This window comes from Danio rerio, chromosome 11, assembly GCF_049306965.1.
Source record: "Danio rerio strain Tuebingen ecotype United States chromosome 11, GRCz12tu, whole genome shotgun sequence".
Classification (NCBI taxonomy): Eukaryota; Metazoa; Chordata; class Actinopteri; order Cypriniformes; family Danionidae; genus Danio; species Danio rerio.
Window position 1 is genome coordinate 45,273,857 of NC_133186.1, and position 131,144 is coordinate 45,405,000.

The 131,144-nt window shown below is 35.9% G+C and overlaps 3 protein-coding genes across 4 annotated transcripts in view; all 3 read right to left on the reverse strand.

Annotated features, from left to right (window-relative positions):
• Window positions 1-5,368: 5,368 nt before the first annotated feature.
• pcdh20 (protocadherin 20) lies at window positions 5,369-9,551 on the reverse strand. Its single transcript, NM_001351717.1, is given in 2 exon segments — window positions 5,369-8,286; window positions 9,385-9,551. Coding segments are annotated over 2 exon segments (2,646 nt in total). The 5' UTR covers window positions 9,436-9,551; the 3' UTR covers window positions 5,369-5,691.
• Window positions 9,552-25,569: 16,018 nt separating this feature from the next.
• Window positions 25,570-121,639, reverse strand: eml6 (EMAP like 6). 2 transcript variants are annotated; one of them, XM_073917132.1, is made up of 44 exons: window positions 121,120-121,639; window positions 120,691-120,875; window positions 120,394-120,611; window positions 96,267-96,426; window positions 95,931-96,029; window positions 91,553-91,621; window positions 89,502-89,687; window positions 87,531-87,666; window positions 81,292-81,493; window positions 80,373-80,510; window positions 76,644-76,900; window positions 73,801-74,010; window positions 73,148-73,315; window positions 71,082-71,188; window positions 70,356-70,456; window positions 69,142-69,328; window positions 67,480-67,585; window positions 65,927-66,020; window positions 65,477-65,577; window positions 61,775-61,977; window positions 60,003-60,114; window positions 59,518-59,645; window positions 58,015-58,156; window positions 57,602-57,754; window positions 51,223-51,354; window positions 50,998-51,086; window positions 50,733-50,900; window positions 48,730-48,931; window positions 48,531-48,657; window positions 47,518-47,596; window positions 47,017-47,146; window positions 46,505-46,603; window positions 44,366-44,386; window positions 41,897-42,070; window positions 41,207-41,415; window positions 39,562-39,719; window positions 37,926-38,040; window positions 36,380-36,568; window positions 34,292-34,464; window positions 33,317-33,479; window positions 31,464-31,567; window positions 30,531-30,684; window positions 26,872-26,972; window positions 25,570-26,563 (listed from the first exon to the last, which is right to left on the reverse strand). In XM_073917132.1, the coding sequence occupies exons 2-44, from the start codon at window positions 120,781-120,783 to the stop codon at window positions 26,539-26,541; spliced, it is 5,982 nt and encodes a 1,993-aa protein (XP_073773233.1). In that variant the 5' UTR covers window positions 120,784-120,875; window positions 121,120-121,639; the 3' UTR covers window positions 25,570-26,538. The 2 variants fall into 2 exon arrangements, with proteins under 2 accessions (XP_073773233.1, XP_073773234.1); XM_073917133.1 differs by lacking the exons at window positions 25,570-26,563; window positions 26,872-26,972; window positions 30,531-30,684; ... (15 more) ...; window positions 50,998-51,086; window positions 51,223-51,354 and adding an exon at window positions 57,330-57,489.
• A 7,542-nt stretch (window positions 121,640-129,181) lies between these two features.
• Window positions 129,182-131,144, reverse strand: part of sptbn1 (spectrin, beta, non-erythrocytic 1) — a 95,547-nt gene continuing 93,584 nt past the window's right edge. The window contains 2 exon segments of the mRNA NM_001365192.1: window positions 129,182-130,665; window positions 130,699-131,144. The exon segment at window positions 130,699-131,144 is cut by the window's right edge and continues 932 nt beyond it. The gene's annotated coding sequence lies outside the window, so the exon portion shown is untranslated.

Sequence of the window (131,144 nt, forward strand, 5' to 3'; positions counted from 1 at the left end):
TTTTATCGATACCACTTATCGGTTCGGTACTTTAACGGTTCTCTTCTCGGCAGGGGCACATTTAGTGATTTGGGGGCCCTAAGCAAATCCGGCCGTGGAGCCCAAAAGTTCTAAAATGCACCTTTTGTACTTTAATTTATTTTTAATTGATTTATTTGGCTTTTTTTCTCTTATATCACTCTATCACTCCTTTTCTATATTTTGTCTTTTTAAATGATTTGTTTTCTTAAAATGAATTCACAACTTAAAATGATATATAAACTATTTAGTTTTTAAACTAAATCTTTACCTAGTTTGACTGCTGCACTTCTTAATGATTGAGGGTGGGAGATACATTTCATTCATTCATTCATTCATTCATTCATTCATTCATTCATTCATTCAATTGTTCAATCATTCATTCATTCATTCATTCATTCATTTTCTTTTTGGCTTAGTCTCTTTATTAATCTGGGGTCACCACAACGGAATGAACCGCCAACTTATCCATTAGGATGCCCTTCCAGTAGCAATTCATCTCTGGGAAACATCCACACTCTCATTCACACTCACTACGGACAATTTAGCCTACCTAATACACCTGTGCCACATGTCTTACGACTTTGGGGGAAACCGGAGCACCGGGGGGTGGGGGTGGGGAGCTCCTCATCCACCACCAGTGTGCAACATCCGCCTGGATGACGCGACGGCAGCCTTTTTACGCCAGACAGCACACCACACATCCAGCTGATTGGTGGAGAGGAGAAGAGTGGTGAAGCCAATTATGATATGGGGATAGTTAGGAGGCCATGATGGACAGAGGCCAGTGGCCAAATTTGTCCAGGATACCGGGGTTAAACCCCTACTCTTTATAGAAGGACATCCTAGGAATTTTAATGACCTCAGTTTAACGTCTCATCCGAAAGATGGTGCTCACCGAGCGTCCCCATCACTATACTGGGGCATTAGGACCCACACAGAATGCAAGTTGAGCTCCCCCTGCTGGCCTCACTAACACCACTTACGGCAGCAACCTAGCTTTCCCATGAGGACTCCCATCCAGGTACAGACCGGGCACAGCCCTGCTTAGTTTCAGTGGGCGACCATGTGAGAGTTGCAGAGAGCTAGCTGCCGGAATATTTCTGGTAAATATTCCAGAATATTACAAAACACTGCAATTAAGATCAAATCCTAAAAGGGTCCGTTTCAGAGAGTTATAAAACATTATCTGTGTGCTATCTTGTAAAAAGAGGCATAATAGGTCACCTTTAAATCAAGAAACATTTTTCAGACAACTAAATCTTGTTTTATGAAGAAAGAAATGCGTAAAGTCAATATAAAAATAACCAGCCTGATCTCATGAGAAAACGTAAGTATTTTACGTTTTGCCAGTTTAGTGGCTAATTCGTACGAATTCGTACGAGTTCAGTCGTACGAAATGGTACGATTTTAAAAAGGAGGCGTGGCACCTGACCCCACCCCTAACCCCAACCGTCATTGGGGGATGAGCAAATCGTACTAAATTGTACGAATTAGATCGTACGAATTCATACGAATTAGCCACTAAATGAAAAAGTTACGAATTGCCGTGAGATTGTGTTGAAATAACTAATAATTAAAATAAAGTAAAGTTTAAGCAGGTTTTTCCTTAAAACAAGCTAAAAAGTCTGCCAGGAGGGTAAACAGAATTACTATTATTTTACTTTACTATATTTACTCCAGATTATAAGTAGACTGTCAGGTTAGTGTTAGTTTAAGTTGACATGTATTTGCAAAGTTTCTTATAGTCAGTATAATGTCTGTTCAGCAGCAGAATCAGCAGATATTAAGCAGACAGTCTACTAATACTCAAATGGACCATCAAAATAAAGTGTTACCGCATTGAAGCTAATAGTAAAGTGTGAATTTTTTGTAATATTTTGTAATATTAACACTTCATCATTGGGAAACTCTTATGAAATAATGTCAGATCCAAGCTAAAAATAAGAAAATAAAGCACTTTAATGTTCATGAATTCGTTGTGTACACATCAGAAAAAAAAAAACGTTCAGAAAAATGTAGCATCAGCTTATTTGACGAAATGTTTTGCACAAAAGTTAATTTGTCGCAAAACAGATCTGAACAAACCAAGACATTTTGGGTTTCAAGAGACATTGCACACCAGCCTAGTATCCTACAGCAAACACAAAGTGTCCAAAAAAACATCCGTTAATCACAGAAAAACAGCTGAGAAGTCAATCTACCAATGATTTCTCCTGTTTTCAAGGCTTTTCTTAATGGTTACACTGCAAGAAAAGCCTTTTCTTTCTAGTCCAACTATCGAAAAAAGGGGACCTATTATGCAAAAATCAAGTATATAAGGGGTTTAAACAGTTGTGTGTCATCAGTGAATATAGTCAGCTTCTAAACAGAACAATAAATTAATTGTATTTTTTTAATTACACTTGATAAAAACAGTCGGTCCCACTTTATATTAAGTGTCCTTTACTATGTACTTACATCAAAAAATAAATACAATGTACTTACTGTGTTTATGATGTATTTGAGAACACTTGTGGTGCTTTTGAGTAAGGATAGAGGTTGGGTTATGGACAGGTTTGGTGGCATGGGTAGGTTTAAGGGAGGGTTAAGGTGTAAAGGGGGGTCAACAGTGTATTTACAAATGTAATTACAGAAGTTAAATACAGATGTAATTACATACATGTACTTAATCAAGCATAAGTACACAGTAAATACATGTATTTATACAATAAGTACATTGCAACAAACTATTAATTCCTGTGTAAGTACATATTAGTTAGTTAAGGCCACTTAATATAAAGTGGGACCAAACAGTCTGCTGAAACACTTTAACATTCTCCCTTTGAATGATGTCATCAGAGGGGGAAAGGTCCGCCCACTAATGACCACGTCTCCCTCATTAGCATAAACAGCCCTAAGTAAGAAACAGCTGTCTGTCATTAGTTTTGAATCTGCCGCTATACTGACACATTGATGTTCATAGCTCCGCCCTCTTTTGAAAAGACCACAATCTCATTTGAATTTAAAGAGACAGTGACCAAAACGCCGCAATTAGGATCAAATCTTAAAAGGGTCAGTTTCAGAGCGTTATTAAACATTATCTGTGTGCTATTTTGAGCTGACACTTCATACACACACTCTGGAGACATCAGAGACGTATTTTACATCTTGTGAAAAGAGGCATAATAGGTCACCTTTAAATCAAGAAACATTTTCCAGACAACTAAATCTTGTTTTCTGAAGAAAAAATGCTTAAATTCAATATAAAAATAACTAATATTTAAAATAAATTTTCCTTAAAACAAGCTATATAATCTGCCAGTAGGGTAAACAGAATTACTATTATTTTACTTACTCCACTTGCAGATCATTTAGCTTGTTTAAGGGAAAATCTTGCTTTATTTTGAATTGTTTTCTACTGAAAATAAAACAAAAATGTCTAGAAAAGCTTCTTGATTTAAGGATTTGTAGATATTTGGACTAGGAACTAGACACGAGAAGCCATTTTTTGAGTGTTTGACAAACAGGTGGAGCACAGGAACTGCTTTCCACTGGGAAGATTGATGTTCCTTAGGCGACTGCATTGGGATTCAAAAACAGGCATATAAAAGAGGACAATTTGACACAACACACTGCTGAGGGCACCGTTGTCAGATCATTTACATTAAAAGCATGTTGGGCAGCAAATAGCAAAACCTTGCAGCAATCATGTCTATATATATATATATATATATATATATATATATATATATATATATATATATTTGAGGATTTCATCATAGTTATAAAACATATTCACAATATATACATTATATTTTAAAATCAGTTTATACTTCAGCGACATGAAGATGCACAAAACACACTGTAAACAGAACACTGCATAAAAGGATTTTCTTAGAGTTTTTTGTCTTGTTTTTAGTCCAAATATCTAAAAACTCTTAAATCAGCAAGCATTTTAAAGACAAGTAAATATTTTTGTTTTATTTTCAGAAAAGCAATTTGAGTTTTTCCTTAAATCCAGCTAAATTACCTGCAAATTGGTTAAGCAAAATAAGCTTCTGAAAATAATATTAAAATATTGACTCATTTAGTTTCCTTCGGCTTATTCTCTGATTTATCAGAGGTCTCCACAGCGGAATGAACCACCAAATATTCCAGCATATGTTTCTATGCAGCGGATGCCCTTCAAGCCACAACCCAGTACTGGAAAACACCCATAACCACTCATTCACACACACACACACACACACACACACACTCGTACACTACAGCCAATTTAGATAATCCTATTTACCTATCCACTTGTTAAGCCTGAAATACTATTTCCAGGTCAAAGCCACTACTCATTTTAATTGAGAAATTATTTGTTTATGAGCACCTTTTAGTCACTCATTAAAGTGAATATTATTTAAAATCATGGTGTACACGAGTTTGCATGTTCTCCCAGTGTTTGTGTTGGTTTTCTCTGGGTGCTCCTGTTTCCCCCACAGGTCGAAAAACATGTGGTACAGGTGAATTGGGTAAGCTAAATTGTCCGTAGTGTATGAGTGTGTGTGAATGAGTGGGTATGCTTTCCCAGTGATGGGAATAAGTTGTCGGTTCATTCTGCTGGGGTGACCCTGGATTAATAAAGGGTCTAAGCCGAAAAGAAAATGAATGAATGACTCATGGTGTACACAACAGTCTCTGGACATGCTGCATCACAGACACCAATTGCTGAACAATTTATAAAAAATAATCACTTTCTGGCCATCGGATATATGGCATGGATATATATATATATATATATATATATATATATATATATATATATATTTATATATATATATTTATATATATTGCAATTGTGATTTTTCGAAAGTATTATAGCGCTCAAACCAGGGACCTTCTTGCTGTGAGGCGACAGTGCTAACCACTCAGCCACCGTGGCGCCCTTATATCAAAATTATATTTTTCTTTTCAGCTTAGTTACTTTATTAATCAAGGGACGCCACAGCGGAATGAACCGACAACTTATCCAGCATATGTTTTATGCAGCAGATGCCCTTCCAGCTGCAACCCAGTACTGGGAAACATTCACACACACTCACTCACACACATACACTACGGGCCATTTTAGCTTACCCAATTCACCTATACCACATGTTTTTGGACTGTGGGGGAAACCCACACCAACACAGGGAGAACATGCAAACTCCACACAGAAATGCCCAACTAGGACCCAAACCAGCAACCTTCTTGCTGTTAGGCCACAGTGTTAATCACAGAGCCCCCGTGGCACCCTTATATCAAAATAATTCATCCATTTTCTTGTCGGCTTAGTCCCTTTATTAATCTGGGGTCGCCACAGCGGAATGAACCGCCAACCTATCCAGCAAGTTTTTTACGCAGCGGATGCCCTTCCAGCTGCAACCCATCTCTGGGAAAATATCAAAATAATATCTGAAATAAATGTGCTTTGCTTATCTCACCGACAGATTATTTAGTATGTTTTAGGGAAAAACTTGCTTATAATCGACCATTTTTTAAAACCTGTCTATAGAATGCACATTGATTTAAGAATAAATCAATTTATAAATAAATCAGTTTAGATATTTGGACTAGAAACAAGACGAAAACTCATTGTCAAGCATTTTTGCAGTGAATAGTTTGGGCAGTACAAGCAGATTTTGCCTGCTGAGCAGTTTACTGTCAAATGTTTGAAATCTCCAGTAGGTTTTTCTCCACCATCTCATGGTTGAGCTTGAGAGTCTCCGTGCCTTGCCTCTTCTTTTTCGTCTTTCTTTTCTTGCAGCAAATGTACGTCACCAACGACACGACAGTCAAAAACAGTCCCATGCAAGTCGCCGTCAATGCAAGCAGTATGACTTTATACTCGTTGCACATATTTGGCACTCGTTCTCCCTCTCTCCCTTCCTTAACCGGAGGAGCTTCACCGTGATCCAGATCCACAACTCTCGGCAACAAACTCTGAATGAGCGTCTCATTGCTGACCGTTTCATTCACAAACAGGTTAACCAGCACGGTGGAGTAGAGCTCAGGTTGACCGTGATCTCGAACTTTAACCCATAAACTATAAAGCCCCCGATTGTTCAAGGCTTTCCTCAGGGTGATGTTTCCAGTGTACGGATCGATGTCAAACGACCCTGGTTCTCCGTCAGTTCTCTTAATAATGCTGTAAGCAATAACAGCATTCATTCCCGTGTCCCGATCCACAGCGTACACTTCAGTTATAGATGTTCCCGGAACTGTGCTAGGAAGCACCAGCATGAAGGACTGGTTGGATTGCGGAAAGAGAACTGTTGGAGGATTATCATTGACGTCTAGAAGGAGAACGGTCACCATTGTGACACAAGAAAGCGCAGGCTCTCCTCCATCAATAGCTTCGATCCATACGTAATACGTCCCCTGTTGCTCTCGATCCAATGGTGTTTTGGCTCTTAGAGCTCCTCGTCCGGTGTCAATAACAAAGATGTCACTTCCGTTGAGGATTGATAGAGCGACCCAGCCGTTTTCTCCGGCGTCAGCATCTGTGACTGTAAGCACGCCGATTTCGCCAAATCCTGGAAAGTTCTCTGGTACAAAGAAAGTGAAGTCTTTGTTGATGAATCGCGGGCTGTTGTCATTGCGATCTTGGACGGTGATGATCACCGTCGCGATTGACTCCTTTTTTGGCGTTCCCCTGTCTAAAGCTCGAACCATGAAGCGGTAGGTCTCCTTTTCCTCTCGGTCGAGAGATGTTGACACTGTTAGCACTCCGGTGTAGCTATCGATGTTAAAAATGGTGGGAGCGTCAGCTCCAAGTTGATAATACACCTGCCCTCTGCTTTCACTATCCGCATCGCTCGCCTGAAGCTGAGCCAGGAACGTATTCGGTGGGTTATTTTCCTCAACGGCGATTTCAACGAAGGACTGCTTGAAAACCGGAGCGTTGTCGTTGACATCCAACACATGGACTTTCACCACAGTGTTAACTGCTAATCCGTGGGAATTACGCACCACAATGACTATTTCATAATCCTGTTGCAGCTCATAATCCAGGACATCAGTGGTTTCCAGCAAGTACTCGTTTTTTAAACCCTGATAAGGCACAATCCTAAAAGGACCTGCACTTTCCAGAAAACACTCCACCTTCTGTTGGGCCTCGGTGTTTTTGATGGTAAAAAAAGCAATGGGGGAAAACGGAGGCTCTGATTCGCTTAAGCTCACGACGCCATCTTTCTCAAACGCAATGTAACGCGGTACAACCGTCGGAGGACCAGAGAGTTGTTTGATGACATGCACGCTAACCATAGCAACGTCAGGAATACACCCCGCCCCATTGGCTAGTATGTTTATCTTGTATAGCTTCGCACTGTTGTTGTTGATTCTTCCTGCTAGTTTCAGAACTCCAGTCGTTGTATCCAAGTGAAATAAGCTTTTGCTTTCCTGGCTGACCCGTTCACTGAACGTATACGTAATCAAGGCGTTCGCTCCCTCATCTGGATCATAAGCTTGTAGACGAGCCAGTTGCATGCCTTTAGTGGCATTTCCATACAGAGTCACTTTCACTTGAGACTCTCTAAACTTGGGGCAGTTGTCATTAACGTCGCTGATGATAATCCTCAAAGTTGCATTGCCAAAACGAGGCGGAGACCCTCCATCCTCTGCTATAATTTCAGTCACATACTCAGCCCGCGCCTCTCTATCAAGAGACTCGGTTAGGATGAGAAACGGCGTCAATTCTCCTCCTTCGTTCTCCTCTACGTCCAGCGTGAAAACTCCATAGTCATTATTAAGCCAGTAGGTCTGAACGCTGTGAATCCCGATGTCTGGATCCACTGCGGACTGCTCCACCGCAAACCGTGCATTAACAGGTGCGTTTTCTGGCACAGACAGCCGGATTTCATCCATGGGGAAATGCGGACTGTTGTCGTTGATGTCCTCTATGATGATTTTAATCTTAACCAGCTGAAAGTACTGCTGGGGAAGGATTAGCACGTCCAGGAAGATTGCACAGCCCTGTCCCTCGTGGGATTCAGCACATAGAGACTCTCTGTCAATCTCTATCGCAGATGTGAACAGCTCCCCGGTGGTGCTATTCAGATTCATGTAGTGCTCGCTGGTAGTCATTTGCTCCAGGCTGAATGAGCGAGAAGGATTGACGGAAAGATCCAGGGTTAAGTCCGCACTGATAGCCCCTATAAGTGTTCCTTTTGGTAATCCTTCCTTTATCTTATAGATGAGGTGACTGAAATTTGAAGAGCAGGAGAAGGGAATGCTGTACAAGAGGAGAATGAACAAACCCTGAAACAAATAACAGAGAAAAACTGTTTAATAGGAAGCCCCAAAACTGCTGGTAAGCCTACAAAAATAGTCATATTTGCATACAGTATTAATTATGCATCAAGCACATCAATAGCAGTTGGAATTGACGTGCATGAGCTGGAATCCATATTTGCATGACTAAATATTTACCCAGAGAGTCTTTAAAATGGTGTAAAATTGTTCTGGAATTTTGTATTTCATGCATTTTTATTTTTTATTTAGCTAATAGGTTATTATTAGGCAAGGCAAGTTATAAGTTATTAGTATTTTTTATTAATATTTAAGCTAAAATCTTGATTAAAAATGTCAAACAAATCTAGAATATTTTCAGTTTCATGTATTTGTAAATGTGTGCTGCCACAGTTTTCTTTTTAGCTTAAATCTTGATTATAAGTGTAAAATTGTTCTTATATATATTAAATTCATGTATTTTTAAAAGAAATTTATGATACCATAGTCTTAGCAAATTTTTTTTTTATCTGAAATCTTAATTATGAGAATATGATATTTTAGTTTTATGTATTGTATTGTGTCGGGGGGGAACACAATTTTAGCTATAGTAACAAATATATTTTAGCTAAACCCTTGAATATAAATGTGCATATGTAAATATTGCAGTAAACCTAATAATATAACACATTTATACATGTATTTACATATAACATACTTAAATAAAAGCTTGTTAATGATAAAAAAAACATAATATAAATACCTAATATTAATGTAAAATATAATTATAATTATACACACAAAAATGCCTGGTTATTTTTACCCAAACTGGGTAAAATATGGACTAAATTTGATTAAATGATTCCATAAATTAACCAGGAGTTGGTAGTGCCTATTAAACTGGACAGAATTGGGTTGAAATAACCCAGCAGTTTTAAAATCCTAAATGTATATAGAATTATTTTAAGGTTAAATTTGGTTTATATATATTATAAATGTTAGAATATATACTTTAAAGGCGCTATTATTCTCCTAATAGTGTTTTTATTCTAGCATATACAATGTATGTTGGGTCAGGAGAATCTGACATGAGAGATCCAGTTTTGTCATTAAGTGAGAGAAACTTACCCATAACTCTCCTGTGCTGTGAAGGCATATTCGTCGTTTAGTGTTCCACATGTTTCCCGTTCAGTGTTGGCGTCACAGGGAACGGGAGGCGGCTGAGTTTACAGTTTTATCCGCATTCTGAGCTCCGTTGAGCGGCTGCTTTTTCGCTCGCGTCTTCATGCGCGACTGAGGAGCTCCACTCATTCATCTGAGCGACACGCAAAAGACACGCCCTCTTGTATGTTAATGAGCTTAGGCGCGGCCAATCAGCGTTGACGCATAGTGGGAGGGAGGGGCTCTCTAGTCTAATTATTTAGTTTTGTTTTAATGGTTTTGTGCTGAAGGGTTTATTGTTTGCGGTTGAGAACACAATAGCTTGATTGTAGTGTAGTTGTTTTGATAGGGCTGATAATGTAGATGTAATCTGCTCATTAATTCGACTAAATTACTAAACATATTTAATAACTGTTAAAAGCTATTAGTTAGTCAAAGTTATTAGTAAGTTTACAGGTAAATATTAACCTTTAATTTTCTGATTTTGATTGTAATGCAATTATGTGCACCCTTCGAAAGCTGCTTTCAAGCAATAATTATTGTGGAGTGCTGTACAAATAAACTTGTTGAATATTAATAATTGAACTGAATATTAATATGTTATATATTATTTAACTATGGATTAAACTAAGATACAATATTGATTAAAAGTAAATAATATATAGTAAATAATAATTAGTAATATTGATAGTACAGCTATGGAAACAATTTGACAATTCTCAATTCTCTTAATTTATTAGATATGTTTTTAGTAAAAGGTCAACCCATTTTATTCTATGAAAAATATATTTTTTTTCTAAATTTCAGCTAAAATATTCTCATTTAGAGGTATTTTTTGACAATAAGTATAACTTAAAAGGTTTTTATTTATTTTGATTGCGTCATATTGTACTATGGTTAAAACAAGAACTATAATACAGAATAGTTGTGCTTAAATACATAAAAATTATTTAATTAAAGTTTTATTTTGTGAACTACTGAGGTCATTACTTTTTAAATACTATAACAAATACACATGCTGTCATTTAAACAATAATAAGCTCAAATATTTATTTTTATACAACATAATATCAATGTTCTAACTTAAGAAGCGTCAATAAAATCTATCTAACAAAATATATGTAAATATTATTTGTTATTATTTTATATTATTTAATCTGTATTTTAAGTTGTTTATCAATATTGTATCTTAATGTTAACCATATTGAATTAATATTATACATAAATATTATGTGTTATTTTTTACTCTGTATTATTTACTCTTCATCAATATTGTATTTTCATTTTATCCATGTTTAAATCACATTATACATAAATATTATTTGATATTATTCAATATTATTTACTCTCTATTGTGTACTCTTTCAGCAATATTGTATTTTGATTTGATCCATATCTGAATAATATACACTAATATTTTTTGTAATTATTTAATTTAATTCTATATTAACTTTTTCATCAATGTTGTGTTTTAATTTTCTTATCTAAATAAAATTATACATAAATTTAATAATATTTACTCTGCATTATTAAATTTTTAATCAATATTGTATCTTAGTTTTAACCATATTGAATTTATATATATATATATATATATATATATATATATATATATATATATATATATATATATATATATATTTGGTGGAAATCTGAAATAAATATAGAATATAGAATAAAGCAATATTAAAATTTTAATCAAATGTGTACCTAATAAATTCATTAAATCTTTATAAAATCCATTAAATTAATAAATTTAGATTTAGATTTTATTATTGTTAACTTTTATTTACATTTTTTAATATTTTTTTGCATTAAAAGTTAAAACAAATGATTATTTTAAAAATAAAAAATTAATAATTATAATATAATATTATAATATATTATAATTACTTAATATTTCATTGCTTTCTTAAATAAAACTATTTTGTTTAATATGATTAATAATATTAATTAATGTGTGTGAATGCAAGAGTGTATGGGTGTTTCCCAGTACTGGGTTGCAGTTGGAAGGACATCTACTGCGTAAAACAAATGCTGGAATAGTTGGTGGTTCATTCTGCTGTGGAGACAGTGATGAATAAAGGGATTAAGCTAAAGGAAAATGAATGCATGTACTTTAGATTTTGGACATTATTCCTCTATAAATGTTATTTTAGTTGATTCTTTATGATGCTTTACAGATAAAATACTTCAGATTAGTGTGTGTTTTTTCAAAGTATTTCATAACTGATTTATCAGCCTTGATGAAAAGTGAGCGCAGACACAAATGTGCGTTAGAAAGCGTAATCCTGATGTAATATTAGACAGAAGAGATCAACCGCGGTGACAAAATGATGAGTTTGTGGTGTAAGAAGAGCAGACGAGGACAGATTCACTTTCACAGCCTGCAGTCCAGATTACATTAATCCCACATTTACAGAAAACTCACTAAAGCTCGTAGTAAATATCACTCACTGTCTTTGTCTCCGCTACACTCGCTCAACAATTCTGAAAATCCTGCTTATTTACTGCATCTTTTAACCCCTTTTTTAGTTTTCAGCCCAAATTGATTTGACATTTCTATCAAATAGTGTTTTTCTCATGTTTAGTGCGTCATTAAGTGAGGATTAACTGTAGAAGAAACCTTCAGTACATCATCTGCTGTTAATCTGAGGGCTTTTTAACCACATCTGTAGATACGGCTGAACATATTGAGCATCTGAGCTTTCACTGCGATTACACACCATCATCATCTCATGCACGGTTTAAAAGGCTTTGCAATATATATATATATATATATATATATATATATATATATATATATATATATATATATATATATTAGGGATGTAACGGTATCAGAATTTCACGGTACGGTAATACCTCGGTATGAATGGCACGGTACGGTATTTATTGAATAATTTACAGGAAAAACAAAACTAATGAAAAGTCTTGAAAAAAGTGCCAAAAGTGTTTATTTACCTTAACACTGAACATATTAATGACATACAAATCAGCCATCTATCTGTAAGTTTCGAAACAGGAACTTCAATTTTTAAATTTTAATAACCAAAACTATTGTAAAAAAATAACCATGTAAAAAAATAAAGTTTCAATTTAGTATTGTTGAAAACTCATCACATTCAACATTTAATCACTCACTCATTTAGATGGAGATGGGTTTTTTAAGTAAAATGATCATATAACTATAATCTGGTAAATGTCCCCTGCAACAGAAAACCCCTCTCATTTGGGACTGAGGTTTCTGGGACAGAGAGATATGATTTAGCCAAGGTTGACAGCAGTGGGTAACGCTGTGCGTTGTCTTTCCCCCACTTGAGAGGACAAGCCATGAGTGAGATAGAGGTCTTTTTACAGTATAAGTCAATGTCTGCATCTATTTAACAAGTGTGCTGTGTTCTGCAGTCCCCATGACTGTTTTTAGTCGTATTCCCCGACTTATATTTCACCACAGTCTGGCAGTGCCTGCATACTGTTTTTGTCTTTGTCTGTCACCTTTTCTACTTTTTCGTATCTTTTTAGAAAGAAACCGAAATGCTTCCACACATCCGATTTAAAACTCGCTTTAGGTTCGATCATTTCCAGCTCTTTTTCTTCCCCGCTACTAGCAACACACTCCATTTCCACATTACTGGATCTGTAGCAACAACAGACCGCAAAGGATAATGGCCACGCCTGGGCTGATGGGAATTGAAGTTCCCACTACCTTTCGTTTGCTTCATTTGCCTAGGCAAACTTTTCTCAGAAATATAGTTTTATTGAGTCATGCGCCTACGGTTTATGTATATGTATGTTTTATTTGTTATTATTAAACTTTTTTTTTTTAACAATTATCATAATTTTCTCCAGTATTCTCCAATTTTCAATATTATACAGTACATAAATATTATTTGTTACTATTTAATGTTATTTGCTCTGTAATATTTAGCCTAATTTTTCATCAACATTCTCCATATTTAATTAATATTATACAGAAATATTAAAGGTTAATATTTATTATTTACTCTGTATTATTTGCTTTTTCATCAATATGGTATCCCAATTTTATGCATGTTTAATTAATAGTTTACATAATATTTATGTTATTATTTACTCTGTATTATTTACTTTCATTAATATTTTATCTTAATTTTATGCATATCTAATTAAAATTATGCATAATATTAAATATTATTAAACTTTATTTTTCATCAATGTTGTATCATGATTTTCTCCATATTTAAATAATATTATACAATACATAAATATTATTTGTTATTATTTAATATTATTTACTCTGTAATATTGAGCCTAATTTTCATCCATATTCTCCATATCTAATTAATATTATACATAAATGTTATATGGTATAATTAAATATTTACTCTGTATTATTTGCTTTTTTATCAATTTTGTATCTTTATGCATATCTAATTAATATTTTACATAAATAGTATTTGTTATTATTTACTCTGCATTATACTCTGTATTATTTGCTTTTTCATCAATATTTTACCTTTATCTATATCTTATTAATATCATACTACAATATTATTTGTTATTAAGATTATTTACTCTGTATTATTTACATTTAATCAGTAATGTATCTTAAATTTATCCATATCTAACTAATATTATACATGCATTATCATTAAATATTTTACTCTGTATTATTTGCAGTTTTTATCAATATTATACCTTAATTTTAACTATATTCAATTAAATGTTACATAAATATTATTTGTTATTATTTAATATTATGTACTCTGTATTATTTAATTTTTCATCTTTTTATCAATATCTAAATAATATTATACATGCATATTATTTCTTAATATTTAATATTATTTATTCTGTATTAATTACATTTTATTCAATATTTTATCTTAATTTTATCCATATTAAATTAATGTTATACATGCATATTATTTATTATTTTACAATTATTATATGATTTATTTATTATTTTTTAATCTGTATTATTTGCTTTTTCATCATTATTGTATCTTAATTTTTCCATATCTAAATACAATTATGAATATTATTTGTTATTATTTAATATTATTTACTCTGTATCATTTACTTTTTCATCAATATTCTACTTTAATTTTACCCATATCTAAGTAAATGTATGCATAAATAATATATGCTGTTATGAAATATTATTAATTAATATTATACATAAATATTATTTGTAATCATTTAGTATTATTTATTCTCTTTACTTTTTCATTCATTTTATTTTTTAATGTTAACCATATTTAATAAATATTAAAATATTATTTATTCAGTATTATTTGCTTTTTCATCAATATTGTATCTTAATTTTATGCATATCTAATTAAAGTTATACAGCTTATTTGTTACTATCAAACTTTACTTACTCTGTTTTCATTAATGTTGTATCATAATTTTCTCCATATTTAAATAATATAACACAGTACATAAATATTTGTTATTATTTATTATTATTTACTCTGTAATATTTATCCAAACTTCCATTAATATTCTCCATATCTAATTAATATCATACATAAATATTATGTTATTATTTAATATTTACTCTGTATTATTTGCTTTTTCATCAATATTGTATCTTAATTTTATCCATATCTAAATAATATTATACATAAATATTATTTTTTATTATTTAATATTATTTATTCTGTATTAATAATTTTTTTCAATATTTTATCTTAATTGTATGCATATTTAATTAAAATTATATGTAAATATTATTTATTATTTAATATTACTTACTCTATTTGCTTTACCATCAATATTGTTGCTTCATTTGATCCATATCTATTTAATATTATACATGCATAATATTTGTTATTGTTAAATATTATTTACTCTGCATGATTTACTTTTAATCAATGTTGTATATTAATTGTACCCATATCTAATTAATATTTTACATGCATATTATTAAACATAATTGACTCTGTATTATTTGCATTTTTCGTCAACATTGTACTATTAATTTACCAATGTACCAATGTGCGATAGCAAAATAAACTGCAAATTTTGATGTCAGGCAAACCTTAAAACCTCCAAATTGATTTCACACTCATGCACATTCATTATTATGCAAGTGCTTTTGTTTACTACAGTATTAAGGAATTTACTCAGGAATGATTATAGTGGATTGTGAAATGCTCCCGAGATCAATGTCAAAGAGAAAAACAGGTCTGATATGTCACTGGAACTGAGTTTAGCTTCACCTGAACAAACAGCTCTGTATAAATACTCAGGGCTTTGTGGTTTTAGCTGCAGGTCAGGATGCGTTCGTTTGTGCGTGCGTGCGTCCGTTCATTTATTTGTTCAGTTTCAGAAAGTGTCAGAACATGTGATGTGCTGAATCTGTCACTGCACGTCCTACACACAAAACCAAAAACACCACAGCTTTCACTTCAGGAAAAACACTGCAGGCAACAACTGCTTTATCAGACACCTGTTATTTCAAGAGCTTAGGCTTTTATATAGTGTCTCATGTAAAGAAAACATCCTAAATACACTTCTAGGTGTTTCTTTTGACAAACTTCATCAATGATCGACTATTTACAGTTTCATTCATTCACTTTCCTTCATTTAGTCTCTGTTTCAGAGGTCGCCACGGCAGAATGAACCTCTAACTATTCTGGTATATTGGTATATATGTAGTGGATGCCTTTTCAGCTGCCTTTCCAGCATTAGAAAACACCAATACACACTCATGCACACACACTCATACACTGCGGCCAATTTAGTTGATCAATTCCCCTATAGCGCATGTGTTTGGACTGTGGGGGAAACAGGAGCACCTGAAGGGAACCCACACCAACATGTGGAGAACATGCAAACTTCACACAGAAACGCTAACTGACCCAGCCGGGACTCGAACCAGCAACCTTCTTGCTGTGAGGCCACAGTGCTAACCACTGAGCCACATCATATTAATCTTTGATATTTATAGAATAAGCTGCTTTATAGCAGAAAATCTCATATATCACTGACTTTCTTTTACTAAATCTGCTTTATTTGAAGCTCTGAAATCAACTGAAACTGAATATTCAGTAGGGGGCGGGGTTTATTTTAGTGGTCTCATGTAAAGAAAACATCCTAAATACACTTCTAGGTGTTTCTTTTGACAAACTTCATCAATGATCGACTATTTACAGTTTCATTCATTCACTTTCCTTCATTTAGTCTCTGTTTCAGAGGTCGCCACGGCAGAATGAACCTCTAACTATTCTGGTATATTGGTATATATGTAGTGGATGCCTTTTCAGCTGCCTTTCCAGCATTAGAAAACACCAATACACACTCATGCACACACACTCATACACTGCGGCCAATTTAGTTGATCAATTCCCCTATAGCGCATGTGTTTGGACTGTGGGGGAAACAGGAGCACCTGAAGGGAACCCACACCAACATGTGGAGAACATGCAAACTCCACACAGAAACGCCAACTGATCCAGCCAGGACTCGAACCAGCAACCTTCTTGCTGTGAGGCCACAGTGCTAACCACTGAGCCACATCATATTAATCTTTGATATTAATAGAAGAAGCTGCTTTTTATTAGAAAATCTCATATATCACTGACTTTCTTTTACTAAATCTGCTTTATTTGAAGCTCTGAAATCAACTGAAACTGAATATTCAGTAGGGGGTGGAGTTTATTTTAGTGGTCTCATGTAAAGAAAACATCCTAAATACACTTCTAGGTGTTTCTTTTGACAAACTTCATCAATGATCGACTATTTACAGTTTCATTCATTCACTTTCCTTCATTTAGTCTCTGTTTCAGAGGTCGCCACGGCAGAATGAACCTCTAACTATTCTGGTATATTGGTATATATGTAGCAGATGCCTTTTCAGCTGCAAGCCAGCATTGGAAAACACCCATACACACCCATTCACACACACTCATAGACTACGGCCAATTTAGTTGATCAATTCCCCTATAGCGCATGTGTTTGGACTGTGGGGGAAACAGGAGCACCTGAAGGGAACCCACACCAACATGTGGAGAACATGCAAACTCCACACAGAAACGCCAACTGATCCAGCCAGGACTCGAACCAGCAACCTTCTTGCTGTGAGGCCACAGTGCTAACCACTGAGCCACATCATATTAATCTTTGATATTAATAGAAGAAGCTGCTTTATAGCAGAAAATCCCATATATCACTGACTTTCTTTTACTAAATCTGCTTTATTTGAAGCTCTGAAATCAACTGGAACTGAATATTCAGTAGGGGGTGGGGTTTATTTTAGTGGTCTCATGTAAAGAAAACATCCTAAATACACTTCTAGGTGTTTCTTTTTACAAACTTCATCAATGATCGACTATTTACAGTTTCATTCATTCACTTTCCTTCATTTAGTCTCTGTTTCAGAGGTCGCCACTGCAGAATGAACCTCCAATTATTCTGGTATATTGGTATACTATATGTAGCGGATGCCCTTTCAGCTGCCAGCCAGCATTGGAAAACACCCTTCACACTCTTTCACACACACACATACACTACAGCCAATTTAGTTGATCAATTCCCCTATAGCGCATGTGTTTGGACTGTGGGGGAAACCGGAGCACCGGGTGGAAACCCACACCAACATGTGGAGAACATGCAAACTCCACACAGAAACGCCAACTGACCCAGCCGAGACTCGAACCAGCAACCTTCTTGCTGTGAGGCCACAGTGCTAACCACTGAGCCACATCATATTAATCTTATTTAAGCTGCTTTATAGCAGAATATCTCATATTATGTATCATTGACTGATTTTTTTTACCTGCTTTATTTGAAGCTCTGAAATCAACTGCAACTGAATATTCAGTAGGGGGCTGTATTATCATAATGTGTTTACAAGACGCCTTAGGCAAAAATGAGATCTCTTCAGTCTTTGAAGAAACACACTCCCTGAACTCGACAGCACGAACAGTGAAGTGTTTCTGCCTGTCTTTTGTCTTCCACAGGTGTGACATTCACAGTAAACTCACCTGAACGCTCTCTCTCTGGAGGTTTCCACTGAACAGGACTGTGTGTGTGTGTGTGTGTGTGTATGTATGTATGTGTGTGTGTGTGTATATATATATATATATATATATATATATATATATATATATATATACATATATATACTCACCGGCCACTTTATTAGGTACACCTGTCCAACTGCTCAGTCACGCAAATTTCTAATCGGCCAATCACATGACAGCAACTTAATGCATTTAGGTATGTAGACATGGTCAAGAAGAGGATCTGCTGCAGTTCAAAGTGAGCATCAGAATGGGGAAGAAAGGGGATTTAAGTGACTTTGAATACACCATGGTTTTTGGTGCCAGAGGGGCTGCTCTGAGTATTTCAGAAACTGCTGATCTACTGGGATTTTCACACACAACCATCTCTAGGATTAACAGAGAATGGTCTGAAAATAATAATAATAATAATTCCTTACATTTATATAGCGCTTTTCTGGGCACTCAAAGCGCTTTACACACAATGGGGGGAATCTCCTCATCCACCACCAGTGTGCAGCATCCACCTGGATGACGCGACGGCAGCCATTTTGCGCCAGACCGCACACCACACACCAGCTGATTGGTGGAGAGGAGACAGCGATGAAGCCAATTGGAATATGGGGATGGTTAGGAGGCCATGATGGACAAAGGCCAGTGGGCAGATTTGGCCTGGATGCCGGGGTTAAACCCCTACTCTTTCGAAGGACATCCTGGGATTTTTAACGACCACAGAGAGTCGGGACCTCGGTTTAACGTCTCATCCGAAAGACGGAAAAAGAGGAAATATCCAGTAAGTGGCAGTTCTGTTGGCCCAAATGCCTTGTTGATGCCAGAGGTCAGAGGAGAATGGCCAGACTGGTTCCAGCTGATAGAAAGGCAACAGTAACTCAAATAAGCACTCGATACAACCGAGCTCTGCAGAAGAGCATCTCTGAACACACAACACGTCCAACCTTGAGGCGGATGGGCTACAGCAGCAGAAGACCACACCGGGTGCCGCTCCTGTCAGCTAAGAACAGGAAACTGAGGCTACAATTCACACAGACTCACCAAAACTGGACAATAGAAGATTGGAGAAACGTTGCTGCTCTGATGAGTCTCCATTTCTGCTGACACATTTGGATGGTCTGGTCAGAATTTGGCCTCAACAACATGGAAGCATGGATCCATCCTGCCTTATATCAGCGGTTCAGGCAGGTGGTGGTGGTGTAATGGTGTGAGAGATGTTTTCTTGCTACTCACTACTCTGGCTATGACACTACATAGCCAGGTCACAAGGTGGCGCTCAGCCTGCCGCAACACAGAAGACCGACGACACAGAAATAAACAAACACCGAACGCAGGTACGTATTTACAACACAAACCAATCCACAACGAAACCAGCTACACCAAGAGCATCATGCGAGTGTGCTCAGCATTACGTTCGGAGATCGAGATTGACGGGATATGTTTGTGTCTATGGAGACTAGTATGCTATTGGCGTGTGCGCGCACCCACTTGACTTTAGTGGGGATTACAGGAGTTTTTTTTTTTGGGTAAATTGAGGTGTGTGTGTGTTTCTGTGTGTGACGCCAACCGACATGGACAGGACATTCTGTCACATGTGCACTTCTGGGTTGTGTATGTGCTTAAGGTTGTTTGTGTGCTTGTGTGTGCGCGCATGCGATTGCGTGACTGCACTTGGTTGTGTATGAGTGTGTGATGTGTTTGTGTGTGTGTGTGTGTGTGTGTGTGTGTGTGTGTGTGAGTAATCGCACACATGTATTTGTGTGTGTGTTTCTGTGATTATGTGAGCAACTCTCTCTCTCTTTGTGTGTGTGTGTGTGTGTGTGTTGGGCTTTAAATGTCATGCTGAACGGGGTGTGTGTGTGTGTTTGAGATGTGGATTATGCATAAGTGCTGCTACATTAATGTGTCAGAGACTTTAATAACACAAATCCAGCTCATACTGATGACACTCAGAGAGAGAGAGAGAGAGAGAGTGTGTGTGTGTGTGTGTGTGTGTGTGTGTGTGTGTTATGGGAGATGCTATCAGCAGTGATGGAAAGAGTACTGAGAAATCATACTCGGGTAAAAGCACCATTACTTGGTTAAAAATGTAGAGTGAAAGTATCTGCTGTAAATATTCGTCAGTATGAGTAGAAAGTAGCCCTTTCACAAGTACTCAAGAGTAGTGAGTATTACAGGATTTACATGCCATTTGTGGATGTGTGTGTAAACGTAACATTCTGTAGTTCATCGAGTTATTGTCCAGCAGGCACACAGCGTCATAAGACGTTAACATTAGGTTAGATTTAGGTTGTGATGACAGGTGACCAAAATTCAGTGTCTAGCCAGCGTCTAAAGCCGACATCATTTTGACGTCCAATAATGACATCACATGACGTTGATATTTGGTTGATTTTAGGTTGTTAGAGAGTGACCAAAATCCAACATTGAACCAACATCTTAAACCAACATCATATTGATGTCAATAGCTCTTGGAAATCTGAAACGGCTAATAAGCCAGTCATCATGGTGACGCTGAACGTCTGTGTTGTGTTTCTGTTTCAGGCTGTAATGGTGTGTGACGTTCATTATGTGTGTGCGGGTCATTCTGGGATGTTTGTGCTGTGTTCTGAGCTCTGCTATCAATGCAGCTTAAAGACGCTTTAATTAAAGCTGGAGCTCTGAGTGTCCTGACATCTGGGCAGATCAACATATTACACACACACACACACTATACTGCTGACCTGTGTCCTTACTGCACCACTACAACAGCACACACACACACACACAAACATCTGGACAGATCAACACTTTACACACACTCTCTACAGCTGACCTGTGTCCTTACTGCACTGTTAAAATGCCAACACACACACACACTGACACACATGCATGTTCACACATACACACATGCACACACACGCATGTTTACACATACATATACACACACACACACACACTCACACACTTGATGAGAGATTTGATGTCTCTCACTCTCACACACATGCACAGGTTTCTCTCTTTCTCTCTCACACACACACAAACAAACACACACACTCATGCACACATCTCTATCTCTCACACACACTCATGCACACATCTCTATCTCTCTCAGACACACCGCCCTGAGCTGTTCTTACAGTACAGAAAAGTGTGTGATGTATTTTTTACAGTATGTAGTCAGCTCATCCTCTCAGCAACACACACACACACACACACACACACACACACACACACACACTCACACTGCGCTGCCTTCACTCTTCACACAACACTTCAAACCAGTAAAACCTGACTGTAAATTGTGTTCCTCTTCATTTATTTATTCATTTTGGGTGTTTATTTGTTTGAAGTGATCTTTTCTTTGTATATAGTCTATAGTTTATTTAGGCAGGTCTTGAATGTCTGTAGTTTGTTTTAATGTATTTTTATACACATTCATTCATATTTTATAATATGTTTGAGCATTGAATATATATCAGTTTTATTTAGTGCCTGTTTATTTGTTTATTTATTTTCTAAATATTTATTTATTTATTTTCTAGATATTTATTTATTGACTTATTTATTTTTTTTAGATTTCTATTTTATTTTCTTGATTTTTATTTAATTTTTAGATTTTTATTTATTTTCTAGATTTTAATTTATTTATTTTCTCAATTTTTATTTATTTATTTTCCAGATATTTATTTATTTATTTTCTCGGTTTTTATTTATTTACTTATTTACTTTTTAGATTTTTATTTTCTCGATTTTTATTTATTCTTTTTCTAGTTTTTTATTTATTTACTTAATTATTTTCTTGATTTTTTTCATTTATTTGTTTATATATTTTCTAGATTTAAAAAAAAAATTTATTGTCTAGATTTTTATTTATTTACTTATTATATTTTTAATTTATTTTTTTGATTTCTTAAATTTATTTGTTTATTTCTTTTCTAGGTTTGTATTCATTTACTTATTTTTATTTTATTTTATTGATTTTTATTTATTAATTTTCTCGATTTTTAATTTATTTTCTCGATTTTTATTTATTTATTTGTTTTCTAGTTATTTATTTATTTACTTATTTTTTAGATTTTTATTTTATTTTCTCGATTTTTTTAATTGGTTATTTTTTTTTTTAGATTTTTATTTGTTTATTTATTTTCTAGATTTTTATTTTATTTATTTTCTAGATTTTGACTAGGTTTTGTAATCTCAGTAAATTTATTTCATATGTATTTTTTTGTAATTAATTTTACCCAGGATGGCTTGTGGCTGCTTTTACAATGAAGTTGTCAGTGAGTATAATGAAGTGTTACTGAGCATGTGGTGTTCTGGAGAATGTTGGAGGATTTCATCTGAGTTTTCCTAAAGCTGATCTGAGTTTTTCTGTTCTCTGAATGCTGCTGCTGATTGTGAAACTGCTCTTGTGGCGGGAAACATGACTGGAATGTTTTGGCGATATTTCAAAGCTTCAATTAATCATTATTTATTCATATACTGTACCACACTGAGCTTTGACTACCATGCTGTATATTACTGTACTCCAGTCAGGGTTGTCCTGTGCTCCTGAGTGTACTCTAGGATGTTGTTGTAAAATACTTTATATTTTACACTGTTTGTATTATCTTGCGCGTGTGTGTGTGTGTGCATGCGTGCGCGCGTGTATTTGTGTAGTTACTCAATCTGCAGTCAGTGGGTGGATCTGGAATGCAGCTCTGCATTAATTTTCCCCCTATTATTGTATTAATTTCTCAGATTAATTGTGTATATTTGTGTAAAAGATCTTGCGACATCCTGAACGTGCTTCATTCATTAATTCATCCATTCATTCGTTGATTCTTTCATTCGTTCATTCATTAATTTGTCCATTTATTCACTTGATTCATTCATTCATTCATTATTTAAATATTTAGTTGGTTTGTTTGTTTATTCATTCATTTATTTGTTTTTTTTTCATCCATTAATTCGTCTATTCAATCATTCGTTCTTTGATTAATTTGTACATGTATTCATTCATTCAATTGTTCATTAAGTCGTTTATTTGTTCTTTCTGTTGTTAATTAATTCGTTCATTCTTTGTTTCATTCATTAATTCATACATTCATTAATTCATTTATTTGTTCATTCATTCATTCTTTGTTTCATTCATTAATTCATCCATTCATTCGTTCAATCATTTATTGATTCATTCGTTTACCCATTTATTCATTTAATTCATTTGTTCATTCATTCATTTCTTCAAACATTAATTCGTTTATACATTTGTTTGTTCATTCATACATTTATTTGTTCTTTGTTCATTTATTCATTCATTCGTTTTTTGGTTCATTTATTAATTCGTTCATTAATTAATTTATTAATTTGTTCATTAATTCATTCGTTCTTTGTTTCAATCATTATTTCATCTATTCATTTGTTTAATCGATTGTTGATTCATTAATTCATTCATTTGTTCATTCATTCGATCTTAGTTTCATTCATTTATCCATTCATTCGTTCAATCATTTGTTGATTCAATAATTTGTTCATTCATTAATTCATCCATGTATTCATTAGTTCTTTCATTCATTCATTATTTCATCTATTCAGTCAATCTTTCATTTGATCGTTGATTCATTCATTCATTAATTTGTTCTTTCATTAATTTAATAATTTGGCCATTCTTGCATTCATCCCTTCATTCGTTCAGTCATTTGTTAATTCATTAATTAATTCATTCATTTGTTTATTTATTCATTCGTTCGCTCATTTATTTGTTCATCTATTCATTCATTTATCTATTCGTTCATTTATTAATTTGTTCATTCATTCATTCATTAATCCATCCAGTCATTCGTTCAATCATTTGTTGATTCATTCGTTCTTTCATTAATTGGTTTGCTCATTATTTCATGTTCATTCGTTCAATCTTTCATTTGCTCATTGATTCATTCATTTATTAATGTATTCTTTCATTAATTTAATAATTTGGCCATTCTTGCATTCATTAATTCATCCATTCATTCGTTCAGTCATTTGTTAATTCATTCATTAATTAATTCATTTATTTATTCGTTCGCTCATTTATTTGTTTATCTATTCGTTCATTTATTAATTTGTTCATTCATTCATCCTTATCATCATTCGTTCAATCATTTGTTGATTCATTCGTTCTTTCAGTAATTGGTTTGGTCATTATTTCATGTTAATTCGTTCAATCTTTCATGTGTTCGTTGATTCATTCATTCATCCATTCGCTCATTTATTGTTCATTCATTCATTTGTTCTTTCACTCATCCATGCATTAGTTCAATCATTTCATCTATTTATTCATTTAGTCATTCATTTGTTCATTCATCCATTCATCTATTAATTCGTTCTATCTTTCATTTGTTCGTCGAGTCATTCATTTATCCATTCGTTTGTTCATTCATTTGCTTTTTCATTCATTCATTCATTCATTCATTGATTCGTTTGTTCATTTACCTGACATAATTAAGCACTATTCTTCACGGTGTTCGCTTGTCTGATGTGCTCATTGATGCACCAAAAATATTTACAACAATTTATTCAAATGCCTGACCTGATACCATTTTGCTACTAAAGTATTTAGGAAAAGCCAAAAATACACGAGTCAAAACTATTGACTTTCTGCCAACAATCATTATAAGATTAAAATTGTCTTACATGAAGACATTTGTGTTCCTTCAGTTTACAGGTGTCAAGCTCAGTTCCTGGAGGGCCGCAGCTCTGCACAGTTTAGTTCCAATCCTAATTAAACACTCCAAGTATGTTGGAGCTGGATTGGATCTAAGCTGTGCAGAGTCTGACACCCCTACTTTAATGGTTAATAATAATTTATATATGTAGCTTATAATAATGGGTTAATAACCAGGTTTCATGGTTAATAGTGAAGTAATCTAGAATTAAACACATCTGCAAGATTTTTTCCTCTACTTGAGCAGTTAGTCTATCAAACAGATCCATTTTGACATGATCATTGAATTTGTTTATTAACTATTGTTAATAATAAGGATGATTTATTTCTTTGCTTCTTCTAAACCCGTTTAACCCCTTGTTTTAAACACAGTTGTGAGATTTCCTCCTCAATTTAAACATTCATTTAGTCAAGATGATGAACAGAGAGAAACACAGCTCACCAACACTGCCATCATCTGGCGAAAGACGGAACAACGCTCCATTTCACACATGATTCTCTTTAATTATAAAAGAACAGTATTCATTCATGATCAACAATCACACAGACTTGTATTCATGCATTATTATTATCATTATAATATATCTTTCCATTAGACTGACCTCTGATCAGACGATTTACAAAAACAAGAACATACAAATGACAGATAGATCTCCATATCTGCACAATAAACAGCTGCTGTCACGTCATTGGCTACAAACGGTGCATCGCAATCTACACACACGAACACTACGCACGTTTCATACAACTTTAATATTTGGACGGCGAGTTTTTTGCAGTTTTTCATCATGGACGCCCACAGTTCCGAGACTAATTTGCATACTTCATACGTAAACACGTACATTTAAAAAATAAATATCTTAACAAAAATAGCACAGGTCAAATATAACATCTACACATTACAGTACTTAAATTCTCCTGAGTCCCATGTATTTGGATTTTTTTTATTTCTTTTTCTTTTAAACAGGAAGAGCGTTTAGTGAGCGGATATTTATGTACAAAATGGAGAAAAGACATTGAAAGAAAGAAATTGCATAATGCATGAGTTTGTAAAATAATTAGTTAAAAAAAGCTCTAAGTGGACTATGAATCCATTTAGCACCATAAATGCATCGTAATGAACAGTTCGGGGATAAAAGATCAGCAAAATGTGTCTCCAAGGCACTTCAGAATCAGAACCAAAACAAACTGAATACATTGATTTCTGAAATATTGGCATGATTTATGAGAGTAGATTTTTTGTTGTTGTTGTAAAAAGTACATGAGCGTAAACATTGCACTTCACAGAAAGGTAAAAAATAAATAGTTTCCTGGTCCAACTCAGTACTCGTCCCGGATCCATCAGGTTTTGGAGAGGAAAAACGCAGCATAACAGAAGTGCAGCATCCAGACGCTGGAGGAACGGAGAGGAAACCTGTCCGGAAACAACCAGCGGTGCAGAGAACGAATCCATCACACACATCTCCACACAAACACACTGAGAGACAGAGGAGATGTGTTACTGACGCTGAACTAGGGCTGCACAATATATAGATTTAGCATCAATATTGAAATCTGAACATTTGCAATAGACAACATCTACATTGTGGAGTCAGGATTCTAGTTTACCAGAAGCCACAGAGTAAAACATTTGCATTGGTAATTTAATTAAACACCGCTTACCCTTAAACCCAACTCTCTGTACAATCTGCATTTTTACATTTCTTAAATACTTCATTCTGTGTGATTTATGAGTCATTTTCTTCATGGATACGAAAAAAAAAGAAGATGTGGCCGTCTGCTTACCTACAGTCGTTGCCTCCTACACTGATCACATACTTGTCGTCATAAGAAAAGCGGATGTTGGTCACATGAGCAGAATGACCGAAGTAACGTTTGTGTTTGGCCTGTGAACAAATGTGTTTATATGTTACAAAGTTAATAATAAAGGGTTAAAATTGTAAATAACAAGAGCCAATAATAAAGGGTTAATAACAAGTGAATATAAAGGGTTAATAACGAGATAAGAATAAAGGGTTAACATGGTTAATAACAAGAGGTAAAAATAAAGGGTTAATAACAAGTGGTAATAATAAAGGGTTAACATGGTTAATAACAAGAGCTAATAATAAAGGGTTAACATGTTTAATAATAAAAGCTAATAGTAAAGGGTTAATAACAAGAGCGAATATAAAGGGTTAATAACAAGAGCTAATAATAAAGGGTTAACATGGTTAATAACAAGAGGTAAAAATAAAGGGTTAATAACAAGTGGTAATAATAAAGGGTTAACATGGTTAATAACAAGAGCTAATAATAAAGGGTTAACATGTTTAATAATAAAAGCTAATAGTAAAGGGTTAATAACAAGAGCGAATATAAAGGGTTAACATGGTTAATAACGAGGTAAAAATAAAAGGTTACCAACAAGAGCTAATAATAAGAGGTTAATAACAAGTGGTAATAATAAAGGGTTAACATGGTTAATACCAAGAGGTAAAAATAAAGGGTTAATAATAAAGGGTTAACATGGTTAATAGCAAGAGCTAATAATAAAGGGTTAATAACAAAGAGCTAATATAAAAGGGTTAATAACAAGAGCTATTAATAAAGGGTGAACATGGTTAATAACAAGAACTAATAAAGGGTTAACAAGAGCTAATAATAAAGGGTTAATAACAAGAGCCAATAATAAAGGGTTAATAAGAGCTAATAATAAAGGGTTCATAAAAGCTAATGATAAAAGGTTAATAACAAGAGCTAATAAAGGGTTAAAAACAAAAGCTAATAATAAAGGGTTAATAACAACAGCTAATAAAGGGTTAATAACAAGAGCAAATAATAAAGGGTTAATAACAAAAGCTAATAAAGGCTTAAAAACAAGAGCTAACATTAAAGGGGTTAAAAACAAGAGCTAATAATAAAGGGTTAACAACAATAGCTAATAATAAAGGGTTAATAACAATAGCTAATAATAAAGGGTTAATAACAAGAGCTAATTATAAAGGGTTCATAACAAGAGCTAACAACAAAGGGTTAATAACAAGAGCTAATAATTAAGGGTTAATAACAAGAGCTATTAAAGGGTTAATAAAAGCTAATAATAAAGGGTTAATAACAAAGAGCTAATATTAAAGGGTTAATAACAAGAGTGAATATAAAGGGTTAACATGGTTAATAGCAAGAGCTAATAATGGGTTAACAAGAGCTAATAATAAAGGGTTAATAACATGAGCCAATAATAAAGGGTTAATAAAAAGAGCTAATAATAAAGGGTTAATAAGAGCTGATAATAAAGGGTTAATAAAAGCTAATGATAAAGGGTTAACAAGAGCTGATAATAAAGGGTTAATAAAAGCTAATGATAAAGGGTTAATAGCAAGAGCAATGAATTATAAAGGGTTAATAACAAAAGCTAATAAAGGGTTAAAAACAAAAGCTAATAATAAATGGTTAATAAAAGCTAATAAAAGGCTAATAACAAGAGCTAATAATAAAAGGTTAATAACAAGAGCAAATAATAAAGGGTTAATAACAAGCTTAAATAAAGGGTTAATAACAAGAGCAAATAATAAAGGGTTAAGATGGTTAACAATAGGGAAAAAATTGTTATTAACCCTTTATTATTAACTCTCGTTATTAACCCTTTATTATTGGCTCTTGTTATTAACCCTTTAATATTAGCTCTTGTTATTAACCCTTTATTATTAGCTCTTGTTATTAACCCTTTAATATTAACTCTTATTAACCCTTTATTAGCTCTTGTTATTAGCCTTTTATTATTAGCACTTGTTATTAACCCTTTATTAGCTCTTGTTATTAACTCTTTATTATTAGCTCTTGTCATTAACCATGTTAACCCTTTATTATTATTGGCTCTTGTTATTAACCATGTTAACCCCTTATTAGCAGCTCTTATTAACCATGTTAACCCTTTATTAGCTCTTGTTATTAACCACGTTAACACTTTTATTATTAGCTCTTGTTATTAACCACGTTAACGATTTTAAAATTAGATCTTGTTATTAACCACGTTAACCCTTTATTATTAGCTCTTGTTATTAACCACGTTAACCCTTTATTATTAGCTCTTGTTATTAACCACGTTAACCCTTTATTATTAGCTCTTGTTATTAACCACGTTAACCCTTTATTATTAGCTCTTGTTATTAACCACGTTAACGCTTTTATTATTAGCTCTTGTTATTAACCACGTTAACCCCTAATTATTAGCTCTTGTTATTAACCACGTTAACCCTTTATTATTAGCTCTTGTTATTAACCACGTTAACCCTTAATTATTAGCTCTTGTTATTAACCACGTTAACCCTTTATTATTAGCTCTTGTTATTAACCACGTTAACTCTTTATTATTGTCTCTTGTTATTAACCACGTTAACCCTTTATTATTAGCTCGTTTTTAACTATGTTAACCCTTTACAATTAGCTCTTGATTTTAACCATGTTATCCCTTTATTATTAGCACTTGTTATTAACAATGTTAACCCTTTAATATTAACACTTATTAACTGTTAGCCTTTTAATATTAGAACTTGTTATTACCCATTATTAGCCCTCACTATTAACCATGTTATCCCTTTTATTATTTGCACTGGTTATTAACTATGTTAACCCTTGAATTTTAGCCCTCATTATTTACCATGTTAACCCTTTATTGTTAGCCCTTGTTATTAACCATGTATTTATTATTAGCTCTTGTTCATTCATTCATTTTCTTTTTCGGCTTTGTCCCTTTATGAATCTGGGGTCACCACAGCAGATTGAACCGCCTTTTAGCTCTTGTTATTAACCATAATAATCCTTCATTATAAGCCTTTTTTATTAGCCATATTAGCCTTTTACTATTAGCCCTTGCTATTAACCATGTAAACCCTTTATTGTTAGCACTTGTTGTTAACCATTTTAACATGACTAATATTGAGATCTAACAATAAAGGTGTAACATGATGGATAACATGTTCAAAAAAGAGCTTAACATGGTTAATTTATAACAAGGGCTAATAATAACATGATTAATAACAAGTGATACCAATAAAGGGTTAACCATTGATATTTAATGGGCTGATGATAAAGGGCTAACATTGTTAATAACAACTGTTAGTATTAAAAGTTAGCATGGCTAATAACAAGTGCTAATATTAAATGGGTAGTGTGATTAATAATAAAGGTTAACATAGATATTAACAAGGACGAATAATAAAGGTTTAACATGATGGACAACAAGTTCTAATTTAAATGCATATAATTAAGGGTTAATATGGTGTATAATTGATAATAAAAAGTGCTTACAATAATATGTGGTCACTAACAAGTGCTAATAAAAGGGTAGAGACGATTAATATTAAGAGCTAATATTAAATCATGGGTAATTAAAATATAACAAGGATTGTACAATATTAATAAGGATTAATGATAAGGGCTAAATATGAATAAATTTGACTTACAAATTTCTCTGAGCAGGGAAAGTCGAAGAGTTTCACGAGCCCAAAATCATCTCCTGTGACGACGTTGATGCCAGCGTGAGACACACAGGCACAGTTGACATCTGCTTTCTCTGCGTTACGAGGCCAGATTCCCAACACCTCGTCCCCCAGAACACTGCAGAGCACAGACAGCTTTACCACTGAACACTAGCTATGCTTCCCTCCACATATCTTAATGCCTTTAATTGAAATATTGCATAAAAATACGTAATGCCAAGATGTACATACATTTTGAAAATGTGCACAATAATATGGCCACACTTTAAATATCATCAACTAATGAAACCTTATTGTAATGTATTTACTAACATGAAGTAATAATGAACACACCTTGTACAGCGTTAACTGTACAAGTAACATAGTACAATAATTTACAATAGTTTAACATTTACTAATGTGTTATTAAAATCCAAATTCATGCTTGTTAACATTAGTTAATGCACCATGAGTCAACAAGAACTAAAAATGAATCACTTTATTTCCATTAACCAACATTAATGAAGTGGTCACAGTGCTTCAGTATTCCTCTTCTTCTATTATTATTCCCTCTAGAACCGTCTTCAACATCTGTCTGCGCTCACAAAGTGTGTCTCATGCCTCCAAAAGCCACCGCATTCATTGCGATTCGTCTTCTGAGACGAAACTCATTTGTTAGGGAAGAAAAACACCACAGTGGAAAATCTCAACACACTCAACTGCATTTCTCTGACGATTTTTTGCTCCAGTTTATCAGGAAGTGCTGATTTTATTCTCTTTAGCTTGTCATTGGATGGAAACACTGCTTTACTCACAAATATTTCATGCAATATTCCAGTTTTGTGCATAAATCTAAGGCGAAACTTTGGATAGAAATACTGAAGCACTGCTGTTAGTGCTGGAGATCTGACTGCTTACCTGGTCCACGACGCCCATGTGATCCTGTCCATCAGAGCCTGATCTGAGACCAGTTTACCACTGGGAACCTCATGAATCTGACGCTTATATGAACCCGTGGAGACCTGAACACACACACAAACACACAGTTTGTGTAGGAGCTGAATTATTGAAAGCTAATAAAAAAAGGCTTTACATTATTAATAACGAGAGCTAATAAAGGGTTAACACAGCTAATAATGAGGGCAAATAATAAAGGGTTAACATGGTCAAAAACAAGAGGTAATAATAAAAGGATAACATAGTCAATAACGAGAGCTAATAATAAAGTGTTAACATGGTTAATAATGAGCGCTAATAATAAAGAGTTAACATGGTCAATAACAAGGGCAAATAATTAAGGGATAACATGGTCAATAATGAGCGCTAATAATAAAGGGTTATTAATAAGAGCTAATAATAATGGGTTAACATGGTCAATAACAAGGGCTAATAATAAAGGGTTAACATGGTCAATAACGAGGGCTAATAATAAAGGGTTAACATGGTCAATAACGAGGGCTAATAATAAAGGGTTAACATGGTCAATAACGAGGGCTAATAATAAAGGGTTAACATGGTCAATAACAAGGGCAAATAATTAAGGGATAACATGGTCAATAATGAGCGCTAATAATAAAGGGTTATTAATAAGAGCTAATAATAATGGGTTAACATGGTCAATAACAAGGGCTAATAATAAAGGGTTAACATGGTCAATAACGAGGGCTAATAATAAAGGGTTAACATGGTCAATAACGAGGGCTAATAATAAAGGGTTAACATGGTCAATAACGAGGGCTAATAATAAAGGGATAACATGGTTAATAATGAGCGCTAATAATAAAGGGTTATTAACAAGAGCTAGGGTTAACATGGTCAATAATGAGGGCTAATAAAGGGTTAACATGGTCAATAATGAGGGCTAATAAAGGGTTAACATGGTCAATAATGAGGGCTAATAATAAAGGGTTAACATGGTCAATAATGAGGGCTAATAATAAAGGGTTGACATGGTCAATAATGAGGGCTAATAAAGGGTTAACATGGTCAATAATGAGGGCTAATAATAAAGGGTTAACATGGTCAATAACGAGGGCTAATAAAGGGTTAACATGGTCAATAATGAGGGCTAATAATAAAGGGTTAACATGGTCAATAATGAGGGCTAATAATAAAGGGTTGACATGGTCAATAATGAGGGCTAATAAAGGGTTAACATGGTCAATAATGAGGGCTAATAATAAAGGGATAACATGGTCAATAACGAGGGCTAATAAAGGGTTAACATGGTCAATAATGAGGGCTAATAATAAAGGGTTAACATGGTCAATAATGAGGGCTAATAAAGGGTTAACATGGTCAATAATGAGGGCTAATAATAAAGGGATAACATGGTCAATAACGAGGGCTAATAATAAAGGGTTAACATGGTCAATAATGAGGGCTAATAATAAAGGGATAACATGGTCAATAACGAGGGCTAATAATAAAGGGTTAACATGGTCAATAATGAGGGCTAATAAAGGGTTAACATGGTCAATAATGAGGGCTAATAATAAAGGGTTAATAACAAGAGCTAATAATAAAGGGTCAACATGATTAATAACGAGGGCTAATATTAAAGAGTTAACATGGTCAATAAGTGCTGGAAATATGCTTGAATGTTTTAATTAAATAATTTCATTTAATACAGTACATGATAGTAATTAAATGTTGGGCTTGAGATAAACATGTGGTATGTGGTAGTCAACATTTAAAATGGAAACCTTTTGTCAAAGTCTTATAACGTTTCCTTTTAGTGCTAAAATAGAGAGCAAACGAATGATTTGCACCTCGATGTATTTGCTGTCGGCAGAGAAGTCCAGCTGGATGACGAACCCAGGAATATCTTTACAGTATCCGATGCGGTTGAGCGACGGGCCGAGAGTGAGATCGTAGAAATCCACAGCAGACTCCACCGAGCCGACGGCCAGCAGACGGTTATCAGAACTGAACCTGTGTGCAGAACTACAGTCATCATCATACAGTCTAGTTTTTTCATCACTGATTTCAACTGCAGACTTTTTACAATCATATTCTGTGATGTGTTTCAAAGTTAAAAAACAGAACTTTTATTTTGATAAAAAAACAAGCTTTTATTTTGAAGTGCTTCAATGTTGACGACCAAATTATTTTTTCATCACAGATTTTCCAATTTGATTTCCAATTCTTTTAATTTTATTTTAAACTACTTTTAATTTGTTTACTAAAGTCCTTCAGATTGTATAGTTTTAGCATATAACGCAAAAACAGAATGATTTGATTTCAGCTTTGTGAAATTACGCTACATAAAAACACCTTTAGAACACAAAAACAGTAGAGGGGGTGAATAAAAATGTAAATTCAGTCTTTTTAAAGTAGGTGGCGCTTACAGGAACGACTGTTTTATTGGTTAGTGCTGTAAACAAAGCATCTGTGCTGAAATTTCACAGGAAATAATCATTCTGTCTGTGCTCCCAAAGAGCGTCTCATGCCTCCAAATGTTTCATCTTCGTCTTCTGAGGCGCGACTCATTTATTAGAGAAGAAAAAACAACACAGTGGCAAATCCCAATGAACGCAACTGCATTTCTCTTAGCATTATTTGCTCCAGTTTATCAATATTCAGTTTTGTACATGAATCTAATTCACATCTTTGGATGGGAAGAAAGCTAATGACTCATAACTGATCAATTATTTTCCAAAATTCAAGATTGTTGTGTTTAACGTTGACTCAGTTATGATTTCTGGTTTTCTTTTGTGCATGTGTATGTCGGTGTGTTTTCTGACCGTATGTCCTGGATGGCCACACTGCGGTCTCTCTTCTTGCCCCATACAGTCAGTGAATTGACCAGCAGCACGATGAACTCTCCATTCTCCATCCCAATAGACACCATTTCTCCATTCGGGCTGTACGCCGTGCACTTCGCCGGGTGACCCAGACTCACTTTATTCAAAAGTTTCTGAAAGACAAAAATAATGCACAGGACATTAATATGTGACCCCTGACCACAAAACTTTGTATTGATGTATGGCTCATTAGAACAATATTTGGCAGAGATACAACTATTTAAAAATCTGAAATCTGAGGGTGCAAAAAAAACTTTAATTTTGAGAAAATCCCTTTTAATTTTGTCTGAATAAAGTGCTTATATATAGTGGTACATTTATAATTTATCTTCCTGGAAAATTATATTTTTACTCAATATCTCCCATGTCATAGAAACAGCCTTCTTTCATCTGAGAAACATTGCTAAACTAAGAAGCACGCTATCTATCGCAGATGCAAAGAAGCTAGCTCATGCTTTTATGACCTCTAGATTAGATTACTGTATCGCTCTGTTCCCTGGTTGCCCAGTATCCTCTATTAATAAACTTCAGTTACTGCTAAATGCAGCTGCCAGAGTTATTATCCCCCTTACACTGGCTGCCTGTTAAGTTCTGTATTGATCATAAAATATTGCTTCTTACCCATAAAGCTTTAAATCATCTAGCTCCTGTTTATCTGACCAATCTTTTGTCTTGCTACAATTTAACTCGCTCGTTAAGATCTCAAAATTCAGGGCTTCTGGTTGTACCCAAAATAGCAAAGTCCACTAAAGGAGGTTGAGTGTTCTCATATATGGCTCCTAAACTCTGGATTGGTCTTTCTGAAAATGTCACAGGCTCAGACAGTTCAGTAAAAGGAAATATCATCTGAAGACTGTGGACTCCTCTGATAAATACTTTAATAATACTGTAACAAACTCAGGTAGCTTGACACACATTTTCTTTCGTAACATTCTTTTACATTATTTCTTTACTAAGTAATAATTTATTTACTTTAGCTTTCCAAAAAAACTGTTTCATTTTATTTACAGGATTCTTTGTTGAATCCCACCGGCTCTTTAAGATCTGAAAACTCAGGGCTTCTTGTAATACCCAGAATAGCAAAGTCCACTAAAGGAGGTCGAGTCTTCTCATATATGGCTCCTAAACTCTGGATTAGTCTTCCTGAAAATGTCAGAGGCTCAGACAGTTCAGTAAAAGGAAATATCATCTGAACTTTTCTAAAGACTATGGATTCCTCTGATAAATACTTTAATAATATTTTAACAAACTCATGAAGTTTGATACATTGTTTTTTTATAACAATCTTTTGCATATTTCTTTACTCTGTAATATTTTTTACTCACTTTTAATATATCAAAAATAGTTTGTTTCATTTTATTTACATGATTCTTTGTTGAATATATATACATGGCGGGATTACTGTAATGCTCTGTTCGCTGGTTGCTCAGCATCGTCTATTAATAAACTTCAACTAGTACAAAATGCAGCTGCCAGAGTTCTTACCAGGTCTAGAAAATATGATCATATCACCCCAATTTTATCCTCCTTACACTGGCTGCCTGTTAAGTTTCATATTGAATTTTAAATATTGCTTCTTACCTATAAACCTTTAAAAGATCTAGCTCCTGTTTATCTAACCAACCTTCTGTCTCGCTACAATCCAACCCGCTCTTAAAGATTTTAAAACTCAAGGCTTCTGGTAGTACCTAAAATAGCAAAGTCCACTAAAGGAGGTCGAGCCTTCTCATATATGGCTCCTAAACTCTAGTTTAGCCTTTCTGATCATATTCAAGGCTCAGATAGTTCAGTTAAAGAAAACATCATCTGAACTTTTCTGAAGACTATTGATCCCTCTGATAAATACTTTAATAAAAGCTTCAGAATCTTAAACTGTAACAAAATCACAAAGTTTTTTATTCACTTTAAGTATGTCAGAAAAACTGTTTATTTAATTTTATTTAAAGGATTCTTTATTGAATATATAAATGAAAAGAAGTGCATCTCCTTAAATCAAACCGTGTGTAACATTATAAATCAGTTCATCACCTTATCTGCGAGGTCCCAGAAGCGGATGGTTCCATCATCGCTGGCTGAGATGAAGACGTCTTTGGAGGGATGTGTGGCCAGACCCCAGATCCGTCCCTGTGTGTGTCCGTTTATGATGGTGTTTGAGGCTGCGTTCTTCTCTCCCACCTCCATGATCTCTCCATCCTTCGTCCCCACCAGGATCTTCCCCTATATATCCAACAAAAGAGCATCAAATTACTGAACTCACACTTTTCTTTAACATATACTTGGATTCGGAGGCTGATAGCATAAATAAAATATGATCACTCCTTTTTCTGCACGATTTTGCGGATGCATCGGGCACTTTACTTAAACTCCATCTTGCAAGGACTCAGTTAGGAAAGGAATGTTTACCTGTGAATGTACCACACAATCATGTTGCACTACTTGTTTTCTTCAACCTTTAATACGTCTTTTGCACAATATTGTTCTGTCTTATGTAAAAGTACTAGTACAGCCTGTCTTAGGTTATGTATGTGTATAGTTAACTATTCATAGTATATAAATATAGTCAGCATAGTTAAATTACTGCTCCGCTATGTAATGTATAGGTTTAAAATAGCTCTTACGTCCAATGTTGTGTTTATATTAATGATTATGTTTATTTAGTTAGCACCGTGATCATGCGAGACACAACATTTTGTTCCACTGTATGTCCACACATGTAGAGGAATAACAATAAATGCTACTGACGAAAATTTGTTTCGTCCTTGGTATAATAGTTTTTCCTTTGTAACTGTGTCTGGTCATGAGTAAAAATGTTTTTCAAAATGTAAATTTGTCTCGAGCTTCAGAATCTCACAAAGTTTTTTATTTACTTTAAGTACGTCAAGTACGTTTGTTTTATTTAATTTAATATATTTTTTAAATTTGTTTTGTCCTTGGTAAAATTCTGGTGATGGGTAAAAATGTTTTTCAAAATTTAAATTTGTCTCGAGCTTTGTAAAAGTGTTTCACACTCTGTGATGTTGTTTTGCACTTCCCGGCCACCGTAGGAAGCCAGTGAAGGGAGGCTGAAATTGGTGAAGTATGAGCATGGATTTCGGTGCCTGTTAAAAGTCTTCAATTTGAACCAACTGCAACCGTGCCACTGAAGATTGAGGGAGACCAACACATAAGGAATTACGATAGTCTAGTCTTGATGTGATAAAAGATTAAAGATTTACCTTTTCACATTCTGACTCCACTGCCTGATTATTAAACTGTTTAAATAACTTTAATTAAATGAAATATTCTCAAGAATAAAACACGCTGTGTTCTTTGGTCTCTACTCTCTAGTACTTGCATTGTGATGATATTATATTGTCATTCTGGCATTATGTAATGAGTGGCGTAAAATAATATCGTTCATCGCGATGTATTTTGGTGCAATATATCGCATAATATAAAATAGATATGGTGACAGGCCTACTTATTTATACCCGCTGTATCCACAGAGTTTTTTTTTGGTCAATATCACACACTGTCACTCAGCAGGGCTGTTTTTTTGATGCTCTGAATATAAATGAGTGGTTTATAAACTGACCTTTCCTCTGCACACTGATCTGACGATCTCGACAGGAAGTCCAGTCTCCAGCTGAAACGCCCTGCATCTCTTCATTTCCTGATCCCACAGTTTCACCGCGCCGCCCTCTTTAGTCCTGAACACACATCATAATCACATTTATGAAGCGCAGAGAAAGAGAGCATGCTCAGAAAATAAGACATGCCGAATGATTGATATTTATTTATATAATTGTTTCAATATGACGCATTTGGGGCGTCACAGTGGTGCAGTAGGTAGTGCTGTCGCCTCACAGCAAGAAGGTTGCTGGTTCTAGCCTCGGCTCGGTCAGTTGGCATTTCTGTGTGGAGTTTGCATGTTCTCCCCGCATTCGCGTGGGTTTCCTCTGGGTGCTCCGATTCCCCCACAGTCCAAACACATGTGGTACAGGTGAATTGGGTAGGCTAAATTGTCTGTAGTGTGTGTGTGAATGAGAGTGTATGAGTGTTCCCCAGTGATGGGTTGCGGCTGGAAGGGCATCCGCTGCATAAAAACATATGCTGGATAATTTGGCGGTTCATTCCACTGTGGCGACCCCAGATTAATAGGGATTAAGCCAAAAAGAAAATGAATGAATGATGCATTTGACACTGCTTTAGTTTTGGAATATGAGACAATAGTTTTGCCTTTGAACAAAAAAAGGAAACCAGAGTTGTAAGATATAAACTGAGATGCAAGATAAAGTTTGTATTGCCAATTAATAAAATATATTCTGAATTTTGAAGGGAAAAAAGGAAGAATATAGGCATGGAATACTGTGGAAAAAGCTAAACAAACATATTAAAAAGATTCTTTAAAGGAAATAATTGAAAAAAAAAAAGTTTCACCACCACCACCACCAGCAGCCTGAACCACTGATACAAGGCAGGATGGATCCATGCTTTCATGCTGTTAAGGCCAAATTCTGACCCGACCATCTGAATGTGTCAGCAGAAATGGAGACTCATCAGAGCAGGCAACGTTTCTCCAATCTTCTATTGTCCAGTTTTGGTGAGCCTGTGTGAATTGTAGCCTCAGAATCCTGTTCTTAGCTGACATGAGCGGCACCCGGTGTGGTCTTCTGCTACTGTAGCCTCAAGGTTGGACGTGTTGTGTGTTCAGAGATGCTCTTCTGCAGAGCTCGGTTGTAACGAGTGCTTATTTGAGTTACTGTTGCCTTTCTATCAGCTGGAGCCAGTCTGGCCATTCTCCTCTGGCATCAACAAGGCATTTGCGCCCACAGAACTGCCGCTCACTGGATATTTCCTCTTTGTCAGACCATTCTCTGTAAACCCTAGAGATGGTTGTGCGTGAAAATCCCAGTAGATCAGCAGTTTCTGAAATACTCAGACCAACCCGTCTGGCACCAACAACCATGCCACATTCAAAGTCACTTAAATCCCCTTTCTTCCCCATTCTGATGCTCGCTTTGAACTGCAGCAGATCCTCTTGACCATGTCTACATGCCTAAATGCATATGTATGTATGTATGTGAGTGTATGTTTTGTGTGTGTGAGTTTCTGTATGTACTGTGTGTGTATGTATGTGTGTGTGTGTGTCAGAGTGTGTATTTATGTACATGTGTGTATGTCAGTTTGAGTGTGTACATCTGTGTGTGGGTGTGTGTGTATGCACTTACGGTCTCTCTTTTCCTCCAGTGACGATGAGTCCGTCTCTGAGTGTGGTGTACATGGTGAACACGGGGCCAGTGTGAGCTTTAGCCACCACACGCACCAGAAAGTGTTCCCGCCACACAAACACATCGCCGTTTATGGCGCCGGTGAACGTCAGGTTATTCTGATATCACACACACACACAACAGAAAAACATAGTTGCACATTATTTGCTTAATTCTACCACATGTCGATACCACTATATATACCTGAAGACACTGTATACACACTTCTTAGGGAGAGGAACCATGAGGTAAAGCACTTCTCACCAAAATAGTGATCATTTTTATTAGAATTTTTTTTTATTTAAAAGAGGGTGGCACAGTGGTGTCGAGCCCCGTTTGAGTCCCGGCTGGGTCAGTAGCCATTTCTGTGTGGAGTTTGCATGTTCTCCCCGTGTTGGCGTGGTTTTTCCTCCCCACAGTCCAAACACATGCGCTATAGGGGAATACGGTAGGCTAAATTGGCCGTAGTGTATGTGTGTGAATGTGTATGGATGTTTCCCAGTGATAGGTTGCAGCTGGAAGAGCATCCGCTGTGTAAAACATATGCAGAAAAAGTTGGCGATTCATTCCGCTGTGGTGACCTCTGATAAATAATAAAGCCAAAACTAAGCCGAAATTAAAATTAATGAATTAATTAATTTATTATATATACTTATAATAATTATTCACTCATTCATTTTCCTCCAGCTTTGTCTCTTATTACACAGCGGAATGAACCGCCAACTATTCCAGCATATGTTTTATGCAGCGGATGCCCTTCCGTACTGGGAAACACCTTTACACACTCCTTCTAACACACACCCACACACACTCACACACACTATGCCCAATTAAGTTTATTAATTCCCATATAGTGCATGTGTTTGGACCGGAGCACCAAGAGGAAACCCACACCAACGGAGGGAGAGCATGCAAACTCCACACAGAAATGCCAACTGACCCAGCTGGGACTCAAACTAGTGACCTTCTTGCTGTGAGGCCACAACGCTAACTACTGAACCACCGTGCCGCCCTTACTGTAATTACTATAGTAAACTACAAGAAGCATGAGTAACTGCCACCTTAATATAAAGTGTTATCAAACATGATATTAATCTAAACCACTAAATTGCCTCCATTGTTCTGGTAAGCAAAACAATGAAGGATTGGAAATATTCCTGTCATCAGTTTACACTTCTTTTTAAAGGTGAAGAGCTTAGAAATGTTCCTTTTTTTGTTCGATGATGTAATCTCAGCTGAAATATGAAGAAAGGGCGGGGCATATAGAGTAGCCCCTCCTCTTATAAAACAGCCAATAGCACTTTGTTTTCTCACAGCTCTTCCAGTGAGAGTGCTTGAGCTCAAGTGCATCATATGAAAAGCCAATGGGAAGAAGGGGGCGGGGCATGACAGACTAGAGAGTATTTGATTGGTCAGAAGATTTGATGAAAAAATGAGAAAACACTGATCCAGTTAGCAAGCTTTACATGTTTATCTCATATCTTCTGAACATGATTTCTAGGTTATAGATATCCCTAAAACTACCATTTAAAATATTTCATTTTAATGTCACAGGACATTCTTTAAATGATATTCTGCCATATATGAATAATTATGAGAGACTCACAGCTCCAAATGCCACTGAGAGCATGGTCTGCATGCGTCCGTCCTCCACCGCTCCGATCACTCCTTTCTTATACAGCAGAGATCCTCCAACCAGCGTCCAGAACTTGATGTGTTTGATTCCCACCGACACGAACTGAGTGTCTGAATCAGGTCTGAACTCCACCACGAAGATCCTGTCTGTGTGACCACCTTTACTGCAAACCCTGGAGCCTGACAACACAGCAGTAGCGCATTAATATCACTCTCACACAAATATACACACACAAATCTGGCTGTTGTTGACTAGTATGTATGTTTTTATTTATTTTATTATTTGTTTTTTTGCTTGGTGATTTTTTTTTTTAACATTTAAAGGCTTAACTAGGGTGATTAGGGTAAAGTTAGAGTAATTTGGCAAGTCATTGTATAACAGTGGTTTGTTCTGGAGACAATCCAAAACAAATATTGCTTAAAGGGGGCGAATAATATTGACCTTAAATTGGTATTAAAAAAATTAAAGCTGCTTTTATTTTAGCCGAAATAAAACAAATAAGACTTTCTCCAGAAGAAAAAATATTATAGGAAATACTGTGAAAATTTCCTGAATCTGTTCAACATCATTTGGGAACTATTTGAAAAAGAAATTCACAAGAAGGCAAATATTTCTGACTTCAACCGTATATATTGATAAATGACTCAGAATGGGTCAGACCTTCCTGCCACCTCCACACAGTGATGGTGTGTTCTGGATCCACTCCCACAGACAGCAGCAGTTTCCCCGTGGCGCTGAAGTTGACGTATCCGATGCCTTTAGCATGAGCGCAGCGCAGCACAGACATTGTCTGTTTACTCATGGCGTCCCACACATGTATGGACGGTGCAAGGCCTGCAGACATGCGCACACACACACACTGACATCAGGACCAGCAGCACTTAAACTCTTAACTCATAGAATCAGGTTTATTAGAACACACGGACTATGCATATTTTGCACAAACACACACACATTTATATTTTTTCTCTCTTTTATTTGATAATTAATGTAAGATATTGGAATTAAAAGTTTTATTGAACAACACATTTCCTTTTAATGCAATACAAATATTCACATTTACCTGTTAAAACATCTGTATAATTGCATAAATATATGCAGGAATGATTTTGACTCATTTATTTGTGCATAATGAATGTATAAATATTTAAACCAAAGACACTGTTAGCAAAACTACACTGAAAAACACTTTAAATTATTACATTTATATCCTATTATTTCTGCCATAAAAATCTTGCTATTTTCCACATTTTGAGTAATTAAAAAATAAAACAACAGTTTAATATTATCATATGATGAAGGTTGAATGATACTCAGGCTTTTTTAGAAGGACAGAGGAAACACATGTCAAGGTTTTTTTTTTCTAGCACTTAAGGAGGGAATAATCAAGAATAATCAAGCCAATGAGGATTCATGGATGCAAACATCGCAGAGAGAAGAGTTTTTTTTTTTTTTACAGAAATTAGGAAATTAAAAATAAATCGTGTTAATACTCATTAATTTCAGTTAAAGCCTTTGTGACCAGGGCTGTCAGAGAACAAGAGTCATATTTATATACACTTTTTCTCATCAAGATGTATTAATTTTTTTGTTGTTGTTAATATTACTATTCTTTTTTAACCAAAATTACAGTTTACAATAAGGAAAAATAATACACACACACACACACACACACACACACACACACACACACACACACACACACACATATATATATATATATATATATTTTATGAGAAAACATTCATTTAAGATTAAAAATAAGATATTTTCATGTATTTTTTATAGTTTGTTTTAGTCTTGTTTTATATATACATTTTATAAAGAAAGTAATTAATGATGAATGGAAGGAAGGAAATAATTAATGAAAGAAGCAAATTAAGAAGAAAGGAAGGAAATAAAGAAAGGAAGAAAGGAGGGAAGGAAGGAAAGAAAAGTAAGGAAAAGAGAAAGGAGGAAAGACAAGTAAGAAGGAATGAAGAAAGGAAGGAAGGAAGGAAGGAAGGAAGAAAGGAAAATGAGGAAATAATTAAGAAAGGAAAGAAGGAAAAAAGGTAGGAAGGAAGGAAAGCAAGGAATGAAGAAAGGAAGGAAGGAGGAAGGAGGAAAGGAAGGATATAAAGAAGGAAAAGAAAGTAATGAAAAAGGAAAGGAGGGAAAGAAGGTAGAAAGGAGGGAAATATTGAAGGAAGTAAGGAATGAAGCAAAGGAGGGAAGAAATGAAGGAAGGAAGTAGAGAGGGAAGGAAGGAAATAAGGAAGGTAGGAATGAAGGAAGGAATGAATGAAGAAAAGGAAGGAAGAAAGGGAGGAAGGAAGGAACGAAAGAAAAGGAAAAAAATGAAGAAAGGAAGAAAGCAGAGAAGGAAGGAAAGAAGGAACAAAGGAAAAGAGAAAGGAGAAAAGGGAGGTGGGAAGAAAGGAAAAATGAAGGAAGGAAGAAAAGAGGAAAGGAAGGAAATAAGAAGGTAGGAATGAAGGAAGGAAGGAAAGATGAAAAGCAAGGAAGAAATGAACGGAGGATGGAAGTAAGGAAGAAAGGAAAGACAAGGAAAAAATGAAGAAAGGAGAGAAGGAAGGAAATGCGGAAGGAAGAAAGGAAAGAAATAATGAATGAAGAAAAGGAAGGAAGAAATGGAGGAAGCAAGGAAGGAAGGAAGGAAGAAAATAAGGAAAGAAGGAAAGGAGAAAGGAAGGAAGGATATTAGGAAGAAAGGAAATAATAAAGGAAGGAAAGAAGAAAGGAAGAAATGAAAGTAAGGAAAAGGGAAAGGAGAAAAGGAAGGAAGTAATGAAAGAAAGAAGGGAAGAAAGAAAGAAAGAAAGAAAAGTAAGGAAAATGGGAAAGCAAGGAAGGAAGGAATAAGTGGAGGAAGGAAGAAATACAGTAAAGGAATAGAAAGGAAGAAAGAGAAAAAGAAGAAAAAGAAAATGAGGAAAGAGGAAAGGTAAGAAGGAAGTAAGGTAAGAAGGAAATAATAAGGGAAAGTCTGGGCTACAGAGGGGGTGTTTGTGTGATGTTCTGCTTTGTAACTCTGCAGATGTTCTTCATGCTCAAACACACACTTGATCATGTAAAACAAGAGCAGAGCAAAAGCCAATAATGCAGATGAGCTCTCTGCTGTCCTACCTGGCAGATCGGTGATGTCGCCTGTGTGTTGATGAGGGATGACACAGTGATCAACAAAAATGAGAGAAGCTGCTCTTAGTGCCAAAGCAGAATTATGTGCAGATTCAAATCATTAGCAAAACAAAATACAAACATAAACAAACACAAGCAGACCTGTTACTGACACAAAATCAAGCAGTGCACGCCGAGAGAAGCAAACACAAAAGATGATGAAAGTGACTGAGCATGCAAAGAAAATGAAGGAATAAAGAAAGTAAGGAAGGAAGGAAGGAAGGAAGGAAGGAAGGAACGAGGGGAAGGAAGGAATGAAGAAAGAAAAAGAAAGGAATGAAACAAAATGAAGGAATGAAAAGAAATAAAATAAATGAAGGAAGGAAGGAAATGGAAGGAAATGGAAGAAAGGAAGGAAGGAAGGAAGGAAGGAAGGAAGGAAGGAAGGGAAAAAAGAAAAGAAATGAAGGAAAAGAAAGAAAAAGAAATGAAGGAATTAGAGAAATAGAAAGGAAGGAAGGAAGGAAGGAAGGAAGGAAGGAAGGAAGGAAGGAAGGAAGGAAGGAAAGTAAGAAGGAAGGAAGGAAGGAAGGCAGGAAGGAAATAAAAGGAATGAAACAAAATGAAGGAATGAAAAGAAATGAAATAAAGGAAGGAATAAAGGAAGGAAGGAAATAAAAGGAAAAGGAAGAAAGAAAGGAAATAAGCAAGGAAGGAAGGAAGGAAGGAAGGAAGAAAAGGCAATGAAGGAAGAAAAAAAAGAAAATTAATGAAGGAAAAGAAATAAAAAGAAATGAAGGAATTAGAGAAATAGAAAGGAACGAAGAAAGGAAAATGGAAGGAAAATGAAAGAAGGAAGTAAGGATGGAAAGAGAAAAGGGAATGAAAAAAAGGAATGAGAAAATGAATGAAGGAAAAGAAATGAAATAAAGGAAGGAATAAAGGAAGGAAGGAAATTAAAGGAAAAGGAAGGAAGGAAGGAGGAAGGAAGGAAGGAAGGAAGGAAGGAAAAGCAATGAAGGAAGGAAATAAAAAGAAAATGAATGAAGGAAAGGAAAGAAAAAGAAATGAAGGAATTAGAGAAATAGAAAGTAAGGAAGGAAGGAAAGAAGGAAGGAAGATGGAAGGAAAATGGAAGGAAAGGGAAAGAAGGAAGGAAGGAAGGGAAGGAAAAATGAGGGAATGAAAAAAAAGGAATGAAGGAAAAGAAATGTAGGAAAAGAAAGAAAAAGAAATGAAGGAATTAGAGAAATACAAAGGAAGGAAGGAAGGAAAATAAATAAAGGAAGGAAAATGAAGGAATGAAATGGAATGAAGAAAAAGAAATGATGAAAGGAAGGAAAGAATGAAGGAAGGAAGGGAAAAAGAGGGAAGGAAAATAAAGGAATGAATGAAGGAAAAGAAAGAAAAAAATGAAGGAATTAGAGAAACAGAAATGAAAGGAAGGAAGGCAGGAAGGAAGGAATGAAGGAAGAAAAGAAGAAAGGAAAATACATGAGAGAAGGAAGGAAAATAAAGGTAGGAAATGGGATGAAGGAAAAGAAATTAAGAAAGGAAGGAAAGAATAAAGGAAAAGAAATAAAGGAAAAGAAAGAAAAAGAAATAAAGGAAGGATGAAAGGAAATTAAGAAATAGAAAGGAAGGAAGGGAAGAGGGAGGGAGGGAAAATAAATTAAGAAAAGAAAATGAAGGAAATTTAATAAAGAATGGAAAAAAAGAGGGAAGGAAAAGAAATAAAGAAAAAGGAAGGAAAAGAAATGAAGGAAGAAAAATAAAAGGAGATAGGAAAATGAATAAAGGAAATTGAGTGAAGAAAAAGAAACGAAGGAAGGAAAAGAAATGAAGGAAAAAAAGCAAAAGAAATGAAGGAAGGAAAAGAAATGAAGGAAAAAAAGCAAAAGAAATGAAGGAGGGAAAATATAAAGGAAGGAAAAGAAATGAAGAAAAAGAAATGAAGGAAAGAAAGAAGGACTTAAGTAAGGAAGATTCTAATTATTAGCAAAATCACACAAGCAGGCCTGATATGAACAGAAAATCAAGCAGTGCAGCAGGAAGAAGCGAAGGCAGAAGCCAGTGAGAGTGACTGAGATGCAGAGAGATGTGGAGGAGTGAACACTGAACACTGAACTGTAAATGTGACACACTGACCGATCTGACCCGTGGCGATGATGTTCTGGTATTTGGGATGTTGGTTGACGGTCAGGCAGAGGATGTCGTCCGTGTGCTCCAGATAAAAGCTCTGAGTACCTGCAAACCACAAAAAACAGCGACAATTTATTTCAGTGTTTTTGACTTTTAAATGACAAGTGTTCTTATAATTTAAGCTTAGAAGGAGTTATAGCTTGTTCTGATCTTATTGTTCTGCAATGCCCTTTGATACACTTTTTAAGAAAATGAAGGAAGGAAAAAAAGAAAGAAAAAAAACTTTTAAAAAAAGAAATCAAAAAAAATAAATAAGCAAATAAATACATCAAAGTGATAAAAATGATTATTTTTCTGAAACACAAGCGCAGTTGCAGTTCCACCTGTAGCCTCTAGAGGTCAGCAGCAGCTCAAACCTGACTTGGAATCAGATTGGCTTGTAGAAGACACGCCCACAAATATATAAAATCAAGCCAGTCTGCAAGAAAACCAGCAGCTGTGCAGTAATGAGGGTTTACCAGCAGAGAGGCTGTGGATGACAGCAGCAGCAGCCGTGTGGAAGATGATGTCGGCTCCATCATTGAGGTAGTGAAGGTTGTTTCGACAATCAAATCCTCTGTATCCAAACACATGGTCCAGAGAGAGCTCCTGAAAACACACACAGGCATGCACGCACACACACAGACAAACACACACACAAACAAACAAACAAAAACAAGCATGCACACACAAATACATGCAAGCACATACAATCACACAGACATGAGCACTCACAAACACACACAAACGTATGCACACACAGGCATACATAAAAATGTACATGGCCACAAACACACACAGACACATGCACATAAACGCAAACATGCACACACACACACAAACAAACAAAAAAAAAACAAACAAATGTCCACACACACACAAATTTGTTTTTGTGAATTGTGGGGACATTCCAAAGGTTTCCATTGTTTAAACACTGTACTGTAATTTATGCTTTACTGTAATTTATAGTTTAAACACACCTCCACCGTCTTCTTCTTCTTGGTGATGTTGTTCTTGACCAGTTTGTCAGGTAACGGTGCGGCTCGACTCACTGGAGGTCTGCAGGAAAAATAACTATTATCATTACACTGACAGAAAAGGACTGTCCTTTTCAAATTATATATTATACAATATCATTAAACATTATTACAATATACTATAATTACATTATATTATATTATATTGTTATACTATACTATAATATTATATTATATTATATTATATTATATTATACTATATTATATTATATTATATTAAATTATATTAGATTAAATTATACTATATTATATATTATATTATATTATATATTATATTATATATTATATTATTATACTGTATTATTATATTATTATATTATATTATATATTATTATATTATATTATTATATTATTTTATTATATTATATTATATTATATTATATTATATTATACTAAATTATATTATTATATATTATTATATTATTATATTTATTATATTATATTATATTATTATACTATATTATTATATTATATTATTATTTTATATATTATTATATTCTATATTCTATTCTAATCTATTATATTATTATATTATATTATATTATTATACTATATTCTTATATTATATTATATATTATTATATTATATTATAATATAATATTATATTCTTATATTATATTATATTATATTATTATATTATATATTATTATATTATATATTATTTATTCTATTCTATTATATTATATTATATTATTATATATTATTATATTATATTATTATATTATATATTATTATATGAACATGTTAGCAGCATGCTAAAACATGGTAATACATAGATAGCATTGTGGTATTTTATAACATGCTATTAAATGTCTAAACAGCAAACTAACACACTAGCAATGTGCTAACACATTGTTTTCCAACAAACAGCAACCACTAAAATATGCTAGCAATATGCTAAAACATGCTAATAAAAAGATAGCATTGTGGTAAACATGCTTAAAAGTATTGTTTACCGTTCATCCACCAGTATCTCCTTCTGCTGTTGGTGTGGCTTTACTCCAGTCATCTGTCTTATACTAACAGCATAGATCTTTGTTGTGTAATCCATGTTTTTTTCCCGAGCGACGTCACTGTCGTACCCTAAACACACAGACGTTTGTCAAATAAATGTAGAACACTACATTTCATCCAATAAACCAAAGCAAACCTCACCTCCGTCCTCTTCAGCGTCATCATCCGACTCCTCACTGTCCACTACTTTGCTCTCGCGTGGACCAATCCCCTCCCTCGCCCAGATCATGAGGGCTGTGTCGGCTCCACCCACCGACAGCAGCATAGCATCATCATTGGACCATCGCACATTCGTCACATTGGCACTGTGGGCCACGTACTTCTTGAACTTGGCAAATTGACCCTGTATTAAGCAAAAAGCATCACGCTCAGTTGATTATTAATTATTAAATGATAAATTATAATAGTTTTGAGTGTTAAACACAGGCTTTAAATAGGATTATTGCACTACTGTTCAAATGTTTGGGGGTTTTATTAGTCCTGGGCAAAGGTTAATCATGATTGATCGCATCCAAAATCAAAATTTGTTTTGACATTATATGTGTGTATTATACACACTCACCGGCCACTTTATTAGGTACACCTGTCCAACTGCTTGTTATTGCAAATTTCTAATCAGCCAATCACATGGCAGCAACTCAATGCATTTAGGCATGTAGACATGATCAAAACGATCTGCTGCAGTTCAAAGCGAGCATCAGAATGGGGAAGAAAGGGGATTTAAGTGACTTTGAACGTGGCATGGTTGTTGGTGTCAGACGGGCTGGTCTGAGTATTTCAGAAACTGCTGATCTGCTGGGATTTTCACGCACATTCATTCATTTTCTTGTTGGCTTAGTCCGTTCATTAATCTGGGGTCGCCACAGCGGAATGAACCGCCAACTTATCCAGCAAGTTTTTACGCAGCGGATGCCCTTCCAGCCGCAACCCATCTCTGGGAAACATCCACACACACACTCTGAGAATTTAGCCTACCCAATTCACCTGTACCGCATGTCTTTGGACTGTGGGGGAAACTGGAGCACCCGGAGGAAACCCATGCGAACGCAGGGAGAACATGCAAACTCCACACAGAAACGCCAACTGAGCCGAAGCTCAAACCAGCTACACAGCGACCTTTTTTGCTGTGAAGTGACATCACTACCTACTGCGCTACTGCTTCGCCTAATTTTAAATTAACCATAAAATTGATTATTTTTTATTTAATAATATTTTATTTTGCATTTCTAAATGCTCCCCACTGAATTTAATATTCATGAAATTTTCTTTTAAATAAACAATGTATCAAAACATCCAAAAATAGGAAGTTCGTGTTAAACTTTGATAATATTAACAAATGCTTCTTGAGCAATTTCGAAATTAATTATGAAAAAAATATTTTAAATAAAAATAACTAATTCTAAAAAATAGTCTATAAATAAAATACACACTAAACATGATTAAAATCACAATATAAGTAGAAAAGTCATAAAAATACTGGAGCAATGGTTTATAAAAATTCAACTTTGCCACAATATTTTTAAACAGAAAACAACAATTTTAGGGAGACCTATTATACCCCTTTTTAAAAGATAATGTAATAATTAAATCTCTGATTTCCCCAGTGTGTGTGTGTGTGTGTGTGTTTGTGTAAAGTTTTAGCTCAAAACTGAAACTGACCCTTTTAGGCTTTGATCCTACTTGTGCCGTTTTGGCGACTATCGCTTTAAATTCAAATCAGATTGTGCTCTTTTTAAAAGAGGGCGGAGCTACAAATCCCTGTGTATCAGCATAGTGGCAGATTCAAAAACAAGACTAACTTCCTATGCTAATGAGGGAGAGATGGACACTAGTGGGCGGGGCTTTCCCCCTCTGATGACACGTACAAAGGGAGAATGTCAATCAAAGTGTTTCTATCAAGTCTGATTATAAAAAATACAATTAAAACATTTTGACCATAAGAAGCTGACTATATTCACACACTGCTGCCACACACCTGTGTTTAAACCCCTTATTAAAGTGATTTCTGCATTATAGCTTCCCTTTAAATTGTCTCAATACTGTATTTTGCCCTCATATAAACTCTGCCATGGTGTGCTGAAGAGATTTCCTTCAAAAACAAAGGACGTATGGTATGATTAGCTATTATTAGGATGAGCAGTGACCTTGGAGGGGAAGCTGAAGAGCTTGACGAAGCCAAAGTCGTCTCCAGTGGCCAGAAGCTTCTTGTCTTTGGTGAGAGACGAGGCGTTGACCAAACTCAGAGTCCGCCAGATGCCCTCACAGGTGCCACCCAACACTGACGTCCAGGTGGCCCATTCCATCTTCTCAAACTGAACACACACACACACAGACAGGTGAAAACACACACGATTATACACGCAGTGCTGCAAATAATGATGTAACACGCTCAGTGTTCAGCTCCTGTACCTCTAAACTGCTGATAGTTTGTCGTCTTCCGCGCGGAGCTTCAAAAAAGAGCTGCTCTTTGGCACCAGTGTTGACTTGAAGCAGTTTTCCTGCAATAACGCACACAAAAACCTTTCATTACTTCAATATGCATACTTTATTTTTCTTTCCAACTCTGGGACTAAGCTAAATTGCATGTTAATCAGCCTATTAATCTGTGTATGTGTGTGTGTGTGTGTGATTTACCACGGACGTCCCAGTCCACATGTGTGATACAGCTGGACGCTCCTTTACAGATTCCCACTCTCTTACTGGTCAGAACGTTATAAATGTCCACAAATGAATCATGGGAGGCCACAGCGAGGTATTTTCCAGCATCTTCAATGAAAAAGCAAGAAAAACAAATATACAAGCACATTTAATGTAATATTTTTACTCTAATATGTGCGATATTATATTTTAAATATATTAATAGTATTACAGATTGGTTTGGCAAAAGTTCATTACACCTAAATATCGGGAGTTATGTCTGGGGAGTCAAACAAGAGCGGTAGACACCAGTCTGTTTAAGACTACCATAAACTGACAAATAGTAGAGCAGGTCTCAAATTTTAAGTGTTTAGGCACCATATTGATAATAATTTGAATTTTAATTGTAATGTAGAGGCGGTTTATAAGAAAGCAAGTCAGAGCCTCTATTTCCTCCGCAAGTTGAGAAGTTTTAGGGCCCTATCATATACCCGGCACAGTGTGGCACAAGGCGCGGCGCAATAGTCTTTTGCTAGTTTCAGCTTGGCGCAAGAGTGGTTTTGAGGCGTTGCGCTACGCTGTTTAAATAGCAAATGCATTAGCGCTCATATGTGCGGCCATAGGCGTTCTGGTCTAAAAAGGAAGGTGTTCTGAGGCGGACCGCTGGCGCGTTGCTATTTTGAGAAACTAAAATAGTTTTTTCATTAGACCAAAACAAACCCGGTCTAAACTCCAGCGCAGAGTTGCGCCTCGCTTACACACTGCTTAATACACACAAGAGAGCAATAGGAAAATATCTTTACATATGAAAAAATTAAAATATTAAGGATATATATATATATAGGATATAATAACAATAGATATAGAATATAAATATAAAGGATTAAAATATTAAGGATTATTATATTAAAATATTAAGGATTAAAATATTAAGGATTAAAATATTATTGGAGAAGCACTTTAGCAGCATCTAGAACAGCAGCCTGTAAGTACATTTAAGATTTGTTTCAGTTGTTGTGTATGGTTTGAGGACTTGTTTCCAGCTGTTTGTGTAAAGTTGTAGGACATTTAAACTTGCTTTCAGTTGTGTATAATACTAGAAGTTGTTTAGCCACTGTTTCCTTGGTTACTATAAGAGCTTGTGTAGCGAACGCAGACGCGGTTCGCGTCGTCCGCCTCAGTTTCGGCCCTTGTTTTGACTCGGGAGGCGTGTCCAAACGCCAGGTAACCACTATATAGTGAGCACGGTAGCATTAGTCGGCAGGAGAAGCACTTTAGCAGCATCTAGAACAGCAGCCTGTAAGTACATTTAAGATTTGTTTCAGTTGTTGTGTATGGTTTGAGGACTTGTTTCCAGCTGTTTGTGTAAAGTTGTAGGACATTTAAACTTGCTTTCAGTTGTGTATAATACTAGAAGTTGTTTAGCCACTGTTTCCTTGGTTACTATAAGAGCTTGTGTAGCGAACGCAGACGCGGTTCGCGTCGTCCGCCTCAGTTTCGGCCCTTGTTTTGACTCTCGAGGCGTGTCCAGCTGAATTCAATCAGCTAGTGCTTTGGGGTTATATAAACAACTAGTTCACCGCGGCAGCGGTCGCGGCAGCCTCGTGTGAAGACCGCCTCGTGTGAAGACCGACGAGGGTAAAGACCATCGACTCTACCTGCGCGACTCCACCGAGCAAAGACACCGACAAAGCACTTGAGTACTTTACTGTATTGTTTTACTTTACACTTATTTTTTGTTGTCAGTGCACTTTTATTATGTGTTTTCTAATTCCTGTTGTTACTAACACTCGCAAAACACGGGAGGTGCGCTGCAGGCGTAATCCTCACAACCTTCGTTCAATACATGTATCTACTATTTCACAACTCTCTCTCTCCGTGGGCCTCTGGAATTGTCAATCAGCTGTTAACAAGGCTGATTTTATTACCTCCATAGCTACATATTCTGACTATAATCTCATGGCTCTAACTGAGACCTGGTTGAGGCCGGAGGACACTGCTACACATGCTACTCTTTCTGCTAATTTCTCTTTTTCCCACACTCCTCGTCAGACAGGGAGAGGGGGTGGGACTGGACTACTAATTTCCAAAGAATGGAAATTTACTCTGATACCGTCCCTGCCAACAATCAGCTCCTTTGAATTCCATGCAGTCACCATTATCCACCCCTTCTACATAAATGTGGTTGTCATCTACCGCCCACCAGGTAAATTAGGTCACTTCCTAGATGAACTGGATGTTCTTCTCTCATCTTTTTCTAATTTTGCCACTCCCTTATTGGTGCTAGGTGACTTCAACATTTACGTTGACAAACCGCAAGCTGCAGACTTTCAGACTCTGCTTGCCTCTTTTGACCTAAAAAGAGCACCTACTTCTGCTACCCACAAATCAGGTAATCAGCTAGACCTTATTTACACACGACACTGCTTCACTGATCAAACAATAGTAACTCCACTACAAATATCTGATCATTTCCTTCTGTCTCTCAACATCCACATTACTCCTGAGCCGCCACACACTCCAACACTGGTTACCTTTCGCAGAAACCTACGATCTCTCTCACCCAATAGACTATCCACCATTGTTTCAGACTCTCTTCCTCCATCTCGCAAACTCACTGCACTTGATTCGAACAGTGCCACTAATACACTCTGCTCCACACTAGCATCATGTCTAGACCGATTATGTCCTCTTGCATCCAGGCCAGCCCGTGCCAGTCCTCCTGCACCCTGGCTCTCGGATGCTCTCCGTGAGCATCGCTCAAAACTTCGGGCTGCAGAGAGAATTTGGCGGAAAACTAAAAATCCTGCACATCTCTTAACATACCAAACTCTTCTGTCCTCTTTCTCAGCTGAGGTTACTTCTGCAAAGCAGACGTATTACCGTCTGAAAATCAACAATGCCACTAATCCTCGCCTACTTTTTAAAACATTTTCCTCCCTCCTCTATCCTCCTCCTCCACCCGCATCCTCCACACTTACTACTGATGACTTTGCTACATTCTTCTGCACCAAAACTGCAAAAATCAGTGCTCAATTTGCTGCACCTACAACAAACACGCAAGATACAACACCAACACCACACACACTCACCTCTTTTTCTCAGCTCTCTGAGTCTGAGGTGTCCAAACTTGTGCTATCTAGCCATGCAACCACCTGTCCACTCGATCCCATTCCCTCTCATCTCTTGCAAGCCATCTCTCCTGCAGTCATACCAACACTGACTCACATAATTAACACATCTCTTGACTCTGGTTTATTCCCCACTACATTTAAGCAGGCTAGGGTAACCCCACTGCTAAAGAAACCCAACCTGGACCATACGCTACTTGAAAACTACAGACCAGTATCCCTGCTTCCATTCATGGCCAAGATTCTGGAGAAAGTAGTGTTCAATCAAGTCCTGGACTTTCTTACTCAAAACAATCTCATGGACAACAAGCAATCCGGCTTTAAGAAAGGCCACTCAACTGAGACTGCCCTGCTCTCGGTCGTGGAGGATCTCAGACTGGCTAAAGCAGACTCTAAATCATCAGTCCTCATTTTGCTGGACTTGTCAGCTGCTTTTGACACTGTCAACCACCAGATCCTGCTATCTACGCTTGAGTCACTGGGCGTTGCGGGCACTGTTATACAATGGTTCAGATCTTACCTCTCTGACAGGTCATTCAGGGTGTCTTGGAGGGGAGAGGTGTCCAACCTACAGCATCTAAACACTGGGGTACCTCAAGGCTCTGTTCTTGGGCCACTTCTCTTCTCCATCTACACATCATCTCTAGGACCAGTCATCCAGAGACATGGATTCTCCTACCACTGCTATGCTGATGACACCCAGCTATACCTCTCTTTTCATCCTGATGATCCCTCGGTTCCAGCTCGTATCTCAGCCTGCCTGTTGGATATTTCACACTGGATGAAAGATCATCATCTTCAGCTGAACCTCGCAAAAACGGAAATGCTTGTAGTTTCTGCCAACCCGACTCTACACCATAACTTTTCAATCCAGATAGATGGGGCAACCATTACTGCATCCAAAATGGTGAAAAGCCTTGGAGTAACGATTGATGACCAACTAAACTTCTCTGACCACATTTCTAGAACTGCTCGATCGTGCAGATTTGCACTCTATAACATCAGAAAGATCCGACCCTTCTTATCTGAACATGCAGCTCAACTCCTTGTTCAAGCTCTTGTTCTCTCCAAACTGGATTACTGCAACTCTCTACTAGCTGGGCTTCCAGCTAACTCTATCAAGCCTCTTCAACTGCTCCAGAATGCAGCAGCACGAGTTGTCTTCAATGAACCTAAACGAGCACATGTCACTCCGCTGCTAGTCCGTTTGCACTGGCTGCCAGTTGCTGCTCGCATCAAATTCAAAACTCTGATGTTTGCCTACAAAGTGACTTCTGGCCTAGCACCTTCTTATCTGCACTCACTTCTGCAGATCTATGTGCCCTCCAGAAACTTGCGTTCTGTGAATGAACGTCGCCTCGTGGTTCCATCCCAAAGAGGGAAAAAATCACTTTCGCGAACGCTCACGCTCAATCTGCCCAGTTGGTGGAATGAACTCCCTAACTGCATCAGAACAGCAGAGTCACTCGCTATTTTCAAGAAACGACTAAAAACTCAACTATTTAGTCTCCACTTCACTTCCTAAGCTGCAATTGCCTCTTTGAATATCACACTAATTGTACAAAAAAAAAAAAAAAAAAAAAAAAAAAAAACTACTAACACTTCCCTTCTTAGACTTTACAGACCTGAAACTTGCCTTTAGTACTTATTCATTGTTGCTCTTAGTTGTGTAAATTGCTTCCTTGTCCTCATTTGTAAGTCGCTTTGGATAAAAGCGTCTGCTAAATGACTAAATGTAAATGTAAATGTATTACAAAACATATTATTTTCTAGCCTACATAAATATGAAAAATCACTGCTTTTATGTCTTCTTCATCTCAGGAGGCTTTTTCAGTTCATTCATAACAATTTGCTTTTGTATAATGTTATTATTATTAGCAGTATTATTTATTATATCCATATTTATATTTGTTTTATTAAAAACAAGCTTAGATTTGCCCACCTGTCAGCTTTCAGACCATATGGGGCTCAGCATGTGTATTAGGATATAACTCAGGTTTTTGAGCACACTTCGTTATTATTGTTCATTTATTCGTTTGCTGGAAATTAGAACTGAATTTAGAAACAGTTTTGAAACGAATATTTGCGCTTAACAAACAAAATTAATCATTTATAGACTAATTGATGTCTGTGTGTAAAGGTTTCCCTATCCAAGAGCGAAAGTGAAAGTGATCCATTATCTCTCATTCTCATGCAGTAGATGCTCTGTTTAACAGTTTTCTGTTAACTGTTTGCTTGTGAAATGCTCAGTTTTTCCAATTAGACTTACTTTGCGTCCTGTAAATAGCGAATGCGCTTATGGCGCGATGCATCTGTCTCTTAAAGGGAATGGGAGATAAGACTCTAATTAGTTTATTTTTCAAAACACACCTATAACTCATTAAGAAAATAAACTCAACCCTTTTAGCCCATGCGCCACGGCGCAAAGCGGATTTTCCCGTCCTTAAATTAGCAAAAACGCGTCCTGACACGCTCTGAAAGCGTTTGCGCCCTGCGTTTTGCACTCTGACTGTCAAAATAGAGCCCTTAATGTAAGTACACAGACTTTAAACATGGCATATAGATCATTGATGGAGAGTGTTCTCACATATAATATTGTTTCATGGTTTGGTAACACAACACTTAAACAGAAGAAGAAATTATCGCAAATTATCAATCAGGCAAATAAGATAACTGGTCACAAACAACATTCATTGCAGATTTTAATTGACTCCTTTATGGAAAAAACAGCAGTTGTGATTTTTAAAGGTAATACTCATCCCCTTCACTTCACGCAGGTTTAGAGTTCCTAAAGCACGAAGAAAGGCTTACAAAAAGTCATTTATCCCAATGGCAGTTGTTATTTTAAATCGGATCACTGTTTCAAGTGAAGGAGGTGGTTGCCATGAATGATCGGCAGTATTTCGTTTTAAAATGTGCCCTTTTTTCTGTCAAACAGCATTTGGGAAATATTTGAAAACAAATATAAAATATATATTAATGTATTTTCTACTATTATTTAATAGATGTATTCAGCAGCGCAAATGAGTGGATCAAAGCTTGAAGATAAGTCCAGCTCTGGAACTAGAAAACAGCATGAGGTCTTGTTAGCGATGCATAATGAAAAAGCATAAACAAACACGTCCCAGGTTTCCTGTAAAACACCACACAGAGGGAAGCTCAGTTTATCCATGTCAAAACAGCTTTTTTTCTGAGAGGAATCAGTGATTTAATCTCTCTGCCAGTGAGTGTGTGTGGACATTCACCTTGAGAGAACCTGATGTCAGAGATGATCTCCTTTCTGTGGTGAAACGTCACCATGTCCTCCAATGTGTCTGCGTTCACCACTAGGAAGCTGCCATCGTTCAGACCCACCGCTAAGGCTTTTCCATCAGGGGAGAAGGCACAGCATCGACCACCTACAAACACACACAAACACACACACAACAATGACATTCCAGTGGTGGAAAGAGAACTGAAAAGCCTTACTCAGGTAAAAGTACTATTACTTTCCCAAAAATGTAGCGCAAGTAGAGTAAAAGTATCTGATGTAAATATTACTCCATGTATGAGTAAAAAGTAGCCCTTTTAAAAGTACTCATGAGCTGTGAGTATTACACTGTGGAAGTCTGATGCGTTTACATGTTTTGCTTTATGTCATTTGCAGACTCGTGTGTACCTTTTTTTAGTTTCCGGACGGCCACCATTCGATGGTTGGCTGAAAGCTCCCAGATGCGCAGTGTTTTATCATCACTCACTGTGGCACAGATAGGCAGCAGTGGATGAGCGGCCAGACCCCAAACTTCCCCCTCCATATGACCCTAAAACACACACAAAAACACAACACATTCAGGAGATTCAACCGGTGCTAGATTAATAATGTTACATGCGTCAATACAAGCATCTGCTAAATGCAGTGCTGGGTGTTTTGAGTTATGAAGTTACTAGTAAATAAAATAAAATAAAATAAAATAAAATAAAAAAAAATAAAATAAAATAAAATAAAAAAAAATTAAAAAAATAAAATAAAATAAATAAAAAATAAAAAAAATAAAATAAAAAAATAAATAAAATAAAAATAAAAAAATTTAATAAAATAATTATTTTTAATAAAAAACCTATTATTTATTAAGCAATTAAATAAACAAATAAATTGAATAATTAAATAAATAAAAATATAAATAAATGAATAAATTATTATAAGGACATTTTTGTAATAAAAATATGAATATTTTAAGCAATTAAATAAATAATTATTAAAAATTATTTAAATAAATAATTATTAAAAATTATTTAAATAAATAATAAATAAATCATTTTAACTTTTAAGTTTTTAATTAAATAAAAATAATTTAATAAATAAATACAATAAAATGTAAATAAACAAATAATTTGTTTTTAAGTAATTGTAATAATAAACAAAACAAAATACAATAAAAATAAATAAATACATTTTAAAAATAAAAAAAATAAATAAATACATTTTAAAACTTTCTAATTATTAAAAACAATTACTAAATCAATAAATGCAATAAAATATATATAACTAAATTATACATTAAGTAATTCTAATAAATAAATAAATAAAATAAATAAATAAAACAATAAAATTAAATGAATAAATAAACAAACAAAAAATAAAGTGCTTCTAATTATTAATATAAATAATTAAATTAATAAATACAATAAAATATAAATAAATTAATAAATAATTTTTAAGTAATTCTAATAAATAAAATAAAGTAAAATAAAATAATACAAATAAATGAATAAATAAATAAATAAGTAAACAAATAAATAAATAAAGTGCTTGTTTTGTCCTCAATTGTAGGTCACTTTGGATAAAAGCATCTGCTAAAAGACTAAAGGTAAAATGTTCCACTAAAAAGTTAATAATTACTGTTAATTTTTTTCGTTATTTAATTACAGATACTCATAATGTACTTTCCCTGAACTGTAAATGAATTCAACAAATCTGTATAATATTAAAGGTATTTTAAACAGTAATTAAATAAGTGTTTAAGTTTCTGAAATAATAATGAGAAAATTAATTTTAACAAAATTTTAATTATGCAATTAATAATTATTAATTAATTAGTTTTGTTTATTAACTTGTCAACCGCTGGCTTAATGCATAAATATAAAGGGTTATTATCGATTTATTGTTGTTGAAGATCCACACCTGTACAAGTAAAGTCATGGGGCCGCTTTTGTCGATCTCCAGGATCTCTCCGTTCTTGGTTCCCACCAGAATGTGTCCATGTCCTAGTGTGATCGCTCTAATGGACGGATTGTCCTCCAACAACAGTCCTGAAGAAAACAACCGCAACAATTAGACTTTAAAAAAAATTCATCATTTATTTTTGCGTGTGTGTGAATGAGTGTGTATGGATATTTCCCAGTACTGGGTTGTGGCTGGAAGGGCATCCAATGCGTAAAACACATGTGGGAAGAGTTGGTGGTTCATTCCGCTGTGGCAACCCCTCATAAATAAGGCACTAAGCCAAATGAAAATGCCTGAAGGAATTTCCTGTATTCCTGTATTTTTTTTACATATTTAGCATGTTGATGGTCACTGTGGAATGCTGATTACTTTTCTAAATTATTTCTGTCTCCTAGAGGGTCTCAGTGTAAAAATAAAGCAGTGCAAAACAAAGCAGAACTGACCTTTAGATGAAGGCGAGAGAGCTGCTCTCTTGATGGCGTAGGTTTTCAGACATCTCTCAAACATGTCGTCCCACAGCTCCACCACTCCATCTTTACCACCCGTCACAAAACCCTTCACATCATGCACACACACACGCACACACACACACACACACACACACACACACACACACACACACACACACACACACACACACACACACACACACACACACACACACACACACACACACACACATTTAATATTTATTTTCTTAGACAATATACGTTATTAATTCATATACTGAAAATAGTAAATACTAATTATAGAGTAAAACTAATAATAAAAAACAATATGCATATCCTACATATACATTCTTTTCAATACTCATTTTAACCAATTTTATTAATTAATTATTATTTTAGTCCATTTACTTTGTTTATCTTACATTTCTGCATTACAAAATATTACAATTAAAACATAATTAAGACAAAAGTCTTGTCGCATATGCAAATTTTAGGAACGTCAAATAATAACTTGACTTCTAGTTGATCATTTGGTATCAGAAGTGTCTTATATGAAAGGCAAGGGCCTCTAGATGACGCTTATTTAAGCACAATCAAATATAATCATGTCTTGATTTTGGATGATTTCATTAGGACAGTAATGTCTGACTCTGCTTAGACGACTCATCACTGAACAGAAATGATGTCCAGTATAGAATATAAAGTCCTGCTGCAGTGGAGACAGAATGAATATTGTGTCTGACTCCATCATGAGCTTGGAGGACTGCATCCATACATCTCTGACATGACTCACATCACTGATTAATAAAGTCATCTAAAAGAAAGCGTTCCTGCAGGACTCCCAGAGTTTATCAAGACTCTTTGGATTCATCTTCAATGCCTCCTTCTCCATCTTACCCCAGACATGCTCAATCATGTTCATGTCTGGTGACTGGGCTGGCCAATCCTGGAGCATCTTGATCTTCTTTGCTTTCAGGAGCTTTGATGTGGAGGCTGAAGTATGAGGAGTGCTATCCTGCTGGAGAATTGTCCCTCTCCTGTGGTTTGTAATGTAATGGGCAGCACAGATGTCTTGATATCTCAGGCTGTTGATGTTGCAGATCTCTCGCACGCCCCCATACTGAATGCAACCCCAAACCATGATTTCTCCTTCACCAAACTTGACTGATTTCTGTGAGAATCTTGGCTCCATGCGGGTTCCAGTAGGTCTTCTGCAGTATTGGTGATGATTGGGATGCAGTTGAACAGATGATTTCAGAAAAATCCACCTTCTGACACTTTTCCAAATGATCAACTAAAAGACAAGTTATTAAATGTTGCTCTTACAACTGAGATCCATAACAAAACTTTTGTCAGGTAGTATATGTATAAATTGATCTTATGTTAATTAATAACTCCTTAATTAATAACTTCTATTCACTAGTTTCTTTTTCAGATTGAAGAGTAAAGAAGATATTTTAAGAAATATTTAAAATTCATTGCCACTGACTTCCATAATAGAAAAAATCTCCAACATTTTTCAAAATATCTTCTTTTGTGTTTTGGAACAAGTGGAATACAAGTAAATGTCGATAGAATTGCCATTTTTGAGTGATCTGTCTCTTTAAAATACTCGTACAATCTACTATTATTTATATTTAAGTAGCTTAGGCAAACATTTCACCTTAATTTACATATATGTGACGAATAAAAAAATGAAATCAAATATATAAAAATAATACTGAATCAATAACTCTAAAATATCGAGAAACAGACGTATAGCACACCTTATCCAGAGAACACATGGCGAAGACAGGGCCGTCGTGAGCTTTGATGCTCTTCATGAGTGTCGTGTCCTTCCAGATGTAAACATCACCTGTAGTCGCTCCAGAAAACACCAGATCTTCCGATCGGCCGTAACAGGCGGACATCATAGTCTCCTGCTTACCCAGATTCCCAAAAATACCCCTCCGAAACGTTAAACCTCCTCCTGCGTTCACAAATATACAATACAGTCCCGTCAAGTTTAACTACATGTGATAAATACAGCTGAACAAAATCTCATATTGACATGCTAATTAAATATAAATATAAATATATAAAAATATAATATAAATACAAAAATAAATATAATATAAATTCAATATAAATATAAATATAATATAAATACAAAATAAATATAATATAAATTCAATATAAATATAAATATAATATAAATACAAATATAAAATAAATATAAATATAAATACAAATATAAAAATAAATATAATATAAATATAAATATAAATATAATATGAATATAAATACAAATATAATATAAATAAAAATACAATCATAAATATAATATAAATACAAATATAAATAAAATATAAATATAAAATACATATAATATTAATAGAAATACAAATATAATATAAATATATATATAATATAAATATAATATAAATATAAATACAAATATAAATATCATATTAATATATATATAATATAAATATAAATACAAATATAAATATAATATAAATACAAATATAAATATATAATATAAATATAAATACAAATATAATATAAATATAAATACAAATATAATATAAATATAAATATAAATATAAATATAAATACAAATATAATATAAATATAAACATAAATATAAATACAAATATAAATATAATATAAATATAAATATAATATAAATACAAATATAATATAAATATACATATAAACACAAATACAAATATAATATAAATATAAATATAATATAATATAAATATAAAAACAAATATAAATATAAATATAAAGCAATTTAAAACTAGAGGAGTGAAGCTTGATGACAAGCATTTGATGTTGGCTTGAAAAAAAAAGGCTGAAAACAGCTAAGAACTCTCTGACTGTACAAATACTGTGAGTAAATAGCTCTGCCAGGAATAATTCACTCCAGGCTGTTGAATTATTGGAGAATAATGCATCATCCTGAGGTGGTGCTGCAGACAAAGAGTGAGGCAGAGTAGCTGTTACACATCAGGTGAGCATTATTTTCTAATAATTTAACAGCATGGAGAGCATTATTCCAATTATACTGTTTCCCACAGCTGCAGTCGCTCTTCAGATGTTGTATTTCAGACATTTGTCAGGTTTTTCTCCTGAAGTTGCTCCTGTGTGTAGCACTAGTTTCTTCCAAGTCTCCTCCAAAGCCTTCGGTTGTGTTTTGCTGTGATTTAATAACTAAAATAACTATAATTATTCAGCGTAGTGACATGGAGCTGTAATGAGCTCAAAACCTGCCGGAACTACTTTATGCGTTCCTCCAAAAATAAATGCACACCTTAAAATGCTTATCAGCCAATCAGAATCAAGCAGAGGCATAGTATAAACCTAAATATAATCTGTACAAGAAACGTCCATAAATCGAAGTAATCCATGGACTTACATAAAGGCAATTAGCAGTTCTAACAGAGCTGCAGGCACAAGCGCTCCTGAAGGCATTGGGTTATTTGAGCATCCTGCTTTGAGTCACTGAGCTCTTATAAAAGCTCCTGCGCTCGTTTAATTGGTGAAATACGGAGTGCTGATGGTAAAGTTGACAAAACAGTCATATCAGTGTACGAGGGCTGGATGTGATGTGGCAGATTCTCCTCACAGTCATTTTTGCAGACCGGCTGCAGCTTCACATGTCTCAGCTAAAACACTTGAGTTGGAAAGCAAGTGCTGTGATTCAGGATGTTAAAGGGCACCTATGATGCTAAATTAACTTTTAGAAGCTGATTAGACAGAACTGTGTGTCGGTATATTGTGTCTACAGTCATATTGGAGAGATAGAAACACAACAAGTCTTTTTTTTATGTACTGATATTAAAATAGGATCCAAATCCCAGTGACTTTGAGGCCACACCCTGACATAGCAGTTTTCCCCACCCACCGAATTGATTGACAGGTGTGCATTAACACAAAGTCCCTTTAAGTCAAGTCATTTCACTCGGTGGCCATCTTTGAAATGCCTCTCGGGCAGTATGCTCTGGCATTCTGTCTGAATGGGGAAGCATCAAACTCTCCAAAACTGTTTGTCAAGCTTACGATTACATTACATATTTGGAACACCAATAAAATTAAACAACATCTGTCGCATAAGTTTCGTTTCTAAATGTCCGAATCAAACAAAATCAGCATATTTTCAGGTTGCTCGAGCTAATGTGTATCGAGATCATGACACCAACCTCTTTATGGCCATTCTACATATTATCATCCTCTTGCTCGATTCACACGGGGCTTCATCGTCAACGCTTGACGGAGGGCGTGCCTGAAGTTAGGGCTAATGCGATCATCATAGCAGCGTCAGCCAATGAAATTAGTCTGCAACTGGCTATTGTGGTATTTGCATAAAGCGATCTGATTGGCTGACACTTCCTTTGCCGCTTGAAAAGTTGAGAAATTCCCAACTTCTTTAACTAGTAATGTTGCTGAAGCAGTGCCAAGGGAGCCCAGGTTCATTCTGGAAACGTAGCCCCGCGGGCATTTCTTGAGACCGTGAAATACGTCCCGGAGATACGTATTTGTGCAGTTTTTGTTTTCGATAATCCGCAAGAGGCCGATGTGCGCGCTTTTTCGCGTCTCGAACGCCTCTTGCGAGCCCGTGCCGTTCTCACCCGCGCTATTCCCGCGTAAAAAGCTGCCGGAGGCCGTTGTCGAGCGACCGTCTGTCCGACCGACTGACTGACTGAATGATTGACTGGGCTGCCAGCCAATCGGCCGACCCAGCCACCCTCCTCCTTCCCTAAACCCAAGCGATGATTTACAAAAGCCGTCCAGAAAAAGTAAAGCCCTCGTCCGATTTTGATCGCTCTTTCGGATTTCACCACATTCTCGTCCCATTATGAACTCGTTCGCTTTATTTTTTGGATAACTGATTTCTGGAACCGCTCTTCCCCTGACTCGAACCCGGTCATCGCCGCGGCCAGCTCCTCCTCCTCCGGGTCTCTGCTTCGCCGTCCGAACACGACGAGCTAACAAGACTAACTGGTTGCTGCGGGTAAGCCCTCCACACGGAGGAGTTGAGCCGTCCGCCGACGAGCGCAAAGAAAAGCGGCGTCACACCACCCCGTAGCGTTCGCTTGAAAAAACGAAATGCAGCCATACGTACCTCCAGCCACAAGAATCGCGGTCTCCAGAAACGTCCGCGCGGCTACGTTTTCAGAATGAGCTTGGGTTGCATATAAACGTCCTCAGAATAGGATTTGCAAAGAAACTGGGATTAAAAGATCTGTTCCAACTCTCTGTGATCAGATGCACCTCATGAGTTTAAAACGTTTTTAAAACAGAGCATGTTTGTAATGAAGACAGTAAAATCGCTGTAGTTCATAACCACTGAAAATCTAATCATCACAGCCGCATAACATTAGTGTCAGTAAACGCATGTGTTATCTTATATCTTGTAAATGGGAGGAAATAGGAACTTTTTCATGTCAACGTTCACTATGTTAGCTAGTTAGCATGTTTACCTGTGTGCAGCCAGAACTTGATGTGTTTCATTCCCACCGTCACTAGTTTGTCCATGCGGAACGGGTTTCCTTTCACCACAAAGATCTTATCCTTATGTCCTCTGTGGCAGAGAGATCAGCTTGTTGTAAATATGCATTTAATATGTATTACAGATCTTATCTTAAAAAATACAATATACATACTAGTATATATAATTTAAAATAAATTCATTTTGAAAACCAAAAATCATATAATAAGCTATAAATAATTATAATAATAAATTATAATGTATTTTTTAAAAACTAAAATAATAATTAATCAAATAAAATTTACTTAATAACAATAATTACTAAATGATTTTAAAATAAACAATTTACAATTGTAAACTCTATACAGAAATGTCTGACATGCAATATAATATATTTATAATACATTACATATTGCAATTAACAATTATATTAGTATTGTACCTGGATTTGGCCAGTTTTTCTCCTTTTTTCCAGTCCCAGATGACAATGCAGTGTTCTTCATCGATACCCACAGACACTAGACTCTTTCCATCCGCTAAATGGCACATATTTTTGCAAGTAAAATAACAGAACCATACTTAAAGACTGCACAATTGGGATGCATTAAGTAACAAAACATAAATATTTAGAAATAAAATGAAAATACATTTAGTAAATAACTAAAGTAAAACAACAACATTTTAGTCTTACAAAATATTAAATTTAAAACAAATGCAGTACTTTTAAATTTCCAGTCATAAAAAGTGCAACATATTTGCAACATAACCTTGACAAAAAAATTAGGAATCGATCATTCAAATCGCTTGAAATCAAGAAGTTTTGTCAGAAAGCATCAATGCAATGAATGTGGCTTTTCTTTGTGTCCATGTGCACAGAAACCCAAATGTAATGTGCTGAAACTGATAGAGCTTTAAAACACATGCAGATGTTTAGTTTATTGTTGCAGAAGTAACTGAAGCACAAGCTGTAAAGGCTCCGCCTTCTTCTGGAAAAGGGGGCGGGTAGCAGCAGCTCATTTTCATATAAAGAGACACTCATAAAACATTGTTGAATGTGTTAATATTTGTTAAATGTTTATCTTGATTACTATTTGTCTACTTTGTGTGTGTGTGTGTGTGTGTGTGTGTGTGTGTGTGTGTGTGTGTGTGTGTGTGTGTGTGTGTGTGTGTGTGTGTGTGTGTGTGTGTCTTTTTTATTGTCTATTTACAGTTGAAGTCCCCCTGTATATTTTTCCCCAATTTCTGTTTAACGAAGAGCAACACATTTTTAAACATAATAGTTTGAATAACTCAAGATACTAATATTCAGCTTAAAGTGACATTAAAAGGCTTAACTAGGCTAATTAGTGTAAGATTAGAGTAATTAGGCAAGTCCTTGTATAACAGTGGTTTATTCTGTAGACCAGTGGTCACCAAACTTGTTCCTGCAGGGCCGGTGTCCTGCAGATTTTAGCTCCAACCCTAATCAAACACACCTGAACAAGCTAATCAAGGTCTTACTGGGTATACTTGAAACATCCGGGCAGGTGTGTTGAGGCAAGATGGACCTAAACCCTGCAGGGACACCGGCCCTGCAGGACCAGGATTGGTGGCCCCTGCTGTAGACTATCCAAAACAAATATTTCTTGAGGGGGCTAATAATGTTGACCTTAAAATGGGTTTAAAACAATTAAAACCTGCTTTAATTCCAGCCGAAATAAAACAAATAAGACTTTCTCCAGAAGAAAAAATATTATAGGAAATACTGTGAAAAATTCCTGAATCTGTTCAACATCACTTGGGAAATATTTCAAAAATATATACAGGAAGGCGAATTATTCTGAATTCAACTGTATGTACATGTATTTAGATGCATCTTGTATTAAGTATATCATTGTATTTTGCACTGTCCAGGGCTTGAAGCATTTCAGTCTTATGTACACATACTTCTGGTGATAATTAAAGTGATCTGAAGTAAAAACTGCTCAAAAAGGGGCATTGCTATAATGATCTGACCTGTGAACTCGAGCGCACAGACACCGCGCTGATGTTGACCCTTCAGCAACGACAAACACTTGAGCGTTTGGATGTCCCACACATGGATGGCTGGATCTCGACCCACCTGAGACACACACACACATATACAGCTGCTGACCGTTTCTCAGTGTTTCACGGCAATATCTTTAAATAAATAATTTATTTAGACCTATTTTCATTATTCATTTATTTTCATTATTTGTTTATTATTATGTACAATAACTGAGACATAAAATGAGATAGTAAAATATAATCAACAACGAAAATGGAAATAAAAAGAGAAATGAAACATAACTTGAAAATGTCTTAGTCCAATCAAAATAGCAAACACTGAACATCATTCTATATTTAGGCTGCTTTATTTATTTATTTTATTTATTTAAGACTACTTATTTGTACTAAATGTTTGTGCTTTCATTTTAGTTGTCTTTTACTTCTTCAATTCTATTTTCCAAAACGAATCCTCTTTGCACTTAAAAAGTTTACAATAAAGTGTGTTAACAAATTTTAAATGATTAATGAAGGAATTATAATCCTTTGACTTATTGTTTAATATCATTTACAAGCACAGTAGCATATTTAAAGCTGCTGTATGGGCTATTTCTGTCCGTTCGCATCCCGTCCCTTTGCGCCCCCTGGCGGCTCATTCACAAACTGCGGTCATACATTAAAAACAGAGCGGCACCTATTTCAAACGGCGGCGGTAGATGCTGCGGCGTTAATAACCACTTTGAACTCTCACCTACTGTATATGAACACTCTGTCTGTACTTCACATTCATAACCACATTTTACAAAGCAAAGTCAGCAAAAATATCAATTTAAATGATTAGTTCACTTACAAAATGAATGTTTCCTCATAATTCACTCTACTCTCTGCTACACAAGATGTTTATTTCCTAATCTCTTCAGTCACAAAGAAATGACTTTCAAGGAAAACATTCAGGATTTTTCTCCATATAGTGGAGTAACCCTAACCATAAACCCTTTATAGCCATCATTAGCGCCCCCTGTGGGGTGAATTTCTGCTAAAAACCAGACACTATTTAGCAAGAATGAACACTAGATAGATGGATGGATGGATAGATAGATATACATACATATAGATAGATATACATTAGATGAATGGATGGATGGATGGATGGATATACAGATGGATATACAGATGGATAGATAGATAGATAGATAGATAGATAGATAGATAGATAGATAGATAGATAGATAGATAGATAGATAGATAGATAGATAGATAGATAGATAGATAGATAGATAGATAGATAGATAGATAGATAGATAGATAGATAGATAGACGGATGGATAGACGGACAGATGGATGGATGGATGGATGGATAGATAGATAGATCAACAGATAGATGGATGGATGGATGGATGGACGGATGGACAGACAGACAGACAGACAGACAGACAGACAGACAGACAGACAGACAGACAGACAGACAGACAGACAGACAGATAGATAGATAGATAGATAGATAGATAGATAGATAGATAGATAGATAGATAGATAGATAGATAGATAGATAGATAGATAGATAGACATATAGATAGATAGATGGATGGATGGGTGGATGTATGGATAGATCATCAGGCATCTTTTGTCTGTCATTCAGGTTAGTCTCACCTGTCCGCTGGCCACGTAGTCTTTGAGTGGATGTACGGTGAGGCTCAAGATGTCGTCGTCGTGTCCGAGGTAAAAGCGTTGTGTGTGTTGCTGCCTGTTATAAACCACTGCTACAGCCGCTACATGATACACCACCTCACCGGCCTGAGTGTAAAATAGATTATTCCTGCAGTCACAGCCTCTGTACCTGAAACACACACACAGCACATCACTGTTAACATGACATCTAAAATATATCCATGCAACATATTAATATTAATAAAAAAAATATTAATAAAAAAAAAAAATAAAAAAAAAAAAAAAAATATATATATATATATATATATATATATATATATATATATATATATATATATATATATATATATACATATACATATATATATATATATATATATAATATTATATATAATATTTAAAAATTAAATTACTGGATTAATTCATATAGAAAATATGCTTAAACTATACAGAAATACTAAATTATGTATAGAAAATATGAATGTCCAACAAAAAATGTAACAAAATGTTAAAAAAGACATGTATGTATATATACAGTAGAAGTCAGAATTATTCGCCCCCCTGTTTATTTTTTCCCGAATTTCTGTTTAACGGAGAGCAGATTTTTTCAACTCATTTCTAATCATAATAGTTTTAATAACTCATCTCTAATAACTGATTTATTATATATTTTAAATAATAATAATTAAATTAAATCATAATTTTAAATATTATCTGACTAGATATTATATTATACCATATATTATATATTGCCAAAAACCATAAATATATGACTATAATGAAGCTTATAATAAAATACATATTAATATCTGATGTATGAACAATTGATGGCAAAATTGTTAACCCTTTTTTAGAAATTTCTCAACTGCTGTATTTTATTTTACGATATTTCCTGTAATATTTTTTTCTTCTGGAGAAAATAATTTTTTCTTCTAGTTTGCCTGAAATAAAAGCATTTTGAAAATATTCTATAGTATTTTTTAAATATTATGTACTATATATTATTATGTATTATGTCATCATGGCAAAAACAAACAAAAAAAATTGATATTATAAATTAGATATTAAAACTGTTATGTTTAAAAATCTGTTGCAAAAAATCACTCTGTTAAAAAGCACATGGGAAACGTTAGAAAATCATTTTAATTCACAGGAGAGCTATCTGAAAGTCCTAATAAAGTTATGAGTGTCTGTACCCGTGGACAAACTGCAGGCGCAGCCCTTCATCCGGAGCTTTCTGCCTCTTCAGAGAGCCCGCCAGTTTCTTCTTGAGCTGAGGAAGATCTTCTTTATAAACCTGCGGGTGTTTGGAGCAACAGTCAGTCAATGAGCTGTGAAAATAATGAGCATTAAAGCAGCCGAGCGAGTCTGAACTCTGCCTAATGCTGAACTTGACTTTAAGACTGTCATGAAACCTTTATAATCATGAGATGACACATCATGAATATGAATGAGATTTTAATGCATGCTTAAGACAACTGCCATTAAGGGTCATTCGTTCAGTTTAAATGCTATGATGACGTTGTTTGAGATGTCTTTGTTATGATAACTTTACATCGCATTATTAAATTCAATTATCAGATTAAACATGAACAAAAGTGATCAAAAAATATTCATGACGCAATTATATTGGCCTCATGACAATCATGTGGCAGAGCTGTGGCAATCTTGGAGAGCTGTGAGAAAAGCCAAACACTATTGGCTGTAATTTCTAAAGGGGAGGAGCTACTATATGCCCCGCCCACTCTTTATTTATGTTGAACTTTGAATAAAAAATGCACTTCATGGGAACTTTAATGACAGTTGTCATATGCATACATTTGAATCTCCTTTATATTCATGATGTGTCATTTCATGATTACAAAGGTTTTATAACAGTCTTATGAACACAAGTAAAGTGTTAGCGATGTCTGTTCTCTTGCCTGCCGCTCGTAGCTGATCTGAGCCTCCTGCTCGATGTCTGAGTCCAGCTCCGGGACGTCTGACAGATCCGAGTCTGATTCTCCACTGTTAGAGTCTGCATACGCCTCTGAACAATACGACACAACACACAACAGCACATTACTGGATTTGACCTGATTTAGTTCAGTACAAACATCCACAATAAAATAGAACAGCTAAAACGCTTTATCCACATCATATCAGCTTTTTTTTAACTTTGGGCTGCATGGATGTATGGATTAAACCATTACTTTTATTTTTTTTATTTTAATTCGTATAATAATTTATATTTATATAAGCTTATAATGATTCATATAGATTTTGTTATTATTAATGCATTAAATTACAATATACACACACATACATAAACATATATATATATATATATATATATATATATATATATATATATATATATATATATATATATATATATATATTATTTATTTTTTAACAATTGTAAAGTATTTAAGAAAAAGAATAATTTGTTGAAAAAATATTATTAAAATTATGTATTATTTAAAAAAAGAAAATGGCTAAATAACAAAAAACAGTAAATAAGAAATACTCTCTTTTTTGGACATAAAAATGGTCATTTTGTGTACATATATATATATGTTGCAAAATAATAACAATAATTATTCATTCATTCTTTCATTTTCTTTTCGGCTCAGTCCCTTTATTCATCAGGGGTCGCCACAGCGGAATGAACAACCTATCATTAACGGTACCCATTGTGCCACCGCGCCGCTCCACTAATAATTATAGGCTTAGCACTTATTTTATTTTACACAGCAATATGCAAAATTAATATTTATCTTAAAATGTATTGCTACCAGCATGTAAATAATAATGTTTGGTTATTACAGAACTAACAATTATCATGACAAAAGAGTATTTCTTAATTACTGTTTTTTTTTTATTTAGCAATTTTCTTTTTTTTTTAATAACATATATTTTTAATAATATTTTTTTTCTTAAATATATTTTTTTTCTTAAATACTTTACAATTGTTAATTTAAATAAATATTTGGAGAAAAATGTATTCATACAGAAATGTTATTTTCATCATTTAATTTTTCAAATAAATCTTTAGTCATGTTTTATATATAATAGATTATATTACATTACATTATAATCTTGTATATTATATATTATACAATACATCTTATTTTTCTTATTTGTCTAAACTTTTCCAGACTTGTACTGTATTATATCCTTTTTATTATTATATTATATTATATTACATTATAATATATTATTACATGTGTATTACATATAAATACACACAAAATACAGAAAAAACTGTTTAGAGAAAAACTGTAAAATAAATAAATAAATAAACTCCATCAAATGATTCAATTAAAAGTTTCAGAAATAAATCAAATATATCATAAGAGTTTAATATATACAGTTGAAGTCAGAATTATTAGCCCCCCTGAATTATTAGACCGCTTGTTTATTTTTTCCCCAATTACTGTTTAACAGAGAGAAGATTTTCTCAGCACATTTCTAAACATAATAGTGTTAATAACTCATCTCTAATAACTGATTTATTTTACCTTGTCATGATGACAGTAAATAACATTTTACTAGACATTTTTCTAGACACTTCTATACAGCTTAAAGTGACATTAAAAGGCTTAACTAGGTTAATAAGGGTAACTAGGCAGGTTAGTGTAATTAGGCAAGTTACTGTATAATGATGTTTTGTTCTGTAGGCAGTAGAGAAAAATATAGCTTAAAGGGGCTAATAATATTGTCCCTAAAATGGTGTTTAAAAAAATAAAAACTGCGTATTGAAAAATATTATCAGACATACTGTGAAAATGTCCTTGTTCTGTTAGACATCATTTGGAAAATATTTTAAAAAGAAGAAAAAAATTCAAAGGGGGCTAATAATTCTGACTTCAACTATATATATATATATATATATATATATATATATATATATATATATATATATATATATATATATATATATATATATATATATATATATATATATATAAAGTGTTTTGAATAAGAAAGCAGATTTAAAGGTCACCCTGTAGCAGCGGCTCCAGCACTCCATTCATGACTCCCTCCGGCAGGAACCTCCACTGAAAGACGGAGTGATCGGCTCCTCCGGTGCTCAACACCCACTGCAGGTCATGTGACCAGCGCACATTGGTGACGTGTGCAGAGTGCCCAATGTACTTCTTGAATTTGGCAGCTAAAAAAAAAAAAAAGCACAAGTTTCCCATCATCACTCTCTGCTTTATCTGAGGGATCTCACTGATGTCTGGACGATCAATTCAATTCAAGCTTATTTGTATAGCTCTTTTCACAATCACTACTGTCCCAAAACAGCTTTACAAGAGGTGTACATTACTGCATTACAATCAAAATCAGAAAAGTGAAGGTGATCAGTTAACATCAATTCATTAGTTACTAATAACTGTAACTGTTAAAAGCTGTTAGTTACTAGTAAATTAGTTAACGTTATTATAACTGCAGGTGTATCGTATACAGGTGATGTCTATGTGCACATGTTTAATGAGTGTATTTGTGTATTATGTGTTGTTCCTCGATGGTTGGCATCATCTCTTCACAGGTCTTAGATCTCATCAATGGTGCTGCGCAATCTCTAGAGGCCTCGGGATGGGAAATAAAGAGCAAAGAAAAGAATTAGAGTAGAAAATTTCAGTTCAGACTGACCTTTCTTCAGACAGGGGAATCTGAAGAGTTTGACCAGGCCGAAGTCGTCGCCCGTCACCAGCACTGCACTGCTGTAGTTTGCATCCACTGAGTTGATGTCGTTGACGGTGGAATATTTGGGCCAAATACCATTCACTTCAGGCCCGAGGACACACGTCCACGTCATCCAGTGGATCCCTTTGGCTTCCTCCTTTGGCAGAAACTTACCAGCTAACAACACAGAACAGATCAGACTGTATGTAGGATTAACATATCTGATATATATACAGGGGTTGGTTTGGTTATGTTTGGTAAAATAATTTCTAAGGGCATCTTTATTTTCAACTAATTACACTGTCTTGTCCCAATCAATGACTGTAAAAAATATGGACGACGCGACAGCCCTTTTTCCCATTGAACGCCTTGAGGGCAAAACGCCTGCTTGACGGGCACAAACTGTTGCAAAAGACTGCTGAAATTGGAGCCTTGACATGCGCAGAAGGATTGTCTGATGGAGCCAGAGGAGGAGCCGCGAAAATGAGCAGAGTCGAGCTTCCAACCAAACGCTTTATGTAAAATCAACTACGCCCCCCGAACTTCTCAGCATGCGTTTGCTGTCATATCAACACAAATGGATGTAATAACGTTAACAAATATGAGGGTTTTATATATTCAATCGCGCCAGCTCCAGGCCGCAGCGCATAACGTACTCGCGGCGTCGCGGGCTGATTCCGGCTCGCATGCGGCAGCGCCTGCTCGCTCGGCCACCGCATCTGGCTCTATTGACTCGGGCTGGAATTGGGTAGTGAGTCCAGGCATCCGGAGTAGGTCCAGCAGAGGTAGTCAGTCTGAGCTCTAAGAGATAAGTCTCCGGCAGGCGAGAATCTAGCCGGAACTGTGTTTTGCTATCTGGGTGGCTAGGCGTGTATCAGCAAACTAATAAAGCCTGAAAAAAGCCCTGAACTTAGCGAATAAACAGTTTCCACCAGGATCATGTATGTCAGAAACTATAGTTTACTGCTGAACTCATTTTGTCATGGTAAAATAACACAGAAATCGAATAATAACACTTCAGTCTACTTCAGTCTCCTGCCGAAGCTCAGACGCCGCGCTTTGAGAAACTGTCAATCACAGCTGTCAATCACGATGACACGCCCAGCATTAAATTACTGCTAAAAACAAACTGTTTACAAAAATGAAGATCTGCACCTATTTCAGCACAATAACCAGTGCCTTAATCCACCAGAACTATCTTTCGGGACATTTTATTGCAAGTGTAATATTTTTTTTTATTTGGGCTCAAGTCTCCTTCATTAACACGGAGGAGGCGGGCTTTATGACTTGTACTGCAGCCAGCCCCCAGGGGGCGATCTAACGGCCGAGACCCTCACTCAAACGTAGGCTTGCGGCACACTTGGTCCCAATAGGTGGATTTAGAGGTTTTTGCATTAAAAGCATTGGTGGGTTTAGCTGGTTTTGACGTAAAAGAAAATTTACCTTGTTAAAAAACAAATTGTCTAAAGTGACAATTTTGAAAAAAGGTATTTTATTTACCAGCTAATAACCTTATCATTACATATATAATGAAACTTCTGAACCTAATCAGAGGAGCCTGATATGCTCATTTACAAGTAAAGAGGTCTCTTTTGACACAGAGACACTTTTGAGCAAGACTTTAATGACATTAAGGGCCCTATCATACACCCGGCGCAATGTGGCGCAAGGCGCAGCGCAATAGTCTTTTACTACTTTAAGCTTGGCGCAAGGGTCATTTTGAGGTGTTGCGCTACGCTGTTTAAATAGCAAATGCATTAGCGCTCAAATGTGCGCCCATAGGCGTTCTGGTCTAAAAAAGCAGGCGTGTTTTACAGAAACTGTAAATAGTCTGATCTTTAGACCAGAACAAAGTCGGTCTATTGTCTGGCGCAAAGTGCGCCTGGCTTACACACTACACACAAGATGCAATACGCAAATATCTTTACATATGAAAAAGATATAATATATTAAGGATATATATAGGATATAATAAGGATATATATAGGATATAAATGTAAATGATTAAAATATTACAAAACATATTCATTTTTTGCCTACATGAATTTAAAAACCCCTGCCTTTATACTTTCTTCATCTCGGGAGGCTTTTTCAGTTCATTCAATTTGCTTTTGTATAATGTTATTATTATTAGCAGTATTATTTATTATATCCATATTTATATTTGTTTTATTAGACACAAGGTTAGATTTGTCCACCTGTCAGGTTTTAGACCATATGGGGCACAGCAGGTGTATTTGGAAATAACTTTGTTATTATAAATCATTTATTTGTTTGCTAGAAATTAAAACTGAATTTAGATATAGTTTTGAAACAAATCTTTGCGCTTAACAAACAAAATTAATTATTTATAGGCTAATTGATGTCTGTGCGGTAAGGTTTCCCTATCCACGAGAGCAAAAGCGAAAGTGAACTTACTTTACGTCCTGTAAATAGCAATGCGCTTATGGCACGACGCAGCTGGCTCTTAAAGGGAATGGGAGATCAGATGGTTTATTCTGAAAACACACCTATAACTCATTAAGAAAATAAGCTCAACCCTTTTAGACCATGCGCCACGGCGCAAAGCAGATTTTCCCGTCCTTAAGTTAGCAAAATTGCGTTCTGACATGCCCTGAAAGCGTTTGCGCCCTGCGTTTTGCGCTCTGACCGTCAAAATAGAGCCTTAAGGTATGAGATTCACGATTTTAATATTACTGAACATGACTGTGGAAAAAACCTTATCATTTCAAAACTGTATATTTGCATACTTATTAAATCTGCATATTTGCATACAATTGATTGGATAAATGTATCCAATTGTCTCTTACTTGGCATCCTGTAGAAGTATCGTTCTCCTGCTCCGTCATTGGTCTGCAGGAAGCGGCTGTCCACAGACCAGTCCAGGTGTGTTATAAAGCAGGTGGATTTGTTGCACTCGCCCACTTTCTTATAGCGCTGCGCCACGGCGTAAACGTCCACAAAGCCGTCATTTGAGCCCACGGCCAGATACGAGCCGTCAGGGGAAAACTTGAGCTCGTGAATGACCTCCTTTCTGTCCTTGATGTGCACCACCTCCGTCATGTCCCTGAGCGCACACACACACACACACACACACACACACACACACACACAAACGGCCTGCATTTGAGCCATCTGATTATAGCATACCAATTTTACTTGTGCTGTCTAAAAATGAACTGCGATTAATCACAAATAAAATCTTGTATTTACATTATATATACTGTATACATTCATTCATTCATTTTCTTTTCGGCTTAGCCCCTTTATCAATCCAGGGTCGCCACAGCGGAATGAACTGCCAATTTATCCAGCATATGTTTTACGCAGCGGATGTTCTTCCAGTTGCAACCCAGTACTGGGAAACACTCATACCCACTCATACACTACGGTCAATTTTAGCATACCCAATTCACCTGTACCGCATGTCTTTGGACTTGTGGGGGAAACTGGAGCACCCGGAGAAAACCCACGCCAACATGGGGAGAACATGCAAACTCCACACAGAAATGCCAACTGAGGCTTAAACCAGCGACCTTGTTACTGTGAGGCGATCGTGCTACCCACTGTGCCACCATGATGCCCCTGATTTTTCATTTATTCATTCATTTTCCTTTGTCTTACGACGCACTTAAACTATGCTATCCGAACCGTGCCCAGGCCCGTTTCCCGGATCGTTTGATAAGTGTGAGTGCTCTGAATCGGGTTCAGGCGCGGTTCACTCCGGCCCGGCTGAAAGAGGTGTGCCAGACCGCTGTTCACTCACACTAAGGCCGTACTCACACTAGGTACAGTTGCCTCGAACCGGGCCAAAGCACGCTTGTCCCCCCTCCCGTCTCTCCCGACGGCCCGTGCTCACACCACAAACGGTCTTCGGCACGCTTACGTCATCACTGCTGCGCTGTTCAGTGAGAAGCGCTCTCTCACTCTGCAGCACAGTGGAGATTTCTCGAGTTATATCGTTTCAGTGGTTTGATATGCAGTGACATGCAGTCAAATATTTCACCAAACAGTCCTTAGGGATGCGTTGACACGCAGTCAGATATTTCGCTGAACAGATCCGCCACTTTTGGCGCTCATAAACAATCATAAAGCCCTCGTGCTGCAGGAATGAGGAGGTCTGCTGAAGGCGCGCAGCTGTCGTGCAGTGAGGGGTTTGCGTCTTTAATAAACTACGGCAGTTTGCGTTCACTGAACAGTAAGAATGATTATAAATCCATATGAAACAGCCCCTTAAAGTCACGTCTCGCTTTCAGTTTCGGGCTTTGGCGCGTTTTGCACTCACACACAAGCGTACCACGCCAAAGCCCAAGTGAACTTCATGATTGTTTAGGAGCGTCAAAAGTGGCGGATCTGTTCGGCGAAATATCTGACTGTGTGTCACTGCATCTCAAACGACTTAAACCAGGGGTGTCCAAACTACGGCCCGCGGGCCATCTGCGGCCCGCAAACAGTTTTGTGGTGGCCCGCGAGGTTTTTTATGAATATTAATAGATTCTGGCCCGCTATACAAAAATCAACGTAATTCAATAAATAACCACCGGGTGTCGCTATTACATGCCTTCAATTAGGCAGCACTTCTTGTTATGATGTAAAACTAACCGACCAAACTGAAGGAAACATAATTGATAATTACATTTTGGCGAGCCATGGCGCACCAAGAAAAAGGAAAATCAACAGTCAGTGCAGGAAGTTTCAGTCACGTTGGGGCAAAGAATATTTCTTTACAGAGGTCAGCGGGAAATGGATCTGTTTAATTTGCCAGGAATCAGTTGCAGTAATGAAGGGATATAATATTAAAAGACATTATGAAACAAAGCATCAGGCCTTTAGCTCTTACACTGGTGCCGAACGAGATCAAAAAGTAAAACAATTAGCAGCTGCCCCTTCAGCTCAACAACAGCAGTTTTTTTGTGCTAATAAAGTGCAAGAAAATTCTTCACTACACTGCAAAAAATGCTTTTATTTATATTTTTTGTCTTGTTTCAAGTCCAAATATCTAAATAATCTTAAATAAAGGAGAATTTTCTAATTTGTTTTGAGAAATAATATGCCAATATTAAGTGAGTTTTTCCTCAAAACAAGCGAATTAATCTGCCAATGGGGTAAGCAAAATAATCTTGTTTTTCCTTTTGATATAAGATTATTTTTTTGCAGTGTGGCTAGATATGAGGTAGCTCAGCTAATCACACAGCACAGGAAACCCTTCACAGAAGGAGAATTTATAAAGGAGGAGTGTTGCAACTGTAATTTGCCCAGAGAAGATTCAAGTTTTTAAAAAACTTAAGTCTTTCTAGAAACACAGTTGGATGATGAAATAAAATAATTCCATAATAATATACACACACACATCCATCCATCTATGCATATATATATATATATATATATATATATATATATATATATATATATATATATATATATATATATATATATATATATATATATATATATGCGTGTCTGTGTGATGTATGTAAAATTTGGCCCGGGACAAGGTTTTTTTTATTTTGCATCTGGCCCTCGGCCCAAAAAGTTTGGACACCCCTGACTTTAACGATATAACGATATAAATAAATGTCCACTGTGCTGAGCGAGAGCGCTTCATACCAAACAACGCATCATCGATGATGTAAGCGTGCTCAGGCCCGAATGCGATGTGAGTGCGGGCCGTCGGGTAATATGGGAGGGGGAACAAGCGTGCTTCGGACGGGGTTTAAGGCAACTGTACATAGTATGAGTACACCATTAAGCAGGCTACACACAGGATGAGCCGCTCTGCACCGCGACACGGCGCGCACATGACAGTTAACAGTATGGAACACGAAACACGCACATTCGCATGATATTTAACGTGAAACTATTTAGATGGCGCTCTGTGGTGCGGCAGAAATATGAACACTGTCCTGAGTCGTGGCTGGTTGCCACCGTCAGCCGCCGGCTTGTGGCGCTGGTGTGTGTACCCTGATTGAAACCTATGTTTAGAATTCTGAAATGCATGACGCTGCGTGGCGCTTCTGGTGTGTGACCCCCTTTAGTCTCTACTTCAGAGGCCATCACAGTGGAATCAACTATTCCAGCATATGTTTTACGCAGCGGATGCCCTTCCAGCTGCAACCCAGTTGTGGGATACACGCATACACACTCATTCACACACATACACTATGGTGAAGTTAGCTTTTTCAATTCCACTATAGCACATGTGTTTGGACTGTGGAGGAAACCCACGCCAACACGGGGAGAACATGCTAACTCCACACAGAAACATCAACTGACCCAGCCGGGACTCAAACCAGCAACTTTCTTGCTGTGAGGCCACAGTGCTAACTACTGAGCCACCGTGCCACCCAATATGATTTCTGCTAATTATTATTTGATTTTGATTTGTTCTATTAAGTTTCAGATTTTCATTTATTGTGATTTCTTACATTTTATTCAGTTCATGAAAATGTTTTTGACCAATAGTTCCACTGTTGTATTTATTAAGATGAGTAAAATAAGCCTGGTTTAAGCAGATGGGTCTGGAGCGAAGGCTGAAGTACCTGACGCGCAGGACTGTGAAGGATCCGTCCTTCATGCCGAGAGCCAGCTGAGAGCCGTCATTGATGAAGGAAACACTGCGCACCGCCTCCTCCATGTTGCAGCGAGCGATCAGTGTGTGTTCAGACAAACTCCACAGCCTGAGGGAGAAAAATAAGCATGGAAATTAATTCATGAGTTCATGTACTGTAGGAATTGTATGCTTACACTGAAGGTTTTGTCTTGTTTCTTGTCCAAATATCTAAAAATGATTAATTATGCCCCCTTTATACAAGATATAAATGAAGTATATGTGTGTGTGCTTGTGTGTGTGTGTGTGTGTGTGTTTCAGCTCAAAATAGCAGAAAAGTAATGTTTGCTATCTGTCTGAAGCTGACCCTTTTAGGATTTGATCCTAATTGTGGCATTCTGGTGACTGTCGCTTTAAATTCAAATGAGATTGTGCACTTTTCAAAAGAGGGTGGAGCTAGAAAAGCCTATGTGTCAGCACTATTGCATTCAAAAACAAGACCAATGTTCTATGCTAATGAGGGAGAGGTGGTCACTAGTGGGCGGGGCTTTGCCCCTCTGATGACATAACCAAAGGGAGAATGTCAATCAAAGTGTTTCTGCAGACTGTTTTATACAAGTCTGATTATAAATTAGAATTAATTAATATTTTTGTACCATTAGAAGCTGACGATTTTTGATATTTAGATTTGCTGGAATGTTTCATAATTAGAAATGTTATGACTTTTCTTAATTTCTTCATTTATGTTAGGCTGCTTTGACAGGATCTACATTGTAAAAAGGGCTATAGAAATAAAGATGAAGTTAAATCATTCAAAATCTGCTAAATTCAGAGCTATTTTCCACATTCTCCATCTGTGTGTGTGTGTCCTCCATATGTATGTGTGTGTGTGTGTGCGTGTGTGAACTGACCGTACAGATCGGTCATCACTGCCGGTCACAGCGAGCGGTTGTTTTGGGTGCAGGTCGAGGGCCCAGAGTTCCCCCTCAGAGTGACCCTGCATGATGAGCAGAGGTTTGTCTCGATCTCTGACCATCACCTCGAAGATCTCGCTGTCCTGAGTCCCGGCCAGGATTCTGTCGGCCCGCCAGCACACACTGCGGATGGACAGACCTGCGTGACAAAAAAACACCTAACATCAGTACAAATCAGGATGAAATCTGAACAATACTGTCTAAGGGAATATGATTAACATATGATAATATGCATATACTAAACTGTGGTTGAGTTCTGTGATAATAATATTTCTTGCAATATAACATTTCCATTGAGAGTCCAGGAAACTAAAATGTTGAATGTTGCTTTAACTTATTTTAATAAGTTTATCTGGTTTCAACTCATTTTTTAAAGTTACAATGTTTAACTTTAAAGTTAGTCCATTTAACTGATGCAAGTTGAAATAATAATAATAATAATAATAAATAATGACATAATAATAATAATAAAATAATAATATAATAAAATATAAAAATAATAATAATAATAATAAATAATAATAATGAAATAATAACAATAAATAATAATAATAATAATAATAAATAATGAAATAATAATAATAATAATAAATAAAATAATAATAATAAAATAAATAATAATATAATAAAAATATATTAATAATAATAAATAATGAAATAATAATAACAATAATAATAAAATGATAATAATAATAATAATAATAATAATAATAATAAATAATGAAAAAATAATATTAATAATAATAAATAAATAATAATAATAATAATAATAATAATAATATTATAACATAATTGCAACATAACATTTCCATTGAGAAATGCTAGTTAAATTACAGTACCATTTTTTAATCAAATTTTAAATATTGTGTTCACAATTAATGATAGAGTGAAGAAAACTAACATTTTGTATGTATATTTAACTTATTTTAATAAGTTAATCAGGTTTCAACTCATTTTTTTGTAAGTTATACAATGTTTAACTTTAAATTTATAGTCCATTTAACTGATGTAAGTTGAGATAATAATAATAATAATAATAATAAATAATAATAAAACAAAACAAAATAATAATAATAATAATAATAATAAATAAAATAATAATAATAATTATTATTATAAAATACATAATAAAACAAAACAAAATAATAATAATAAATAATAATAAAATAATAATAATTATTATTATTATAAAATACAAAATAAAATAGTAATAATAATAATAATAATAATAATAATTATTATTATTATTATTATTATTATTATATTTCCCAGCTCAAAACAACATGTGCTAGAGTAAGAGTTTTTTCTTTTTCTGTTTTTTAGACAGAAAAGTGTTTCTACCGGTGGTTTGTCAAGCCCACTCACCTATGTGCAGCTCAATTCAAAGTTAGGGTAATTAGGCAATATTACATAACAGTGGTTTGTTCTGGAGACAATCCAAAACTAATATTGTTTAAGGGGGCTAATAATATTGACCTTAAAATGGCTTTAAATAAATTGAAAACTGCTTTTATTCTAGCCGAAATAAAACAAATAAGACTTTCTCCAGAAGAAAAAATATTATCAGACATACTGTCAACATTTCCTTGCTCTGTTAAACATCATTTGGGAAACATTAGAAAAATATTCACAGGATGACGAATCATTTTGTCTTCAGCTGTACCTGCAGGTTTGTTATGTGACAGTGTTCAGCTGTGAAACTGAGGACAGCTTCATCGCTAGCAGACTCGCATGTGCTGAGAAACAGTGTCTGTCAGCCTTATAAGCGCTGCCGTGTTGCCATGGTGACCAATCCCTTATATACGGTCTGTCCTTTACAGCGTGTGAATGAATGATCTGTTCCGGCATCATTGATCTGCTGCCGCTGAGATGCACTCAATGCTGCGGCCTTTTGAGAAATGCTCAATAATGGAAACAGCCATTCAAGGCTCACTGCATAGAGCCTGCCATGACAAATCCAGTTAATTGTGTAAGACATTTGGGGAAATTTTGAATATATGAATCAAACCAGGGTAAAAAGTAAACACTAAAACAAACAAAAAAAGTTTGGTTTAAGTCATAAGTCTGCTTAAGTATTAATATTTAAAAAATTTTGACAATACACAACATTCATTTATTTCCTTCGGTTAAGTTCCTTTAATCTTCAGTTGTCAACACAGTGGAATGAAACGTCAACTATTCCAGCATATGTTTTACACAGCGGATGCCCTACCTGCTGCAACCCAGTACTGGGAAACACCCATACAAACTCATTCATTACTGGTTTGCAGCAGGAAGGGCATCCGCTGTGTAAAACATATGCTTGAATAGTTGGCAGTTCATTCCGCTTGGGCGACCCCTGATGAATAAAGCGACTAAGCCGAAGAAAAAAAAATGAATGAATGACTATGACATACTATTTTACACTTGGTTATTTAATTTCTGCACCTGAATTCTTACAAAATGGAGCTAGTTAAGCGATCTGGTGAAATTCATATTGCAGAAAAACTAAAGATTGTTCCAATATTGCGCTGCCCTAGTGTCAAGTCAACATTAGAGTGTAAACTAGGGATGCACCGATACCGATACTTGGATCGGATATTGGTTTGATATCGCATATTTTTTGATATCGGTCAGTCCAAATCAGATCTTGCGCATGCGCTATATTCTGTGTAATTTATAAGCCAACAAAAGCCATGAGGTAGCCTATTATAAGGCACTAGATAGTTTTCATGTAGGCTACTATATCCTAAATCAGGAGTTCTCAATTGGTTTGGCCACGGGACCCACATTTTTACATGGTCAACAAGCCGCGACCCAAATTTTTGGGAACTATAATACAATTTTAGGAATTATAATTAATTTGTATTTATTGGTTAACATACACAAGTAGTGACAGATACATCATAAGAAATTCACCAAGACTTACAAATAAACACTATTTTATTGGTATTATTTAACAAAATGTATCAAATTATCGAAATATTACAAAGTAAACACAACAAATACTGTAAACAGTGGTTAGGGTATGGAAAGGTTCAGTTACTATGAACTGAACTGTTAATAAAACATGTTGTGTGGTTTCTAAATGTCGTTTTAATTCAGAAGGTTTCATGCTCTATTGTGAGAGCACCTCGCTACTTCTGACACACCGAGGTTTTAAGTCTTTTTTGTCGTCAATATATGTAAATCCATACTTTACATATTCAGGGTCGTACTTGCGCTTGGACATACTTGTTGCTAAATTAAATGAAATTTCACATGTCAAACGGTAGAGCTGTCATGCACGCATTTCAAAATAAAAGTCAAAATAAGTTAAAAATTAAACTTTTGTTGTTTATTTGACCACACACACGACCCACCAGTTGAGAAACTCTGTCCTTAATGTTCTGAAGCTATTCTATAGTTCAGGGGTTTTCAAACTGTGGGTCACGACCCACTAGTGGGTCGCATAGTGAACAAAGGTGGGTCGCGCAACGTCACGTAGCTGACCGCAGCTATATTTAGATTGCGGCAAATCAAAACCAGTAAGATTGACGGCAAACTTCTTACCCTAAAAATATCTAAAGTGTGCTTCTGCAAAAAGACAAAGCTGGTTATGTTTCACAGCGATCTTTTTATTTTTTTTCGCTCGACATTACGAGCACTGCTCCGTTAGAGCCCTCGCAATCTGCGTTTAGCCGGAAGAGCTCGTGCAGAGCGGAGCTCTCAGTAAGGGACCGTCAGAAAAGAGCTTATTTTTTTTGTTTTTTCTTTCTTTTTTTTTTTGCTCCATCCTGCGTGTTTTATTTTAAACAGTACTAATTTTCTCTTAAATGAGCACAAACAGTTACTTAAGTAGTCGAATGCTTCATTATAGATCTGTGCATTCTTACATTAACACCTCTGTAATCAAACAAAACACAATGAGAGATTTACTAGCTGCTCTTCACTAAATAACTATTGTAACTTTAATCAAAATGCAAATACAATTAAAAGTGAAGTAGATTTTACAGCTTTATTTAATTTCTGGATAGGCCATTGATTATAATAAGCTAAACCTTTTATTTTATTGTCAATATTTTCTAATGTTTGCTATGTATTTTATCATTTGAAGCTCTTTGTTGTCCCATAATTTATACATCCCAGCGTTGACAGATTGCTAATCAAAAAATAGCTATAGTGCTATCTGTTAGTTTTGACGTCAGCTAATGTTATGGAAAATAGTAATAGTAATGTAACTACCCCCATCATTCCTTTCTCAAGCAAATGTGTAAATATTAGATCTATTCAGCAATAACGTTAATTGCATTGGCATATTTATCTGACGTTTTCCCAGCTTGTAGTAGTCGATCAAAAAGCTATTTAGTTTATGACTATACACTATCAGTGGAATTTACTGCGATGTGACGGGGCTTGATCATAATCTAGGGGCTTGATCAAAGGTCGATCATATTCTCTTCTGAAAAAAGAAGAGTATCTTTTTCAACAAAAAAATGATCACAGTTACAGCCAGCATCCCACAAAAAGCACTTCTGGCCTCATCTTGTGCATATCAAATCGCAAAATCCAAAAAGCCGCACACCATATATTTTTGACTGCTTTGAATGGATACATTTTTTTTACCCATTTTTCCATATTAAAATATTATGCTGGGTCTTAAGATTGAATTACTTGCCTAGGCGGGTCCCGGAATAAAAAAGTTTGGAAATCCCTGCTATAGTTTAATGTGAAGCACAGATGAGTATTCACATTGTTAAATTCATGTTCAGTTCAGCGCTTCCCTCTGCTGCACCTGTCAATCACTCTTCATTCATTCACAATTCAAAAAGCGTGTCGCGTTCATGACATCACGAATAAACTTTCTCCAAGACTATTTCTTCCTGTTAGTTTAAATAATCAGTGGAGGAAAGCATTCAGTTTTACATTAAATCGCTTCATTTTGACCTGCAACATGGAGATCATTGCTGTTTCTAAATCATGCGCTGTGTTTCTTAGATCAGCAGATCGCATTTGCAACACAGGAGTAGAGAGGGTTATTACCTGCTCTTCACAAGCAAAGTAGGCCTACCTGAAACTTTAAAGTAGAAAAGCCTCAATATTACATCGGACAGATCTTCAACACACTGATTTCTTTCCTTTGTGCTGCTGTTTTGAAAGTGTCCTTAGGTACTGGAGGCTTGCACCTGTGTCTCAGTGATGCATCAGGTGCTTCATTCATGCAAACGTCTGCGCAGACGCAAAATGCGCCGCTCAGTAAAATTATTCTCACAATGAGTTTCTGTTCTATCATCCTTCAGACTGAGTGTAATCTCTCGGAGGAATACTTTCAGTGCTGCGAAAAGTTTGTTGGCTCACTGTGGTCAAAGTAGTTGATTACATTTAATAGAAACGCATATGACTTGTCATTACCAGAAAATAATTTAGCCTAATATAGGCTACTCTGAAACTGTGAATATTTCACTGTCATTTGATTTATATTAATATTTTATTGAACAGACCTGTTTGTCAGCTTGTGCGCTGATAAGCAGGCCTTGTTTTTTAACTTCACCTCACTTATTCTTGTTTGTTTTGTAGAAAACTGACCAACAAAATACATTAAAATAACCAACAAATTATACCAAACCAAATTAATTTCAAAAGATCATTTTTCAGACATGCTTTCAGTTTCTCCATCTCACTCCTGGTGAGTTTAGGCGAGGAGGGAATGTTTATTAAGTAAAACTGGCCTCAGACGGTTTAGTTTAGTCTGCTTCAAAAATGCAGGAGAATATCAATCATTGCTAAAAGGCAGGTTATATTACCAACGATTAGTGTCAATAGCACAAATAGTGGTGGCCTATTACAGATTTTAAAGAAAAATCTTATTATAAAAAAGGAAACATAAGCTGGACCCCAACAGATCATATCAATGTCATAAGGAATGCATAAATAATGTAGCGTTTATAGTAAGCATCATGTTTAGTTAGATGTTTAGTGGCATCTGTCATATACAGTAGGCCTATAGGTGTTTATTTTACTAAACAAGATATATCATTTGAGTTTATCACCAGAACTATAGAAGCTGTACTATGTTAATAATAATAAAAAACAGCACAGTATCAGCATTGGATCTATATTAGTCGATACTTTTGGTATCGGGAATGCTATCGGTCCATCCCTAGTGTACACCATAAAAAGCATGCTGTTTTTCATGAAAGGCTCCTGTATTGTTTTACCTTTATAACCCTGTTCAGCCTCCCTGAGGTCAATCTTGGTGATGGGCTTGAAATCCACATCCCACAGCCTCACGCATCCGTCACGACCACCGGTGGCGAAACCTTCCTCACACGAGTGCATGCTGAAGATCCCAGCCTGCGGAGCAGAGACAGACACAAACTGAGCAACAGGCCATGCTTTCAGGGCTCATGAACGGAGAAAGCAAAACTCCCTCCAGCTTTTGAAATGTACGCGATTGTAGACTATCTGCTTGTTAAGTGTGACGTCACGCGAAGCGGCTTACGGGTGCAAGTGCTCTATCAAACTGTATGGGGAGACTCATGTTTATTTTCACTAGAGCAGTTCCTGCGCTATGATGAGGCCTGAAAACTGACTGAAACTTTCCAAAAATATGAATCTTCTGTATTAAAAAAATCATAATTGAGCAAATACAACTTTTTCTAACACAATAAAGCAGGGAGAGTGTGGAAAATGCAAATAACAAAGAATGTAGTGATTTCTAAATAAATCAATTTTCCTATTTTGGTTCTTGCAACACATTTAAAGAAAAGTTAAAGCATTTTTCACTTTGAAATGTTGCCATTCCTTTTCACAGCATTTAAAAGACGTTTAGGGACTGAAGACTCCAAGTGATGTTGAGTTTCAGGTGTATTGTAGTCCCATTCTTCCTGCAAACATGGCTTAAGGGTACAGTACAGTACGCAGTTCTTGTTGTTGCATTTTGAAATTCAAAATGCGCCACACATTCTCTATTCTAGACAGGTTGGGACTGTGGGCAGGCCAGCCCAGTACCTGTCTCCTCTTTCTCCGCAGTAGGACTTTGTATTGTGTGCAGAATGAGGTTTTGCATTGTCTTGTTGTAATATGCATGGGCGTCCCTGGAAAAGAAGACAGCATATTGTGCTCCAAGATGTCGGTGTACTTTTCAGCATTAATGGTGACACAGAAGTGCAGGTCAGCTTTGCCAAGGGCACTTGACCATGACAGAGCCTGGCTTTTAGATTTGTTGCTGGTATCAGTCTGGATGACCCTTTTCTTCTTTGGTCCGGAGCACACAGCACCCATTTTAAATTAAATTAAAGTTAAGTTAAGTTAAGTTAAGTTAAATTAAATAATAATACAAAATAAAATAAAATAAAATTTAATTTAATTAAAAAATAATAATAAAATAAAAAATGATAATAAAATAAAATTTAATTAAACAATAAAATTAAATTAAAAATAAATAAAATTAAATAAAATGAAATTAAATGAAAAAATAAAATAAAATAAAAAATAAATAAAATTAATTCATGTTTATACATATATATATATATATATATATACATATACATATATATATATATATATATAGATAGATAGATAGATAGATAGATAGATAGATAGATAGATAGATAGATAGATAGATAGATAGATAGATAGATAGATAGATAGATAGATAGATAGATAGATAGAGATATATAGCGCATTTCACAATGTAGATTGTGTCAAAGCAGCTTAACATAGTTGAAGCTTAACATAGAGAAGTCGACAGCGCTTCTGGACACTGTTAACATAGGGCTTCCTTTGGCCATCATCATTTTTTAGTGGTATTTGTGGATGTAAGTATGTAGTGTGGTATTGACAAACACTTGCCAATGTAGTCCTGAGTCCATGTGGTGATATGGCTTATAGTTGAATAATGATTCTGTTTTCCATACTGTCCCCAACTCTTTCTGATTTAAGGTTGTAATTGAAAATTGGTCAAAGATAATCGTCAAAAATGCATATGACCCATTCTGTCTTCATGTTTCAGTTAAAATTATATTACATAACGAACAAATCCGCACATTTGAAGGCACTTTAGTTGCTCTTTAAGCACTAATATATCTGTTTTGCACCACACAAACAGATCAGAGATGGGAATGGAGTGATGGTTAATTTCTCAGATGATGTGCGATATCGTGTAGGATGTGTTAAGCTTCACTCACGCCGTGCGCTGCCTGTATGGTTCGCGTCAGGTTGAGTCCTTTCCACACATAGATATCTCCGTTTAGAGCGCCTGAATACGTCACTTCTTCTTTAGCTGTTGCCAAGCACAAGATGGTCTGCAGGTCTCCCGTCTTCCCGAAAATCCCTCGCTTTGGTGTCAGTGCATTTCCACATAATGCCCAGAACTACGGAAGAGAGATGAAGATGAACACATGAGAAACGACTCCTAATTTACTGCCAGTTTGTGCCTCACACAAATCTGAAGAGATTAATTCAGAAAAAAATAAATATAGTGCATGCAGCAAATGAGGGAGCAAATATGACAAATAATATTTAACAATAAAACTTTAATAAAAGCATGGTATAAAGTATAATAACCATGATTATTATTGAATTATTAAATACAATAAGATTAATAATGTATTACTAATTAATAACACAGGTATTAAACATTAACAGGTTTAACAAACATCAGTAAACAGTTCACTTTTTATGTGTAGCCAAAACCCCATTAAATTATTAATTGAATAGCAAAATGCATTTGTTTAAGTAAAAAATAAAAAATGTTTTAATTGATTTATAAAATACAGAACTCAGAAAAAGGTAAACAGAATTTTAAAATAATTAAAAAAAACTACAGGACACTTTAACCATACAAATGCAAAAAAAAAAAAGTATTTTACAAAATAAATAAATCATTGAATAAATAAATGATCTACTCAAGCTATATATTATTTCTAACATTTATTAATTCATTCATTTGTTCATTCATTTTCATTTTCATTCAAGGGCTCACGCACTTTCCACTTCCCCCTACCCGCTCTTAACTTTTTACTTTGGTCCACAAAACTACTCCAATCTAGACGCTTCACTTTCATTCAAAAAATAATAATTCAGGAAAAAAATTATTTGTAATTGAAAAAAAAGTTAAGAATATAGGAAAAAAAAATATTAAATTTGGTCAAAAAGTTAAGAATATAAGACAAAATTAATTAAATTTGGTCAAAATATTAATATAGGAAAAAACTAAATTAAATTTGGTAAAAAAAAATTAAAATATAGGAAAAATGAATGAAATTTGGACAAAAAGTTAAGAATATAGGACATAATTAATGAAATTTGGTCAAAATATTAATATAGGAAAAAATTAATGACATTTGGACAAAAGGTTAAGAATATAGAAAAAAATTATGAAATTCTGACAAAAAGTAAAAAAAATATAGGAATAAAATATAAAATTAGGAGAAAAAGTTAAGAATATACGAAAAAAATTGGTTAGAAAGATAAGAATAATGGGAAAAAATTATGAAATTTGGTCAAAAAGATAAGAATAACAGGACAAAATAAATAAAATTTGGTTAAAAAGTTAACAATATAACACAAAATTAATGACCAAAATTAATTTGGTCAAAAAGTTAGGAATATAGAAAAAATATAATGAAATTTGGACAAAAAGTTAGGAATATAGGAAAAAAGAAATAAAATTTGGTTAAAAAGATTAGAATGATGGAAAAAACTAATGAAATTTGGAAAAAAAAAAATTTTTAAAAGATAGGAATATAGGAAAAAAATAAATCAAATTTGGTCAAAAAAATAAGAATACTGGAAAAAGATAATGAAATTTGGACAGTATAAGTTAACAATATAAGAAAAAATAAATGAAATGAAAGACAAAAATGATGAAATTCGGTCAAAAAGTTAAAAATAATTGAAAAGAACTAATGGAATTTGGTCAAAAACAAAGCAATTTATAAAAATATTCTGCTCATAATTAACATTTCATAACAATAATTCCAATTATTAATATTCAACCTCTTACTCTCACAATCAAAAAGTAAATTGCATTATTGTCATATTTTTCTCTCTAATTTTTTCAGTATGTTAATGCATTTTTGAAGTCTACAAAAAAGGCAGAGCATCTGCGATAAAGACAAAAACAACAAAGGAAAGCAGGAATAAATGAGGGCTTGTTTTCCACCGACGCCTCATTTATTTGTTTGCAGGAATTGTCTTGGGTTGAACTGAACTCAGTCTCAGGGGTTCCACTCACTTTAATGTGCTTGACTCCGCAGCTCACCAGCCGGTGTGGCAGAAACGGGTCCCACGAAATATCAAAGATCTGAAAGCACAAACACAACAGATCCAAACACAACTGGAGGAAATGAGGCACAAACACCTGCTAGGAATCATCATGAAGCCTTTAAATCAGCATTGCTTTCTTCTTCATCCCTGATACTGTCATGTTAAAAAGTGCAAATAACCGGATTCCTTCACTATTATTGATAAACACATTTAATGTGATGTGTGTATGCATAGTAAATGTACAATGTAAAGGATTCATTCATTCATTCATTTTCTTTTCGGCTTAGTCTCTTTATTAATCTGGGGTTGCCACAGAGGAATGAACCACCAACTTATCCAGCATATGTTTTACGCAGTTGCTGACCTCCCAGCTGCAACCCATCACTGGGAAACATCCATACACACTCATTCACAGACACACACACACACTACAGACAATTTAGCTGAGGTGATCGTGCTACCCACTGCACCAACAGGGATGCCCTTAATGTTAATACACAATCTAAAACGAAATACACAATTTTCTGTGTACAAAACTAAAGATAATTCAAAAAAACAAATAAATACCAAAACATGAAGTATCCTAGGTATGATATGGTCTTAAAAAAAACATGCAAGTATGAAAAAAATCAATAGTGAGGCATCTTGTTAAGAAATGATTTATTCCAATGCTTTTAATTATTGTAAATAGTTTATTATTTGATAAAATAGGAGTACTGCCAAACATAAAGCACATACCATTCAAAACATGGACAATTGTTGACATGCATCCATTATTAAAACGTTCCTAATAAGCTACAGTATGCTTTCAGATTAAAAATATTAGGCTTTGACTAATTTATGAATGCTTAAACTATGCTGTTTTCTTCATAAACTTGCATTTATTGACTTAAATGTATATACTTTACATGCAAACATGCATATGCACCTGATTATTTGCATGAATTATCTGCAGAGAAACATTTCTTTAAAGCATTCGGTTGGTCACTGGTGAAATTACATGAGTTCATTTAGTTTAGTTTAGTTTATTTGTTTACAGGGTTAATGCACATCAATAAACATTACTGTAAAATGTGCCAGAATTAGCCAAGAATGGCTATTTTTCATCTGTAGACCCCTTAAAGAATGTTAAAAAGTCACACCTAAAATATAAGCACAACATTAAACATTAAATACACTTTCATATAAAAAATACAGTTAAAAAAGTAAAGAAAAAAAAAAAAGAACAGACTGATGACAGCAGAGGACAAAAAGCCAAAGACAACAGTACAAATGTGTCAAGAATACAGTACTAATGCTGATTTGTCAATAACCAATTTTTAAAATGAGACTGAAAAGAACGAAAAGTGCATGATCTACTAATTGTTAGTGGGACTATTCCCTAGCAGCTCTCACTGAAAATACAGATTGACTGAATTTACCCTTTTTTGAAAGGAATAATGCAATAATAATAATAATAATAAATAATAATAAAAGTTATTTTTAATAAAAGCTATTGCCAAATTCGTTTAATTGAAAATAGTGTGTTAAATTTAAAATCTGTGAAGCTTTTGAGCTGAAGACAAGCCACAGGGAGTCTTCTAAAGTCTGTCATCATTTGTCTGACTGTGTTTGAGATTAGAAAATGCTCCTCTGTGCGGTATTTTACCACAGTATCCCATTCATAATGCTCATAACCAGTCTTTATTCACATGGCTGAGGTGTAGCATCTGTTGCTATGGAAACAGTCTAGCTGCATAAGGCATGTGCTGCATTTTTCACTTGGTTAGGAGTCAAGTCTTTTTAGCATCAAGGATGAAATGCTGAACAGGGCTGCGCAAAATCATTATACGTATTTGTACATATAGGTAGATTGTATAAATGATTGTGCGACTGATGTTAATGCTACCACCTGTATTACAAAAATTTGAAAACTGTCATTGATCTGCGAATAAATTTCCAGATTAATCGTAAAAGTCCTTCACTGCATGCAACCTCACGCCTGTTTCACACCGCAAGCGTCAGCGGCGCGTGTGCAGCGCGTGTGTTTTCGGCGTCCATGTTAACAGATTAGAGCTTTCATACCGCACGCAGCAGCAGCGCGTCAGTGCGAGGCGTGAGCGTCGCTGAAGCAGAAGTGCAGTGATAGTTTCGGCGCTGGGTCTATTTTTGCCGCGCTGCTCACGCTCAATCAAAGTGACAGTGCATTGATAATGACCAAAACACATTGAATGACAGTAAAAAGTAGCAATTTTACCCATTAAATGGGTTAATAATGTCAAATGGTTTATATATAGTCATTCAAATTAACGATTAAAAACGGCACAAACATTTATTTAGGCCCGAACTAGAGGTCTGCATGTCCCGCGGGCGGCGCAGGACCCGACCAGATTTCTGCGGCGCGGGAATAAATTTCCGAATAAATCGCGGGAGCGGTCAGTAACGGCTTTAACTTGGGACAATATCGTGGATTTTGCTATGCGAATGAGAGAGAGAGAGAAAGAGAGAGAGAGAGAGAGAGAGAGAGAGAGAGAGAGAGCTTTGCCAGTGTGTGTGCTTGGTGCTTGTGTGTGTGTATGTTAGTGCGCGCGCGCGAATGAGAGAGAGAGAGCTGTCCCAGATAGCAAAATACATTCGGGCCAGTTCCGGCTAGATTCTTGCCTGCCGGAGACTTACCACTCGGCCCAGCTCCGGCTGCCGGACTCGGGCTGGATGCTTGCGGTGTGACAACATTAAACATTAAATACACTTTTATGTGTCTGGATGCTTGTGGACTCACTGCCCGATTCCGGCCCGAATCAATCGGGCCAGATGCGGCGGCCGTAAGCGAGCCGACACTGCCGCATCCGCGCCGGAATCGGCCCGAGAGTAATGTGCGGTGTGGCCCCGAGCTGGCGCGACTCAGTATTTATATACCTTTATATAAAACCTTTTGGTATTACATTGGTACTTGATACATGGTACTACAAGCCTTTAAGTTGATATAACAGCAAACACCTGTGTGTCTGCTTGGTGCCTGTGTGTGTGTTAGTGCGCGCGCGTATGAGAGAGAGAGAGAGAGAGAGAGAGAGAGAGAGAGAGAGAGAGAGAGAGAGAGAGAGAGAGAGAGAGAGAGAGAGAGAGAGAGAGAGAGAGAGAGAGAGAGAGAGAGAGAGAGAGAGAGAGAGAGAGAGAGAGAGAGAGAGAGAGAGAGAGAGAGAGAGAGAGAGAGAGAGAGAGAGAGAGAGAGAGAGAGAGAGAGAGAGAGCTTTGTCAGTGTGTGTGTGCTTGGTGCTGTGTGTGTGTTTATACAGACAGCTTGGCTGTCTGGACTGTTTAGCTGGGTGATTTTCGGTTTTGTTCTCCCCCGCTCTTTAGCGGGATCGGGCGCGGCGGGCAGAAAACGGGGCAGGTCGGGCAGCGGGACAACAAATTCTTAATATAAGCGGGAGCGGTCGGGTTCGGGCTAAAACCTGGCAGGTGCGGGAGGGAGCGGGATTCAAAATTTAGTCCCGCGCAGATTTCTAGCCCGAACTACAAAACCAAATGTAAAACAATTTTATTATCAGTTTTGCTTAAGTTGCACACTAGTGTTTCAGGAGAGGGGAAATAGAATATTTACGGGATTTGTAGTCCATAGCGAAGTGTATTGTGGGTAGTGTAGTTCGACACGCATGCTGGATGATGTTAACTCGCTGTGTTCTGTGCAGCTGAGCAGAGGAAGAAAGTTTTAATCGGCTTTGTTTTATATTCACTCGAGTTATTCTTACCGGGAGCTGTTTGCACTGTGAATCTGACAACACGAAAATAAGTAAAAGAATGGCCTGCATTAATTACTTTTGTCCATCTCATCCTCTGCACGAGCATGAATTAACGAGCTGTTATTCTGCCGCTGAACATCACTGAAGCGGAGGAGGTAACACTAGTTTGATCTGTATAAATATCGTTATAACTATATTGTATAAATATTATTATATATAGGCTTACAGCAACCTGATAATCAAAAAACAAATGACATGATATCACAGGCGATTGTCTTCTGACTGTAGAACTTCTAATATAAGTTAGCTTGAGAAGCATACAGTACTATTTGATCTATAAAATTTGTAAAATAAACATTTGCAGGTTAAAGAAACAGCATAGGAGGGGCCTTGGTGCAGATGAAAAGAGTAAACAGTGTATTTGTATATAGAGAGGCATGGGTAACTAGATAGAATAGACAGAGACAAAAGTTATGAGGACACCTGCAAGACAATTGGCACATTACACCTTTGACTTTACTCACTGTGCTCTGTCTTGGCCTATCAGAGAGCACTGTGCTGTCTCACCCTATTAGAGAACAGCACATTCAGCCTCAGCCTATCAGAGAGCAGTGTGTTCAATCTTACCCTATCAGAGTGTCCCGTGGCGGTGGCCAAGACACGTCCTTTCTTCCAGTCCCAAACGCACACAGTGTTTTTGGCATCGAGTCCCACTGAAGCCAAACGCTGACAGGACAAAACAAACAGATTGGGATCAAAACCTTACGTCACATAAACCTTTAAATGGAAGTTACCTGGTGGCTGAAAAACACTTGCTGTGCATATAACCCATTAGGAAACACACAAGCAGAATAACTGGCATGGTGATATTTGAAATGCAAGTTGTTGAGACTTATGAATGAGGATGTTGAAAACTGTATAAGGGTGTTTGTGGTGTACGCAGTGATTTAGTGAAACTCTGACCTGTCCGTCGGCATCGAAAGCCAGACAGGCCACACCGTGAGTGTGAACGTCCCTCAGGATGGAGACTGTCGTCAGAGCGTAGGAGTCCCAAACACAGATATACGGATCCTTCCCAACCTGACCGGTGGCCACCTGGATCTTATCCGGATGAAGAGCCAGACTGAGAAAACAAGAGGACAGCACACGCACACACGCACACACGCACACACACACACACAGTGAGTTACACTGACAGAAATCTGCAGAGAGGAGAAAATAGTACTGTAAAATTGAGGTAGCAAAGGTTTTATAGTATTTATTATTTATTTATTAATATCTTTGGTTACACTTTACATTCATTCATTCATATTCCTTTATTTATCAGGACGAATATGAACCACCACCTATTCCAGCATATGTTTTATGCAGTCGATGCCTTTCCAGATGCAACCCAGTACTGGGAAATACCCATACACACTCATTCACAAACACTCATACACTACAGCCAATTTTAGTTTATTCAATTCTCCTATAGCGCATGTGTTTGGACTGTGATGGAAACCGGAGCACCTGAAGGAAACCAGGAAACAACACAGGGTGAACATGCAAACTCCACCCGGAAACGCCAACTGACCCAACCGGGACTTGAACCAACAACCTTCTTGCCGTGAGGCGACAGATAACTTACAGATAAGAACAAAATAGCTTACGATAATGCACCAAAATTAGTACACATGACTGTATTAATAAAAAATATTAAACAGAAAATTTAAAATTCAAGAGAAATACAAAAATGTATAAAATTTTATTGAAATTTTGTAGTTTGTCATTTTTTTTTCATTATTTCGAATGAATTTAAATGTAAAATCTTTCCATTTCTGAAAATGTTCGTGACTAAAATATTATTTTGATAAATCGGTTTTGTTCAAATGCACCTATATTTACTGAAAAATTGATAGAAAATGGGGTGAGCACTGTATAGTGCATATTGTTTTATACATATTTAAAATACTTTAGCAATACTGCAACTAAACAGTCATGCTAATAAAGTTGAATAATTAATCTGACGTGGAGTGAAAGAGCTTTATTGATGAAGACAGCAGAGTGTGACGTGTGCTGATGAACAGTTTCTGCTCTGGTGACGAGAGATGTTTCCCTTTATGCTGATGTAATGCATCGCCTCGGGTGGTTTATTGCTTTATTAAAGACAATGGCTGCTGATGTTGTGACTCCAGCAGCAGAGTGTGTGTGTGTGTGTGTGTGTGTGTGTGTGTGTGTGTGTGTTTTACAGTAAGCGTGATATTTATCAGATCAGTGACAGCAGGAGAGCAGACTTTAATCACAGATCAAACACTGATTGCACACACCTAAAGAGAGAGAAAGTGTGTGTGTGTGTGTATATGTGAGAGAGAGAGCTATATATATAGGCGACATGGTGGCTCAGTGTTTAGCACTGTGGCCTTACAGTAAGAAGGACGCTGGTTTGAGCCTCGGCTGGGTCAGTTGGCATTTCTGTGTGGAGTTTGTATGTTCTCCCCGTGTTAGCGTGGGTTTCCTCCGGCTGCTCCGGTTTCCCCCACAGTCCAAACACATGTGCTATAGTATAGGGGAATTGATTAACCAAATAGGGCATAGTGTGTTTGTTAGTGTGTGTGTTAGTGTGTGTGTATGTGAGAGTGTATTATTGTGTGTATTATCATTAGGTTGTATATTTGTATGCTTTAATACATACAGACAAGTGATGCCAATACAGCTCAAATTTAAACATCTGTACTTGAGAGAGAGAGAGTCTGTGCGTGTGTCTGTGTGAGACAGTGCAGTGTGTGTAGTGTTTGTGTGTGTGTGATGATCAGAGTCGCTCCATGTCCACTGGCATGAAACCCGAGCCAGCAGCTGTGTGTGTGCCAACACGATTATGAGCTACACATGTGCTGCCATCACCCCCCTGTGTGTGTGTGTGTGTGTGTGTGTGTGTGTGTGTGTGTGTGTGTGTGTGTGTGTGTGTGTGTGTGTGTGTCACCCGCAGGAAGCAGAAATCACTAATGAGCTCGCTTTAATATCTTAATTGTTTCTCCTAGACTGCAGAGACATCAAATGAGCAAATGCAGATTCTGACTTGAGTCAAAAATGAAATGGAAAATGACCCAGTTCCTGTGTGCAGAGTCACTTCATTCAATCAGTACCTGACACAGAAAATATCAGAGTCTTAACAATCTGGGTTTCGCTCTGACGGCCACTGCATTCGGATTTTTCATATTTATAAGTATGTATTTAATAGTGGTGGGCCGTTATTAGTTTTTCTCATCTTCTTCATTCTTTTATATCACATTTAGTGTTTTTTTACTCATTTTTATTATTTGTTTTTATTTTACTTGCTTCTTTTATTCTTGTTTATGTAAAGCACTTTGAATTGCCACTGTGTATGAAATGTGCTATATAAATAAACTGGTCCCACTTTATATTAAGTGCCCTTTACTATGTACTTACATGAAAAAATAAATACAATGTACTTACTGTGTTTATAATGTATTTGAGAACACTTGTGGTGCTTTTGAGTTGGGATAGAGGTTGGGTTATGGACAGGTTTGGTGGCATGGGTAGGTTTAAGGGTGGGTTAAGGTGTAAGGGATGGTCAACAGTGTATTTACAAATGTAATTACAAAAGTTAATTACAGATGTAATTACATACATGTATTTAATCAAGCTTAAGTACACAGTAAATACATGTATTTACACAATAAGTACATTGTAACAAACTATTTACTACTGTGTAAGTACATATTAGTTAAGACCACTTAATATAAAGTGGGACCAATAAACTTGCCTTGCCTAGTGTTACCATGCTACGTTAGCGCGAGACTATTATTGGGCGATAAAAAAAATATCGCCGTTGATCTATTCTTAACGTTGGGTTGGGAGCTGGGTCTATTCCACGCGAGCTATGATGACTTTCACCTTGATATTTTAGCACGGATGTACACCTGACCGGTGATCTGTCTGACAAACATGTGCCCTTCTGGATCAAATCAGCAGGATGCCCTTCTGGATCTGTCACTTACTCTGAAGACACTACTGACTACACTTACATGGACATCTGTAGTCTAGTTATTTGCTTTAATAGACAATAATATAATGAAGGTGTTTACGTGAAGTGCTTTCATGTTGGAGTTTCCTGTCATTTCAGTCGTTAGCTAAAGTTGGAACAGCTGTGAACAATCATAAGCGCGTGATCCTCTCGAAATTTGTTTATAAATAAACTTCACTAAAATAGCAAAAGTGGATTCCTTACTGTTTGCTATGAAATGCAAAAACTTTGAAGCTCACAATCTTCAGAACGCAGATAAAACCTTATAATTCCAAGCTGACGATATGTGCAATGTTTACTGCAACGTGTATTACATTTCATAATTAACTTTGCATTGCCATTTTGCATATTACATTTGGAAATGAATTATGCTACTCATATGCTTTCTTATATTGGGGCTGCACAGTATATATATATATATATATATATATATATATATATATATATATATATATATATATATATATATATATATATATATGTATATATATATATAAATGATCATTATTGTGATAATAGTATATGCAATATTCATATCACAGAGAGGTGCAATCAAATACGTTTTTAATGGATGCACTGAAATAAAAATTATGCAACCGAACACTCTTAATCCCAACATGACACAAACTAATAATGAATATAGTAAAACATATAATAAATGACTGGAAAAGGGAACAAAAGCAATAATAAAGTGAGCTCAAATCACTAATTTCCTTGATTACAAACTAGTTATTAGAGGTATTATGTTTAGAATTGTGGAGAAAAAATATACAAGTGGACGAATATTTCCGGAGGGCTAATAAGAGACACTAAAACAAATCCTTACTGTACATGCAAATCTAAACCCAGAACACTAACAAAGAACTGGTACAGTATAATCACCATAGCAACAACATTGAACACCTATGACAACCAGGAACAATACAACCAAGGCTGAAAGTATAAGATAAGATTATTAGTAGAGGAATGAGTGAGAGACGGAGGAACACTGACCCTGAACAACACTGACTTCAATACACATCTCAATACAGCTTAATGAATCAATAACACATTCACAGTATGTTGCTGCCAAGGCCATGTTTTCCACTGAAGAGATTAAAGTGGTTTATTAGATATATCATCAATATTCTGAATTAGCGTTTACTTTAGATTTGTGTCATATTTTATTATTATTTCTATCCAGTTTTCATTTGGAGATATTTTCATTTCAGTTTTAGCCCTTTAAGCATTTCAGCTTAAATTTATTACTAGGTTCCACAGGTTTTTGGTAACAAGATACATTCGTTTCCTTAAGTTGACGCATTAACTATCATCAACTTATCATCAACTCACTGGCCACTTTATTAGGTACACCTTACTAGTATCAGGTTGGACCCCTTTTGGCTTCAGAACTGCCTTAATCCTTCATGTCATAGATTCAACAAGCTACTGGAAAAAATCCTCAGAGATTTTGCTCCATATTGACATGATAGCATCACACAGTTGCTGCAGATTTGTCGGCTGCACATCCATGTTGCCAATCTCCCGTTCCACCACATCCTAAAGATGCTCTATTGGATTGAGATCTGGTGACTCTGGAGGCCATTTGAGTAACATTGTCATGTTTAAGAAAACTGAGTCTGAGATGATTCACGCTTTATGACATGGTGTGTTATCCTGCAGGAAGTAGTCATCAGAAGATGGAGACACTGTGCTCATAAAGAGATGGACATGGTCAGCAGCAATACTCTGTGGTGTTGACATGATCAGTTGGTACTAATGGACCCAAAGTGTGCCAAGAAAATCTCCCCCACACCATTATACCACCACCAACCAGCCTGAACTTCTGATACGAGGCAGGATGGATCCATGCTTTCATGTTGTTGAGGCCAAATTGTGAGCCGAGCATCCGAATGTGTCAGCAGAAATGGAGACTCATCAGAGCAGCAACGTTTCTCCAATCTTCTATTGTCCAGTTTTGGTGAGGCTGTGTGAATTGTAGCCTCAGTTTCCTGTTCTTAGCTGACAGGAGCGGCACCCGGTGTGGCCTTCTGCTGCTGTAGCCCATCTGCCTCAAGGTTGGACGTGTTGTGTGTTCAGAGATGCTCTTCTGCAGACCCCGGTTGTAACGAGTGCTTATTTGAGTTACTTTCAATCAGCTGGAGCCAGTCTGGCCATTCTCCTCTGACCTCTGGCATCAACAAGGCATTTGAGCCCACAGAACTGCCGCTCACTGGATATTTCCTCTTTTTCAGATCATTCTCTCTAAACACTAGAGATGGTTGTGGGTGAAAATCCCAGTAAAATCAGCAGTTTCTGAAATACTCAGAGCAGCCCGTCTGGCACCAACAACCATGCCATGTTCAAAGTCACTTAAATCCCCTTTCTTCCCTATTTTGATGCTCGCTTTGAACTGCAGCAGATCGTCTTGACCGTGTCCACATGCCTAAATGCATTGAGTTGCTGCCATGTGATTGGCTGATTAGAAACTTGCGTTAACGAGCAATTGAACAGGTGTACCTAATAAAGTGGCCAGTGAGTGTACTAGTGTTTCTTCCCATACTGATAAACTTCCGGTGATTGGTTATTGTGACTTTTTTCCATTTTATATGGTTCCTTTTACAGCATGGATGTTGTAATGTAATTAAAGAAAACAGAACTTAAACGCGCTGATTTTGCAATGGCAACAGTTCACTAGAAACGCTTAACTCAGGTTACTGACAAATTAAAAGTCCTTTAGCATACCTACGCATTTACCCTATTAATAAACACACCAGCTGTATTAACTAATACAATACTTTAAATATATATATTTAGTAATAAATACAATTTTGCAATAAAATTAGTTATTTAATTTGAGTTGATCACTTAAAGCTCGTACACACCTGGACGCTTTTCGTTTGCGTTTATCGTCAGTGTTTTACATAACTTTTTTCCGCATTCAAACCCAAGCGATTCTCACTGGCATCAAGCAGAAGAGTCTGCAAAACATTAATGTTAGATGGCGCTACACAACTTTAAGCTTCCGACACCCGCTTGTAACACAGAAGCAGAGGAAGAGAGGAAGTTCACATGCTTGTTGTTGAAGGCTGTTTCTCAATATGCGTTCTTCAGCGTCTTGCGTTTCTTTCATCTTGCGTCCTCGTGTAAAGTCATCATCAGCTGCCAAAGTTCAGTTCCAATACTCAAGACCTCAAGAACAGAGGATGCGTGAAACTTCCCGGATGAGATCTTGATATCGAGGACGCACTGATGCAGACTTGAGCATCGAACTCGCTCTGGAAGTCCCAGAAGTCATTGCGACTGGAGGTGGGAAGCGCAGCATTTAGCAATTTAGATTTATTATTAAAGTTCAGAGATTTAACTTATTTTCCTCAGGAGTTTCCCTAAATGAAATGAAAGTAAACATTATCACGGACATCTTAATAAAGGAATAAACACATTAAGGGTGTTTGTTTGCTAAAATTTGTATTTTGTAGTTTTATTTATATTGTGCAGAGTATATTGATAATGTTTTTATGCAGGGTATATATTTTAAAAAGAGGGGAAAACAACAAATCGTTGTATGGGTGCTTTAATGTTTAAATAATTTACCATTTAAAACGCCTGAAGGTCAAGTGACCATCAGGAAGAACGCAGCATCTCGTTTCTCAAAGGACGAGTTCTCTGCTTTCGCGGTCTCCTGAGTTCATTGTATTGGTGTGCACGATCACAACAGCTATGTTTCCATCCAAAAATGCAAATAAACTTTATGTGCAAAACTGGATAATCGCATAAAAGTTGTGCGAATGAAGCATCGTTTCCATCTAACGAGTCAAAGCAAACAAAATCGACACTTCCTGATTAACTGGCGCCAAATATCAACAGTAAAAACTGCATTTGCTGCAGTAGGAGAAGCTGCATCAATCTTTTCTAAATGAATGCGCCTCAGAAGGTGGTAAGGCGTTTTATAATGACCAAAACAACATTTCAGATGTTTTATAATGTGCTCAGCCTGACGTTTTGTCCATTCACACACATTTTAAGCATCACATGATCTCTTTTAACAAAATCACATGACCTTTTTTAATACGCATGCTGGAGTTGGTGCAGTAAAAAAGTGCGTTCGACTTCATGCAGCGCTGCGCAGATCGATCGAAATCTGTCTTAAAGCGGTGCATGCTGGTTAGAAATCTTGTCCGGATTGATGCTGCGCCGACGCCACATGACTGTCACATGTGCCATCAAAGTACCGCGACAGCGCTCCGAGATCAGACGGCTGATTCAGACCGTGCAGCTTCTGAAGAGCGACTGCAGGAGCTCTGATGACGACACCGATATTACACGATTGGCCGAGTTCACCACATGACGACAAACACGTGTATTTCGGGTTTATAATTGGACAACTTCCGAAAAGTCACAAGTTTCAAAACAAACAATTTACTTTTCACACCCTCTCTATCTTGCACACATCTTACTTATTAAAAGACTACCAATATTTTACTGCAGTAATCATCTTTTGTTAAATAATCTGGTTATAAAGACTGGCTTGTTTGCAGAGGTTTATTTTCAACTTTTTTATACAGACAATTTACTGCATTCATCTCCATGAACGATTTAAATGATATATTTTAGTGCATATTTTAGTGAATAACCTAAATAAGTCTTACAGTCTTGAAATAAGAAAATCATCATCATTGATCCTGCCACCCTAAAGCTCTCTTAACAAATTAAGTTATAGAACTATTTTATTAAATAATTATAAAATGGTTTTATTATTATAATATAAATATATATTTTATTTCCTGTCTAGCAGTTTAAAGGCTACCTGCTCTTTCTGGGAAACTTCTACATAGCTCACTTATTTTACCTTTTGCTCTTTTCAACACAATCTTTTTGGATTAAAATGCTTTTTTGAAAATTCATTCATTATCCAAAATAATCTCATTTATTAAGACATAATCAAAACACCTTGTTTTGCTTTTTAAATTGGAAATTTTTATATCTATAAATGCACATATATTTAAACCCTTTTTAAGCATATTCAAACAAGAAGTATTAGCCCAAAGATTGATGTTTAACTCCTAGAATTTATGCTTATCGCTTTGTATTTAATAGACCTGTCCGTTTTTATGTTTATATTAACCTCTTATTTCTCTCATGCATTTGTTACGTTATTTATAATTCTCCCTATTGTTTAAAAATGAACTATAGTTTGTAGAGACTGTATTCTGTTTTATTTGCAAATGTTTTGTTGTTATAAATATAGATAAACAAAAAATTATGATGACTCCATGTGATCGATCATGACTGCAGCAACTTTGAGTCCCGAAGTGTCCAGCTGTCCGTCTTGACGGCTTCGTTTTCAACTCCGCCCCCGCCTGCGCTCGGCTAATCTCGTTGATCACCGGCTGCAGCTGAGCTTCATGTCGAACGCACCTAAAGTGTTTCCATCGCAGTTTATGCGCATCTTTTCTTATCGAATAAAAAGTTTATCCTACCTAGTTAGGCGCATACGTTTTTTATGCGCATTTTCAAAATGTATGTGCATCATGGCGTTTCCATCAACTGGTTTTTTATGTGCATTTGCTTAATGCGCATAAAATAGGTGGATGGAAACATAGCTATTGACCCTGTTTTTAGTCACGAGACGTAAAACGTTGACGCAAAATGCAAGCAAAAAACATCTCTGTGTGCACGGGCCTTTAGTTTTGTTTATTTTAGTTTTAGCATGATTTTAATCACCAAAAATATTTTAAACAGGTTTTTAGGAAAAAAGTTAACGCTATTCTGTTTGCTAATGCTAAAATTATGCACATTAAATGTTATAAGAATCATGAAATTAACTATAAAAAATTTAAATAAATTGCTTTGTATGAATTTGGAGGGAAATGTGATTAATTTTATAAGCATCATTTCTTCATTTCTTTGATTTGAATTATACTTTGTCATTGAAACATGTGCAGCGAGTTTTAGCCAATCGGTGTGTGTGTGTGGATGGTCATATGTGTCAGGTCGCCTGTGGCCATTTAACCGCTGTGAGTCAGTGAACAGCTGAGGGATTGTGGGAAAATCTGCAGTCAAATGAACACCAGTGACTGTAGGCCTGAAGGGGGAAAGCTGAAAGCAAAATCAAGAGCGGAAGACCACCATGCCAGTGTGTGTGTGTGTGTATATGTGTTAATTTTGTGTGTGCATGAGTGTACAGTACGTCTGTTTATGTGTGTGTATGTGTGCACGTGTCTGTGTCAGTTTTGTATGAATGTATAGTAAGTGTGTTAGTGTGTAAATGTGTTCTAGTGTGTGTGTGTGTTTGCACGTGTCTGTCTATGTAGAGTACTCACATGTGAATGCCTGTGTGTACGCAATGCGTGTGTGTGTGAGTGTTTTGTGTGTATGAGTGTACAGTAAGTGTGTGTTAGTGCTTACATGCGTTTGATTATGCATGTGTGTGTGAGTGCGTGTCTGTAAATTCTTGTATGCAGGTGTGTGTGTGTGAATGCAAATGTATATGTATAAGTATGTGCATGTTTATGTGTGAGTGTGTGTATATGTGTGTGTCCACATAACTGAGTTTTTGGATGTATGGGTGTACAGTAAGTGTGTAAATGTATTCTAGTGTGTGTGTGTGTAGGTGAGCACATGTCTGTCTATAGAGTACTCACATGTGTGTATGTGAATGCCTGTGTATATGTATGTATATGTGTATGTGTGTGCATAACAGTTTTGTGTATGAGTGTAAATGTATCTTAGTATGTGAGTGTGTATCTGTAAATGTGTGTGTGAATGCATGTACAGTATGCATGTATGTCTCTGTGAATGTGTGAGAGCGTGTGTGAATGCATTTGTGTATATATAAGTGCATGCATGTATGCATGTGCAAGTGTGTGTGTGTGTGTTTCTCCGCAGATGTGCTGGAGTCTTTGTGCAGTGAAGTGGCTCATCGTGACGGAGTGTTTGAAAGAGCCTGGAATATTTCCAGCTGCCTGAGAGACACAACCAGCCAAAGCTTTCTGATATCAAGCTGAAGAAAAACATTCAATAAATAAATAAATAAATAAATAAAAAGATGAATTACAGGAATAACTGACCACAAATCATTTTTAATTATTTTAAACTAATAATTTTTACTTTTTTTTAAAACACAGAAATTCAGCATAAATATTTGAATTGTTTTTATTAGAAGCAATTCATTTTATCATTAAATTATTTCAACTTATTGAAATACTGTTTCCAGGGTTTAACATTTAAAATAAATATAGACAAATTGTATGGTCATTATTTAAAACGAAATGAGTAAACTGTTAAATAAATATAGAAATAAGAACATTTTTTCTATAAAATTGCAACATTTTATTAATTTTATAATATTTTTCTCAGATAATATTAATTTAAAAAATGTAATAATACAGTTAATTTAAAATGTTAATAAACGTTAAGAGAAATTTAATCTCCTTATTGCATATATTTCTTATTTTTGCCCCAAAACTGTTCTTGTTAGGGGACCATTTCATTTTACTTTCAATCTGTATTATAATCAACTATAATGTTTTTCAATGATGACCATGCTATTTTACATTTCACTGTTCAACATCTGTACATGAACACCATTAGACTGCCCAGAAAACCATAAAGCACTGTTTATTTATTTATCTTTGCTTGATAACTCATTGTAATTTATGTAGATTGGTGTAGATTGGAATGGTGAAGAAAGCGTTCCTGCAGGACTCCCAGAGCTCATCAAGACTCTTTAGATTCATTTTCAATGCCTCCTCCTTTATCTTACCCCAGACATGCTCAATAATGTTCATGTCTGGTCACTGGGCTGGCCAATCCTGAAGCAGCTTGACCTTCTTTGCTTTCAGGAGCTGTGATGAAGAGGCTGAAGTATGAGGAGCGCTATCCTGCTGGAGAATTGTCCCTCTCCTGTGGTTTGTAATGTAATGGGCAGCACAAATGTCTTGATACCTCAGGCTGTTGATGTTGCAGATCTCCCCCATACTGAATATAACCCCAAACCATGATTTCTCCTTCACCAAATTTGACTGATCTCTGTAAGAATCTTGGCTCCATGCGGGTTCCAGTAGGTCTTCTGCAGTGTTGGTGATGATTGATGCAGATCAACAGATGATCCATCAGAGAAATCCACCTTCTGACACTTTTCCAAACGATCAACTAAAAGTCAAGTTATTATTTGCTGCTCTTACAACTGAGATCCATAACAAGACCTTTGTCAGGTAGTGTTTATATTCAGTCAATCCTGATTAAGCATCTCAGAGCAGTCCATGTCACCATTATTATCATGCCATATATTAATAAAGAGAATTAATCAACACTTTAATTAGCGTCTAAAATACAGCAATTCCCATGGCATCATTCAAATTTCCATTCGCACTCAAAATAAATCTGCTGCTATTAAAAACCAAAGGGGAAAAAAGCAGGGTCTGCTCATCAGAATAATGCAATTATGAACGCATCTCCAACCAGAGCTTTAATGAATCCAGCACTCAGATTGTTTTACTCATAATGAGCTCGGAAAATCATGCGCATCCCAAAACCCTGACGTGACATTTCAGGCTGGAAACACGAACGGGCAAATGAGCGCGAGTTGAGCTCAGGATGGGACGTGTGCAATTGGAGCTTACAGTAAATCCAGTGAGCGTCTGCCCCGGTTAAGAGCTCAAATGTTGAGCTAATCTCACTATGTTTGGGGTCAGATTCACACTGATAGCACTGACCCCGCACCAAAGTCCCTTTCAAGGAAAGTCGGTTCACTCAGTGGCCATAGCATTTGCGACGCCCTCAGGCAACTCATCTAATGACCAAAGTCCAGTCTAAATAAATGATGGAATGCTGAAATCTTAAAAACTGCTCAAAGAACTCTCAACTAAATTATACTTCAGCGATTCCATGCAAATGTCAACCTTCCCATAATTCTTCAGTAAAATGCGTTTAGTGTAGACTTGAATTTCACAGTACTGTACAAATCCTCAAAAATGTCAAAGTTTTCAAACAATTATGTTTAGGAATGCTCCAACAGACTTTCTGAAACGGACAAAAGCGAGAGTAAAGCACGAAAAAAAAAAGAAGCCGGAAAAAAAAAAAGAGCACATTATTTCTTCAGCAAATGTGAACAAACTGCCATGATTGACTATTATTAGAGCTGCACGATTCTGGCTAAAATGAGAATCGCGATTTATTTGCCTAAAATAAAGATCACGAATTTCTCACGATTCTTGTAGATGTACAATAAAGGTATGGTAAAACAAACATATGGCAACAACATCGATAATAATATTATGTGTAGGTCTACTGGTTTCTATAAATAATTCTATTCTACTTATAATAATTCTGATGTTGAATTATGATGTTTGAGATATATGCTTGCAATCTGTCATATTAGACAGTTTTATTCACTGGTAAAATCAGACATTTGCCATTATCAGATTATATTCAACAATATATAGTAAGGGTGTCACGATCCTCCAAATCCTCGATTCGATTACATTTTCGATTCTAAAGGCACGATTCGATTCGATTTTCGATTATGAATAATTAATTAATTAATAAACTACCTGACCTGCATGGTCTTTGTTTTACCCATAAACAAATCATACAGTAAATGAATAAAGGCAAGATACACACATAATTACCACCTGTCAATCACTTTTTCTGCGGGACTCGTGAATAGGCAGTGATCTGTGTTGTTATAATGGCGTCGGTAAAAAAAGAGGCACAACCAACAGGAACCAGCCAACAGTATCTGAGGTGTTCGCTAAAATGACTAAGTACAAGTGAGTGAAAGATTGAAGCAGTCCTCTGACTGCCTGGACCCGCTGTCTCGAGTGCAAGGCTGTGTGTGCGTCTGTGTCTGTGTGGTCACGTGATGTGCATTTTCAGAGGTAGAGAGGAAGGAGGGCTGCTCAGAAATGCTACACGCCACTGTGGATGTCAAATGGTTGTCGTTCTAAAATGCCATTTAAAAACAAAGACAGTGTAAACAGGGCCTGAGTGTGTACTTTTCGCGAGCGGATTTGCAACGGGGGCGGGCGAAGGATCGCGATGCCGGTGTTGTCTATCGGACGAACCGTACGTAATACGTACATAGCAGAGCTTGCAAAACTGTGTTTTTGTCGAGAACACGAACGTTGTCAACATAACTCACTGGAAAACCAAAATGCTTCCACACCGGCGACTTCATTGAAAGAGGAGAGGGTTTAAGTTCTGTCGACGGGTCTCCTGCTTCTGCAGTTTAACAAGCACTTCAACAAGCCTGTTTTTTCCCGCTTGGCAAATCGCGTATCAAATCGCAAAATCCAAAAAGCAGCACACCATATAGTGTACATTTTTGACTGCTTTGAATGGATATATTTTTTTACAGATTTTTCCATATTAAAATATTATGCTGGGTCTTGAGATTGAATTGCTTGCCTAGGTGGGTCCTGGAATAAAAAAGTTTGGGAATCCCTGCTATAAAGCATCTGTTTTGTGAGAAGTGCTTCTCATATGATATGTAAGCGTCACGACCTGTACAGTTTTACTCCAGACATTTTCTCGAGCAAAAATGACGTCGACTAAAACTTTCTGTCATACATCACGCCCACTAAAAGAGTACCCTTGTTAGTGTAAATACAAGCCTGATAAGGTAACCCATACCGACCCGAACCGTACCATACCAGTCAGTGGTAAAGAGCCATACTTGTGTATGTTAACATATAAATACAAATGATAATAATATGATAAATAATTGCTAAAATTATATAATAGTTCCTAAAAATTTGGGTGGCGGTTTGATGACCATGTAAAAATGTGGTTCCCATGGCCAAACCAGTTAAGGGCCACAGCATTAGTGTATAGTGTGTCATTTGGGACACAACAAATGTATTTTCTGGTGTTTTTTTTAAAAGGGCAAAAATATTATTTTGCTTGCACTATTGGCAGATTTTTTCACTCGTTTAAAGGAAAAAATAATTTAATTTTGACTTATTATTTTCTCAAAACAAGACGATACTTTTTGCTTGTCTAGAAAATGCTTCATGATTTACGGATTTTCCAATATCTGGACTAGAAACAAGACAAAAACTAGTAAGAAAGGTATTTTTTGCAGCAAGTGAACATTTGCGTTAGTGACACCCTGAATAATGTTGCATCAAACACCAGCCAAATCAGAGCGCTCTTCATTAAATTTGGCTCCTGACCGCAGTAAAAGCACATTTATACCTCTGCGCCACAGGCATCATGCGTTTCTTCATAGTACTTTTAATAGCAAAGTTCCCCCTCAGGCAGCGAGATGAACTGGGTTAATATACTCACTCTTCAGTCTACCTCTACCATGACCATTGTGTGTGTGTGTGTGTGTGTGTGTGTGTGTGTGTGTGTGTGTGTGTGTGTGTGTGTGTGTGTGTGTGTGTGTTTCTAATATAATACAATTTGGCAAAAGCTGACGACACCAGTTTCCATAAACAAAATATAAATAATTACTGCAATAACACAAACGCTGACTCGAGGTTTCCGTTTGGAGGTGTAAATTCCAGAGAGACCTGCTAAACGAGTGTGATGGGACGCTTGAGACAATTAACACTAATTACTAAATCCATCGGCTGCAAGTTCAGACTAAATAAAGACACTTCGGCTTCATATTATTCGTTAAACTTATGGTTGTGAATAAGTTTTGTCTTGTCTATTTTCATGCTGGTTCCAGTTTTATAAACCTTGAATCAAGATGGATTTATTGAGAAGGAAATATTATGTTCTTCTTTTCTTTAAAACTAAATAAATAAAAAAATGAAGTGAGTTTATATTTATTACAGCAAAAGTATATCTGTCAGTAGGTCATTTTTCAATATGGTTTATTTTTATGATCTCACTGGCAGATATTTGTTCTTGTTTTAAGCAAAAATTCACTTTATTAATCACGATTTTACAGAGAAATACATTAGAATATAATCTTAATAAGTTTGCATTAAGTGTGTTTTAATTTAGGATGGTTATATGAAATTAAAAAACATTTAAATATTAAGTATAAAAGCATTTTTATGCAACACACACAAAAATCTGACTCCAAAAATGCTAGGTGATTTCAACCCGATTCTGGGTGTAATACGGACTAAACCAACTGCTGGGTTATTTTTTTTTAAGCTTATAGGATTAAATTTAACCCAATGTTTGGGTTTTGTTCATATTTTACCTTATTTGGGTTGAAATAACCCAGCATTTCGTAGAGTACATGTATTTAAGTGAAATTAAGTGACTTTATGTTTGTAACAAACACTATTTGCCTGTGGGATAAAAACATTATTTAAAGTTTCCTTTGATTCACTAATAGGCAGATAACTTTCTTCTGCTTTAAACTAAATTTAGATTTATTTTTTGGGGTATTTCGGTTTTAGAGTTTTTTAATGTTTGTACTATAGAAAACAAGACAAAAATATGAATTTAAAAAATCCTTTTCCACTTTCATTCACAATTTTTTCCCAGCCAATTCAATTTGAATTGTGAATGAAAGTGGAAAAGGATTTTTTAAATTTAGATTTTTGTCTTGGATAATTATAGCAGCCATTTTCCACTTTCATTGCCAATTTTTAACCAGTCAAATCAATTAACTATAAGCAAACAGCATACACTCTAAACAATTGTGTTTTTCTGATACAATATCGGGTCAAATATGGACAAACCCCAAATTAAATGACATTTTAATTCAATTTAAGTTGCATTTTTAGAATACACCTGTTAGGATTTTTCCATATTTGGTAAAATAAATAAATAAAAATAAATAAATAAAAACAATTAATATATATAAATTCTAGAATAAGAATAAAGAATAATAATAGCGGACATTTTTTAACCAGCCAATTTAATTAGCTATAAACAAACAGTAAGCACTTCAAAGAATTCTGGGTTGTTCTGATGCAATATTGGGTAATATTTAGACAAACCCCAAATTAATTAATTTTAATTAAATCCAAGTTGCAATTTTGAACCCAGCCGTTAGTGTTTGTCCAAATTTGACCCAATGTTGTGTTACTAAGCAGCATTTTATAAGAGTTTTTGGTAAAAATTCCAGGATAATAATATAGAATTATAGAATATTATAGCAGCCATTTTCCACTTTCATTTTTTAAGCAGCCAATTTTAAACCAGCCAAATCAATTTACTATAAACAAACAATACACACTCTGAGAAATTCTGGGTTATTTTGATGCGAAATTGGGTCAGATATGGACAAACCCAAATCAAATAACATTCAATTGAACAATTAATTTTAAGTTGCATTTTTGAACCCAGCTGTTAGTGTTTGTCCATATTTCACCCAATGTTGTGTTACAAAGCAGCATTTTTAAGAGTTTATGGTAAATATTGCAGAAAAGTGTATAACAATAATAATAGAATACAGAATAATCATAGCAGTCATTTTCCACTTTCATTCACAATTTTTAACCAGACAAATCAATTGACTATAAACAAACAGTATTGTGTTTTTTTATGCAATATTGGGTCAAATATGGAAAAACCCCAAATTAAATAACATTTTAATTCATTTTAAGTTACATTTTTGAACCCAGCTGTTAGGGTTTGTCCATATTTAACCCAATATTGTGTTACAAATCAGCATTTTTTGAGTTTTTGGTAAATATTTCAGAATAAGAATATATAATAATAGAATATAGAATAATTATAGCAGCCATTTTCTACTTTCATTCACAATTTTTAACCAGCCAAAAAACAAACAGTATACACTCTGAAAAACGCTGCGTTGCTTTGATGCTATATTGGCTCAAGTATTGACAATTACCAAAATTTATTTTATTTTTTTTATTTTAATTTAAGTTGCATTTTTGAACCCAGCTGTTATGGTTTGTCCATATTTGACCCAATGTTGAGTTACAAAGCAGAATTTTTGGGAGTTTTTGGTAAACATTTTAGAATAAGAATTTATAGAATATAGAATAATTATAGCAGCCATTTTCCACTTTCAGTCACAATTTACTGAAAATGTACTTTGTTTACCACAAACCAGCCAATTCAATTTACTATAAACAAATAATGCAAAATTGGGTCAAATATGGACAAACCCTGTCGGTGCAACAGCCTAGTGGTTAGCGTGCCGACATATAGTGTAGTAACACGTCAGGGCGTCCCGAGTTCGAATCCCCGCTCGAGGACATTACCCAATCCTACTCCCCTCTCTTCTCTTCCACTTCGCTTTCTGTCTCAATACTGTCCTGTCTAATAAAGGCAAAAACGGTCAAAAATAAATCTTCAAAAAAAAAAAAATATATATATATATATATATATATATATATATATATATGGACAAACCCAAATTATATATTTTAATTCAATTTAAGTTACATTTTTGAACCCAGCTGTTTGGGGTTTGTCCATATTTGACCCAATGTTGTGTTACAAAGCAGCATTTTTAACAGTATATCCATATCAGCATGATCAGATTGCTGAGTGTCTGGGCAAAGCCATAATTGCTGTGAATGAAATCAGATGACAAGAATAGCATCCCATCCTCGGGCAAAAACAGAGCCTGTGTGGTTTGCTCATCCTGGAAGTCCTGCTTTTGACAGTGGGGGAAATGTAAATGGCACCAAACACTGCTAAATCTGCTTGGCTTTCTGTCACAACACAATCCCAACGGTGCAAGATGCAAACATAGAAATATCTACTGAATCACGTTTTGCATCATGATCTTATATACTGCTACATAATAAACTCAAGTGTCCTCTTTTATATATATTTTTTGTATTTGCTTGCATCTTTCTATTACCCAGTCAGGATGATGTGAACACTCCCCACTTTAAACTTATTAAAATAGTCTACACTAAAGGAAACGTGTACTTGTTATGATTGATTGTTTATTTTATTAATATTTTAAATGTGCTTCAAGAGAACAGAGCAAACTTTTGTTTGTCTCATATGTTTGTTTTTGTCTGTCACCCTTGTGTATTGTTTAAATCGACTCCCCTTTCATTATGTTGGGGGCTGTTTTTGCCCCACTGACTTTCATTATCATCACATTTTTTGATTGCAAAGCCATGACAGCATATAATCATGCATTCTAGATTGTTGCTGGTGTTTCCTGTTGGGAAGAGGGACAATTAGTAATTGTTTTTAATGATCTTAGAATCATCAACCTTTTAGAGTTAAAGTTTCTGGCTTTTATATGCAGTTGTATGGAGTATAACAGCAAATTATAGCTTGCGTGTATAAAAACACCTACCATGACAAACAAAAAATGTGATTATAAGGGAAGTCAATGGGGCAAAAACAGCCACAGACATAACAAAGAGGTAGTCAATTTTCCCAGTGTGTTGTTGAGTTTTTAAAATATTACAAAGCATTTTTTCCAAAACATGTGTCAAAATAAGATTTGCCACACAAACATCACTCCATTTGCTGAAACAGAGAGAATGCTGTGGCCAAATTTAGACTCAAAATCACCCCAGAGTGGAAAAAACATCCCAAACAGCACACAATGGTTAATGTGAACATTTTTGTGTTGTCATTTTGGTGAAACCACTATCCTGGTACCCTGATAAAATAAAGGATAAATAAATAAATAAATCATCCAACATACTTAATGCACAAATGCACTACTTTTGAATGGTACACAATTCAGTACCACCATTGCATTTCACAGGACATTGAGATGGGAAAAGGCGGCACGGTGGCTCAGTGGTTAGCACTGTGACCTCACAGCAAGAAGGTTACTGGTTCAAGTCTTGGCTGGGCCAGTTGGCATTTCTGTGTGGAGTTTGCATGTTCTCCCAGTGTTGCCCTGGGTTTCCTTTGGGTGCTCCGGTTTCCCCCACAGTCCAAAGTGGGGAATTGGCCGTAGTGTATGAGTGTGTGTGTGTGTGTGTGTGTGTGTGTGTGTGTGTGTTTGTGTGTGTGTGTGTGTGTGTGTGTGTGTGTGTGTGTGTGTGTGTGTGTGTGTGTGTGTGTGTGTGTGTGTAAATGAGTGTGCATTCTTGCTGTGAGGCCCAGTACTGGGTTGCGGCTGGTTGTGTAAAACATATGCTAGAACTGTTGGCAGTTCATTCCACGGTGGCAACCCCTCATAAATAAGGGACTAAGCCGAAGGAAAATGAATGAACGAATAAGGATGGTAAAAGAAGATTTAAGACGGAAAAAAAAATCAATCTCCTGAACTCAGAAACCTCAGAGCTTTAGACGGGATCCAAAAAAAAAAAAAAAAGATGACAGAATTATAACCAGCCAGGCTCTTTAGAAAGAGCGAAGGGATGAAAAAGAGTATGAGTCATTTATAAACTTCTTCCTCAAATCACACCTAGTTCTCTGTTCAAGGTTTCCATTGCTCATCAAACACACTCATTCTGAGTCTTATGCTTAAAACTGCTCACACACAGGCCTTAAAAACACTCCTTACTGCAATGCCGAACCGGTACTATAACTGATCAGGATCCAAAATACTCATGATTTGTAGGGTCATTGCAATGTTTAACCATAAAGTTACTAAAGCAGTAATCATTCATGTGTGTTTTTATAATGAAAGTCAACCTTGCCATGGAAAAAATCAATATATCATATATCATATATATATATATATATATATATATATATATATATATATATATATATATATATATATATATATATACAGTTGAAGTCAGAATTATTAGCCCCCCTGAATTATTAGCGCCCCTGTTTATTTTTTTTCACCAATTTCTGTTTAATGGAGGGAAGATTATTTCAGCACATTTCTAAGCATAATAGTTTTAAAAACTTATTTCTAATAACGGATTTATTTTCTCTTTGCCATGATGACAGTAAATAATATTTGACTAGATATTTTTCAAGACACTTCAATACAGCTTAAAGTGGCATTTAAAGGCTTAACTAGGTTAATAAGGTGAACAAGGCAGGTTAGGGTAATTAGGCAAGTTATTCTATATCAATTGTTTGTTCTGTAGATTATCGAAAAAAAATTGCTTAAAGGGGCTAATAATTTTGTCCCAAAAATGTTTTTTAAAAAATTTATAACTGCTTTTATTCTAGCCGAAATAAAACAAATTAGACTTTCTCCAGAAGAATAAATATTATCAGACATACTGTGAAAATTTCCTTGCTCTGTTAAAAATAACTTGGGAAATATTCAAAAAACTAAAAATAAATCAAAAGGGGCTAATAATTCTGACTATAACTGTATATCAATGCTGAAACGATATATAGTGCCGCCCTAGTCTAAAGATTCAGGATAACCACCGTTCTGAAGGTTAATGCATAAAGGCTCAACAACTGATGAGCTAGTTTAAGACATTTTCAATTTGGGTGTTTAAAAAAGAAGCTTAAAAAATTAGGGCAGTACAACATATCACAAATCATCATTATAGTGATAATAGTACATGCAATAAAAAGCTGAAGCCAAAATTATTTGCCTTTCTGTGAATAGTTTTCAGAACTAATTTCTAATAACTGATTCATTTTACATAATATTACGTAATACTTAATATTTACACAGGACATAATATTTAGGATACTAATATTCAGCCTAAAGTGCAATTTAAAGGCTTAACTAGGGTGATTAGGGTAAAGTTAGGGTTATTAGGCAAGTTATTGTATAACAGTGGTTTGTTCTGGAGACAATCCAACACTAATATTGCTGAAGGGGGCTGATAATATTGACCTTAAAATGGGTTTAATGGCTTTAATTCTAGGCTAAATAAAACAAATTAGACTTTCTTCAGAAGAAAAGATATCATAGGAAAGACTGTGGAAAATTCCAGAATCTGTTCAACATTATTTGGGAAATAATTCACTAGAGGCCGAATAATTTTCACTTCATCTGTAAATAAATAATTGAAAAACATCTAATAAAGAAGTAGCATTATTCAAGGGAAATGTTATATCATAAGGAATATCATTATCGCAATACTCAACACCAATATCGCATCGATTTTCCCTGTATCATGCAGACCTACTTGGAATCAGGAGATAAGCGTCCTCTTTTAAATGAACAGGCTGAGCTCACCTGGAGGCGAGCGTAAGGATAAAAAGCGGTCACTTCCTCAGCGTATCAGCCCATCTCTCCCTTCAGGAGAAAAATTGCATGGCTTTGCTTTACATGAAAAGGCTTTTACCACAAGCGCTGCCCTCCGTCGGGGTCATTTAACTGTCAGCTCTGCACATGAACAGCATTTTATCCGCCAATCCGTATACGTGTGAGCCCTGACCCTGTGTGCTGGAGGACGCTTATCCAATGTAAAGCGCAGAAGCATTGATCTGTCCGGGAGATGATGCTCTGATAAGTGTGTGCGGATGGACAGATAGCATCAGGTGTCAGCGGGAAAGTCAGATGGGAATCACTTTATCATACAGTAACAAGCACTGTCAACACTACAACGAAGAAACGCAATCAATCAACACATGCATCTGCGTTAAAAAGTGCTCAGTGATGATGTTGGATGGTGTATATTCAGCATTAGTGATTATTCATCATGTAGCATGGCCATAAAAATTACTTATTTACTATGGTAAACATAAACTTACCGGCCACTTTATTAGGTACACCTGTCCAACTGCTCATTCATGCAAGGTTCTAATCAGACAATCACATAGCAGCATTTCAATGCATTTAGGCATGTAGACATGGTCAAGACGATCTGCTCAGGTCAAAGCGAGCATTAGTACTGGGATTTTCACGCTTAAAAGTTTTTAATATTTTGATTGTTATTTTGATCAAAAACTGCTGATCTACTGGGATTTTCATGCACAACCATCTCTAGGGTTTACAGAGAATGATCAGAAAAAGAGGAAATATCCAGTGAGCGGCAGTTCTGTGGGCGCAAATGCCTTGTTGATGCGTGAGGTCAGAGGAGAATGGCCAGACTGATTCCAGCTGATAGAAAGGCAACAGTAACTCAAATAAACACTTGTTACAACCGAGCTCTGCAGAAGAGCATCTCTGAACACACAACACGTCCAACCTTGAGGCGGATGGGCAACAGCAGCAGAAGACCACACTACAATTCACACAGACTCACCAAAACTGGAGAATAGAAGATTGGAGAAACGTTGCCTGCTCTGATGAGTCTCCATTTCTGCTGACACATTCAGATGGTCGGGTCAGAATTTGGCCTTAACAGCATGAAAGCATGGATCCATCCTGGCTTGTATCAGCGGTTCAGGCTGCTGGTGGTGGTGTAATGGTGTGGGGGAGATTTTCTTGGCACACTTTGAGTCCATTAGTACCAACTGAGCATCGTATCAACGCCACAGCCTACCTGAGTATTGTTGCTGACCATGTCCATCACTTTATGACCGCAGTGTGTCCATCTTCCGATGGCTACTTCCAGCAGGATAACACCATGTCATGCCACTGCCCATTTTATATGGCCAAAAAGATATAATAAACTCCAGAAAATACTATAATAACAGGGCTCAGGGCTCAACAATAACGCCCCATTCACACGGGGCTTCAGCATCAACGCTTGACAGAGGGGGTGTCTGAAGTTGGGGCAGTCGCGATCGTCTAAGCAGCGTCAGCCAATGAAATTGGTCAGCAATAGACCACTGTCTGAGCTGGTGTGTTTGAATACAGCGATCTGATTGGTTGATGCTTCCAACTTGCAAGTCCCAACTTTTGTAGCGAGCAAAGCCTCTGAAGCGGCGCCGACGGATCCACAATGCAGTTCAGCATCGCCTGACATCACCCATTCAAAGTGAATGGGAAGCGTTGAAGCTGACGCACAGTGTGAATGGGGTGTAAGGACTTCCCCATGGCCCGGGACCAGCTTGGGAGACGCTTGGGATAATAGACAAGATTGTTACTGGCCCGATTGGGCCAGTGCTGCCTTGTCACTAAAGTTTAATTTGCCTGCAGCAGTTAGTCAATTGTGTAGAATCGAGAAGCTTTTAAGCCTTTAAATGCTACCTTCTCTGTGATGTCGTAAACACCATATTGCTTTTCAGTTCCTCTTATCTGATTGGATGTTGTGAGCACCATATTTTTGTCTGTAACTTGGTAACAACCAGTACAGCGAAGAGACAGCAACATGGCGGCAGCATCAAATTATGAGGCTAATGTCTTGGAAGCAGACATTTACGTGGGTACAACACATTGAAAAAAATGAAGCGGGGTTGGGCACAGTTTGTCGTCAGTGGCAAAGCAGCCACCTTTTGTTAAATCATTTAGAACTGCAATAAAATACCTGCATGTTTTCCATACTGCACTTTTTTGCTTCCATAACAGTTTGAATTAATTATTAAATAATACATTAAAATACATTAAACACATTAACTTCTAAATTCACAGACGTTGTTTTTGACACATTATTTAAAATATGTGGCTAAGAAATAGCTATTTACTTGTTTGTTTTTTGGTGGGACCAGTGAAAATGTTGGCAGGGCAAGTAAAAATCTGAACCACTTAGCGTTAAACCCTGCAGCTGAAATCAGAATTATTAAACCCCCTTTACTTTTTTTTTTTTTAATATTTCCCAAATGATGTTTAACAGGGCAAGGAAATTTTCACAGTATGTCTAATAATATTTTTTCTTCTGGAGAAAGTCTTATTTGTTTTATTTTGGCTAAAATAAAAGCAGTTTTTAATTTTTTAAAGGCTTTTTAATGTCAAAATTATTAGCCCCTCTAAGCTCTATATTTTTTTCGATAGTCTACAGAACAAACCATTATTATACAATAACTTGCCTAATTACTCTAACCTGCCTAGTTAACCTTATTAACCTAGTTAAGCCTTTAAATGTCTCTTTAAGCTGAATACTAGTGTCATAAAAAATATCTAGTAAAATATTATGTGCTGTCATCATGGCAAAGATAAAATAAATCAGTTAATAGAAATGAGTTATTAAAACTATTATGTTAAAAAAAAATCTGCTCTCTGTTAAACAGAAATTGGGGGAAAAAAAACAACTTCTGACTTCAAGTGTATATGAAATGCACTCAGTACTGAATGACTACCGTAGTATTTCCATCATACCTGGAGGTATTTAAAAAGAAAACCATGAGATGGTAAATGTCCAAGCACATCAGACACTTTGCTTAATTCCAAGCTAATTTTCTCAATATTAGCACCAATTTTCCCCAACATTACATATGTCATAGAGAGCATCCTACCTAATGATGTCATCGTTGTGTCCCAGGTAAAACTTCTGTGTGTGCTCTCTGGTGTTGTAAACCACTCCGACTCCAGCCACGAAATACACAATCTCCTTCCCCGCGGTGTAGTACAGGTTATTCCTGCACTGATGTCCCCTATATCCATGAATCCACTCCAGCCTCAGCTGACAGCGCGGAGCTGTCTTATCCGCCATGCTCTCTGAATCTGCAATAGTCTACAATTCACCAATGTGTCATTTAGCTGACCGGCAGTGCGCTTTTTCCATCTGAGGGGAGTCGATGCTGATGGATCACCTCTTGTTGGGTTGAAACCTTCAGTTCAGATCTTTGGGCAACACCAACCCTATGGCACTGCCACCATTCAATGTCCTCCTGAAGTTCATGCATGCAGCATGGGCATCATAACTGGATCACAAGCTGGGTCACCTGTACAGGGAAGGCTGTCTGGAGATCCCAATGGGTGTCATGAAGAAATCAGGCTAGGATGAAGAATAAATGCTGGTGTTAGAACTCTTTCTGATTTTGATTGAGATGCAATAAGCTTGATAATGATTGTGAAGCAAGCAAAACACAGTCATTAGTGACTACAAATGAAGAACATTTGGTTGCGACTACTAACATTGACACATCAAGACTAGCAAAGCCTTTGGGAGAATGGCAAATCTGTGCATTACCATTAACTAGCATTCAAATGTACTACAGCGTACAATACAAGCCAGATACCTTCATTACACTGAGGTTTGGGTGTGTTTAAAGGGTTGCAGACTTCAGGTCTTCAGTTTGAAGGCAAACCTCAGCGCCTTCATGCTATTAATCTTCTGTAAAGGGCAAAAGTCGGCGTGTTTGGCTCCGGGATTGAAGAGAACGTCCAGGATTTCAACCGTTATTCGATCCTCGACCGCCCCGATCAGCAAACCTTCCCCAAAAACGTCTTCATCTTCTTCAACTTTCGCCCGAAGCTCTTCAATTCCCAGTGATACCCAAGACAAACTCTTCCATTCCTCGCGCGATCCGGATCACTGAATCACCAGCAACCGGGTCTGAGGTGCACAAATCCTCATCCTAAACGGAGGAAAAGAGCTGGTTTAGGTGGATTAAAACCCTCCGCCGCGAACTCAGCGCAGCTCTGAAAGGAGCAAAGCAGCTTTGAGTTGAGTTTTTGACGTAATTTTTTTGAGAATATGATTTCTGGTTTCTAGTAACCCATTCGGCTTGGTTACTACGACGCCTTGTGGCCCGTTTCGAGCACAGAAAGCGCCGCCGCGCGCAGCATCAGGGGATTTGTAGTTCTAAACTGTTCCTGACAGGACACAAATCGCAAGAAAGTGACTACAAGTCCCATGAGCGCTCAGCACGCGCTGTCCAACGTGCTGAACATACGGGTCTCCAGCCAAGAACATTCTTACTATCCCCCCAGAGAGCTTTTTATATTATATTATATTATATTATATTATATTATATTATATTATATTATATTATATTATATTATATTATATTATATTATATTATATAAAACACTGCAATTAACGAATATTAAGACCAAAAAATATTAAAATCTTACGATTAGGAATACTATAATACATATATTTAATACAATAAGTTGAAAGCAATTCAAATATGACTCCCTTAAGAATTTAACACAATTATCAGACTACTGTAAAATTATCGATTACAAGAAACTGAATGATTTTATTTCATTTTAAATGATCCTAAATCTCCTGTAAAATCCCATTAGCAACATTCATTTAAGATTTGATGCCGACTGAATACAAATAAATCGCCAATATGCAAATGTATGCTAATTGTATGGTGCGTGCATTCAGATAACACGAAGCCGTGATAAACCTGCGGAGGCGCGGGGGAAGTGAGCGTGTTTTCCCGGGAGAATGGACATTTTCACGGTCACGGAGAGGAGAGAGGACACCGGGAAGGGCATCCCCAGCGGAAGGAAATCCCGAGACCACTGAAGCTGCTTAAAAGACGAAAACACGTGACTGAAGAGCTCAGAGCATCTGTCCATGAGCTCTTAATGAATGAACGACGCTTAACGCCACAATTAACCACAGAGAAACCATCAGGGAATTAACCTACACGTCCATATGTCGCCATATCAGTTCATTAATTTTAATAAATATGCCTTATAGAAAGTAAATAATTAAAATCGTACAGACCTTCAATACCCTAAAATAACAAGTAGCACTCAGCTATATGGAATAAATAATGTTTCTTTGCATGTAATAATGGATCAAAAATGTATTATCTTAACTAAAAATGTGAATGTTAACATTTTAGTTAAACCAATGGAACCTTTCCACAAGTCATCAACATATTGAGCTATTTTGATCAGAAACTGCTGATCTACTGGGATTTTCATGCACAACCATCTCTAGGATTTACAGAGAATGCTCTGATAAAGAGGAAATATCCATTGAGCAGTTCTGTGGGCGCAAATGCCTTGTTGATGTCAGAGGAGAATGGCCAGACTGGTTCCAGCTGATAGAAAGGCAACAGTAACTCAAATAAGTACTCGTTACAACCGAGGTCTGCAGAAGAGCATCTCTGAACACACAACACGTCCAACCTTGAGGCGGATGGGCTACAGCAGCAGAAGACCACACCGGGTGCCGCTCCTGTCAGCTAAGAACAGGAAACTGAGGCTAAAGTGCACACAGGCTCACCAAAACATCTCAGAATCATCTCAGACTGGTTTCTTGAACATGACAATAAGTTCACTGTACTCAAATGGCCTTTACAGTCACCAGATCTCAATCCAATAGAGCAGCTTTGGGATGTGGTGGAACGGGAGATTGGCATCATGGATGTGCAGCCGACAAATCTGCAGCAACTGTGTGATGCTATCATGTCAATATGGAGCAAAATCTCTGAGGAATATTTCCAGTAGCTTGTTGAATCTCTGTCATGAAGGATTAAGGCAGTTCTGAAGGCAGTCCAGCCAGCCCAGTACCAGTAAGGTGTACCTAATAAAGTGGCCAGTAAGTGTATATATTATATATATATTTGTGACACTGTACAACAATAATTCATATTTTAACATTATTATGAGGGTTGGGTTCAGGGTTGGGGGTAGATGCTAAAATAAAATGGATAATGTAATAAATAACACAAATAATACTCTATATAATTACTCTTTTTACATCAATGTGATGGTTGGGTTTAGGATTGGGGTAGAGGTTAATATACAATAATAATGAGTCATTTCATAAATAGGTAGTGCTGTCGGCTCATAGCAAGAAGGTCGCTGGTTCGAGCCTCGGCTCAGTTTGCGTTTCTGTGTGGAGTTTGCATGTTCTCCCTGCGTTCGCGTGGGTTTCCTCCGGGTGCTCCGGTTTATCCCACAGTCCAAATACATGCAGTACAGGTGAATTGGGTAGGCTAAATTGTCTGTGGTGTGAATGAGTGTGTATGAGAGATGGGTGGCAGCTGGAAGGGAATCCGCTGTGTAAAAAACATATGCTGGATAAGTTGGCGGTTCATTCCGCTGTGTCGAGCCCAGATTAATAAAGTGACTAAGCCGAAAAGAAAATGAATGAATGAATTCTTGAGTGTTTGTAAACATGAATAAATTGCTGCTGCAGTTCACTGAACGGCCATCGGTGGCGCTAGTACGAGAGTTTTACACAAAGCAGAAATCATTCATTCATTCATTCATTTTCTTTTCGGCTTAGTCTCTTTATTAATCAGGGGTCACCACAGTGGAATGAACCACCAAATTATCCAGCATGTTTTACGCAATGCATGCACTTTCAGCTGCAACCCATCACTGGGAAACACCCATACTCATTCACACACACACACCGCGGACAATTTAGCTAACCCAATTACACTATAGAGCATGTGTTTGGACTGAGGTGGGAGCACCTGGAGGAAACCCACACCAACATGGAGAGAACATGCAAACTCCACACAGAAATGCCAACTGACCCAGCCGAGACTCGAACCAGCGACCTTTTTGCTGTGAGACGACAGTGCCAACCACTGCGCCACCCCAAAGCAGAAATTCTACATCATAAATCAATGAAATAAACCATATTAAACGTGTGAAGGTTGGGCTGTCATGATATCAGTCAGTGGTTTAGAGGGAGTCTGGGTAAAACCAGCATCTAAAACCTGGTTTGTCACAGTCAATTATACACTTAACCTGATGTAATCTGATTACTAGAGGATTACCAAGGAACACATGCCCTCCGATATACTGTAAAAAATAAAGAAACTGCATTTTTAGTTGGGGAAAAACTTTAATAAATGTTTCCACACACATTCACGATGATTTAAATAATCACTTTTTAACGTCTCAGTTATTTCTTTAGGACAGACATTAGATTAAACACGGCAAATGAAGACGAAAGTATGCATTTATTTGATAATAATACTGTAAATGTGAAAATATTATTCATTCTGTCATTTTGTTTTCAGCTTAGTGCTTTTATTAATCTGGGGTCGCCACAGCGGAATGAACCACCAACTTATCCAGCATATGTTTTACGCAGCGGATGCCCTTCCAGCTGCAACCCATCTCTGGGAAACGTGAAAATATTATTTCAATTTAAAACACCTAAATGCCACAAAAACTGCAGAAGACCTACTGGAACCAGCATGGAGCCAAGATTCTCACAGAAATCAGTCAAGTTTGGTAAAGGAGAAATCATGGTTTGGGGTTACATTCAGTATGGGGGAGATCTGCAACATCAACAGCCTGAGGTATCAAGAAATCTGTGCTGCCCATTAAATTACAAACCACAGGAGAGGGACAATTCTCCAGCAGGATAGCGCTCCTTCTCATACTTCAGCCTCCACATCAAAGCTCCTGAAAGCAAAGAAGGTCAAGCCGCTCCAGGATTGGCCAGCCCAGTCACCAGACATGAACATTATTGAGCATGTCTGGGGTCAGATGGAGGAGGCATTGAAGATGAATCTAAAGACTCTTGATGAACTCTGGGAGTCCTGCTGGAACGCTTTCTTCACCATTCCAGATGACTTTATTAATCAGTGATGTGAGTCATGTCAGAGATGTATGGATGCAGTCCTCCAAGCTCATGATGGAGTCAGACACAATATTCATTCTGTCTCCACTGCAGCAGGACTTTATATTCTATACTGGACATTATTTCTGTTCAGTCACAAGACTTGTGTCCAAGTAAAGTCAGACTTTACTGTCCTAATGAAATCATCCAAAATCAAGACATTATCAGATTTTATTGTGCTCAAATAAGCGTCATCTAGAGCAGCGGCTCCCAACAGGGGAGTCCCAGCCCACAAGGGGGCCTCAGTGAGCTCTGTGGAACATCGGGTCATATTTAAAAAAATGTTTTCCAGGGACAAATTACAGAATGATCATCTTGTCTTAGATTTTATCCCCTGGCTGACCAAAAAATTGGACAAATTTGTAATTCGTCCTCCTCAAAAAAAGAATGATTCGCCTTCAGCAGCTAATACTAATGACCCAAGAATACAGGACCCAGCTGAGGAAGCTCCAAACATTTTGGGTCGCAGTGTTAGTAATACTGGAAACACGAAATGCAGGAAATACCACCATAGTTAGCTGAACTGTGGTTTTATTTCATTTTCTCAAAGCAAAAAGCCCCTGACCCAGCCACAGCGCATTATCTGCGCCAGAGTTCTTGTTAACGAATGCATAAGGACGTCCAAATTTTTAAGACATTTGCAGAAGACTCCCCAGTCCCGCAAGGTGCACCAACACAAATGGCCTACTGATGTTTTGCTGTACATTAGGAAATTATTTGTGCATAAACATATCTAGATATAGTAATACACATACAGTTTATTTGAAAACACAGTTTTTTGTCATACCTACTGTAAACCTGTATGAGCGATAATATCATTAAATGTGGAGGGGGAAAGGGGGGTCTCAGGCAAAAAAAGGTTGGGAACCACTGATCTAGAGGCCTTTGCCTTTCATATAAGCCACTTCTGATGCCAAATGATCAACTACAAGTCAAGGTATTATATATATATAATTTTGGGCTTGACTCTGTGTGTGTGTGTGTGTGTGTGTGTGTGTGTGTGTGTGTGTGTGTGTATAAATATATATATAAATAACAAAAATACATTCATTTCTGAAAACAAAAATACTTCTTTCTGTCCGATTTATGAACCGTCTTCCTCATTGAGACAAAAAATGTCCACAAGGTCAACAATGACTGATATTGCTGTACTTGTGGGGACATTTGGTAAAAAAAGAACACAGAAACACCCTTATTCAGCCATCTTTATGGCGACTTCGCATATCTGTAATGTTGTTTCTACTGTATATTCTCGCCTCCTAACCCTAAACCAACCCTCACAGCAAACAATCTGCATTTATACATCTTCAAAATATTTCATTTAGTCTCAGTTATGAGCTGTTTTCCTCATGGACACCAAAAAATGTCCCCACAAGGTCCACAATGACTGATATTGCTATACTTGTGGGGACATTTGGTGAAGAACATTTAAAAACACACACATACAGCTATGTTTAGGATGACTTTTCATAGCAGTAATGATGTTTGATTAATTCTGTCTGATTTTTTAGATGTTTTCCTCTTTGAGACCCTCAAAAAATTAATAAAAACTCCCCACAAGGTCAAAAATTACTGGTAATGCTATACTTGTGGGGACATTTGGTGAAGAACACTAAAAACCCACACAGACAGCTATTTTCATGATGACTTCTCATAGCAGTAATGATGTTTGATTAATTCTGCCTGATTTATGAGCTGTTTTCCTCATTGAGGCAAAAAAATAAACAAAACACACACACATACAGCTATTTTTATGGGGAATTCCCACAGCTATAATGATGTTTATTTCGAAAATTCTCTCCTCTACTCCTAAACTCAGCCCTCACAGCAAACAGTCTGCATTTGTACATCTTCTAAATACTTAATTCTGTCTGACATATGAGCTGTTTTCCTCATGCGGACCAAAAAAGGTAAAAAATGACTAGTATTGCTATACTTCTGGGGTCATTTGGTACCAACATTGTAAGGAATAGAAGATATACACAACTTGTACAGCTATCTTTGTGGGGACTTCTCGTATAGCTTTAATGATGTTTCTATTGAATATTCTCTCCTTTACTCCTAAACACAACCCTCACAGCAAACAATCTGCGTTTATAAATCTTCAAAATACCTCATTCTGTCTGATTAATGAGCAACTTTCCTCATGGACAACAAAAAATGTCCCCACAAGGACAACAATGACTGGTATTGCTATACTTGTGGGGACATTTGGTGAAGAACACTAAAAACCCACACATACAGCTATTTTTATTATGACTTCTCATAGCAGTAATGATCCTTGATTCATTCTGTCTGATTTTTAAGATGTTTTCCTCTGTGAGACCATGAAAAAAATAATAATAAAGTCCCCACAAGGTCAAAAAATACTGGTAATGCTATACTTGTGGGGACATTTGGTGAAGAACACTTAAAAACACACACATACAGCTATCTTTATGACGACTTATCATAGCAGTAATGATGTTTGATTTGTTTTGCTTGATTTACAAGCTTTTTTCCTCACTGAGGTCAAAAAATAAATACAAAATGTCCCCAAAAGGTCAAAAATGACTGGTGTTGCTATACTTGTGAAGACATTTGGTGCACACTCAAAAACACACACATACATCTATTTTTATGATGACTTCTCATAGCAGTAATGATGTTTGATTTATTTTGCCTGATTTACAAGCTGTTTTCCTCACTGAGGTAAAAAAAATATAAAAAATGTCCCCACAAGGTCAAAAATCACTGGTATTGCTATACTTGTGGGGACATATGGTGAAGAACACTCAAAAACACACACATACAGCTATTTTTATTATGACTTCTCATAGCAGTGATGATGCTTGATTCATTCTGTCTGATTTTTAAGATGTTTTCTTCTTTGAGACCATGAAAAAAATAATAAAAATGTCCCCACAAGGTCAAAAATGACTGGTGTTGCTATACTTGTGGGGACATTTGGTGAAGAACACTCAAAAACACACACATACATCTATTTTTATGATGACTTCTCATAGCAGTAATGATGTTTGATTTATTTTGCCTGATTTACAAGCTGTTTTCCTCACTGAGGTAAAAAAATTAGTTAAAAATGTCCCCATAAGGTCAAAAATGACTGGTGTTGCTATACTTGTGGGGACATTTGGTGAAGAACACTCAAAAACACACACATACATCTATTTTTATGATGACTTCTCATAGCAGTAATGATGTTTGATTTATTTTGCCTGATTTACAAGCTGTTTTCCTCACTGAGGTAAAAAAATTAGTTAAAAATGTCCCCACAAGGTCAAAAATGACTGGTGTTGCTATACTTGTGGGGACATTTGGTGAAGAACACTCAAAAACACACACATACATCTATTTTTATGATGACTTCTCATAGCAGTAATGATGTTTGATTTATTTTGCCTGATTTACAAGCTGTTTTCCTCACTGAGGTAAAAAAATTAGTTAAAAATGTCCCCACAAGGTCAAAAATGACTGGTGTTGCTATACTTGTGGGGACATTTGGTGAAGAACACTCAAAAACACACACATACAGCTATTTTTATGATGACTTCTCATAGCAGTAATGGTGTTTGATTCATTCAGTCTGACTTATGAGCCGTTTTCCTCATAGAGACCAAAAAAAAAAAAAAATGTCCCCACAAGGTCAAAAATGACTGGAATTGCTATACTTGCGGGGACATTATACACACACAAACACAAATAAACCCAGTTTACTGGACAGACAGACAACTCTGAGAGCGGAATAATGTTTAAAAGCATTTAATGACATCGCACATATTTAACAGGGCAGGAGGGTTAAAGTCTACAGGTGCAGTTTCATACATCTGAGCGTCGAGCCGCAGGTTTCTATACGCGCTCCGCAGGATTTCATTCCTATAATGTTGCGTTGTTTGATTGTGCAGTAGATGAAAATCTCATTACAATAGATACAGTGACGGAGGGGATGCGCACTATGTATCAAAGAGAGCGGGATGAAGCCAAAAAAGCAGAGAAAAAAACAAACAAAGAGGGAAATAAAGATAATGCTCAGTGCTATTAGCCCACAAGGAAGTAACCGTATTCATATTCATCATATTTTTTTTTGTTGGTTTTTTGTTTTTAATGCTGGAGTATTACCTTTTAACCAGTAAATGTGTTCACTTAAACATTGATGCTTGTGTTTATAATACATCTAATTATTATTTTTATTTATTTATACTCTGTACTAGAAGTATTTGAACATATATTATGAATAAAACCCAAGAGAAATGACAAATAATAATAATAATAATAAAGAAATGGTTCAGGTTACTAGTCCTTTGTATATATAGCAAACATTCGTACAGCTCGACCCATTCTTGATCACACACACGCACTCACACACACACACCCACTCACGTCTATACCGAGCCTTCATGTTAATAGTCTACGTTGGTGTTAGCGTTTTAGTTGAATCAGCTTATTATCGTTTAAAGGCAAATCTGAATGGCGTGACTATAGTTTTATCGCGTAATGGAATCGTTTTCGAAGCGTTACTGTCTTGTTCCCCAATAATAATAACAATAACAACAACAGAAAGAGAGAGAAATATTGGTCGCCTCTTCAAGACAGCCTCACAAAATTGAGGAAATGTGTTCAACATCCAGAGCCCTCGATGAAAACACGGGTACAAAAACAAGAGAGAGAGAGAGAGAGAGAGAGAAAGAGAGAGAGAGAGCACAATATAGAAACGTAAAAAAACAGCTGGTCCTTCTTGAAATCGGGAACCATCCACTTCTAGATTTGTGTTTCGTTTGTTTGTGTCAATTGTAAGCATGTTTTACTTTTGGATTGGCCCAACACTGCTAGTAATGCTTGAAAAAATTGAGTTTTTGTCTTGTTTCTTGTGCAAATATTGAATAATTTTCAGATTATGAAGCTTCTTTTTGGATTGGTGAATAAAATATTGTTTGGTTCTCAGAAATTGTGAGCTAAAATTTGTTTTTGATTTAGAAAATGTCAAAATTATAATTTTTTTCTTTTGAAGAATCAATGGGGTAAGCTGAATGCATTTATTTCAAACTGAAAACAAGATTATTTTGCTTATCCTGTTGGATTATTTTGCTTGTTTTAAGAAAAAAAAAACATTCTTGAGTTTGAGTTTTTACTTCCGAAAATATGAATTAGTTTCGACATATTATTTCTGGAAACAAAATTAATGTTGAGATATTTCCGAAATCTAAAATGAATTTCTTTTTTTTAATTATTTTTGAAAATAAAAATTACTTTTGATTAATTTCTTCTGAAAATAAAAATGTATTTTGATAATTTTTTTTTCTGAAAAAAGGGTATTTTGACTCATTAATTCTGTTATTTCTGAAAATATAAATGAATTTCGACTAATTTCTGGAAACAATTAATTTTTCTGAAACACAAATTCTGAAACACATTTTTTTCTAAAAAAAATTTTAATAATTTTATTTCTGGAAAGAAATATTAATTCTGACTTATTTTTTAAAACAACAATTGTTTTTTTCTAAAAAAGAAAAATGTATTTCGACTCATTATTTTTGTTGTTTCTGAAAATAAAAATAATTTGGACTTAATTTTGGAAGCAATAATTAATTTAGACTAATTATTCCTGTTATTTCTGAAAATACTAATTTATTTAGACCCGTTATTTCTGTCATTTCTCCAAACAAATATAATTTTCTTTTTGCTTATTTCTAGAAAAAAATGTATTCTGTA

What these genes read in the sequence shown, in the direction of transcription:
- eml6 (XM_073917132.1), bottom strand. Translation starts at nt 120,783, where the DNA reads ATGCATGAACTTCAGGAGGACATTGAATGGTGGCAGTGCCATAGGGTT. An exon ending in GAGATACTGGTGGATGAACG is followed by an intron (nt 47,597 to 48,530) that starts GTAAACAATACT and finishes TTTTTCCTGCAG; the next exon opens with ACCTCCAGTGAGTCGAGCCG. An exon ending in AGAAGAAGAAGACGGTGGAG is followed by an intron (nt 47,147 to 47,517) that starts GTGTGTTTAAAC and finishes GTGTGTTTTCAG; the next exon opens with GAGCTCTCTCTGGACCATGT.